The sequence below is a fragment of the Chiloscyllium plagiosum genome, unplaced genomic scaffold (genome assembly GCF_037043375.1).
Source record: "Chiloscyllium plagiosum isolate Xiang-an unplaced genomic scaffold, Cpla_swu_hap1 HiC_scaffold_12, whole genome shotgun sequence".
NCBI classification, from domain to species: Eukaryota; Metazoa; Chordata; class Chondrichthyes; order Orectolobiformes; family Hemiscylliidae; genus Chiloscyllium; species Chiloscyllium plagiosum.
In genome coordinates, this window is record NW_028270150.1 from 29,261,295 (window position 1) to 29,405,473 (window position 144,179).

Below are 144,179 nucleotides of genomic sequence, written 5' to 3' on the forward strand. Positions count from 1 at the left end.
CCGGAAGACGGGATGGAGGCAGATAGATTCATGATTACCAAGGGGATAAAAGATTATTGGAGGAATGCAGGAATATAGAGTTGGGGTTAACATTAGATCAGCAATAATCTTATTGGATGGCAGAGCAGTCTACTCTTATTCCTTGTTGATATATTCGTATATTCAAGTCGTGAATCTGCTCCAGCCTGTATTTCTAAAATCCTTCTGCCTCCATCCTGACTCGGGCAGAGGCACGACAACCTCGGCCTGGTTCTATCAGTATATCCACTTCCTGCAGCCACTTGTTCTCAGTTATTTTCCACTAAATGAAGGCTCACTGCAGAGATGACTTTACAGTTAAATTCATGGGAGCGTCTGTTGAAGTGGGCCAAAATATCAGCCTTAGCGCTAATTCTTTTCACTTGTACACAGTGCAGGAACATGTTATTTGAAACTTCATCACTCATTTTGTAGTGAAGCTTTACATCCTTGATATGACGTTGCATCTGTCCTTGAGTCACCAAGTGCCTGGTAGAAGTTTTGAACAATCTGATGATGGAAGTTAAAATTCAATAGTCCATATTTATCACTATGGTAACAGGTCCTCACCATAAAGAATGAATGCAAATAATATTTCTCCATTACATTTACAGTGAGCATTCTGTTCCAAGGTCCAGCTGAAATAATACCATGAGAACTGGGATGACAACATGCATAGCCTTGGTTTGAAACCTGCTTTGGAATAAGTAGCCACACTTGTCCCATAGACTGTGTCATCTTTCTAAGATTTAATTGTTCCTGCCCATTTATGTAAACTGTGTACTGGGCTTAAACGTTTTATTACTTTGATCCCTACATGGTTGTGGGGGTGATATTTTGTGATTTGGCTCCTGTTGGCTGCTGGACTTGCATTCTGTAACCCACATTCATTAAAATTTACATCAATCTGATTTAACTGGTTGAGGTTGGAGTCTTTGCTCTGTTCCCTGGATTCTCCAATGAGCAACTCAGTATTTAACTCACTTGTGATCTTCACTAGTGATGTCTGCTGTGAACATGTTTCCCTTTTCCCTTATTTTTTGGGAATAGGTTTTCTCCTAATCTGTTCCTCTTTCCCTAGAACACTATTCTATTGGGTGATGGTGAGCTTCTGCCTTACCTGTGGCTATTCCTCCATGGGAAGCTTCACTTCCACTTTTTTCCTGCCCGGTTTGTGAATTCTTTTATTCCTCCTTTATACTTTCTGGTCTGTCAGTATTTGGCATCTTCCTTGACTCTTCCTCACCTTTTATGGTTATTTTTTCAACTCCTTTGGGTTTAATATGAACCATTCTTGATTGTGTTGGCTTATATTTTGACCCATTTAAGTTAAATGACCTGCCATGAGCCCTCCAAATCTGTTGACTTTTATTGGTAGCTGTGGAGCTCGCAAACCCCTTTTGATTTCCAATCTTTCCAGTGCCCACTGCTTGATTTCTCCAGTCATTCTTATATCTGGGAGATATCATGTCATCTACAAGTCCCAGAACATCTTACTCTGTCAGTAAACCTTCGATCCAACTCGCCATGCCGATCAGATATCCCAACCTAATTTAGTCCCATTGGCCAGCACCCGGTCCATATCCCTTCAAACCCTTTCTATTCATATACCCATCCAGATGCCTCTTAAATGTTGCAATTGTACCAGCCTCCACCACATCCTCTGGCAGCTCATTCCATACACACACCACCGTCTTTCCCCTCTCACCCTAAAACTATGCCGTCTAGTTCTGGACTCCCCCACCCCAGGGAAAAGACTTTGTCTATTTACCCTATCCATGCCCCTCAAATTTTGTAAACCTCTATAAGATTTCAGCCTCCGACACTTCAGGGAAAACAGCCCCAGCCTATTCAGCCTCTCCCTCTAACTCAAATCCTCCAACCCTGGCAACATCCTTGTAAATCTTTTCTGAACCCTTTCATGTTTCACAACATCCTTCTGATAGGAAGGAGACCAGAATTGCAGGCAATATTCAAAAAAATGTCCAAACAACGTTCTGTACAGTCGCAACATGACTTCCCAACTCCTGTACTCAATACTCTGACCAGTAAAGGAAAGCATACCAAACGCCTTTTTCACTATCCTGTCAACTGTGACTCTACTTTCAAGGAGCTATGAACCTGCATTCCAAGGTCTCTTTGTTCAGCAACACTCCCTAGGACTATACCCTTAAGTGTGCAGGTCCTGCTCTGATTTGCTTTTCCAAAATGCAGCACCTCGTATTTATCTAAATTAAACTTCATCTGCCACTCCTCAGCCCATTAGCCCATCTGATCAAGATCCTGTTGTAATCGGAGGTAAACTTCTTTCCTGTTCACTACACCTCCAAATTGGGTGCCATCTACAAACTTACGAACTATACCTCCTATGTTCATATTCAAATCATTTATATAAATAACGAAAAGTAGTGGATCCAGCACCGATCCTTGTGGCACTCCACTGGTCACAGGCCTCCAATCTGAAAAGCAACCCTCCACCACCATCCTCTGTTTTCTACCTTTGAGCCAGTTCTGTATTTGAATGGCTAGTTCTCCCTGTATTCCATGAGATCTAACCTTGCTAACCAATCTCCCATGACGAATCTTGTCAAACATCTGACTGTAGTCCACATAGATCAATTCCACCGCTCTGCCCTTATCCTCTTTGTTACCTCTTGAAAAAACTCAATCAACCTCTACTCTCTTTCCCACACTTTCATCAACACATTGGAATTTAATTTGCTTCCAGATGGAAGATCTTTCATTTGCCCCATTAGCAACATCTGCAAGTACCTGATTTTTCTCTCTCTCTCTGGATGTTGAAGACAATGGTGGTCACTATGCCCTTTGACACAGACAGCTATCCTGGTCAACAATCATGCTTGAGTGCATACTCCCTATCTTCAATGCTACATACACTTGTTTTGAAGTCTGAGACTCTACATAATACCAGAACCAAACAACTTTCCTTTACACGTCCTCGATTTTTGATGTATCGCCCATCCAGATTCTTATTTTTATTAGTTGAGCGCAGTTCTGTTTTCCCTGCCTGCCTTTCTTTTTCTCTCCAGTTTGTCACAAGTGTATCAACCTTGCTCTTATCTGTCTGCTCTGTGACAGACCCAGATACAAACCTCCCTGAGTTTATGGTCAGTGTCGCTGTCAAACAAAGTTGCTGCCTGTCTGGAGTCTGCAACCCACTGTTCTTCAACATGAGTCCAAATTGAGAAGATTGTGGAGTTTATCGATTCCCCCAGGAGAATTACCTCACATCTATTTTTGTAGGTGCCTCAATTTTCAGTGCCCAGACCCACTGAACAAATGTGAGCTGGTCAGGCCATCCCAACCCCAGAAATGTCCAATCATATCATTTCCTGATTGTACAGAATCTTTGCCTGTACACATCTGGCACTGAATGGTATGCACTTATCAAATTTCCTTTCACTGCCTCATATCCAGTGTCACTCTCCTCAGGTGAGACAAAGTAAACTTTGTGAACTTTTCCTGTCAGCATGCTCTGCATCCAATGCTGGGCTGGTCACTTTAACCACTGTACTAATCTTTCAAAAGAGATTTTAAAAACAGGCATCCACCTCATACTGACCAATCAAAGGAATTAAATGGGAATATTTCAGCCCTTTAATGTGGGTTAGGTGTGATACCTTTACCAGGACCACCTGTATTTTCCCTTCTTGTCTTGAGCTATTTCAACTTAAAATCCATTTCTCGTATGTTTCCCCCTTCCTCGAAGTCCTTGCCTTCTCTTTTATCTTATCCCATTGCTCTTTCTTCCTCTTGCCCTCAAATTCATTTTCTAACCTTAACTGCTCTAATTTTGATTTGTTTGCTTCCTTAATATTCTCAGTTTCACTTCTAGAATCTTTTGCCACCCATTACCCTGTTGCAATTCCCCTCTCAAATAGGTACAACTATTGGGATAGCATTAGGAGAATGGCCTCTCAGAGGAAAGTAGCTGCAACAGCCAGATTAGTAACTGGCTCTATTGTACAGCAGGGAAGGTCGAACTGTAGGTGAATGGTACTGATTAGGGGATTCTAGAGTCAAGGACACACATAGGTGTTTCTGAGTCTGTGAGTGAGATTCCAGAATGCGGTGTTGCCTCCATGGTGCCAGATTCAAAAATGTCTCTGAGAGGGCAGAAGATATTCTGAAAGGGAAGGGTGAACAGCCAGAGATTGTGTGCCATATTGGTACCAACATTGGCAGAAAGGAAATAAAAGATTCTTTAAAAGGAATCCAGGGAGTTGGTCAAAATTTGAAAAGCAATATCTCTGGGGTTGTAATCACAGGATTACTGTTAGATTTTTACATTTTATATTTTATTGTCATGTGTACTCAAATACAGAGGTACAGGAGTACAGTGAAAAATGTATGTATGTCACCATATATGACGCCATCTTAGGTAACAAGGTACCTAGGTACAAAGTAGTAAGAGAAACGAGTTAAAAAGTTAAGCATTATTTCAAAGAATACTAGAAAAATAAAGAAAAAAAGGTAATAGTTAATATTAAGTTCTTTCATAGTTTAAACTAGGAGATACTTTGGGTCCTCTGCTTATCTCACTTTCTGGAGACCTCAGCTGTCTGTTCTCAACACCACTGCCACAGATTATGAGATTCACTACAGTGTGGAGACTGGCCCTGCAGCCCAACAAGTCTACACTAACCCACCAAAGAATAACGCACCCAGATCCATTTCCCTCTGACTAATGTACCTAACACTATGGGCAATTTAGCATGGCCAATTCACCTGACCTACACATCTTTGTACTATGGGAGGAAACTCACGCAGACACAGATAATGTGCAACCTGCACACAGTCACCTAAGGGTCCCTGGCACTGTGAAACTGCAGTGCTAACTACTGAGCCACCGTGCTGCCCTTATCACTGCTGCTGAAACTACCACCTCTCCAATCTCACCCGGTGCCTCGGGTACTTACCCGGGCAAGATCCACTCACACTGAGACACCGCCCTGAACTTCCAAGAGACTGACTGACATATCATCATGAGGCCAGGCGGAGAGCCACCGAGAGAAGATGCCAGGACCTGCCATGAGGGAGGTGAACACCAAGTAAGGGAAAACACCAAAAAGGGAGACAAAAGGGGAAAAAAAAAAGAGAAGGAAACGAGAAATAAACAGAAGGAGCAGAGGAGCTCTGGTTGCAGCGTCCGACTCTGCTGCCATCTTGTACTCCTTTGTGCCGCGTGCTGGCGAGGCCAGGAATTCAAAGATAATATAGTTCCAGGTGTAACTAAAGAGCTGGTGTGGCAAGGAGGAATTCAGATATGCGGATCATTGGGATTTCCTCCAGGGCTGGTAGAACCTGTACAAGGAGGACAAGTTGCACCTAAACTGGAATGACACCGATGTCCTTGCAGGGAGGTTTCCCAGTGCCACTCGGGAGGGTGGGAACCACAGTAGGTCAGCATGTGGAGTGATCGAGGAGAAGATAGAGGTTAAGTCAATTAAGTCTAAGAAGAACAAGCAGGACCAGGTTAATGAACACAGCGGGATTGGCAGTCTGCTGTGTATTTATTTTAATGAGAAGAGTGAACCAGTAAAGGTAGATGATCTTAGAGCTGGATTAGTACATGGAATTATGATGTTGTAGCCAATACAGAAAGTTGATTGAGAGAAGGGCAGGACTGGCAGCTTAACATTCCAGGGTTTAGATATTTCAGGTAAGATAGAGGGGGACAGGGACATCTTGGATGGTTCATCCAAAGAGGCCATATGATAGAACTTTGGAATAAAAAAGGCACAGTCACAGTGATGAGGTTATACTATAGGCCTCCCAATAGCCAGTGGGAGATAGAGGGACAGATATATGGGCAGATGGAAAGAAACAAAAAACAGGGTTGCTGCAGTTTGTGTTTTTAACTTCCTCAATATTGACTGGGACTCCCTTAGTGCCTCAGGGATTAAGGGGCAGAATTTGTTAGGTACATCCAGGAGGTCTTATTCAAGCAAGATGTGGATAGTCCAGCTGGGGAAGGGGTCATATGAGACCCTGTATTGGGGAATGAGCCTGGACAAAGTTTCAGTGGGGGAGCTTTTTGGGAACAGTAACCATAATTCCATAAGTTTTAAGATTGTTAAGCACAGGATATGTTGATTCTCGGGTGAAAGTGCTAAACTGGGCAAAGGCTAAATACACCATTGTCAGGGAGAAAATGAAGAAATTGATTTGGGGGTGGGTGTTTGAGGGTAAATCTACATCTGATATGTGTGAGCCTTTTAAAGGCAAATTGATCAGAGTTCACGATCAACATGTTCCTGTGAGGATGAAAGATAAGGGTGGCAAGATTCAGGAACCCTGGGTGACAAGAGATATTGAAAGTTTAGTCCCAAAAAGAAAGGAAACATATGCATGGCTTAGGAAATTGGAAGCAGACAAGGCCCTTGATTTATGTAAAGGAAGCAGGAAAGAAACTAAATTAAGAATTAGGAGGACTAAAAGGGCCAACTATGATTAAGGAGAATCCCAAGGCATTTGATACATATTATTAGGAGAATAAAACTAGTTAATGAAAGGATAAGTCCACTTGTGGACAAAAGGGGGAATTTATGCATGGAGCCAGAGGAAGTAGGTGAGGTCTTTATTGAGTACTTCATGTTAGTATTCACCAAGAAGGACAGAGATTATGTTAATATTCTAAGGCATGTCAATGTTAAGGAGGAGGAGATGGGTGTCTTGAAAAACATTAAAGTAGATAAATCCCCAGGGTCTAATGGGATTTATCCCAGAATGCTGAGTCAGACAAGGGAGGTGACTGCTGGGGCTTTGACAGAGATCTTTGCATGCTCTTTAGCCACAGGTGAGGTCCCAAAAGATTGGAGAATAGCCATTGTTGTCCTTTGTTTAAACAAGGGATAATCAAGGAAATTATAGATCAGTGAGCCTTACATCAATGATAGAGTAATAATTGGAGAAGATTCTAAGGGACAAGATTTACTCACATTTGGAAAAGAATGGAATTTTTAGGAATTGTCAACATGGCATTGTAAGAGGGACATCTTTTGCACAAATTTGACTGATTTTCTTGAGGAAGTGACAAAGATAATTGCTGAGGGTCGGGCAATAAATGTAGTCTACATGAACTTTACTAAAGCATTTGATGGAGTCCTTTAAGGTAAATTGGTCCAGAAGATTAAGTCACATGGGATCTATAATGAGTTGGATACAAAATTGCCTTGGTGACAGGGTGGGTGTGGAGTCGTGTTTTGCTGACTGAAAGTCTGTGACCAGTGATGCTCTACAAGCTTCAGTGGTGTGACCTCTGTTGCTTGCAGTATAAAAAAATGATTTGGTTAAAAATGTAGGTAGTCTCATTAGTGAGTTAGCAGATGACACAAAAATTGGTGGAGTGTGGATCATAAGGAAGGTTGTCAAAGGATGCAGTAAGATAAAGATCATAGAACATAGAACATTACAGTGCAACACAGGCCCTTCGGTCCTTGATGTTGCGCTGTCCTGTGAAACCAAAATAAAGCTCATCTAACCTACACTATTCCATTCTCATCCATGTGCCTATCCACTGACTATTTCAATGCCCATTAAGTTGGCAAGTCTACAACTATTGCAGGCAGTGCGTTCCATACCCCGACTACTCTCAGAGTAGGAAACTACCTCGGACATCTGTCTTATATCTAACACCTCTCAATTTGAAGCTATGCCCCCTCGTGCTAACCATCACCATCTGAGGAAAAAGGCTCTCACTGTCCATCCGATCTAACCCTCTGATTATCTTACATGTCTCAATTAAGTCACCTCTCAATCTTTTCCTTTCTAATGAAAACAGCCTCAAGTCCCTCTGCCTTTTCTCATAAGACCTTCCCTCCATACCAGACAACATCCTCGTAAATCTCCTCTGAACCCTTTCCAAAACTTCCACATCCTTCCTATAATGCGGTGACCAGAATTGCACGCAATATTCCAAGTGCAACCACACCAGAGTTTTGTACAGCTGCAGCATGACCTCACTGTTCCGAACCTCTATCCCTCTACTAATAAAAGCTAACACACTGTATGCCTTCTTAACCTGGGTGGCAACTTTGAGGGATCTAGGTACATGGACACCGAGATCTCTCTGCTCGTCTTAACTACCAAGAATCTTACCGTGAGCCTAGTACTCTGCAATTCTGTTACTCCTTCCAAAGTGAATCACCTCACATTTTTCCACATTAAACTCCATTTGCCACCTCTCAGCCCAGCTCTGCAGCTTATCTATGTCCCTTTCTAACCTATAATATCCTTCGGCACAATCCACAACTGTACCAACCTTAGTGTTATCCACAAATTTACTAACCCATCCTTCTACACCCTCATCCAGGTTGCTTATGAAAATCCAGTTATCTGCCCTATCCATGCCTTTCATAATGTTATATACTTCTATCAGATCACCCTTCAGCCTCTGACGTTCTAGTGAAAACAGTCCAAATTTGTCCATCCTCTCCTTATAGATATTATCTTCTAATCCAGGCAACATCCTGGTAAACCTCTTTTGCATCCTTTCCAAAACCTTACATCATGACCCAAGACAAATCCTTGCAGTACACCACTAGTAACTGAGCACCAGGATTGACATTTCCCATCAACTATCACCCTCTGTCTTCTTTCAGCTGGCTAATTTCTGATCTAAACTACAAAATCACCCTCAATCTCATGCCTCTGTATTTTGTGCAATAGCCTACCATGGGGAACCTTATCAAATGCCTTACTGAAATCCATTTACACAATATCAATGGCTTTACCCTCATACACCTGTTTGGTCACCTTTTCAAAGAACTCAATAAGATTTTTGAGGCACGCCCAACCTTCACAAAACCATGTTGACTATCACTAGTCAACTTATTCCTATCGAGATGATTATAAATCCTATCACTTATAACCTTATAGATCAGTTGGAAAGTTGGGCAAAGAAATGAAAGATGGAGTTTAATCTGAACAAGTGTAAGGCTTTGCAGCTTGGCAGGTCGAATGCAAGTGTAAGGTGATGCATCTCGGGAAGAAAGCATACAGCAAATGGCAGGATCCTTAGAAGCATCGATATACAGAGGAATTGTGGCGTGCAAGTCCATATTCCCTTAAAGCAGCAGTGCAGATTGATAAGATGGCAGAGAAGGCGTATGGTATCTTGCCTTTATTGATTGGGGCATTGAATATAAAAGTTGACAAGTCATGTTACAGTTGTATAAAACTTCAGTCAGACCGCATTTGGAGTATTATGTGCAGTTCAGATTGTTACACTGTTGGAATGATGTAAGGTTTTGGAAAGGATGCAAAAGAGATTTGCCAGGATGTTGCCTGGATTAGAAGGTAATATCTATAAGGAGAGGATGGACAAATTTGGACTGTTTTCACTAGAACGTCAAAGGCTGAAGGGTGATCTGATAAAAGTATATAACATTATGAAAGGCATGGATAGGGCAGATAATTGGAGTCTCTAACCCATGGTGAAAATGTCAAATAAGACCATAAGACCATAAGACATAGGAGTGGAAGTAAGGCCATTCGGCCCATCGAGTCCACTCCGCCATTCAATCATGGCTGATGCGCATTTCAGCTCCACTTACCAGCGTTCTCCCCGTAGCCCTCAATTCCTCTAGACAACAAGAATCTATCAATCTCGGCCTTGAAGACATTTACCGTCCCGGCTTCCACTGCACTCCGTGGCAATGAATTCCACAGGCCCACCACTCTCTGGCTGAAGAAATGTCTCCGCATTTCCGTTCTGAAATGACCCCCTCTAATTCTAAGGCTGTGTCCACGGGTCCTAGTCTCCTCGTCTAACGGAAACAATTTCCTAGCATCCACCTTTTCCAAGGTATTATGTATTATTTTGTACGTCTCTATTAAGTCTCCCCTTAATCTTCTAAACTCCAATGAATACAATCCCAGTATCCTCAGCCGTTCCTCATATGTTAGACCTGTCATTCCAGGGATCATCCGTGTGAATCTCCGCTGGACACGTTCCAGTGCCAGTATGTCCTTCCTGAGGTGTGGGGACCAAAACTGGACACAGTACTCCAAATGGGGCCTAACCAGAGCTTTATAAAGTCTTAGTAGTACATCTCTGCTTTTATATTCCAACCCTCTTGAGATAAGAGACAACATTGCATTCGCTTTCTTAATCACGGACTCAACCTGCATGTTTACCTTTAGAGAATCCTCGACTAGCACTCCCAGATCCCTTTGTGCTTTGGCTTTATTAATTTTCTCACCATTTAGAAAGTAGTCTATGCTTTTATTCTTTTTGCCAAAGTGCAAGACCTCGCACTTGCTCACGTTAAATTCCATCAGCCATTTCCTGGACCACTCTCCCAACCTGTCTAGATCCTTCTGTAGCCTCCCCACTTCCTCAGTACTACCTGCCTGTCCACCTAACTTCGTATCATCGGCAAACTTCACTAGAATGCCCCCGGTTCCCTCATCCAAATCATTAATATATAATGCGAACAGCTGTGGCCCCAGCACCGAACCCTGCGGGACACCGCTCGTCACCGGCTGCCATTCTGAAAAAGAACCTTTTATCCCAACTCCCTGCCTTCTGTTAGACAGCCAATCCTCAATCCATCCCAGCAGCTCACCTCGAACACCATGGGCCCTCACCTTGCTCAGCAGCCTCCCGTGTGGCACCTTATCAAAGGCCTTTTGAAAGTCTAGATAGACCACATCCATTGGGTTTCCCTGGTCTAACCTACTTGTTACCTCTTCAAAAAATTCCAACAGGTTTGTCAGGCATGACCTCCCTTTACTAAATCCATGTTGACTTGTTCTAATCAGACTCTGCTCTTCCAAGAATTTAGAAACCTCATCCTTAATGATGGATTCTAGAATTTTACCAACAACCGAGGTTAAGCTGATTGGCCTATAATTTTCCATCTTTTGCCTTGATCCTTTCTTGAACAAGGGGGTTACAACAGCCATCTTCCAATCATCCGGGACCTTTCCTGACTCCAGTGACTCTTGAAAGATCTCAACCAATGCCTCTGCTATTTCCTCAGCCACCTCTCTCGGAACTCTAGGGTGTATCCCATCGGGGCCAGGAGATTTATCGATTTTAAGACTTTTTAACTTTTCTAGCACTATCTCTTTCGTAATGGCAACCATACTCAACTCAGCCCCGTGACACCCTTTAATATTTGGGATATTACTCATGTCTTCCACTGTGAAAACTGACGCAAAGTACTTGTTAAGTTCTCCTGCTATTTCCTTATCTCCCATCACTAGGCTTCCTGCATCAGTTTGAAGTGGCCCAATGTCTACTTTTGCCTGTCGTTTGTTTCTTATGTACTGAAAGAAACTTTTACTATTATTTCTAATATTACTGGCTAGCCTACCTTCATATTTGATCCTCTCATTTCTTATTACACTCTTTGTTATCCTCTGTTTGCTTTTGTATCCTTCCCAATCTTCTGATTTCCCACTGTTCTTAGCCACTTTATATGATCTCTCTTTTTCTTTAATACATTTCCTTACTTCCTTTGTCAGCCATGGCTGTCTAATCCCTCCCCGGTTAATCTTTCTTTTCTTGGGAATGAACCTCTGTACAGTGTCCTCAATTATACCTACAAACTCCTGCCATTTTTGCTCTACTGTCTTCCCGGTTAACCTCTGCTTCCAGTCTATTTTAGTCAGTTCCTCTCTCATGCCCTCATAATTACCTTTATTCAACTGTAACACCATTACATCCGATTTTGCCTTCTCCCTTTCAAACTCCAGACTGAACTCTACCATATTATGGTCGCTACTTCCTAAGGGTTCCCTTACTTTAAGATCTTTTATAGAGTCTGGTTCATTGCAAAGCACTAGGTCCAGAATAGCCTGCTCTCTTGTGGGCTCCATGACAAGCTGTTCCCAAAAGCCATCCTGTAAGCATTCCATGAATTCCCTTTCTTTAGATCCACTAGCAACATTATTTACCCAGTCCACCTGCATATTGAAGTCTCCCATGATCAATGTAACCTTGCCTTTCTGACATGCCTTCTCTATTTCCCGGTACATGTTGCGTCCCTGGTCCTGACCACTGTTAGGAGGTCTATGTTTTTTTTGCCTTTGTGGTTCCTCAATTCCACCCACACAGACTCCACATCATCCGACGCTATGTCATTCAATACCATAGATTTAATTTTGTTCTTAACTAACAAGGCAACCCCACCCCCTCTGCCCACCTCTCTGTCTTTTCGATAAGTTGAAAAACCATGGAGGTTTAACTGCCAGTTCTGACCCCCCTGCAACCAAATCTCTGTGATGCCTACTACATCATAATCATTCACTATTATCTGTGCCATTAGTTCATCGGCTTTGTTATGAATGCTACGAGCATTCAGGTAAAGTGCCTTAATGCTAACTTCCTTATCATTAGAGATGTTGGAAGTCATATGTCCTAAGTTATCCTTGCTTTTTACTGTATTCTCAGTCTGCCTCAATTTTAAATCCGCCTGGAAACATGCTATCCTGCTGCTTATCTTGCCATTTACCTCCATACTCCCTGTCGCTTTCACTTTCCCTTCCCCCCAACTCAGAAGTTTAAAGTCCTGCTGACCACCCTATTTATCCTCTTCGCTAGAACATTGGTACCTGATCGGTTCAGGTGGAGACCGTCCCAACGGTACAGATCCCCCCTGTTGCAAAACTGATGCCAATGCCCCATGAAGTGGAATCCCTCTTTCCCACACCAATCCCTTAGCCACGTGTTTACTTGCCTAATTTTCTTGTCCCTATGCCAATTGGCACGTGGCTCGGGCAGTAATCCGGAGATTATGACCCTTGAGGACCTGTGCTTCAATTTCCTGCCTAGTGCTTCGTAATGCCCAAACAGGTCCTCCACCCCAGTCTTGCCTATGTTGTTGGTACCAACGTGGACCACAACAACTGGATCCTCCCCCTCCCGCTCCAATATCCTTTCAAGCCAGTCGGAGATGTCTCGCACCCTGGCACCGGGCAGGCAACACACCATGCAAGACTCCCGATCCGGCTTGCAAAGGATACTATCTGTCCCCCTAATTATAGAATCCCCTATAACCACTACTTGTCTATTAGCTCCCCCCTCTTGAATGGCCTTCTGCACCATGGTGCCTTCGTCAGTTGGCTCATCCTGTCCAGAGCCCTTTTCCTCATCCGAACAGGGAGCAAGAATCTTGTACCTGTTGGACAAGGTCAAGGGCTGAGGCTCCTCCACTCCTGAACTCCGGTTTCCCCTACCTGCCTCACTTACAGTCACACTCTTTTGTGCCTGATCACTAGCTGAATGTGAATTACTTAATCTTAAGGGGTGAGTATTTATACTCACTTTTCCTTCCCGGCTGCCCCTCTGCTTGCCGTCACTTCCTCTGCTGCTCCCGCTCATTCTGTGGAGAGAGAGTAAAAAAAAAACAAAAAAAAAAAATAGTGAAGGACATAGATTTAAGGTGAGAGGAGGAAGTGTTTTTTTAAAGGGGATGAGTGAGACCAGTTTTTTTTTTTTTACACAGAGCCTGATAGGTGCTGGGAATGCACTGCAAGGAGAGGTGCTAGAAGTTAGTGCTATTCAGTTCTATTTCTGTTTTTCTGGATTTTGCAAGATATTGCAAATCTAATTGCATATCCCTTTAATTCTCTCAAGCGCAATGTCTTTAGTTTTTATCAAGTCATTTCATCCTGCTGTATGAAAGCAATAATTTCAATGTGGTTATTTTAGTGTTTTTAACATTGGACACTCAGGAAATCCTTGCTGACAGGAACAGTTTTTGGAGGGACAATTTATTTTCCCAATCTAGTGTGTAGTCATTTGTTAGTGAGAACATCACAGCTAAACCTCCAAATGTATTGCAACGGTAGGGAAAGATGAATTTATCTCCTCTTTTTAATTCCAGTCAGTCATAATATTTTTTAAAAATTTCTATCATACAGCTATAATTAGATGTCAATTAGAACTGGAGTTAACTCAATCAAAATGAAAGAGTCAGTTGTAGAGTCGTAGAATTATTCAGCACAGAAACAGACCCTTTTTGTCCAACTCATCCACACCAACCAGACATCCTAATCTGACCATTTGCCAGCACGTGGCCCATATCCTTCTATACCCTTCCTGTTCACATACCCATCCAGATGCCTTTTAGAATGTTATAACTGTACCCACCTCCACCATTTCCTCTGGCAGTTCATTCCATATATGCACCACCCTCTGTGTGAAAATGTTACCTCTTGGCTCCTTTTTAATTCTTTCTCCTCTCATTTTAAATCTATGCCCTCTAGTTTTGGACTCGCCCACATGAGGACAAAGACCTTGTAGATTCAGAGATGAGAGTGTGATGTTGGAAAAGCACAGCAGGTCGGGCAGCATCTGAGGAACAGGCGAATCGAAGGGCTCAAGCCAGAAACATCAATTCTTCTGCTCCTCAGATGCTGCCTGACCTGCTGTGTTATTCCAGCACCCCACTCTCAACTCTGATCCCCAGGATCTGCAGTCCTCACTTTCTCTACCTTATCTATTCACTCTATGCATTCTCTTCATGACTTTATAAACCTCCATAAGGTCACCCCTCAGCCTCCAATTCTCCAGGGATAAAAGCCTCAGCATATTCAGCCTCTCCCTATAGCTCAAACACTCCCATTCTGGCAATATCCTTGCAAATTTTTCTACACCCTCTCAAATTTAACAATGTCTTTCCTATAGAAGGGTGACCAAAATTACATGCAGTATTCTAAAAATGGCCTCACCAATGTCCTGTACAGCCGCAACATGATGCCCCAACTCTTATACTCAATGTTCCGACCAATGAAGGCAAGCATGCCAAATACCTTCTTCACCACCTATCAACCTGTGACTCCACTTTCAAGGAAATATGCTCCTTCTTCCTGTTTCTTCAGAACACTCCGCAGGTCCCTAACATTAACTGGACAAGTCCTGTCCTGGTTTACCTTACCAAAATGAAACACCTTGCATTTATCTGAATTAAACTCCATCTGCCACTCCTTAGCCCATTGGCCCATCTGATCGAGATCCCGTTGCACCTCTGTACCACCAATTTTGGTGTCCACTGTACCACCAATTTTGGTGTCATCTGCAAACTTACTAACCATACTTTCTGTATTCACAGCCAAAACATTTATATTGAAATAATTCCACAGAGGCTGGTATCCTGTCACCAAGTTACCCTTTATTTATACGTGGAAAGTCCTTGACACTGATCCTCAGCTGCAGCTCTCAGTGTCAGAATACCTGACAATCCTGTCTTCATCTGTCAGCCAGGACTCCCTGATTAGAACGGATTAACAGCCCCAATCAGGGAACTCATATTCTATGATGTCTACCTGGCTGATCTTGTTACAACCACTACATATATAAATGGTGAAAAGCAGTGGATCCAGCACCGATCCTGGTGGCACACTGCTGGTCACAGGCCTCCAGTCTGAAAAGCAACCTTTTACCACCACCCTCTGTCTCCTATCCAGTTGCTTAGCTCTCCCTGGATCCCATATGATCTAACTTTACTAACCAGTCTACCATTCAGCACCTTGTCGAATGCTTTGCTGAAGTCCATATTGACAACGTCTACTGCTTTGCTTTCAACAATCTTCTTTGTCACCTCTTAAAAAAACCAAATCAAGATTTCCCATGCACAAAGCCATGTTGACTATCCCTAATCAGTCCTTGCCTTTCCAAATGCATGTAAATCCTGTCCCTCAGGATTCCCTCCAACAACTTGCCCACTGATAAGTTTCCTTCCACACACAGACACAATAAGTTAATAAGTTTTAAAAGAGTGTGCATGCCAGGTAAGACTGGAAGGATAATTGTTACACAGCTTAAAAATCCTTACAGTTATCATCATCCCATCCCACCCAACAGTAGTAACCTGACGGAAACTATTTGTTCAGTGAAGGATTTTAAAATGTTGGGAAGAAGGTGATTCCATTTTGATGCACTTTTATTCTTACATACCTTCCATTATAATCTGCTGTCCCTCTGTAGCCAGAAGGTCTTTTATTGACCTTCCATCGTCAATAATGTGCCTGCTGTCTTTAATTGGATGGAAATCTGTCTCTATGCCAAGTAAGTATAATCAAAATAATTATATTAGGAGAAAGTGAGGACTGCAGATGCTGGAGATCAGAGCTGAAATATGTGTTGCTGGAAAAGCGCAACAGGTCAGGCAGCATCCAAGGAGCAGGAGAATCGACGTTTCAGGCATAAGCCCTTCTTCAGGAATGAGGAAGGTGTGCCCAGCAGGCTAAGATAAAAGGTAGGGAGGAGGGACTTGGGGGAGGGGCGTTGGGAATGCGATAGGTGGAAGGAGGTTAAGGTGAGGGTTATAGGCCGGAGAGGTCGGGAAAAAGATTGCAGGTCAAGAAGGCGGTGCTGAGTCCGAGGGTTGGGACTGAGATAAGGTGGGGGGAGGGGAAATGAGGAAGCTGGAGAAATCTGCATTCATCCCTTGTGGTGAGAGGTTCCTAGATGGAAGATGAGGCACTCTTCCTCCAGGTGTCGTGTTGCCATGATCTGGCAATGGAGGAGGCCAAGGACCTGCATGTCTTTAGCGGAGTGGGAGGGAGGGTTAAAGTGTTCAGGCCACATCGGGTGCAGCGGATGCAGTAAATGATGTGTGTGGAGGTGCAGGTGAATTTGTGATGGATATGGAAGGATCCCTTGGGGCCTTGGAGGGAGGTGAGGGGGGGAGGTGTGGGCACAAGTTTTGCATTTCTTGCAGTTGCAGGGGAAGGTGCTGGGTGTTGAGGTTGGGTTGGTGGGGGGTGTGGACCTAACGAGGGTGTCGCGGAGGGAGTGATCTTTCCGGAATGCTGATAGGGGAGGGGAGGGAAATATATCCTTGGTGGTGGGGTCTGTTTGGAGGTGGCGGAAATGACGGAGGATGATACGATGTATCTGGAGGTTGGTGGGGTGGTAGGTGAGGACCAGTGGGGTTCTGTCCTGGTGGCGATTGGAGGGGCAGGGTTCAAGGGCGGAGGAGTGGGAAGTGGAGGAGATGCGGTGGAGAGCATCGTCAACCGCATGTGAGGGGAAATTGCGGTCTTTGAAGAAGGAGGCCATCTGGGTTGTATGGTATTGGAACTGGTCCTCCTGGGAGCAGATGCGGCGGAGGCGAAGGAATTGGGAATATGGGATGGCATTTCTACAGGGGGCAGGGTGGGAGGAGGTGTAATCTAAGTAGCTGTGGGAGTCGATCGGTTTATAGTAAATGAACGTGTTGAGTCGGTCGCCCGAGGTAGAAATGGAGAGGTCTAGGAAGGGGAGGGAGGAGTCTGAGACGGTCCAAGTAAATTTGAGGTCGGGGTGGAAGATGTTGGTAAAGTGGATTAACTGTTCAACCTCCTCGTGGGAGCACGAGGTAGCGCCGAAACAGTCATCGATGTAGCGGAGGAAAAGGTGGGTGTGGTGCCAGTGTAGCTGCGGAAGGTGGACTGTTCCACCTATCCGAAGAGGCAGGCATAGTTGGGGGCCATGCGTGTGCCCATGGCTACTCCTTTGGCTTGGAGGAAGTGGGAGGATTGGAAAGAGAAGTTGTTCAGAGTGAGGACTAGTTCAGCAGTCAAAGGAGGGTGTCAGTGGAAGGGTACTGGTTGGTTCTGCGGGAAAGGAAGAAGCGGAGGGCTTTGAGGCCTTCGTGATGGGGGATAAAGGTGTATAGGGACTGGATGTCCATGGTGAAGATAAGGCATTGGGGACCAGGGAAGCGAAAATCATGGAGGAGGTGGAGGGCGTGGGTGATGTCCCGAACGTAGGTGGGGAGTTCTTGGACTAAGGGGGACAGGACCGTGTCGAGGTATGCAGAGATAAGTTCGGCTGAGAGCAGGCTGAGACAATGGGTCAGCTGGGGCAGTCAGGTTTGTGGATTTTGGGCAGGGAGGTAGAAACGTGCAGTGTGGAGTTGTGGGACTATGAGGTTGGAGGCAGTGGATGGGCGATCCCCTGAGGTGATGAGGTTATGGATGGTCTGGCAGATGAAAAATTACAAAAGGGATGACCCACTATCATTGTCAATGGAAGAAGTTAAGAAAAGCACCAAATTAACTGTGCAAAGATGAGTGATGCATCAGACAATTGGTCCACATATTAAGACTGACACAATTATTCAAACCACACAAAAGTACTCAAAGTTTAATCAGAAGGAAAAAATGTGTATTTCTGATAGCAAGGATCTGATCTAACATCAGATAGCAAGGATTTCAACTAACATCTAAAAAGTAAAAGGGTTACATAGAAACCTAGAAAATAAATGCAGGAGTAGACCATTCGGCCCTTCGAGCCTACCCCACAATTCAATCTAAGTATCCCATTCCTACTCTCTTTCCATACCTCTTGATCCCTTTAGCTGTAAGGGACATATCCAGCTCCCTCTTGAATATTAAACTGGCCCCAACAGCTTCCTGTGGGAGAAAATTCCACAGGTTTACTGTGAAGGAACCTTGCTTCATCTCATCGTGAATTTCTTACCCCTTATTATAGAGTCATAGAGATGTACAGCATGGAACCAGACCCTTCGGTTCAACCTGTCCATGTCGACCAGATATTCCAACCCAATCTAGACCCACCTGCCAGCCCCAGGCCCATATCCCTCCAAACCCTTCCTATTCATCTAAATGCCTCTTAATTGTTACAATTGTACCAGCCTCCACCACTTCCTCTGGCAGCTCATTCCATACACGTACCACCCTCTACGTGAAAATGTTGCCCCTTAGGTCTCTTTTATATCTTTCCCCTCTCACCCTAAACCTATGCCGTCTAGTTCTGGACTCCCCGACACCAGGGAAAAGACTTTCTCTATTTATCCTATGCATGCCCCTCATAATTTTGCAAACTTCTATAAGGTCACCCCTCAGCCTCTGACACTTCAGGGAAAACAGCCCCAGCCTGTTCGGCCTCTCCCTGTAGCTCAAATCCTCCAACCCTGGCAACATCCTTGTAAATCTTTTCTGAACCCTTTCAAGTTTCACAACATCTTTCCGATAGGAAGGAGACCAGAATTGCACGCAATATTCCAACAGTGGCCTAACCAATGTCCTGTACAGCCACAATATGACCTCTCAACTCCTGCACTCAATACTCTGACCAATAAAGGAAAGCATATCAAACGCCTCCTTCACTATCCTATCTACCTGCGACTCCACTTTCAAGGAGCTATGAACCTGCCCTCCAAGGTCTCTTTGTTCAGCAACACTCCCTAGGACCTTACCATTAAGTGTATAAGTCCTGCTAAGACTTGCTTTCCCAAAATGCAGCACCTTGCATTTATCTGAATTAAACTCCATCTGCCACTTCTCAGCCCATTGGTCCAGATCCTGTTGTAATCTGAAGTAACCCTCTTCGCTGTCCATACACCTCCAATTTTGGTGTCATCTGCAAACTTAATGACTGTACCTCTTATACTCACATCCAAATCATTTATGTAAATGACAAAAAGTAGAGGACCCAGCATCGATCCTTGTGGCACTCCATTGGTCACAGGCCTCCAGTCTGAAAAACAACCCTCCACCACCACCCCCTGTCTTCTACCTTTGAGCCAGTTCTGTATCCAAGTGGCTAGTTCTCCCTGTATTCCATGAGATCTAACCTTGCTCACCAGTGTCCCATGGGAAACCTTATCAAACGCCTTATTGAAGTCCATATAGATCACATCTACTGCTCTGCCCTCATCAATCCTCTTTGTTACTTCTTCAAAAAAACTCAATCAAGTTTGTGAGACATGATTTCCACGGACAAAGCCATTTTGACTATCCCTAATCAGTCCTTGACTTTCCAAATACATGTACATCCTGTTCCTCAGGTTTCCCTCCAACAACTTTCCCATCACTGAGGTTAGGCTCACCAGTCTATAGTTCCCTTGCCTGTCTTTACCGTTCTTCTTAAACAGTGGCACTACATTTGCCAAACTTCAGTCTTCTGGCGTCTCACCTGTGACTATTGATGATACAAATATCTCAGCAAGAGGCCCAGCAATCACTTCTCTAGCTTCCCACAGAGTTCTAGGGTACACCTGATCAGGTCCTGATCATTCTTCGACTGAATGTGAGTGATTGTCTTCTACATATGGAATGTGGGGACATAGTGAATAGTTTGCTTCTGTCTTCACTGTAGAGGATTTTAAAAAAATATAGTAATAGCTGTAAGTCAGGAGGTGGAAAGAAGAGGGGAACTTGTGAAATTACAGTCAGCAGGGAAATGGTACTGCCCTCTAACCTGGCAGTAAATCATTAGGAATTTGTGCTGACGTGTATGAGCAGAGCCAGTTTGTCCAACTCATACGTATGCCATCTAGATTTAACGTCTGTTTGTGTGCTGATTACTTTGTATGATTCTTATCTGCTGTACAGCTACACAAAATACGTCTGGATAGATCCACTCTCTCTGTTGATATGTTACTAAAAGGTATTCTGTCTTTTTGTGGTCATCACACATGGGATTTTATTGTCACATTGACAATACATACGAGAAAAACATTAAATGAACGATATTTAAATGAGTGTTGTGTTAGTCAAGCAGCTCCTTCCCATCAAATGGACAAGTGCACAGCTCTAGATTTTAAATAGATAGCAGTTTGAAGTTGTATATTGTAATAACTCAGTGCTGTGGTACACCTGCTGTACTGGAATACATTGTGAAATGTGCACTAGCATGTTGGTATAATGCTATAAGCTGTAACTCCAATGCTCATTGGTGTCGTGCAGTTGTGTGGTGCGTGCAATGAACGTACTGTTTTGTGTTGAATAACAGTGCAATACTATAGTCTGTGCTGATGTGTGATGTGTAGCACAGCAATGTAAACATACATATAATAGCATGTACATGAGAATGTGAGTCAGTCATTCAGCCCCTGACAGAGTCCTGTCATGTTATTCCATCATAGTTGATCTGTACCTCAACGTCACTTGCCTTTGGTCCTGAACACTTATCATCCTGACCGAACAAAAATCTAACAGGCTCCGACTTGAAAGTTTAACTTGATGAAACATTCATCATCAAGGAAAGACAAAAAAAAAGAAAAGAAAAGGAGATAGCATTGCTGGCTAAAGACAATATTATTGCAATAGTGAGGAAAGATTGGCTCCAGTGAAGTGGAAACTGTACGAGTTTAACTTAGAAACACCATGAGGCAGAAAATGACAATTGCCATAATGAGATGGTAATGTTGGGGAAGGCATTTAACATTAAGTTAGAGCAGTAAGAAATAAAGATACAACTTTGGTTATGGGTGACATTAATGTGCATACAGATTGGACAAGTAACATTCGCACCACACAAATTTAGGCAGGCAATGACCATCTCCAATAAGAGGCAATCTAACCTCCGCCACTTGACATTCAATGATGATCCCATCACCGAGTCCCCTAGTATCAACATCCTTGGGGTTACCAATGACCAGAAACTCAACTGGACTTGCCACATAAACAAAGTGGCTATAAGAGCAGCTCAGAGGCAAGTAACTCACCTCCTGACTGCATCGTCTAGAAGACACAGGTCAGGAGTGTGATGGAATAATTCCTACTTGCCTGGATGAGGGTAGCTCCAACAATACTCAAGAAACCATCCAGGACAAAGCAGCCCGCTTCATTGGCACCACATCCACAAGCATCCACTCCCTCCACCACCAATGCTCAGTAGCAGCAACATGTACTATTCACAAGATGCACTGTAGAAATTCATTAGAAATTCTTAGACAGCACCTTCCAAATCCACAAATCCAAAAGACAAGGATAGCAGATACATGGGACCACCACCACCCACAAGTTCCCCTTCAAGATATTCACCATCCTGAGTTGGAAATATATTGCTATTCCTTTACTGTCACTAGGTCAAAATCCTGGAAATTCCTCTCGAACAGCATTATGGATTTACTAACAGCACATAGAGAGTAACGGTTTAAGAAAGCAGCTCACCACCTTCTCAGTGGGAAATAAATGCTATCCAGGCCGCTATGCTCATGTCCCATGAATGAATGAATTTAAAAAATACTGTAGAAAAAGAATTTCTGGAGTGTGTAAAAGATGGTTTTCTGGATCAAAACTTAAGGAACCAATTGGGGGAAGAGTTCATCCTCAGCTGGATATTGTGTAATGAGAAAGGAATAAATGGGCAGTCTAGCTGTGCCAGGCCAGTGGGGAAGAGCGGCCATAATATGATAGAATTCTTCATTCAGGTGGAGAGTGACAGTTAATTCTGACAGTAGGGTCCTGAATCAAAATAGAGGAATTTACAATGGTATCAAGCACTAGCTGGCTATGATCAGCTGGAGAGCATTACTTAAAGGGATAACAGTGGATTAGTCTTTGGCAAATATTCAAAGTGCTCATGGAGGACCTGCAATAATTATTTATTCCTGCCCAGCACAAAAACAATATGGGAAAGGTGGCCTGACGATGGCTATCAAAGGAAATTAGGGATAGTATTAGATTCAAGGAAGAGGCATAATATTGGCCAAAAACAGTCGCAGACCCAAGGGCTGGAACCAGTTTAGATTTCAGCAAAGGACAAAGGGATTGATTAAGAAGTGGGAAAATAGAATATGACAGCCACCTTGCATGGAACATACAAACTGATTGTAAAAGCTTCTGTAGGTATGTGAGCAGAAACAGATTAGTGAAGTCAAATTTAGGTCTCCTACAATCAGAAATAAGGGGAGTTTTAGCAAGGAACAAAAATGGCAGGCCAATTAAATACATATTTCTAATTTGTCTTCATAAAGGAGGACACAAATAATGTTGGGGATCACAAGGTCTAGTAAGACAGAGGAACAAAAGAAAATCAATATTAGCAGGAAAATGGTATTAGGGGAATTGTTGAGATTAAATGCCAACAAATCCCCAGGGACCAACAATCCACTTCCAAAGAACAGTTAAGGAAGTGGCCCTAGCAATAGTGGATGCAGAGGTAGTCGTCTTTTAACATTTTATAAATTCTGGAACAGTTCCTATGGCTTCAAGGATAGCTAATGTAACTCCACTCTTCAAAAACAGAGGAAGAGAGAAAATAGGAAAAAGAGACTGGTTACCCTGGCATTGGTAGGGAAAATGTTAGACTCCATGTGAAAGATTTAATAGCTAAGCACTTGAGCAACAGGGATAATCAGGGAATTACTGGCTGGTGAACCTTACATAATAATAGGGATATCATAAGAGAAGATTCTTAGGGACAGGATATTCTCACATTTGGAAGAATATGGACTTATTAACGAAAGGCAGCATGGCTTTGTTTGGGGAAGGTTGTGTCTCACAAAACTTAATTGAGCTTTTGGTGCGCAAAGATGATTGGTAAGGGCAGGGCGGTACATGTTGTCTATATGGACTTTAGCAAGATCTTTGACAAGGTCCCTTATGACAAGCTGATACAAAAAGTGAAGTCACAAATGACCTTTGGTGAGCTGATAAGATGATTACAGAACTAGCTTAGCATGGAAGACAGAAAGTAGCAATGGAAGGTTGTTTTTCTGACTGGAGATGTGTGACCAGTCATGTTCCACAGAGATCAGTGCTGGGACCCCTGCTTGTAATATATTTCAATGATCTGGAGGAGAGTGGAAGTGGTCTGATTTGCAATGAGGAGAAATTTCTTCATTCAGGGATTGGTGAACCTGTGGAATTTTCAGAAAGAGGTTGAGGCCAAAACATAGAATGTTCTCAAGAAGCAGTCAGACACAGTTCTTATGTCTGAAGGGATCAAAAGATATGGATGAAAGTGGGAACAGAGTACATTGGATAATCAGCCATGACAACACCGAAAGGTGAAGCTGGCTTGAAGGGCCGAATGGCATACTCCTGTACCTATTTTCTTTGTTTTTATGTTTCTTGGCTTGAGGAGGCATGAAAAAGTAACACCACTTCTAAATTGAATTGATTGTAGTTTTAAAATTGTAACCAGAAACAAACACTGAAATTGCTGGGAAAAAAAAAATCAGCAGGTCTTGCAGCACCTGTAAAGAGACATCAGAGATAATGTTGCATGTCTAGTGACCCTTCCTCAGTTCTGACGATGCTGAATCCTTACAGATGAATCCTCTTTGAAGAGTCAAGCAATGTGTTGCTCGAATCAGAATTCCAGCCTCTGACTTATAGCTACAGCATTTATCTGGCTGGTCTAGTTCAATTTATGGTCAATGACAGTATACAGGACCTTTTTTTTGTGGTGGATTCAGTGATTATAATACCATTTAATGTCAAGAGAAGGTGTTGAGATTCTCTCTCATTGGAGATGGTCATTCACACTTGTTACAACTCGATGACTAAATCAACAAGATCATGTGCAATGTATTCTGTCTTCACAAGCAAATGTGCAAAACGTTTGTGTCTATATTTTCACATTCCCTTCACAAAGATGTATTACCCACAGTACCTTAAATTCTGCAGACAGCTCACACATTCCTGCTGTCTGGCAAAAGATAATTTGGTGTACACAATTTGTATGCTTTTTTTCTATTGCATTAATGTAAGGTATTGCATTTTTGAATACTCTTGTCAGGTCATTAAACTTCTCCCTTCATCCTCTCCAGATGTATGCCATGTTGGTTATAATGTAGAGACTGTGTGCAACTCCTCCCATTCACAGAGCATCAGGAAAATAAGTTACAGAAGTTCTCACATTCCTTTAAGAAACTAATTTCCACACTGGTTCTCCACATCGTCCACCTTTTACATGATTTTTCCAAGGCTTTTCATAGAAGTTCCTGCAGGCGAGTGGAAGAATTCATTCAGCAATTCATCGCCATAACATTTTGTTAGCAGTTGGCAACATGTTGCATAAGTCTTCCAATTTCTCTGATGAGTGCCTGCCCCCATAAAACTGCTGCTAAATATCCAAGATCTGAGATTTTTTATGGCATCATAAGAATTAGTTAGGTGACAGAATTAAGCTAGATAGATTGAAAATTAGCCTGAGTGTATTTGTGATTATTTGCAAAATTGTTCATTTCTTTTTTTGTTTATACTACATATCTTGGTCCTGAATTTCTACAGTGTGTTTCCTATTTTCTGCTGTAACTTGATGGAATATTGACAGAACCTCTAAAGGGACACATAAAAGATTACTTGGATGGCGAGTCTCGTGGTTCTGCCAGTTTTTTGACCATAAACCTCCAGGCAAACCCCAGGCAGTTATTTTACAAAGCTACAGTAGATAATTAAGAAAGTGTCTTTGGGAGTTATTTCTATTGTAATGTGATTACATGAAATCACTCCTCTTAAATATATTGGAGGAAGTTTTTTTTTTAAATATTTAACCTAATATAATCGACAAGAGAGCAGATAGAAGACAGCCAATTAGGAAGCGGAAAAACACCACGACAACGCATACTTAACCAATAAGGACAATGAAAACATAAATTTTCCTGACATATCCTAAAGTTCATGACATTGACTCCAGACCTATAACTATTAATCAGAGTTTTTTTTAACAAAATCATTTATCTGTTTTTCATCTTGGGTATTAAGAATTTGCAGTACTTACAGTAACATTATACCTCTCCTTTTAACACAAAGACCACATCAAGCACATACTCTCACCAAAATGCACTTTGGTGTGGTTCAAATTACAAAGTGATAGACATGGTCCACATTATTTATTTCAACTAGATATTAACCCTTACCTGCTCAAAGCAATGATCAGATCTAATTGGTTCTGCATGCTCATTCAACCTAGATTAAGACACCTTTTATATGCTTCAGCAATCCCAGCAGTTTTCATACTTAACTCACATGAATAGGAATCAGTTTTAGGTTTTGCAAATGTTTGAATTTCTCAGTTCTCAAGGCTAAAGCTCTAACAAAATGAATATACATGACCTGCTGCTGTAATCAGACTTTTCAATAAACCTTCAGAGAAAGGAAAGAAGGACGGTTTGTTGCTAAATATTGTTGCAGAAGAGAAGGTAGAAACTTTCCATTTCTCAAGTTGGTTGTGGCAATGTCATTTAATGTTAATAATAATACTACCTTGAGAACAGAAATAAAGTTGGTCACTTACATTCTGAAAGGTTTGTTATATTTTGATCAACAGCTACTAAGTGGATTACAGAACAGAAATATGAACTACACCACCCCAACAAAAGAAAACATGTTGTAAATAATGTTATTTGTTTGATTAGTGGGTCTACATCCCATGGGCTGTTGTTTAGGCACCTTTTAATTATATCAGAGGACTGCCCGAGCCTCAGAGGAATGCAGCTCATTGTTAACCTCCTCTATCTTACACAATTGCCCTGACATCATGTTCTTCAAAGGTTAATTACATGTCATTTTGTTATTATCCTCAATTTTTTAAAAAAATATTGTACCTTGTACTGTGAAGTCTTTTTCTGTGCTGGATTAAATGCTTCACCCCCACAAGAACATTTTTTTTTGTTCCTAAGGTATATTTACCATGGGTGGTCAGCTGATCCTATTGTTCTAGAATATTGCCTTTGTAAATACAAATCATTTCATGAATTGAGTAACAGCAAAAATGTATGTTCTGCCACCTCAAACTGGGATCAAACTGATCCAGCTATCGAATGCTATAAAGACAATGTCTTCTTATTTTTATGATTTTTTAGAACTGGAAACGGAGATGAGAAAGCGCTGTCTTCAAAAGAAGTATTTGAAAGGTTGGCAGCAGTTTTAAGAAGCAAGCAACCTGACAGCTATGGCAAACATCATGTGCTTGAAGAAGTAGTAATTGAAGTTTTAAATTGGAAACGACTTGGAGTGCAGGGCTGTACATTTTTGCTGGCAACAAGTTGATTAATCAATGGACTGGTGACCAGGTAGCAATGACAGGGTCCTTTTTTAAAAATCACAACACCAGGTCATAGTCCAACAGGTTTATTTGGAAGCACTAGCTTTCAGAGCGCTGCTCCTTCATCAGGTGGTCAGCGCTCTGAAAGCTAGTGCTTCCAAATAAACCTGTTGGACTACAACATGATGTTGTGTGATTTTTAACATTGGACTGGGGTGCACAACACCAGCACCTCGAAATCAAAAGTCCTTTTTGCCTGGCAACAACTGTGAGATTGGTTCTCAGATAACTGAGCAGCTTGGGAGCTGGGAACATGTTATAGACACAGATGGAAGTATTAAGTTCTTCCCTTGCTCATTAGTGGTCTCTGTTCTCTGCAGTCAAAACTCATCATAAACTTGAAGAAAGCCAATTTATTTTTCCAGCAACAGTTCTTTTAACTGATAGGTCAGGATCCTCTTATAAGGGAACCGGCCACATGTGTCACTTGGCAAACATTTGAAGCATTTGGAGAAAGTGAATTGAAGCAATGCGTTGGCCAGCAGAAAAGTCATATGGATCACACAACAGCAGTACCTTCAAATAAAGGTTACTGAACTGTCTGTCCAGTTTTTCACCTCTGTCTACAACCTATGTACTCTGCTTGTCTTTGTCTGTGTGTGTAAGTGGGACGTTATAGGGGGTTGGAGTTTTAATTAGTGCTACAACGGTTTACCTGTAACTATAAGACCATAAGACCTAGGAGTGGACGTAAGGCCATTCGGCCCATCGAGTCCACTCCGCCATTCAATCATGGCTGATGAGCATTTCAACTCCACTTACCTGCATTCTCCCCGTAGCCCTTAATTCCTTGTGACATCAAGAATTTATCAATTTCTGCCTTGAAGACATTTAGCCTCCACTGCACTCTGCGGCAATGAGTTCCACAGGCCCACCACTCTCTGGCTGAAGAAATGTCTCCGCATTTCTGTTCTGAATTTACCCCCTCTAATTCTAAGGCTGTGTCCACGGGTCCTAGTCTCCTCGCCTAACGGAAACAATTTCCTAGCGTCCACCCTCTCCAAGCCATGTATTATCTTGTAAGTTTCTATTAGATCTCCCCTCAATCTTCTAAACTCCAATGAATACAATCCCAGGATCCTCAGCCGTTCCTCATATGTTAGACCTACCATTCCAGGGATCATCCGTGTGAATCTCCGCTGGACACGCTCCAGTGCCAGTATGTCCTTCCTGAGGTGTGGGGACCAAAACTGGACACAGTACTTCAAATGGGGCCTAACCAGAGCTTTATAAAGTCTTAGTAGCAAACAGTGCTTTTATATTCCAACCCTCTTGAGATAATTGACAACATTGCATTCGCTTTCTTAATCACAGACTCAACCTGCATGTTTACCTTTAGAGAATCCTCAACTAGCACTCCCAGATCCCTCTGTACTTTGGCTTTACAAATTTTCTCACCGTTTAGAAAGTAGTCCATGTTTCTATTCTTTTTTCCAAAGTGCAAGACCTCGCATTTGCTCACATTCAATTCCATCAGCCATTTCCTGGACCACTCCTCCAAACTGTCTAGATCCTTCTGCAGCCTCCCCACTTCCTCAGTACTATCTGCCTGTCCACTTAACTTTGTACCATCAGCAAACTTCGCTAGAATGCCCCCAGTCCCTTCATCCAGATCATTAATATATAATGTGAACAGCTGCCGCCCCAACACTGAACCCTGCGGGACACCGCTTGTCACCGGCTGCCATTCCAAAAAAGAACCTTTTATCCCTATGATGTGGAAGTGCCGGTGATGGACTGGGGGTGGACAAAATCAGATGTCACACGACACCAGGTTACCATCCAACAGGTTTATTTGAAATCACGAGCTTTCGGAGCACTGTTCTTTTGTCAGGATGACACCACTGGATGAAGGAGCAGCGTTCCAAAAGCTTGTGTTTTCAAGTAAGTCTGTTGGACTATAACCTGGTGCTGTGTGACTTCTAATCTTACTTGTAATTAAAGTAGGAGAAAGTGAGGACTGCAGATGCTGGAGATCAGGGCTGAAAAATGTGTTGCTGGAAAAGCGCAGCAGGTCAGGCAGCATCCAAGGAGCAAGAGAATCGACGTTTCGGGCATAAGCCCTTCTTCAGGAATGAGGAAAGTGTGCCAAGCAGGCTAATATAAAAAGGTAGGGAGGAGGGACTTGGGGGAGGGGGGTTGGGAATGCAATAGGTGGAAGGGGGTTAAGTGAGGGTGATAGGCCGGAGAGGGGGAGTGGGGGCGGAGAGGTCGGGAAGAAGATTGCAGGTCAAGAAGGCGGTGATGCGTCCGAGGATTGGGACTGAGATAAAAGGTGGGGGGAGGGGAAATGAGGAGGCTGGAGAAATCTGCATTCATCCCTTGTGGTTGGAGGGTTCCTAGGTGGAAGATGAGGCGTTCTTCCTCCAGGCGTTGTGTTGCCATGGTCTGGTGATGGAGGAGGCCAAGGACCTGCATGTCCTTGGCGGAGCCTCATTCCTGAAGAAGGGCTTACGCCCGAAACGTCGATTTTCCTGCTCCTTGGATGCTGCCTGACCTGCTGCGCTTTTCCAGCAACACATTTTTCAGCTTGTAATTAAAGTACTTCTAATAAATAGTGATTCTTATTCAGTACAAAAGACAGGACCGTGCTTTCTATCAATCTGGGTCTGAATGTCAGATAAATTGGGAAACGTTCATGGTTCTTAAATCTTCAACTTTTGTGATATTTCTACGCATAGTGAGACTTAATTTCCAGTGTGCTATCAGTGAATGATAAAAAGTTACGACTTTGATTGGTCTTGATTGCACTGCTCCTAACCTAAACTTGTTTCCCACATTGTTATCCCTGAAAAGGATAGTAATTAGAAAAATAATTAGACTGTAGCTACAGGTAAATAGTTATAAACTGTTGTTATCATATAATACTGCAAATTAAAACGCTAATCTTATAAACTCCCCTTATCCACAAACAATAGTAATTAGATGTGCATAGTGGGTTTTAAGTGGGAACACACCTATCTTCATGTTTATAGTAGAAGGCTGAAAGAAAAGTTTTGTTGGGGTTTTGTGGGGGACAATGTTTACAATACATCCATACTTTAAGTGGCCATGCTTAACATTATTTTGTATGAACAGTGTTTATTCTTTGGGGCCTGTTTCTCCCTTCCATCATCATTTCATTTTAATATCATTTGCATGTGTTGTCGATGTCATGCTGGGGTCTGTAGCTCAGTGTGTTACTCTTGACATTATAATTACAACCCAAGTTTCTCAGTAGAATTTGTGTCTGAGCTACTGGAGAATTTGGCAAATTTGGTAGAATTCCTAATTCCTACTCCAAAAAACAACTATTTTGTTTTGTTTAAAGTTCCTGCTTGAAGATTTACTAATTGTCAAACTGGTAACAGAACTCCTTTGGCTGAATGGTCATCTAAGCTCAGAAAACCCCGACCTGTGCATTTCATTGACTTGCAAAATTTACACCCAATCCTTTTGTGACTTTGAAGCATTTTCATCCTTTAATCTAAGGCAAGGCAATGCCTAATGGTATTAGTGAGACCACTAATGCAGAAACTCAGCTAATGTTCTGGCCACCCTGATTCAAATCCCACCCCGGCAGATGGAATTTGAATTCAATAAGGAAACATCTGAAATTAAAGCATCTTCTGATGACTGTGAAACCAATGTCAATTGTTTGAAAACCCCATCCCTCCCTGAGGAAAGGAAATCTGCCATCCTCCCCTGGTTTAGCCTACATGTGATTCCAGACCCACAGCAATGTAATTGACTTCTCAACTGCCTTTTGAAGGGCCCAGCAAGCCATTCAAGTTGTATCAACCACTATGATGTCTCAACAAAGAAATGAAAACTGACAGACCACGTGGCATTGACATAGCAGCCCTGTCAACCTTGTTAATTCCCTCCTAACCTCTGCCTTTTAGATTAATCAAGCAACAACCTGACATTGCCTGTAAGGTATGATTCCATGAATACAACAATGTTTCAGACACCATTACCACCTCCACTGGATATATTCTGACCCTCAGGCAGTGGATGTGGTGGCACAGTAGGATACAGTCGGGATGGAGTTGACCTTGGAGTCCTCAAAATTGACTCCAAGGTCATGGCCTCAGGTTAAACATGGACAAGGAAACCTCCTGCTGATTACAATGTACCATCATCCCTCCGCTGATAAATCAGTGCTCGTCAATCTTGAACCACACTTGGAGAAAGCATTAATGGTGAAAAGGGTGCAAAATGCAGTCTGCACAGGAATCCAAAACCAAGAGTGGCTCAGCAGCAACACTAGTGATCGAGCTGGTCAGGTCCTAAAGGATATATCTGCAAAACTGAGTCTGCAGCAGTGGTGAGGAAACCAACAAGAGGGAAAAAACAAACCTTCTCAACATCATCCTTACCAATCTGCCAGCTGCATATGCATCTGTTCTTGACAGTATCGCTAAGAGTAACCACCGCACAATCCATGTGGAGGTGAAGTCCCGCCTTCACATTGGAGATTATTCACATTGTGTTGTATGGCACTATCGCCATGGTAAATGGGACAGACTTCGAACCAATCTACCAACTCAATCCTGAGCATCTATGAGGTATTGTGGGCAGTCAACAGCTGCAGAATTTTACTCCGGCACAATCTGCCACCTCATGGCCCAGCATATCCCCGACTCAACCATTACCATCAAGGCAGGGAATCAACTGTAGTTCAATGGAGAGTGCAGGAGAGCATGCTAGGAGCAGCACAAGATATATCTAAAACTGAGGTGTCAATATGGTGAAGCTCCCAAACTGATTACTTGCTTGCCAAACAACATAAACAGCAAGTGATATAGCTAAGTGATCCCACAACCAATGGATCAAATCGAAGCTCTGCAGTCCTGTGGCATTCAGTCATGAATTGTTTTGGACCAGAACAGAGGTTTATAAAATCATGAGGGGCATGGATATGGTAAATAGACAAGATCTTTTCCCCAGGTTAGGGGAGTCCAGAAGTAGAGAGTGAGAGGGGAAAGATTTAAAAGGGTGCATGTACGGAATGAGCTGCCAGAGGAAGTGGTGGAGGCTGGTGCAATTGCAACATTTAAAAGGCATCTGGTTAGCTACATGAATAGGAAGGGTTTAGAGAAATATGGGCCAAATGCTGGCAAATGGGATGAGATTAGGTTAGGATATCAAGTTGGCATGAACGAGTTGGACTGAAGGGTCTGTTTCCATGCTGTACATCTCCATGATTCTATGACTCGTAACTCACTGGAGGAGGGGGGTTCCAAAAATATCCCCATCCCCAATGATGGAAGGGCCCAGCATATCAGTGCAAAAGATAAAGCTGAAGCATTTGCAGCAATCTTCAGGCAGAATTGTCGAGTGATTGATCCATCTCGAGCTCTTCCAGTAGTCCCCAGCATCACAGTTACCAATCTTCAGTCTGTTATCTGAATAACATGCAGATGTTTGCATACTCCATTCACTCAGTTTGATATCAAAAAAACAGTTGGAGGCACTGGATACTGCAAAGGCTAAGGACCCTAATAACATTCCGGCAATAGTACTGGGGGCTTGTGCTCCAGTACTTGCCGCTCTCCTGGCCAAGCTATTCCAGTACAGTTACAACATTGACAAACAATGATGAGACAGAATACATGAAAGTGATTCAGTGCTTAGTGGCATGGTGTAAAGACAACAATCTCTCTATCAACATCAGCAAAATGAAAGAGCTGTTCATTGACTTCAGGGAGCAGAGTGGATAGTACACCTCTGTCTGCATCAATGGTGTAGAGGTGGAGATGGTTGAGACCGTCAAGTCCCTAGGAGTGATGATCACCAACAATCTGTCCTAGTCAACCTATGCCAACACAATGGTCAAGAAAGCACAATAACATCTCTACTTCCTCAGGAGCCTAAGGAAATTCAACATGTCCAAAAAGACTCTTACCAATTTTTATACATGCACCATAGAAAGCATTCTGTCTGGATGCAACTGCAGTTCCCAAAACTTCAAGAAACTACAGAAAGTTGTGAACACAGACCAAGCCTTCAATCCATTGACTCCATTTATACTTCTCACTGTCTTGGGAAAGCAATCAACATAATTAAAGACCCCCTCCCATCCTGGTTATGCTGTTTTCCAAACTCTTCCAATGGGCAAAATATATAAAAGTTTATACGAATAGATTCAAGAACTACTTCTTCCCTGCTGTTATCAGACTTCTGAATAGACCTGCCAATTTTAAATTTAATGTCGATATTGCTCTCTATGCACCCTCTCTGCGGCATAAAATTGTGTTCTTCAGTCTGTTCTGTTACCTTATGTACTTTATATGGTATGATCTGCCCGTCCTGCACAATAAACAAAGTTTTTCACTGTACCTAGGTATATGTGACAATAATAAATCAAGTTGAATCAAATTAAGTGCATTTTACAGTTCTTAGAAACCATAAAATAGCACTAATTATTTTGAATAACTTAACTTCAAACAATCTAAGAAAACCCTGAATTCAAACTCAATATCATTGTTACTGAATCAAAAATATATCCAAGAGGGAAAGATTATAATCCTTTCAGTACCTAGAAGATGAGTAAACAAACAAGAATTCAAACCAGAGGTATAATAAAAGTTTCACCAGTTCATGTGTCAATACTACTGCCTGCCGATCATCTCAAGCTTTTGAAACCCAGTCAAGCATTTATAATGGAACAGATATCTGAAAGAAAATGTTCTAAGTCCACTGACAGAATAGAATCCAATTCTCTTTCAAAGCGCAGTGTCTGTCAAATGATGAGAAGCAGATACAGGGCATTTTTGTACCTTAAGCAGGGTTTTTCTTTAAGTGTCAGATCTGCCAGTCCAATTAAGTCCAAAGCACAAAAAAATTACAGCACGTAACATCTTCATACTTTCTCACTAAATTAGAGTTTCCTCACGAAGAAACTATTTTAATACAAGTGACTAATTCCATTTTTCTGATCAATTTGTAAGGTGTACTTAACTTTACAGGACAGCCCTTATGATGACTCATTAAAATAAAAACATCTTTATTACAACACACCTCTGATAATAATGTTTGAAGCTAGCAAAATAATTCACGCTTCTCAGAATGTTCCCGACACCTTAATAGCTTTCAATTATCTTCACAATCCCAGCGTGTTTTTAAATGGGTTTGCCAAATTCCACACAAACAGAGGAAGAGATGTGGGGAATTCCAACTTTTGTCTCTATTTAAAATGAAGAACCTGACCTCAGCAGATGTGAGCACACTAGACATTCCCAGCCTACAAACATTCCAGTGGAAAATGGCTTGGAATCAGGAACATGGAAGAAAATTGTATTTCATGCTGTCAAAACTCACTGGGGTAGTACATGAATATAACCTCTGGTATTCCTGGAATCATTACACATGTGAAAATTTAATTAAAGCAACTAATTGCTCATTTTACCTCACTGTTTAATTCAGGTTGAAAGAGTATGCACACCAAACTTTTCATTAATAAGAAATCACTATTCATTGGAATCAAAACATTTTCAATCAATGGCAAAAAAAATTGAAAAAATTGAATTGCTAATCTGTAACTCTGCAACTCAAACTTCACCTCTTTCTTAAAAATCCCATCTACATACAAACAGACACACAAAGAGATAAGACAAGCCACAAATACTGTGGGTGTGGAACTAAAAACATCATATATGCATTTCTGTCACCTATCCAGATCATAAGTGTCTATAGGCTTTCTTTCAAATCCTTTGGTAATAATGTGAGATTGTGGATGCACTGTCACTGATTACACTGATTGAAAAATTGTCCTTTCAGTGTCTCTGAAGATGGTTTTCCCCATTTCCTTTCAATGAAGGAGTTTCAGGGAAAATGGTGGATGAGAACAACTACCAGGTGATTTTCTGTTACCTCTCCTAGAAAGGGGAGAGAGAGAGAGAGAGAGAGAGAGAGAGAGAGAGAGAGAGAGAGAGAGGGGTTTAGGTACTTCCACTTTGAAGTCTAAAGCTTCTGTTTATTGACCACATACCCAGGCACCAATCAAACAGGCATTATTTATGCCAAGCCCTCCTGAGCCCACAACAATTGGTACTAATTGAAAAAAAAAATTGAGTCTGTCACTGGACAAACTTTTCCTGAACACACAAAGGTGATGCCATTCCATGTGGAATTCTCTGTCTTTACTCGAATAAGGCAAAATTGTACATACCAACTCAATGTGTTTCAGTAACTTCTTTTTAAAACTGCAACGATCTTATTCCACAGTTTCCTTGGTTTAAACAAATACCTTTTCCCCCTTTTTTATTCCACAAATAAAGTGCAGTTTACTCTCCAAAACAAAATAGCATGGTCACTCACAATCTGAAACATGTCTGCACATCCACTTGTATTCTATCCATGAGCTATCTCAGTTATTCTGAAAAAGAGTCATACTAGACTTGAAATGAAACACTCTCTCTCTACACAGGTGCTGTCAGACCTGCTGAGTTTCTCTCTAAAATTCTCTACATTTTGAGTATTTAGTCCACTGACACACAGTGCAAATGCTTTCATGGCACAATTGATAAACAATGCCTGGAGATCTAAAAATGTAACAACTATCACTAGGTACAACCAAATCAGACAATTAGAGTATGTTAACTCTTGTCACATGTTAAGGTACTGAGAAGTCAGAAGAGCCCGAGGAAGTGGTGCAGACTGGTACAATTAAAAGGCATCTGGATGGGTATATCAGTAGGAAGGGTTCTGAGGGATATGGGCTAAATGCTGGCAAATGAGATTAGATTCATTTAGGATATCTGGTTGGCATCGACGAGTTGGACCAACAAGTCTGTTTCTATGCTGAATAACTCTACAATTCTATGAACTGTTTTCATGAGATGAATTGAAGACAACTTGCTGTTGCAAGTTTCTAAACTTTGGCAACTGGTCTTCCAAACTTCTGCCAGTGCAATGCGTTTATATACTTTTGTAAAACTAACAGTTGTATGAAATGTCACCTTTAAAAAAAGGACTGTGTTTCACTGTTAAAGTAGCAACATTTTCTGTATCTTCCTATGCAAATTTCCATCACTTCACCTTTTCTTAAAAAAAAAACTCTTCGTTAACATCAACCCTGCAACAAATTTTTACAAAGTTTTCTTCTCAATTTCCTCTATAAAATCCCATCTGAATTAAAAGCATTTGGACTTTATGCAACTATTAAAACATTGCCTGGCAAAAGCTCAGTTACATAATGGCAAAAGCAAAATAATTTTTGAATCTCTTTATTTCCATATTCTGTAAGATACAACAATATACACTGAGTTTCTTAACCTTACCACAGACTCCAGCAGTTGGTTTGCAGATCACATATCGCTACAAGCTTGCTCCTTACAAAGAAAATCCAGACATAATCGGTTTTCCCATCACTAGCCAAGGTCAAGGGTCAGCCTTCATGGCCTTATTCTCCCCAGGAGAATGATGTTCAGATCAAAGCCTTTAGTGCTTATTGCTTTTAGAATTCCATTGTTTCCTTGTCCTTTTTCCATAAGCCTTTTTTCTTTGACATTGACAACATATTACTAAAAGCCCTAGTTTTCTTTGGAAAGACAGGATCTATCTTAATATTTTACCTGTAATTGTCTGTGGCCAATTTCTTCTAAAGGAATTAAAAATGCAAATCTAATATCATAATTGTGTAATACGATAAGCCTGGCAGTTCAATCAATACCGTCTAGTGTGGTCAATAATAAGGCTATGATGTATTTTTGACAGAACTAACCAATCTCACTTTATCACTGGCATGTGGTCCTTCTCGGACTATACGATATGACATTTCATACACTGACTGCCATCAATCTTCCGCAGTGTTTGTTCGTCAAGATTCATATTGCCGTCTTCCAGCCTGGCGGCATTGGGATTACTCCTTCAGCATGGCGTCAGGGACACAGGCCTACAGCTACTCAGGGTCTTCGAGATCCTAGCTGACCTTTAGGTCCCTCAATTATATGTTCTCATCCCTTAATTCTCTAGACACAGTCACCTCACTATAATGATAATGGTAGGTTGATTCCCTTCAGAAATATCTACTATGGATGATGAAACCAACAGGGTGTATGTGTCCACCATTTGGCTCCACAAATACACTGTTCACACGTTCTTTTGAGTATTTTTAATGTAAAGATTACGTTGCCTGTTTAGACTGTATAATCACCTTGTTCAGATCAAAATGTAATGCCTAGAAAGCTACATATACTCTTAATTTTACATTCCTTCAAGTATTATATTACTACAGGTATAAATGCAATGAAAACAAATGAATTGGTACCTTGGATTAATTCTGGGTTAAAATCACCAACAATAATTCTAGACTGAAATCAATACATGATTTTTACAGTCCCAACCTCAGTAAAGTCAGATAAAAGGGGGTATCTTTTCTGAAAGAAAAAAAGGTGAAAAGAAGTTATGCCCAATGAAGGCAATCACAAAATTAAAAGATCAGAAACAGGGGAGGTAATTTAACAATATTTTATTGTTCCAAAGACTCCTGAGATGCTTATAGAAACCAAAACCTACATCTATTTAAATCACTGTCTTTGATGAAATTGAGTAAATTAAGGAGAGGGTACTTTGCCTACAAAGTGAAATAATGTAATATTTAGGTCATATGGGAAAAAAAGATTTTGCAGGTTAAATGTCTGCTTTTATCTGCATCTTTGTATTTATTTTGAAGTATACAGAGGTGTGGAAGAATTTTTGGCGAAGCTTTTGCCTGTCCTGTAACAAGCTTAGCTAAGATGGTAAAACTCATGAAATTAACACAGCTGGCTGCTTACTTGGTGTAAATAATTTGATAAGATTTGTAAAATACAGCAGAATCTATTTTACTATCAATATGTGGAACAGTTATGACCTCGCAATACTCTCTTTAGCACCAGGTCAGGTTTGTCCCACTCTGCCTCTGATACAGCATATTGCATCTACGACAAATGTTATCATGACCTCATATTACACAGTGGGTTAACAAAGTCAGTTTAGACAGTTTTCTACTGACATCACATCTGCAACTGCTTGACAGCAGAATTTAGATTTTTTTTAGAATTAGGTTTGTCACATGTACTTAAGTACAAGGTACAGGAGTACAGTGAAATGGGTACAATATCAGCACACAAGGTGCTTTCTTAGGTACAAAGCACCTAGCTACAGATCTTAGGCACTAAAATAGATTAGGTACAAAAATAGGGAGGTAAAGAGAAAAGCTAAAAGTTCTACGTTTACAGAGCTTCATTGTATAAAGTAGCCTTGTCAAGATTAATATTGCCATCTTCACATATCGCATGTGTCCATGATAATTTTCATTGAGAGAAAGATTTGATTCAAGTGCAGGTGCTAGATGTGAAAGCACAGTATTGTCATCTGAGGCCAATGTTGACTTTTAGACTCAAAAAAGGGAAAAGGTTTTTCCAACTAAAATTATTTTGCTTTTGCCCCGAGCTTGCCATTTATCAGTAAAGTAGTCTGCTTTCAATATCCTCCAAAAATGCAGACAGTGACTAGCATTGCCTACTTTTATTGACTGGCCATCACTAGAAGGATAATTTGGATTGGCAAATACTTTTCAATTGCTCATGTCTCAACTGATGTAGGATATATAACCAGTCTTGTGAGAGAACATGTGAGCATTGAGATGTTATACATCCAACGTCCATTGTGTATGTAGGGGCTGACAATGTGTTAAAGACACTTCATTGGAGCCATTGTGTGGGAGTCAAGTGTGGCTGCATGTCCACAGTCTAAGGGACATATGTTTATGGGGCTGTGTGAGACAAAGGGCACAGAGAATCATATTCATGAGAATCTAATCAGGATGAAAATTATGACAAAGATCATTTACACCACTCCAACATATGTCCTCATTAACTCTTTCGGAGGATCAGAAAACTTTGAAATTTGTACCTCCTTCCTGAGGTGAAATTGCTTAATCCATTTACAAGAAAAATGTCATCATGTAATGAAAGTCCTTTGTATGCTATTTTGACACATTTGTTAACATGATTTATAGAGGCTCAAAAACATGCTTTAAAAATCCCGAGGAGAAACAAACCACACAAAGTTACAAATGAAAGAGAAAGCAGCTTCTCCTCCTAAATCTTTTATCTTTGACAGGATTGATCCTTGTGGCACTCCATTAGTTATATCCTAACCTGAAAAAAGGGCCAATAATTCCAACTAATTTTTAATCCATGATCATACATTACTCCAATACTGTGGAGAACTATTTTGTGCAGTAACGTTTTATAGGTCACCTTATTGAATATCATCTTGAAACCCAAATATATTACATCAACCGGTTTCCCTTTGTTATATCCTCAGTGAATTCTAGCAAAATTCCCAAACATGATTCCCATCTCACAAAATCATGCTGACTCTGTTTGCATTGAGCTCTATTGAATGTCCTGCTATTTCTTCCTTCTCTGGCATTTTCACAACAACAGTTATGGGTTAAACTGATCTACTTTTCCTGTTATCTGTTGTGCGCCCTTCTGTTGGAAGCCTCCTGGAATCCAATGAGTTTTGGAATATTTCTGGAGTATTGCCTGCAATTTTGGTCTCCCTACTGTGGGGAGGGTGTTGTGAAGCTTGAAAGGGTTCAGAAAAGTTTTACGAGGATGTTGCCAGGATTGGAGGTTTTGAGCTATAGGGAGAGGCTGAATAGATTGGAGTGTGAGAGGCTGAGGGGGTGACCTTATAGAGGATTATAAAACCATGAGGTGGATGGATAGGATAAATAGGCAAGATTTTTTTCCCTGGGGTGGGGGAGTACATAACAAGAGGGCATAGGTTTAGGGTGAGAGGGGAAATATTTATAAGGGACCTAAGGGGCAACTTTTTCACGCAGTATGAGCTGCCAAAGGATGTGGTGGAGGCTGGTATGATTAAACATTTAAAAGGCATCTGAATGGGTATATGAGTAGGAATGATTGAGGGATATGGGCCAAGTGCTGGCAAATAAGACGAGATTTATTTCAGATATTTCTTCAGCATGGATGGGTTGGACCAAAGGGTTTATTTCTGTGTTGTAGATCTCTATGACTGTATGACTGTATAACCAATGCCTGCACTATCTCTGCAGCAATTTCCTTTTAAACCCTTAGATTTAGGCCTTCAGGTGCTGGTACCCTGTCTGTTTTTAGCCACATTAGTTTAGCACCTTGCTTATATATTTTCTTTGAAATGTTTATAGGGTCCCCCAACCTGAATATTGATGCAAAATATTGGTTTAAATTAACTGCCGCTTCTCTGTTCCCTGTTAATAATGCCCCAGTTGTATCCTCCAAGGGACCCACACTTACAAGAGCTACTCTTTTTTTTTCTACCCGTAGGAGTTCGTGCTATTGTTTTTGTATTTCTTGCCAAATTAGGTTCATAGTCAATTCTCTCCCTCTTTCTTAGCTTTTTAGTTATTCACTGCAGCTTCCCAAAAGAATCTCACCCTTTCGACTTGCCAATTGTTTTCATCACACGATATGTGTTTTGATTGAAATCTCTCTTTAATCATCTCTGGTAAGCACAGGTGTTTCATCCTTCACATCAAGTCCTTCTTTTTGACATGGAATATATTTATGTTGAATATTATGAAATAACTAGTTAATTGTCTGCCACTGTTCATTCGCTGACTTTACCTTTAGTCTATTTTCCCACCCACTTCAGAGCACTTTTTCTTCATGATTAGATTAGATTAGATTCCCTACAGTGTGGTAACAGGCCCTTCAGCCCAACAAGTCCGACCCTCCGAAGAGCAACCCGCTCAGACCCATTTCCGTCTGACTGATGCATGTAACATGGCCAATTCACCTCATCTGCACATCTTTGGACTGTGGAAGGAAACCGGAGCAAACCCACGCAGAAAAGGGGAGAAATGTGCAAACTCTACATAGACAGGTCACCCAAGGCTAGAAGCAAACCCATGTTCTTTTTTGGTTTTGAACTTAAATACACCAGTGTTTAACATGGCATCTTAACATGTTGCAGTATTACAGTTGATCTGCAGAAATGCAACAGTGGGATTCAAACCCATGCCTCCTTAGAGACTGGAGCTGAAAATGTGTTGCTGGAAAAGCACAGCAGGTCAGGCAGCATCCAAGGAGCAGGAGAATCAACATTTCGGGCATGAGCCCTTCTTCAGGAATGAGGAGAGTGTGCCAAGATAAAAGGTAGGGAGGAGGGACTTGGGGGAGGGGCATTGGAATTGCGATAGGTGGAAGGAGGTCAAGGTGAGGGTGATAGGCCGGAGTGGGGGTGGGGGTGGAGAGGTCAGGAAGAAGATTACAGGTTAGGAAGGTGGTGCTGAGTTTGAGGGTTGGGACTGAGACAAGGTGGGGGGAGGGGAAATGAGAAAACTGGAGAAATCGGAGTTCATCCCTTGTGGTTGGAAGGTTCCTAGGCGGAAGATGAGGTGCTCTTCCTCCAGCCGTCATGTTGCTATGGTCTGGCGATGGAGGAGTCCAAGGACCTGCATGTCGTTGGTGGAGTGGGAATTGAAGTGTTGAGCCACGGGGTGGTTGGTCCGGGTGTCCCAGAGGTGTTCTCTGAAACGTTCCGCAAGTAGGCGGCCTGTCTCCCCAATATAGAGGAGGCCACATCGGGTGCAGCGGATGCAGTAAATGATGTGTGTGGAGGTGCAGGTGAATTTGTGGCAGACAGATATGGAAGGATCCCTTGGGGCCTTGGAGGGAAGTGGGGGGGGGGCGCAAGTTTTGCATTTCTTGCGGTTGCAGGGGAAGGTGCCGGGAGTGGAGGTTGATTTGGTGGGGAGTGCGGACCTGACAAGGGAGTCACGGAGGGAGTGGTTTTTCGGAACGCTGATAGGGGAGGAGAGGGAAATATATCCGTGGTGGTAGGGTCCATCCCCTCCCCTATCAGCATTCCAAACCACTTCCAAACAGACCCCACCACCAGGGATATATTTCCCTCCCCTCCCCTATCAACGTTCTGAACCACCTCCAAACAGACCTTCAGGGACCTATAGATGACTTCTATCCATTGCTATTCCTTATTTTCAACAAAATTAATTCCATATCACTACATACCACTGCATTGATACCCTCCCTTATTAACAATGCTACTTCACCTCCTCTTTCTTTTTACCTATTCTTTCCGAATGTCATATACCTTTGGTTGATTGTTGTCACATGTACTTAAAACAGTAAAAAGTGCTGTTTGAATGCTACAGGCAGATTGTACCATCTAAAGTACATCCAGGTAGCAAAACAGAGTGCAATATACGATGTCACATCTGCAGAGGGGAGAGAGACAGAGAGACAGAGAGACAGAGAGACAGAGAGACAGAGAGACAGAGAGACAGAGAGACAGAGAGACAGAGAGACAGAGAGACAGAGAGACAGAGAGACAGAGAGACAGAGAGACAGAGAGACAGTTCCTGACACCTAGGTCTCAGAGTTTGGAGTTTTGAGAATTTAGAGAGGAGTTTGTATTTTTGGATATTGAGTTCCGAGTTTTGATCATCATGCTACTATCAAATCATGTTCATTTATTTTCACTTGAGCTGTTGACTCATCTGTTTGTTACAAATGCTGTTAGTATTTAGATGTAGAGCTTTAAGCATTGTATTTTCTACCATTATTATGTCTTCTGGTTCCATGTTCTGTTACACTCTTCTGTATGTATTTTCTACCTTTCCTGTTGCACTTTGATAATTACTTGCTTCTTCATTACCCTGCACCCCTACTCTTGTTTCTTTATGATTTTCTGAACATCCCCCACTAATCAGTTTAATGCCCTACCTGCAGCCCAAGCTGTACAATTCATCAGAACACTGGTCCCAGTATGGTTCAGAGGAAATCCATCCTGACAGAACAGCTCTCTCATTCCCCAGTACTGATGCCAATGCCCCCTGAATCAGCATCCATTTCTCTCACAACAAATATTAAGAGTGCAACTACAGTCCTGAATATATTGTCAGTGAAAACACAACAATTTCCATGTAGAGCACCAGGGTCCCAGGTTTGATTCTAACCTCAGGTGACTGTTTGTGTGAAGTTTGCACATTCTCCCCATGTCTGCATGGGTTTCGTCTGGGTGCTCCAGTTTCCTCCCACAGTCCAAAGATGGGCAGGCCAGGTGAACTGGCCATGCTAAATTGCCCACAGTGTTAGGTACATTAGTCAGAGGGAAATGGGTCGGGTGGGTTACTCTTCGGAGGGTCGGTGTGGACTGGTTGGGCCAAAGGCCTGTTTCCACACTGTAGGGGATCTAAACTAATCTAATCAACTGTCTTCATCCAGACATTTCTAGTTGAAAACATTTTGTATGTCTTTAAATAAAGGGTTAAGATAGGGAAAGAAATGCAAGGAGGAAAATTAGGCTTGTACATATTTGACCATTACAAAGTGCATGCCATATGGCTGCCCTGTTGACTAGTATGTAAATAGACGATCATATCATAAAGATTAAAATTTACAAGTTTCAACAATCTGGTCTGCCCCAAGTTAACTCCTTGCAGCCATAGTATTGATAGGGACACTTCGATGTGTGTTTATAAACAGAAGGGAGAATAAGACACTGCCTGGTTTTACTGTTTTTTCATTTTTCTCAACTAGTCTATTACTGTCATCATCCCGGTTCAGATTTGATCAATGCTCACAGGAGAAGGATATAAAAGGCTCACTGCCCCGCTCATTAAATTGTTTCCGGGAGTAGTTTGATATAACAAATATTAGCAAGCAAAACATCTAAAGTGTGTTAGTACCTGGTAAGAAGAAATAAGCTTGAAAACTACAAAACAATGCAGGATTCATCTGGTTTGCCCATCTTATTAATTTCGTTGCAATTGAAATTGCAGTGAAATGAGAGAGAACCCGCAGAATGGGAGAGAGTGACCAAGAGATATGGACAAGAGATAGCTAAAGAAGATCAAAGTGCAGTGTCTTCTCATAGCATCATATCATTGCATGCTAATAGGAGAGGAGGAGCGGAGGGCTCAGGAGGTAAGATGCTAGGGCTGGCCCCTACCAACGTGGAGGTGGGGAGAATAGCCATAGGCAATGCCATAGGCAATTGGACATACATACACGCGACCAGTGAGCACACTGACAGGATCAAATGTCAATTTGGTACTTAAGTGTTATTCGACGTTATTCTCAACCACTCAGGCCCTGTGACACAGGAGGCCTCTCAGACTGCAGCTGCTGGCCAATTAAAGGATGGCAGCGTCAGGGATCTGGAGAGCATAACTTGAAGCCCAGGATGTGTAGTCATGAAAAGTTGCACTTGTATCTTTTTTGGGGGTTGATTTCTGGGGTGATGATCATGGGGAGAGAAACATCAGGGAGTCACAAATAAAGGCAGAGGTGTTGACTTTCAGCAGCCAACATATTATTCCCTATCCTTGTCCTGATTGCCCACAGATTGCACAACAACCTCCAAACTCTCAAACAAAGCCAACCCACAAGTCACCTTTGTTTCATGTCAAGAAAACATTTTTCTCATTGGTCAGGAAGGCAAGTAATTGGGATGGTGATGGATTCAGGCTTTTGAGAGTTCCACATTCTAACCACTCTCTAGGTAATTAGGTTTCTTCTGAATTCCCTACGGATGATTTTTAGTATCTATTGTCTGTGTAAGATTCCTCCGGATGCTCCGGTTTCCTCCCACAATCCAAAGATGTGCAGGTTAGGTGAATTGGCCAAGCTAAATTGCCCATAGTGTTAGGTGCATTAGTCAGGGGTACACGTAGGGGAATGGGTCTGGGTGGGTTACTCTTCAGAGGGTCAGTGTGGACTTGCTGGGCCAAAGAGCCTGTTTCCATACTGTAGGGAATTGAATCCAACCAAATTCATGGCCTGCGTGTTAGAGTGGCCCACAAATAGAATTTGTGGTTTTCGGCACATATTTTTCAACTTGAACAAAGGAGTCAATTTTAACCTTACTCCTTGACAAATTCATTTTTTCTCTATAATGTTAGCCAATTAGTTTTCACACATCCAAGTGTCAAGAATTAGTAAAACTGAGAGGTTTTGAAAAAAATGCTAAATCATCTAATTTAATGCACTTCCTTCACTTTAGGTGACCCCATTTCTAACAAAACATTTACGTCTTTTGTGGCGCACAATGATAATGTATACTTTGAATGTTTGCTTCAGCATATAGCATCTAAGTGCATTTAAAGTGTGTAGCTTTTCCAAAAATATAATAAATTTTCAAACTCCCCACTGACATCCCAGATATCTTAACATTCTGATTAAACATTTAAAATTCAAAACTAACTTAATTTATAAAAAGAATTAATATTTGAATTCTTTAAGCCTGGATTACCAGAGCAAGAAATAGTCTGAAGCAGCCTGTCTCATATTAGTTTCTGTCTTTGATAAGATACTGAGTATTCTATTAAGGGAAACTTAGAACACTGTTTGTTCTGTGTCTCCACGGTGGTCTATTGCTAGTCTCTAAATATCTCATTAGAAGACGTTTCCTTCATGTAGTGCTTGCAGTCCAGCTTCACCTACACTGGCACAATTGATTTTCAAACACATGATTGCTGATGAAATATTAAGCTGTATTGATTTTGAAATTTAGGATCAATTGGAACTTAGATGCAGTGCATATTTTTGAGACATGCAGATCCATTTGTCAAATCTTCCAATTGCAAAATAATTGAGACTGCGTCATTCTTATATTTTTAGATGGAAGGAAGGACATTGGAATCTATAACTGACTACTTCCTCCAGTGACTGCAATTGCCTTTCAAGCTACGTGTTTGGTTTCTTTGTGAACTTAATGAAGAGTTACCTTCTAACTATTTAAGATTCAACTAACTTCAAGTGTTCCAAACCGAATTATGAAGTCAGGTAGCAATTAACTCAAGGGACAGTGAATGGAAAAAAATTTAATCCACTGGAGACAATGTGAATTATGGTCTACTTTGAAAAAAAGTCATGCCAGACTCAAAACAGTAACTCTGTTCTTTTGTCCACAGGCGTCGCCAGACCTGCTGAGTTTCTCCAATGTTTTCTGTTTAATTTTGTGAATGGTGATATGGGAATTCCCTGATACCTCAGGTTGTAAGTGTTACCCAGCTAAGATTTGCACCTGTGTAATATTTTTATGGTAACGTCTGACCTTTAAGGCCATCTTGAAACATCTAAAATACAAACGGACACTGAAGTCTTTTTTTCTGAAATAAAATTTCCCTCACCACTCTCACTTTGGATGCATTTGTTTATTCATATTTTCCATAGACTTCATTGAAGGCAAAAAATATTGAAACGTGTGCCATGACCACCCAGCCTCCCTGTGTCTCTGTCTGATTATAGACTCCACTAAAAGCAACAATCCTATTTCCAGCTTCCAACAGCAGTCAAGCTTAGTTTGTTTAAACTGGATTTAACATAGGTACATTTTATAGATCATTATAAATTTATATTTAGGACATGGTTAACAGGAAGAAACATACATCACCACAGAACATTCATCCCAGAGTAACAATGTTTGCTGCTGATTCACTCTCTGTATCCCGAGCATTAAACTTCCAGTAACATTCTCTCCAGTCTCAATATAGTTTCAATTTGTTCAAATTAACAGCTTTCAGTCAAATGTTTGTACCCATCAATTAGTAAACCAGTGGAAAATCTTTATATCAAGAGAAACTCTTAACAGTGCATGGAAGAACATAATACAAAAGGCAACTTTAAGCATATATTTTCAACTCTGATGAAGAGTCATCTAGGCTCGAAATGCTAGCTTGCGCTCTTTCTCCAGGGATGCTGACTGACCCACTGTGATCTCCTGCATTTGTGGTTTTCGGCACATATTTTTCAACTTGAACAAAGGAGTCAATTTTAACCTTACTCCTTGACAAATTCATTTCATGGGTGAGCAAGTTACTCACCTGCTGGGAACCTTGATCCTTTAATGCAAATTCCCATTTCAACCTGTCAGCAAAAATTGCAGGTCAGCGGAGACGTTATCAATTCATGCAAATTGGGTCTGATAGCAACGAAAGAACATAAATTCAATTTTCAATTGGACTTGAACATGCATGTCACTGCATCAACCTGAAGCTGGCCTGTTTTTGGCTGAGATAGAGATGAGGCCTTGCAAAGTTAATGTAAAATTTTTCTTTAAATGATCAGAAGCAAAAGGAGTGCTAAAATACAGATGGCCTGTACCATTAGCCAGAATGCCAGTGAGCTATTTATAAATGACTTGTGTTCCTTGTGGTAGCAAAGCATTCTTCAAGGAAAATGCATATTCCAAGCCATTATTCTTCGATTCTTATTGAAAACTTCTCAGATTGGACTGTGCTTAGGAATGTGATTAGATTCATTTGGATGACCCTCTCACTAGTGGCAGCTGTCAAATCAAGGCAGTCAACAACTTGGAGAGTTATTCACGCTCTTGGAACATTACTCAAAAATGAGTCACTATCCTTAGATAAGAAAGTCCAAAGGGAAATGTTCTTTGAGGCGGAGGGTGAGGGGAGACTTGAAAGAAACCTATAAAATTGAGATGCATAGATAGGGTTGATGGTCAGAATCTTTTTCCCAGAATTGAAATCCTTGAGGGTATGAACATAGAACATAGAACAGGCCCTTCGGCCCACGATGTTGTGCCGAACTTCTAACCTAGATTAAGTACCCATCCATGTACCTATCCAAATGCCACTTAAAGGTCGCCAATGATTCCGACTCTACCACTCCCACGGGCAGCGCATTCCATGCCCCCACCACTCTCTGGGTAAAGAACCCACCCCTGACATCTCCCCTATACCTTCCACCCTTCACCTTAAATTTATGTCCCCTTGTAACACTCTGTTGTACCCGGGGAAAAAGTTTCTGACTGTCTACTCTATCTATTCCTCTGATCATCTTATAAACCTCTATCAAGTCACCCCTCATCCTTCGCTGTTCCAACGAGAAAAGGACGAGAACTCTCAACCTATCCTTGTACGACTTCCTCTCCATTCCAGGCAACATCCTGGTAAATCTTCTCTGCACCCTCTCCAAAGCTTCCACATCTTTCCTAAAGTGAGGCGACCAGAACTGCACACAGTACTCCAACTGTGGCCTAACCAAAGTCCTGTACAGCTGCAACATCACTTCACGACTCTTGAATTCAATCCCTCTGCTAATGAACGATAATACTCCATAGGCCTTCTTACAAACTCTATCCACCTGAGTGGCAACCTTCAAAGATCTATGTACATAGACCCCAAGATCCCTCTGTTCCTCCACCTGACTTAGAACCCTACCATTAACCCTGTATTCCGCATTCTTATTTGTTCTTCCAAAATGGACAACCTCACACTTGGCAGGGTTGAACTCCATCTGCCACTCCTCAGCCCAGCTCTGCATCATATCTAAGTCCCTCTGCAGCCGACAACAGCACTCCTCACTGTCCACAACTCCACCTATCTTCGTATCATCTGCAAATTTACTGACCCACCCTTCGACTCCCTCATCTAAGTCATTTAAGGTGAGAGGGGTAAAGTGCAAAGGGGAGACCAAGGGCAGGTTTTTTGCACAGAGAGTGCCTAGAGTGTGGAATGCATTGCCAGGGGTGGCGATGGAGGTAGATATGACAGGGCTGTTTTAAGGCACATGTAGATAGGTACATGAATATGCAACAAATGGGAGGATATAGACCAAGAGCAGGCAGAAAGGATTGGTTTAATTTGGCCTCATGTTCGACACACATTGTGGGCTGAAGGGCTCGTTCCTGTGCTACCCTGTTCTATGTTCTACACATGAGGCAAAACAGATAAAGAAAAAGCATCCAACTCTAGGAACAGGAGCAGATCACTCAGCTCTTTCACTTCATTGAATGTAATTAGCTCATGATTAATTTATATCTTCAATTATTTGACCAGAAGAAAAAATTGTTGATGTTGAAATTTTCAATTGACTCACCTTTTCTTGGCAAAATGGAGAGTTCCAGACTCCAAGTGATTTATTATAGAGGCTGGAATGTAGGCCATAAACACATCAGCTCTGAGGCTCAGATATTTGTGGCCAGGTTAGCTGCACAGAATTGGAGAAGTTCCTGATCCTGGAAGAACTGAGGCAGTGGCTGCCTAAAGCTGGAAGGCCTGTATCAGGGATTTAACACTGTGTCCAATGCTCAAAGATTTAAATAAAATCAAACACTCCTCTAGCCCTCACCCTGCAATACCCAACTCCCCCAGACCCAAAACAAGCCCCTTGCTTCATCCATGCCTACATTTGTCACCTTGTATCCCTACACTCCCCCACCCCATAGACTCTCAAGTCCCTATATCCATCACATCAAGGTATGTCCGTTCAAACATCCTTTTTGCTCCCTTGTCCCCTCCATACTAAATAAAGTCCCTCCACCCACACCCAATGGCCCCTTAGACCCTCCATACCAACCTATTTCCCTCTTGCCACTCCCCGTGCCAACCAATGCTCCTGATCTACTCCCATGGCCCTTTATAGCCCCAGTGAAAAGTTAATGCCAAATCATGGCTGCTATCCACAACTTTTTTCCCTAACATTAACCATGCCTTTTCATCTAATATCCACAATTAGATGACCTCAGAATCCATACAGAGATGGGATAGAACTTTAATTTATCAAATAATTAAGTGCTATTGCTGACCTCATATTTTCTTTAATTCTTTCATGAAAATATATTTACTATAGTGGCATTTATTCAGTCAAATAAAGCTTTATAACAATAAATACTTCATTCAAGTACACAATCTTTTAGGACAATGAGCATTGAAATTTATAACCACTTGTGGCTATATAATGGCAGGCACCCTACTATGATAACAGATGGTTATAAAATCAGCCATGCAGTGCCAATCTAGTAATGGAAACATTCAGGATAATGCCAACTGACAGAGCCAATTAGCAACAGCAAATAAACACTGCAGACACTTTTTCTCTCCAAGATTCAAAGGGCAGGATTTCCCTTCAACATGCACTTTCAACAGGTTCTCCTGACAGGCTTGTTGACACTTTTGACAGGCCCCTCTGGCAGATGACAGTTTTGGCAGTTCATTTTGACAGATTCATTGGCAGTTCTAATGACCTTGCAGCATTTGCTTTATGCATATTTTACACACACAATGCCTGCTTTTAGAAATTCCAAAGGGAACTTAACTTACTCAAGTGTATCTCAGGAGTAAGTCCAAAGGGGTGGCTTACAACTCAAAAGGGTGTACCCAGCTATCCAACCAAATCCACAAAGTTCCAACTGCTTTGGTAAATTACACACTTCTGGTTTCACACTCTAATGCTACCAAAATCTCACGTCAGAGAAAGTAGTTGATGACTGTTGTCTACTTGGTAAACCCAAAAGACAACAGAGGTGGTGCATGTCATTGAGATGAACTCTCACACACTTTTCAAAATTTACTCCCTCCTCCATCTGTAAAACCACCTCCCGAAGTCTGGTAGGTTCCACCTGCAATCAGCAGTTTTTATGTATGACACTTGTAACACAGAAGAAAGTGAGGACTGCAGATGTTGGAGATCAGAGTCAAAAGTCATAGAGTCAGAGATGTACAGCATGGAAACAGACCCTTCGGTCCAACCTGCCCACGCCAACCAAATATCCCAACCCAATCCAGTCCCACCTGCCAGCACCCGGCCCATATCCCTCCAAACCCTTCTTATTCATATACCCATCCAAATACCTCTTAAATGTTGCAATTGTACCAGCCTCCACCACATCCTCTGGCAGCTCATTCCATACACGTACCTTGCTCTGCATGAAAAAATTGCCCCTTAGGTCTCTTTTATATCTTTCCCCTCTCGCCCTAACCCTTTGCCCTCTAGTTCTGGACACCCCAACCCCAGGGAAAAGATTTTGTCTATTTATCCTATCCATGCCCCTCATAATTTTGTAAACCTCTATAAGGTCACCCCTCAGTCTCTGACGCTCCAGGGAAAACCGCCCCAGCCTGTTCAGCCTCTCCCTATCACTCAAATCCTCCAACACTGGCAACATCCTTGTAAATCTTTTCTGAACCCTTTCAAGTTTCACAACATCTTTCCGATAGGAAGGAGACCAAAATTGCACGCAATATTCCAATAGTGGCCTAACCAATGTCCTGTACAGCCACAACATCACCTCCCAACTCCTATACTCAATACTCTGACCAATAAAGGAAAACATACCAAATGCCTTCTTCACTACCCTATCTACCTGCGACTCCACTTTCAAGGAGCTATGAACCTGCACTTCAAGGTCTCTTTGTTCAGCAACACTCCCTAGGACCTTACCATTAAGTGTATAAGTCCTGCTAAGAATTGCTTTCCCAACAAAAGCACAGCAGGTCAGGCAGCATCCGAGGAGGAGAATCGACGTTTCGGGCATAAGCCCTTCATCAGGAATGACGCTTGTGGGCTGGGGGTCTGAGAGGTAAATGGGTGGGGGGTGTTTGGGGTGGGGGGGGAAGAAGGTAGCTGAGAATGCGATAGGTGTACGAAGTTGAGGGAGAAGGTGATAGGTCGGAGAGGAGGGTGGAGCAGAGAGATGGAAAAGGTGATGGACAGGTCAGGAGGGTGGTGCCGAGTTGGAGGCTTGGGACTGGGATAATGTGGAGGGAGGGGAAATGAAGAAACTGTTGAAATCCGCATTGATCCCGTGTGGTTGCAGGGTCCCAAGGTGTTCGGGCATCGGGTGGTAACGGTTTGGCGATGGAGGAGGCCCAAGACTTGCATGTCCTTGACTGAGTGGAGGGGTGACTGGAATGTTCAGGCATGGGGTGGTGGGGTTGGTGAGTGCAGGGGTCCCAGAGATGTCTCTGAAACGATCCACAAGTAGGTGGCCTGTCTCCCCGATGTAGAGGAGACCACATCGGGTGCAACAGATACAGTAGATGACATTGGTGGAGATACAGGTAAATTTCTGTTGGATGTGGAAGGCCTTGGACAGAGGTGAGGGGAATGGTGTGGGTGCAGGTTTGCAACTCCTGCGGTGGGTAGGGGGGAGGTGCCAGGAGTGGGGTGTGGGCTGGTGGGGGGCGTGGACCTGACAAGGGAGTCGCAGAGGGAATGGTCTCCAAAACGCTGATAGCAGTGGGGAGGGAAATATATCTCTGGTGGTGGAGTCTTTCCCGCTCAACCCATTATCTCAGCCTGCTCCTGTCCCACTTAACTCATCTCAGCATACCTTGACACTGTCCTGTTCTCCTTAGTCCAGGAACTCCTACCTACATACGGGACATCACCTACGCCCTTCACCTCCTGCAAGATTTTCTGATGAAGGGCTTTTGCCTGAAATGTCGATTCTCCTGCTCCCCAGATGCTGCCTGACCTGCTGTGCTTTTCCAGTGTCACACTCTCGACTTATAAGCACTCTCCCTGTGACTCTTACCTGATTACATTTACAAATAATACCGGTGACTGAAAAGCAATGACAATAGACTCAGAGAGAAATATCAAAGGAGATCTGCTGATTTATCCAATAAAAACAAGACATATCACAAGTTTAATCACTTCAGGCAGCAAGGATGGGACTTTAAATGTCAGAAGAAGGACCTGCTTAGAAGGATAGGTCAAATGATTCTCCCACGGATATTGCATGTCTGCAATTCTCTGTTACAGCCGGTACCTAAACGGTCATATCTTTTAGTATTTATTAATGTTTGAATGATGGAAAATTAAACATTTTCTTTCTAATTTACAACCACACAAAAATGCTTCAGCTCACAAATTGAACTAACACTCCTTTTACAGTTTTGACACATCATTGCCCGAATTTCAACTGGTTAAATGAAATAATTAATGAGGAAACTTGTGATTCCGACCCAACCCCTTTGGGAGCTGTCTCTCTATAACTTGGCAACCATCACCGAGATCCCCATCTCTATCCTCTGGACCAAATTCAATCTCAGGTCTCCTGCAATGAAGTGGAATGACTGTTAGAAAAGTTAGCTACTTAATACCTCAGCTGACAGGGCCTGAGATCATCAGTTACAGTGTAATATTCCAGCAAAGTATTTTTCAGTTCCAATTCTCATCTCTATGTGGTTTAATTTAGCCAGTGTTCGAAAAATATTAACAGATGTGATGTGGCGTTGCTTGCAGTGAATGTATAGAAATGCTGTTTTTTAACAATAAGGATATTATCAAAAATATGTGATGGGGAAGTAACAGAAACTAAATGCCACTCATAGGAATATAATATGTCTCAGATGTCTCATGACATTGTTGAGCAAGTTGAAAGACACATTGCTACATAAAAGTGGTGTTCTCAAAATGAATTGACAGTGGAACTACATTAGAAACAGGAGATGAAGTGTGCATTATATGCATAAGACTTGTAGTAAGATGCAGATAGAAATGGAACACATTTCCATAAAAAGACATCAAGAGACTATAATGTAAAAGGAGGCACTGAAAGCACTTTGATGCTGCAGACACTAGAGCCCCAGACAAACTCATTGTACGTGAGGATTATCACAGACTGCCCCAATTTGGCACACATAGAAAAAGGCAATGCACCTCAAGTACCTGAATAGCTCTTCACATATTGAATGCATGTGTGGAGTTTGCACATTCTCCCTGTGTCTGTGTGTGTTTCTTCTGGGTGGTCCAGTTTCCTCCCACTGTCCAAAGATGTGCAAGTTAGATGGATTGGCCATGAGAATTGCAGGGTTAGGGAGACAAGGTAGGGAGGGTGCATATGGGTGGGAGGGTCTTCAGAGGGTCTGTGTGGACTCAAATGGGCCAAATGCCTCCTTCCACACTGTCGGAATTCTATGAATAATATGCTTCAAAAACAAAAAAAAGGCACATTTTAAAATGCAAATATTTTACTCCTGAGGGACTCTCTACCAGGCACTGACTTCCATTCTTGATAAAGAGGGCATTTTACCCCCAAGTGTTTACCTGACAAAGGAATAGGACAGTCACCAGCATTCAAGCCACTGTTGATACACAATAACAGAGTACCCAACAACCTTGGCACTCTCAGTCCACCATAAACTTAGTGTTTAAGAGTTCCACACATCCATCCGTTATCATGGGATGCAGCTGACACTAAAGAACAACAATGAGTTGCACCGGCTTTATATACCCCCCAAGGTCAGCATCAAATATTCCAAAGGCTGAATGTTTAAGCCTTGACATGCGCAGGAAGGGAGATGGGTGGCCACATTAATTCACATCCAGGATGCCTGTTTCCTGGCTCCATTCCACCCCAAGGATTATTTTCCAAAGGTAGAACCAGAGGAAGAATCTGTGAGACAAGACCACATGCCCAATGGCAGCAAGTAGCATTGGTCTCAGTAAAAAGTCAAATGTTAGAGGCTGAGCAGATTTTACAATTAGCTTGCAGATCCCCAGTAACATCAGAAACAGGTTAGCTGCTCTCCCTACCTGCCTGGTTTCAAATGCAGCCTTAGGCCTTCTTGGCACAGGTGACACCTCCACAATTATGACCTGGTTGCTGAAGTCAATTTGCTCATGTTAATTATTCAACACCAGCTTCCAGTTTCAAGAGCTAACCCTCTGGCCATTGGTTGGCTAATTTGAGAAACATTACAAATGGACGAATGGGCTTTTCTGAGTCCCATTTGACGATGATGGAAGAATTCTGAAGACAACAGGAAATATCCCACCTCAAAAGGTCAGGTGCCTCATGGTTTAGGCTTGCAGAGATGTGCTGTTTAGCTCCCAATGGAACAATGTCATCAATTCAGTTCTCCATACCTGCAATCCTTGAGATGTCTCAGGGAAATTCTGAATTTGGCGCATAACAACCAGTAGTTTTGTCTGTGGCTATACATTCATCAGGAATCACGTTCATTCTGTTCAGACGTTTCTCACGTAAAATCCTTACAATTCATGTCAGAAGAAAGACAGCATCCCAGCTGAGTTGGATGCAATTCCAAGTTCAAGAATTAAAACACAGCATATTACCCCAATTCATCACACGTTCCGAACTCAGAACTTTTCCAACTGCAAATACAATAATGTAATTTATATAAAACTGTTCTGTAAAAAAAAAACTGAATAACGTTCTAGTAATTAACGTACTTACTTATTTTCATTATTATGAAAAGTTGTATATTATTTTTATACACCAAAGTGGCCTGTTTTTGTACAAATGAGACTATCTACCTGGTCAATTATGTTACAACATGATCCCAGATGAGGTTTCCCAAGTTATGGAATATCCAAAATTGTCAAATTCCCATGTGTGGAGGGATGAACTGTCTCTCCTTCATTTCTCTTTACTGGGGTCATAACAAAGTTAATGTACAAAGAATCTCCCTTCATTATGGGTGCTTTTCTCCATGACCAAAGTGAATTTATGTTTTAAGAGGAATCAATTTAACCAAGCTTTCTTGAGTTAAGACAGACGTGCATTCATTAATTACTAAATGTGAGAAGACATAACAATGCACGACACATACACAGATTAGAAAAATGAGATTTAAAAAGTAGAGGTTAAAAGATGTACAGAAAGATGCTTTGGGTCATTCATGAAGTGTAGATAGTGGAACATTGATAGCTGGACAGTCGATTTGGAGATGGAAAAGTGCAGCAGGTCAGGCAGCATCCAAGGAACAGGAGAATCGACGATTCGGGCATGAGCCCTTCTTCAGGAATGCACGAAACGTCGATTCTCCTGTTCCTTGGATGCTGCCTGACCTGCTGCGCTTTTCCAGCAACACATTTTCAGCTCTGATCTCCAGCATCTGCAGTCCTCACTTTCTCCAGTCGATTTGGAGATTCCTAGTTTTGCAGGTTTATTAAAATACTTTTGTCCTGTTTTCTTTTAATGGTCCGTAGCCAGCAGAACTCAAAACAAGACAGTTCTAATTTTGTCCTTTTACTAAAAGGCTAGCAAGCATAGAGGACTCAAAGCGAGGAACCATTTTGCCTCCAACACAGGGATGACTACTGAGTGGTTCTTTACACTTGGCTTCCCAGTACACTTGTATGTGCACTAGTAGGAAAGTACACACAAGGATCCTAGCTCACAAGCTTGGATGAGCACATCAGCTCACTAGCACATCTGCTTCCACTGACACATACGGGTTAAACTGGCTCTTTCTACTGTATTTTTGTAAAAAGACATATCTCTCACATATTCTGCTGTTCCTTCTCCAATTATGTTTATGGCCTAAGATAAGTCCCAGTAATTAAAGTTCAGTTTGTAATATACTTCTCGCTTTTTACATCCATCTCTTTGAAATTTCCTTGACGTCCATGTTACAGTCCAGCTGAATTTAAACCCAGAGTCATATGTTGTAATGTAATTTGTAATTAAAATTGTAATATGTCTGTAAGCACTTTGAGTTCCTCCATCACCATAACATTTAAAATCTTATTCTACTTTTAATGAAATGTAGTGGCGTATTAGTATTGTCACTGACCTAGTACTCCAGAGACCTATGTTAATAACTGTGGGGACATGGGTTCAAATCCCACCAAAGCAGGTGGTGAAACTTTAAAATCTGGTAATTGAACCTAGCGTAATGGTGACCATGTAACCATTGTCAATTGTTGTTAAAGCATATCTGGTTTACTGATGCCTTTTTTTGGAAAGAAATCTGGCCTACGTGTGACTCCAGACCCACAGCAATGATTTTCTGGGGTCATTACAAGTCAGTCTGTTCAAACAGAGATTAGCGATGGGAAATACATGCTGGGCCAAGCCAGTGGTACACACATACCAGTTATGAATAAAAAGATTATGGCTATCCCAGTCAAAAATGTTGTCAAGCGTCTCCAGGTAACCTTGCCTCCTTTTAGTTCATTGCAGGATGTGGGCAGCACTGGTTTACTGACCATCCCTAATCGCTGAGGATGGTGGTGAGCTGCAGTTTTGAACCTTTGGAGTCCATTTGGTGTAGACATACCCACAATGTCATTAAGGAAGAAGTTCCAGCATTTTGCTCTGCTGACAAAGGAATGGTGATATATTTCCAAGTCACCATGGTGAAGGGCGTGGACGAGAATTTGGAGGTGTCGGTGTTCCCATGTATTTGAAGCCTTTGTCCTTCTAGATGGTAGTGGTCACAAGTTTCAAAGGTACCAGAAAGGTTAGGAAAGAAATCCATCTCCTCAAAGAATAGATCTGTAGAAGTTTTAAAATGCCCTTAGCCTAATCCAGGGCAACCAAACTGTGGGCCAATCCAGCAAAAACATTGGGGTGGAGGACTCTGGTGCAGAGGAGGCTGCTGTGGAGCTCTGACCAAGTGCATATGACCAAGTACAAATGACCTTGGTAAAGGTTGTTTTATTTGATTGAGTACAACCCAACTGCCCAATCTTGCCATGCTAAAACGCATCATAAAATGCCAATGGGAATCTCATGAACTTAACTTTTTTGCCTCTGCCACTCTCACATCTCCTTCGCCCGCTCCCCCCATCCTACTCTTCCAGGGTTGGACTACATTCCTCGACTACTTTTACAGGTTTGTAGTTCCTCCTCGCCAACTCCCCACCTCCCCAGTACACTCCATCACCCCTAACACCATCACACCACTTCACTTTCATTGATCTGGGTAGACCCTATTGTCTAGTGTCCCTCCCCCAATGAATCTAACAGGTCCAATGTCCTTCCCCCACTGAATCTAACAGGTCCAGTGTCCCTTCCCCACTGAATCTAACAGGTCTGGTGCAAGGACAACATTCAAGCAACAAAAATGGGGTCACAAGGATAAAAAGTTTGGGAAACATTTGTCAAATCTCCAGGAAAAGTAGCTCATTTCTAATGAGTGCGTAATGAGCTTGCCTGCTGAATTAAATTTGGAAGAAAGTTATAGCAGATAAATTAGGGGCTCTTGTGGCACAATGGTAATTTCCTGATGCTGTGGGCCAGGATTCAAATCCTAGTTAGGTGAAAGTGAGGACTAGAGGTCAGAGTCAAGATTAGAGTGGTGCTGGAAAAGCACAGCAGGTCAGGCGGCATCTGAGGAGCAGGAAAATTGACGTTCCTGATGAAGGGCTTTTGCCCAAAACGTTGATTTTCCTGCTCCTCGGATGCTGCCTGACCTGCTGTGCCTTTCCAGCACCACTCTGATCTTGACTCAAATCCTAGCTACTCCAGAGTTGGGATGTAGCAAATCTGAACAGATTGATTATAAATATCTGGGGGGTGAAGTAGAATTTTGTGGGTCGAGTCTGAGCCTAAAAAATACATTCAATAGAATTTACATCTCAGTTTATAATGTTTTGTACAGCAGGATTTATTTTCTTGGGGTAAACAAACCTTCCAGTCCATTCATCTATCACTTTTAATTTGAGGGATATGTAGTAATTGAACGTTAAATCTTCTTGGTGCATTTTATGTAAAAAAATGAGATTCTGCATTGGTAGAGATTCCACATCAGCATTTAATTCTTCATCAATGCTGACCTCCTCTAAAAGGGTCAGGAGCCTCTCTTTATCCCTCAGCAACAGCACGTTGTGTTGCAAAGCATTTACACTCCTGTGGTTTTATTGACATGGTGTTTACATGCAGTGCCTCATACAATGAGATGACATGATGTCTTTTGGTCTGATTGGTGGATGGAACAATAACCACCCTCTGCTCAAAATCAATCTGCCTTTACCCCACTTATCACCTCAGAAAATCAAACATTATCCTGGTTTTGGCTACCACCACTTGACTTTAAGAAAACAACATACAGAGTCAGTAAATTAATCCACACCAGATTGTTTGTAATCGAAAATATATTTCCCTCCTTTTATTGCCCCACCATCAAGCGCTTCCTTTTCCAGGAATAATTTTCCACTTCACAGGTTGGTAACTTATGCAGTCTATAATTTCCTACTTCTCTGTACACTTACTGAAGTCTCACCTGCCAATTTCAACATATTATTTCACCACATTATTCTCTGCCAAACCTTGATCTATTATGACAAATATTTCCAAACTCTGACACCCCTGCAGTATTTTTATTGTGAATAAATGCCTCAGAATTAATTTTCTTCATTGCCATTCTCTCCATTTTACCCCACTTCATGAAGAACCACTCAATCATAACTGAGGATTCATTAGGATTAAGCTTTAAAGTTTAGAGTAACCGAGTATCTGCGCTTTCTTCTATGGTGCTGATCACACACAACATCATCAACAACTTGGCTTTATGTTTAAAAGGAATCCCTTCAAATATGTTTGCCCCTCTTTTCCATGCACTGCCCTTCATCCAACTCAAGCATCATAAATCACCAAAAGTATTAGATGATATAAATAAAATAATTTTATTTCAAAATTGTTCAATCTAAAGGTCATTTGTCTCAATAATAATTGATTACCCAAGTCTGCTTATTCCTTCTTATACCAGTGAAAGTCAGAATGTTCTCTTACAATAGCTGAGTCAGTGCACAAACAAATCCTGCTTACACTACATAATTGCACTTCTTTCAGTGTCTTAGTTTTTAATAACCATATAGATGTTCATATACAGTCCTGATGCATTAGATATTGTGATATTGTTAGGGAACATGGAGCTTCCTTTTCACTTAAATGTTCACCCCAAATATTTGTTTCCTCAATTCACTAGCCATCTACCCTGAAAGCACTAATACATGATGAGATGTGGTCACAGTTTCAGTGGCCAATATTCTTCTGAGAGCCAGACAGTGAATGTAGTTAATTGCATAGCACATTGCAACTGAGCTCAATCCTTGGTGTATACTTTTGAGCAAGGATCAGTGTGTTGTGATGTCATCTCTTGTTTTTGCCACCTTAGCCTCGGACCAAATTGTGTATTTACAATGGCTCCAGAATCTGCCGTCTTTAAAATTAACATTTTCAGCACTGACTGGGCACTGAACCTAAGACCTTTATATGATTTAGTGCTGTATCACTAACTAAGATAGAGAGATCATAACAATTTATCAAGGTAAAGGTGTCAACACAGGACACTTAGGAGGATTTTACAAACACAGAACAGTGTGGTGGAGTCACATGTAGCGTGATATGAACCCAAGATCACAGTTGAGGCTGTCTTCATGGGTATGGAACTTGGCTATCAGTTTCTGCTCAGCGATTCTGCATTGTTGTGTAACTCAAAGATCGCCATGGAGGACACTTACTCAAAGATTGAAGGCTGAATGTACCTTGTTCTGTATCTGTAGTATCATCCTTACTGTCCTGTTTTGACATCATCACCTTGATAAATTATCATAATCTCTTGACCCAAATTAGTTTGTACAGTTTTGGATCACTTATTATTTTGAGTGGACGCTTGGCATACAACTCTTGTACCTATCATATTATTCCAGTCACTTGGTTTGACCCCAGCACCACCTTATTTTTAACATTTTGTAATTTTCTCTCTGCCTCATTTAATCAGAGTATAGGTCATTCCTTCGCTTGTTATTCAGCTGTTAACAATTTATTCATGCATCTGACACTTCTGATCACCTGCAAAGACTTATTATTCAATACACTATTCACACTATTTGTATCATCTTTTGGTCCCTCTGCCCTTGATCTCTCTGCCTAAAAATTCTGTGTCTGTGTGCTTCTCTCTCACTTCACCCAACAAAGGGGCGATGATCTAAAAGCTTGTGATTTGAAATACACCTGTTGCACTCTAACCTGGTGTCATGTGACTTCTGACTTTGTCCCGCCAGTCCAACACTGCATCTCCACATCATTGCCCCACACAGTAACTTGAGCACCAGGGTAGTGTCCCAAACTCTGAGCCAGCCAAATCTCCCTGTGCCTCCAGTAGTATGATTGAGCAGGTTGATTAAGTAATCTCGAAGCCAGGAGTTTTGACCAGATTGCCAGTGTCACCTGTTTAATGGAACCACCAACTCCACAGTCCTGACAAGGACAAAACAAAACAGCAAATCACTCTGATTTCTTCTGACTATGATTCACAGATTTTCTGTTCTGAGAGGAATTCCAGATGTTGCTTGCTTCTAGCCTGAGATATTGGCCTCCACCACAGCAGAGGGGGGAGAATACAAATGAGGAAAAAAAAAAGGCCTGTTGCGCTTGAATTGGTTGTTAATTATCCCTTTTACAGGAAATTTCCCCCGAGGTGCTTTTTTTGACTCACAGAAGTCACATGTTTTATGTTTAAAGATTTTGAAGTACAGACAGAAGTTATTTTCTGGAGGTGGGGTTCATTGGTATAAATTAGGCCAATTACATCAACAAGATAAGACGTTAAGATTTTGGGCAAAACATTGTTATCTAATGACACATTACATAATGATCCTCACTGGCCTGACACACAAACTGATCCTAGGAGCAATCACTACAGTTGCTGGAATCTCTACTGAAAACAGGAAGTACTAGAGATCACAACGGGTCAGGCAGCATCCATGGAGATGAAGAAGAGTCACCTGGACATGAAACGTTTGCTTGCTTCCACAGATGCTGCCTGAATGGTTGTGATCTCCAGCATTTTTGTTTTCAACACAAACTAGTCCAATGTCTGCATTAAACTGAGCCACATCCGGAACTTGTCAAGATTTCACCAGTTTAACTTTCAACACTAAAGGTTAGTCAGTCGATACAGCCCTTTCCCTGGAAAGTAGAATTGCTTTGACTGCTATGTGCCATGTTATTCAATAAAACAAGGATCTTTATGGTCACACTGTGCACAACTGTGGGAGCAAGCCATTCCTCTATGGAACTGGAAGAACTTAGTGAAGTGAGATTTTAAACTTTGTGCATGGTGTCATGTTTGCATTAGCAAAGAAATACAATGCTCTTTTTCACATTGTTATCACAAACATTCTTTTCCCAATAAAATAAAACATGTCCTATTAGAAAAAATGCAACTGCACAGCTTCGGACTGTTTTTGTGGTCACACTGGACAGCTGAAGGTTTTTAGGAACAGTTAACGCCACGCAGCTCCTTTAAGGGCTGTAGAAGCCTCTGAAGAACTGAGTAAATTGTTTTAACAGATGGCTACTCTGAAAGCAACAGATAGTTGCCAGAAGTAGAGTTCCGGTCCCTCGAGTGTGTTAAAATGAACAATGTAGACTGGCCTGGTCTGAATTGAAATTGAGTCCAAACGGCACGTCAGGACTTACACTTCCTCTAGTAAATGACTATGTAAGAGAACCCTTGCCTCCTGCAGCCAGAAACATGTAATCAGCCCCCCTCCATTTCCTTTTGCTGCTTATCTGAACTGGAGTGAAGCTTGAGGACTGCCTTAGCAATGAGGTCGGCTCAGATCCCAGTGTGTATCATTCCATCGTTCTGTACCAGGGGAATCCCGGGCTGGAAGGCTTTTCCTGCCTGCAGCAAGAAGAAATGCTATTTGTTTCAAAACATAGAATGTTCAACTGCCCTAACTTGGAAATAAATTGCTGCCTCTTCAGCTGCACACAGTATGCAAATGGCACAGAAAATGTCGCTGCTTTCCAAGTGGAGAACATAACGCCTCAAACATGGGCTTTAAACCAGCATGCTCAAGTTTCAATTATCAACAACCTTTCTCCTACCTACACCAGTACTCTCCCCTCACACTCATTCCCCCATTCACACAGGCACTTTGTGCTACACTTGACGGCTTACTGGATAACAGCCATTGCTAGAATTAAACAACCTTCAAACTTGAACATTACATCATGCTGCAGCAAAAAAAGTACCAAAAGTCAGCTGTAACTTAATTCCTTGTGTGCAAGGGTAATTGATAGCTCCCATCATTCATCTATTTCTGAAATTAACTTACCTTCATTTATGACTATCGACTTCATTTAAAAATGATGGACTCTCTCTGCTGTCAGTTTCACTCCTCACAAGAGGAATCATTTCTTTCCAATACAAGCTAGTTTCAGATGTGTATCAATGCCAATGCATTTGAATGCCACAGAATAAGTTACAACTCCTGATCTGGCATCAGAGCTAGGTGAGCTAATATTAGCAGCACATGCTTTAACATCAAGACAGTGAGGACTAATGTTGGTAATTTGTGTCCGTGAGGGTTGATATTAGCAGTGTGAAATCTAATATTTGGACTAAGTACCAATTGTAACATAACTGTGCACTTGAACACAAGTAACATCTCAAGATGGTGATTATTTACAGGAATAATTACAAAACTGGTTTTTGGCTTCATAAATCATAGAGTTATAGAGATGTTTAGCACAGAAATAGACCCGTCAGTCCAACTTGTCCATGCCAACCAGATATTCTAAAGAAATCTGGTACCATTTGGCCCATATCCCTTTAAACCCAACCTTAATTTCTCTAGTCATCCAGCATTCCCAACACCTACCAGCCTTCACCCTAAAAGGAACATACTGTCTCTGGATTCTTGTTATCCTATTTTTGAAGACTTCCCACTTTCCACTTCACCTGCAAACGTCTGCCCCCAGTAAACATTTGAAAGTTCTTTCCTAATATTGTCAAAATTGACCTTCCTCCAATTTAGAACTTTAACTTTTAGATCCGATCAATCCTTTTCCATCACTGTTTTAAAACTAATAGAATTATGGTCACTGTCCCGAAAGTGTTCCCCCAGTGACACCTTAGTCACTATTCTGTTTATTGCCCAAGAGTAGGTCAAGTTTTACACCTTCAGAACATTTTCTAGTACACACCTAACAAATTCCTCTCCCTTAACACTACTTCTGTTCATGATATTCATTGAAATGTTTCAGAAACAGCTCAAGTATTCTAAATTTTAATATCCATCATAATAGAATCATAGAGTCATAGAGATGTACAGCTTGGAAACAGACCCTTCGGTCCAACTCGTCCATGCCGACCAGATATCCCAACCCAATCTAGTCCCACCTGCCAGCACCCGGCCCATATCCCTCCAAACCCTTCCTATTCATATACCCATCCAAATGCCACTTAAATGTTGCAATTGTACCAGCCTCCACCACATCCTCTGGTCTATTTATCCTATCCATGCCCCTCATAATTTTGTAAACCTCTATAAGGTCACCCCTCAGCCTCTGACGCTCCAAGGAAAACACCCCCAGCCTGTTCAGCCTCTCCCTGTAGCTCAGATCCTCCAACCCTGGCAACATCCTTGTAAATCTTTTCTGAACCCTTTCAAGTTTCACAACATCCTCCCAATAGGAAGGAGACCAAAATTGCACACTCTTGAAAGAGCTTCTTCTGATTGTAAAAATCAAACCAAAAAAAAAAAGAGTTAAAACATGTACACCTTATTCTGACTTCTTCAACTGTGAAAGAAGCTCTTAAATGAAACATTTAAAAATGACATGGAAGCAAATTCTATTGGTCCATCCAGCCCATACCACACAGTATCTACGTATATCTACGTATCTACGTATCTCCCCACACCCGAGAACCAAGTTACCTCCTGGAGAAGTGTAAAAATGAAATAAAGTCAGGCAAACTACAGGGCAAGAAAGTGGCAACTTCTCTTCGACCCCTCAGGTAATCAAAACCCAGTCCAAATCATCACGGTCATCCAACTTTATGTTGCAGCATATGAAGTGATCTCTCCCCCCGGCAGGGACAGGTCCAGTTTCTCTTGAAAGAATACTGCAGGCTGGTATACACCAGAAAACAGGCAACCTCTTCAACAGATTCTGCGAAAAAGTATAATTTTCAATGTCCAAGTCTTTACAAATAAAGTGAGGAGGATGAGACGATAATATTACAGACAAATGGCATGGTGGAGTATTAAGTTAATTTTTCACCAATGTATTTTGTTTAATGGAGGTGTGTGCTTTATTAAACAGACCACAACACTGACCTCCATCACCTTGTTAACTGTGAAATCCACATGGAAACAAAGTTTTATAAGGGATATATAAAAACTGGCAATTTAAATTAGCAAATGCTTCCTCTATCATAATCTTCCTTTAAGTACTATTGCATTACTTCAAGGTATTTAGTCATTTATTTCCAGTAAAAGACCCATTTTAAATTGAGCAGCTTTGTCAAGTGTTATTGCATTTTCCTTTCTCACGTCCGGATACATTTTCTAGTTTCTAAGCTAATGAGCTGCATGTTGGTCCCAGTGTGGAATTGACAGTATTTCAAAGTGTTTAATATTTTACCTGCTTTACTGAATGTCTCTAATTAGTCCAATTACAGCTAGACTGATTACTCATCCCTGCCAATTACTCTTGAAAATGGCTGACTTATGTTCTGCACTTTAAAAATAATTAGGAAACACTTTAAAATTTTACCGGCTTCTAAAGCACAAGTTTAAACTCCGCCAAATCTTCACCAAAGTATTGTCTGTTCATCTCAGCATCTTTTTAAGATACTATATGTGGAAATGAATTGAATTATATTGAGCTTACATGCACTGAGCTTTGTACTGCCTCGAACAAATGAGCCCAGTCATTCAATGAATTATTACAATCAAATTTCTAATTATTATACAAACTATCACAGTAGGGCTGAGGTGAGGGCTGTCTAATTCTTTTGCTTCATGAGAAGTGTAATGCTAGAAATATAACAAGATTAACCAGATTCAGGATGAACCCTTTGAATTGATAATTCTCTTAGCCACCAGCAGGAAATATTTGGGTTATTGTGGAGAAACCTCCTCAAGTACTTAATATATTAAAACATGGAATCAGAAACAGAAAACAGCCCTTTTGGTTAAATAAGTCCATTCTTCTAAATATTAACTGCACCAATCCAGATTCTGAACTCATCATGGAACATGATTCTGCTTCTAGCTATTTTAGTCAATCTTTCTGGACACTTACAATGTGGTTCTCAGGCAGGTGAGCCTTAAACCCTGACCAGGCGAAAGCGAGGACAGCAGATGCTGGAGATTAGAGTCGAGAGTGCGGTGCTGGAAAAGCACAGCAGGTCAGACAGCATCTGAGGAGCAGGAGAGTCGATGTTTCAGGCAAAAGCCCTACATCAGGAATGGCCTCAAAGGCCTTAAATCCAGACCTTCTAGCCTAGAGTCGGGACATCACTGTTGCACTACAAGACTCTAGATGAAATCTGAAAGAACTGTGGATGCTGCAAATCAGAAACAAAAAAGGAATTGCTGGAAAAGCTCAAGAGGGTCTGGCAGTGTCTGTGCAGAGAAATCTAAATTAACATTTTGGCTCCAGGTTCTGAAGAAGGGTCATGGGACCCAAAACAAAAAGTGATTCTAATCATGGGTTAACAATTTGGGCAGCATTACTTGTTGTAATAAAAACAAACCGGTTGGGCTGCAGAAACATTTGCTTCCACTTCTTTCCCGAGTAAAACCATTCATTAGTGATGAAAGCTGTTTTGTTTGCCAAATTAGAGTAAATGTCAACTCAAACCATTTCGACTTGTCATACTGCATTAGAAATCTGAAGCCAGGAACTGCAGATTGTGAGGCAGAACTCCATTATGGGTTGTGTGTTATAGTCACACTGTCCCTGGTGGGTAGTATTTGTCAATTGTTAACTTTGTTAAATGGGTGATTTGGGAAACAAGGAGGGCAAGTTGTAGTCTGGTTTTGTGCCTTCCACTCAGACCACCAGCTGGAAGCGCTGCCTATGTGTATTTATGTGCATGTGCAAACATTTGATCCTCAGTCAGCCTTCTCAAAGTTCAGAGAGAGCAGGTAACAGTGCCTGTTTTCTCAGAACATCATAATTAATAAAGCCATGTATAATAACTTTTTTGCTAACACTCATCACACAGATACAAAAGGTTAACCACACATACCACAGGTTCAAGAACAGCGTCTTCCCTGCTGTTATTACACTGCTGAATGGACCTCTCAAATTTCAAATCTAATGTTGATCTTGCTTTTGTACACATTCTGTGCAGCCTTAACTTTGCATGCTTCGCTCTGTTCAATGACCGTACAATCTGTCTGTCCTTGTATGTGATGGTCTGCCTGCACTGCATGTAAAACAAAACTTTTCACTGTGCTTCAGTACATGTGACAATAATAAATCAAATCAAATCTCTGACATATACATATGTTAATCTTTTAAAAGACTTGGCTAAGTTAAACAATATATGTTTTAATCACATATCTAAAGTCCAGTTGATAAGCATAACTTCTACCATTTATTACTTTCCAATTTAATCAGGAAATCTTCATATAATTCACACAATTAATGTATGTGCCTCTCATCCTGGAGTACTGTTTCTGACATTAGACTGAATCTCACAAACCTTCGTAGAGTATTAGAAATGACTTAACATGTAAGACTTTGCAACAGCAAGTGAATCAGAGTTCTGTTCACTCTCAGTACTGGCTTTGTCTTTTATTCCAATCCTTTTGCAGCTTTAATACTTCAGTGTCTAGTAATATCGGCAATGATCATTGTGTATGTTTGCAACTGAATCAAGATTGCACTGTAACAAAATCAGTCTGTGAGAGTGAAAAATGCAATAAATTCTGAATAGCATTAGTAATGTGCTTTATATGGTGTATTCAAAAGCATGAAAGTATTTTACTTAATTATCTATATTTTTAAAAACATTTTTGCATCCAACACTTCTTACTTTCCTGTTCAGCATTCAAAGGGTTACAGATCAAATCCATATCACCCTTCATGTTGCTGTCTTGTTCATCTGCTGGTGCTAGTCAATCGGTTCCATATCAGCAATACTGGTCCAGACAGAGCAACTGACACATTTAAAAAGCAATAAATTAAGAGTTTAAACTCTATTGACACAGTTCACCTGCAGCTAAACAGCACCTCACTTGTGCTGAATAGATCCCTTTGATGATGGATTAGAATCCAATAAACTGCGAAGGCTCCTGAAAGCAAAGTGAGAATTGCAGCACAGACAAGTACTGGATTTGCAGAGAAAGCCATCTGGAAGAATAGCTTGAAATTTGTTTTATTCACTGCCACCAACTCTTGTTAAATACATTCCATATTAATGCAATCTGTCATCAAACTGGCTGTCTGTTATTATGTTGAACTCAATGCTGTTATACACATATCTACAGGGAGAGATGTTGTCTCTACACAATGAATGTAATTGTGTGTTCATAAAGAAGATATGTAAAAAAAAGTTGCACTTAGCAAAAGGAATCTTCCACATTGAACACTTTTATCAGCCAGTTTGATTGATATATCAATTTAAATGTTAATAAAAACAAATAGCACAAGCTGTTTCACAGGACACAGAGTCAGACACAAATTTGACAAGGAACCCAAAAAGCCATGAGGATAGGCGATCAAATGCTTGGTCAAAAAGGTTAATTTTAGCCAGCACTTAAAGGATGAGAGAGGTATATAGAGGCAAATGGGTTTGCGGAGTGTAGTTCCAGAGTTAATTAACACACAAGATGTTAAGACACCCAGATCAGGAGCACAGTCACTCAGTGGCTTAAGAATTGTTATGGACCACATCAAACCCCCTCAGCATTTATTATGAAAGTAGCCTAGACTCCAATTTTTATTACTTTTAAAGGAAAATGTAAGACATTTTGCTCTGGATGCAATTCAATTGGTCAAACTATCAGGCTTGAAGCAAAATACACTTTATTCTTACACTATCATTAAAATACAAACAAAAGAAAGAAAAATGGAATAACTTATCTCTAATGGAAAACTTAACAAAGTAATAGATTATTTAACTACTAAACAGCAAGTGTTCCAATATAGTAACATTCCAGAAACACATCCTTGGCAAAGACAAATTCAGCAAAATAGATTGTCTCACATGCAATTCTCCAGTCCAGGAAGAAAGAACATCAAGAGAAAACTCAGAGAGAGAGAGTGAAAGAAAGAATGCAAGCATTTTGCTTTAACAGGGAGAGAGATACAGCAGTTTCCATACCCCAAGACCTACTGAAAGTTAAACTAAAATCCCAGTTCTGTCAGAGCTTGATCCCATCAATTTTGGCTGCTTCCATTATTCTGACTTCAAAAAAACACAAGGCCTCACAAGTTGTTTACTTTATTGGCTTGGAACAGACCATTTCATAAAACATGGGACAAAATTCACCTCTTAAAACCATAGCTTCATCACTCCCTGCCTTTCAGGTGGACTAAGTCAGCATTTTCAGGAAGGGAGAGAATTCTACAGTTTCAAACTATAGACAAGTTAATGTTATGAGAAGACACCACTATAGAAAGTCAAATCATTGCATTCCAACAAATCTAAGAAAGCCCTTTTAAATAATCAGTCTTGAATGTTTTCCGTGAAATAGGTTATTCACTCAACAGCTACTATAAGTTAAGTTTCAATATTTCTTTTGATATCAACTTTTAGCCCAAGATATTTGTGATATTTCAGTTTTCTAATACAATTTCAAGGCGGAGGCAGATCTCATGTGTTAAAGAAGAAAATAAAAAGGGAACTGGTTATTGAGAAGGGACCGAATTTATTTTGAATTTTTTTTTGTTTAGTATGATTGTACCCATCCAACGTAGCTTTGACTTAAATCCAGCAGAAAGATGGCAAATCTAACAGTGTAGCACACCTTCAGTAGTGCACTGAATCAAAGTGCAACTTATGTGCTCAGGTTACTGGAATTGGGTTTGAAGTTATTGTCTTCAACTTAGAAAGGAGAGTGTTAACCATTAAGAGAACGATGACATCTGAATGACAGTCCACCCTTGGCCTTTTTGGTTTCAACTGACCCCTTCCTGATTCTCTAGATGCTAATTCATTTGAAATAATTGACTAAATAATAGAGAACTATTAAGAAACAAACACAGACATTGCTAGAGAAACTCAGTGGGTTTGGCAGCATCTGTGTAGTAAGAGAATCAATGTTTTGAGTTCAGTAAGACTCTTCCACAGAACTGAACCAGATTTGAAATGTTAACTATATTCCTTTCTCCGCAGAAGCTGCCACCTCTGTTGAGTTTCTCCAACGTTTTCTGTGTTTGCTTCAGATTTCCTGCATCTGCAGTATTTTGCCTTTATTAGAGAATTATCAAGCTCTTGAGAAATACAAGTTAAGCAATCAGGCTGTCAATTTGCTCGCTGAGCTGGTGGGTTAGTTCTCAGACATTTTGTCACTATGCTAGGTAACATCATCAGTGAGCCTCCGGTGAAGGCGTTGATGTTCTGTCCTGCTTGCTATTTATGGGTCTTGGTCTGTTGTGGAGGGTGATATCATTTCCAGTTTGGTTTCTGAAAAGTTGATAAATGGGGTCCAAATCTATATGTTTGTTAATGGAGTTCTGGTTTGAATGCCAGGCCTCTAGGAATTCCCATGCATGTCTTTGTTTTGCCTGTCCCAGGATGAATCCATTGTCCCAGTCGAACTGGTGTCCCTCTTCATCTGTGTGTATGGATACTAGTGATAGTTGGTCATGTCTTTTGGTGGCTAGTTGATGCTAATGTATCCTGGTGGCTAGTTTCCTGCCCGTCTGTTCAAAGTAATGTTTATTGCAGTCCTTGCAGGGTATTTCATTTATGACATTCATTCTGCTGGTAGGTGGTACAGGTCCTTTAAATTCATCGGAAGATGTTTTGTGTGGTAGGTTTTGTGGGCTAGGGGCTGGTGTATAATGCCTAGGGGCCGGAGTAACTGGTCATCATCTCTGAAATGTCTTTGATGTATGGCAGGGTGGCTAGAGTCTCTGGGCATATTGTGTCTTCCTGCTTAAGTCTGTTGTGCAGGAATTGGCAGATTGTGCTTATCAGGTACCCATGGTTCCTGAATATATTGTAGAGGTGTTTTTTCCTCAGCTTCTCATAGTTTCTGGTTGTGGCAGTGTGTTGTGGCCCGTTTATATAATGTCCTGATGCAACTCGGTTTGTGGGTGTTGGTTGATCCTGTAGTTGAGTATCTGGTTAGTATGTCTGGTTTCCAGTAAACACTGGTCTGTAGTTCTCCTTTGGCTTTTTGTTCGATCATGACATCCAAGAAGGGGAGTCTGTTGTTGTTCTCTTCCTCTTTGGTCAACTTTATTCCAGTAAGGATGTTGTTTATATGCTTGGGGGTTTCTTCTAGTTTGTTGCATTTCGTGATGACAAAGGTGAATCCACATAATGGGAATTCCTCAAGGCCTGGCATTCAAACCGGAACTCCATTAACAAACATATAGATTTGGACCCCATTTACCAACCTCTCAGAAACCAAACCGGAAATGATATCACCCACCACAACAGATCAAGACAGATAAATAGCAAGCAGAACAGAACACCAATGCTTCACCAGAGGCTCACTGATGATGTTAGCTAGCATGATGACAAAATGTCTGAGAATAAGCCCACCAGCTCAGTGAACAAACCAACAACCTGAGCTACAAATCTTCTCCAAAATCTCAAGTTAAACAATGTTCCAAACAGCAAGAAGCCTGGAGCATTCTATAAAATTATCTTGAATAAATAACAATCAGAAAGGAAAATTCTGTTAAATGTTATATGATGAAGATTCATGATATGTTATTATTATTTGGAAAGTTGGCTTCTGAAATTAACAGAATCAAATATTGCTTTAAGTTTGATTTGTATATCTATGTCGTGTGAGTTAAGGAGGGATGGGCTTAGTTTCATTTTTGAGTTCTGTGAGTGGTAGCAGGGTTGATGTGTTCACATCTACGTAAAGGAAACTTTAAACGAAGACCCATGAGGTGTGCACTTCAGTGCTTTAGAAATCCAAGGGTGGAACAGTAAAAATAATTGGTCTAGCAACAAACATGTGGAGACAGAGACTGAAGCTAGTTATTTTTAAAGAAGAGAACAATCCAGAAGGTTTCCTTAAGGCAGTGTGTATGTTTCTGTCCAAGAGAACAGATTTATGGAAGCAAAGGTGCTGTTGCTTAGCAGTCTCCCAAATAGTCTGGGGAAAAGGAAAGAAGTCCTAAGTCCCTTAATGTCAGAAAGAGAAAAGTTCAGAAACAGAAGGCTGTGGAAGAAGTTTAAAGAAACCATGTTAAAAGATAAGTGAGCTGTGTTAGCAGTTTTTAAGGATCCAATTAAAAGGCATTAACTAAAGAAGCTGGCATTCAGTGAATGCAGGTATTTTCAGAAAAAAACAAACACAGCTATACCAAGCAACATATAACAAAGAGACTTCACAACCAACAGATCAAATCTAAGTTCTGCAGTCCTGCCACATCCAGTCGTGAATGGCACTGGATCAGCAAACAAGTTACTGAAGGAAGACTTCAGCATTAACAACACTCAAGAAGCTTAACACTATTCCAAGACAAACCAGCTTGCTTGATTGGCATTACCACAAAGATTCAGTCTCTCCATCACCAATGCTCCATGTCAGCAGTTTGCACCATCTGCAATATGGACGGCAGAAATTCACCAATACTCCTTAGACAGCACTGTCCAAACCCACAATGTCTAGCATCTAGCAGGACAAGGGTAATAAATACATGGGGATATCACATGAACATTCCCCTCCACGCTATTTAGCACTCTGATTTGAAAATATATCACCTTTCCTTCGGTGTTGCAAAGTCAAAATCCTAGAATTCCCTCCCTGATGGCATTGTGGGAGGCAACTCATGACCACTTTATCAAGGGATGGGCAATAAATGCTGGCCAGTGAGCAGTGCCCACATTCCAAGCACTAAATAAAAGTAATTACATGAATTATTTTCTTGAAGGTTCCAGTGAAAATTATTCAATAAATGAACCAGATAATTAAAAAAAGAAAGACTATTCACACAGGAGGATCTAGCAGAACAGTGAGGATAGACTCAATGGCTCATATGGTGAAAAACATCAGTCACATTTATGGACTGAACAACCCATTACTGCATTGTTATTCTGAGTTCTCTGATTTCTGTAAGTATGCCCAGACAAGTACATTAAGTCCCAGCTGAGGTAAATTCAGCGCTTTGTAAATAAAAGCAGCAGCTTTCCATTATAGCACCAACCCGGAGTAGTTATTGCAAGGATCCTGCCTTCTTTAATGCCTGAATGTTGAAAACTCAACCCCTAGCAAATGTTCAATTCTGCTGAATATTTTCTCATTAAAGCACCCCAGTAGCTAACTTCCCTCCCATTAAGATTTCAGCTGAATAATGACAGACAACAAAGATATCAATAAACAGGATCATTAATAATGATCAGCTCAAACTGAGGAACTAGAGATTAATAGTCATTCTCTCATGAGTGTTCAATGCTTAATTTAATGTTCATCTTCATCTCCACAAGTTGCCCTTACACCACTGATCTGCTAAGTTAGCCTGTGTGGTGGTTTTTGTGGTTGCTGCTAATACTGCGGACTGAAAAGTCATATTGCATAGTCAGCAGATTGACACTGCGAAAGAAACATTAGTGAAGAGCAGAAACAGCTTAGGGCATGACCACAGTCCAGTTCTTCACCAACAGTTAGAATAAAATGTGTTCAAAGTCCAGCTGGTTAACACTGGAGACAACAACCTGCATTTATATAGCACCTTGAAGAGAGAGAATTGTCCCTCGACATTCCAGGACCATTATTAAATAATATTTGACACTGAGACACAAAAGAACAAAAAGAAAAAGTACATTACACCAAATGACTGATAGCTTGTTCTTAACAAAATTAAAAAAAAGACAAAATTATTTAGTAAAAAGTACATCATGTTTGAGAAATTTGCAAGAGTTCTTTGAGGATATATCAAACAAAGTTGATAAAAGGGAACCAGTAACTGTAGTCTTTGGATTACCGGAAGGCCAAAAAGATTATTGCACAAGACAGGATCTCACTCTATGGGGTAATGTAATAGTGTAGTTTGAGGACAGATTTGTACACAGAAATTGGAGTCCAGATTAATGATTCTTTTTCAGCTTGGCAAGACATAGCTGGAGGACTATCACAACCCAAATCCGAGATTTTCCTGCTTCTCGGATGCTGCCTGACCTGTTGTGCTTTTCCAGCACCACTCTAATCCTGTCACAACGAACAGTCGCAAGGCCTCAATAATCTATTTTCCATATTAAAGGACTTGGAGAATGGGGCAGAGTGTGATGCATTCAACTATGTTGATGGTACCAAAATGGGTGGGAGGGCTTGTGATAAAGACATAAGGAATCTGCAAAAGGATATAGATATGTTGAACGATTGGGCAAAAATGTGGCAGATGAGGTGTAATGTAGGTAAGTTTGAGAATGTGCACTTTGGATGAACAAAGTCAGACTATTATTTAAATGGAGAGAGACTCCAAGAAAGTGCAGCACAGAGTGATCTGTGGTTTGCAAGGAACAATAAAATGCTAGCTTGCATGTGCAGTGACTAATTAAGAAGGCAAATAGATTTTGTTTTTTATACCGGGGGTTGGAATTTAAAAATAGGAAATTCTCATTACAAATGAGATGGAGTGAGTGGAACAGGTCGCGAGGGTGCCCAGAGCAAAAGACCAAGGAGTTGCTAATGCTAGTGAAGAAGGAATACAAATGTAAAGTAAGGATAAATAGGTGTGAGAAGGAGAAAAGGGGTCAGCTCTGATGAGAGCAAAGTTAACAAGGCAAGGCTGGGGATGAGGGGCAGTGGATATAAGGTGAATTGAGGACAGAGGTCATGCTCTGCAGTTGTGGAATGTAATCTTGTGTCCTAGAGGCCTTAGTGGAAAATACGGTACTGTTTCTTCCACTGTGCTTCAATGAAACATTGTAGCAGGCCTTGGAAGGAAATGTTAGCATCAGGAGCACAGTGATTTATTAAAATGGAAGGCAACTGGAAGGTCAGGGTCTTTCCTGTGGACAAAGGGCAGGTATTCTGCAAAGTAGTCACCCACTTTGAGTTTGGTTTCACCAATGTAGAGGAGACCACATTGGAAGTTGCAAATACAGTAAATTAGATTGAAAGAAGCACAGATAAAATACTCCTTCACCTAAAAGGTATGTTTGCGCCTCAAATGGTTGGGGGGGAGTGGGTGAATTGATTAGTGCTACACCTTCTGAGATTGCATGGGAATGTGCCACAGAGGACGTTCAAGTGTTAAGAGTGATGGAGGAGTTGACCAGGGTATTGCAGAGGGAATGGGCTGTTCAGAATGCTGATAGTGGCGGGGAGAAGAAGATGAGTTTAATAGCGGCATGCTGCTAGATGGAAAATGGCAGAAGATGATGTTGTGAATACCGAGACTAATGGGATGGAAGGTGGGGGACAAGAGACCAGACCAGGTAAGGAAGATATATTTCCTTCCTTAAAGGGCTTTAGTGAACCACATGAATTTTTATGACAATCAGCATGGCTATACAAAGGATAAAAGGCTAAAAGGCTAGGGTTTAATCCCACATTTTATTGAATTCAAATTACTATGGTGGAATTTGAACCTATATTCCCAGAGTTTCTGGGATGCTCGTTCAGCAATATTAGTTTTGCACGTCTGCTTCTCCTTTTCTATTAAAAGTAATGACTGAAGGGGAAAAATGTATTTTACAAGTGAACTCTCCTCTGAACTAACACAACTCATGTAAAATAATTATTTTTCCTAAATACTCAATGATTTTAAACGTTAGAGGACAACTGATCAATTTCTAAACTAAACTCTCACCCTGTTCCTTCCTTCCATTTGTTGACACCAAGAACAGCTATGTAAGAATCCTGCTTATTGACTACAGTTCACTATTATCCCCCTGAGACTGATTACTAAATGTAACGATCTTGGACTAAGTCCCACTCTCTGCAACTGGATCCTCAGCTTCATGACCCACAGGCCACAATCAGTGAAGATTAGGGACAATATTTCATCCTCACTAACACTGAACACTGAGCCTGCCAGAGGTGCGTACTCAGCCCCCGACTGTACCCACTGTATACCCATGACTGTGTCACCAAATACCAGACCAATGCCATTTACAAGTTCTTTGATGACACCACCAGAGTCAGTCAAATCTCAGATGGAGACAAAACAGACCACAGATGGGAGGTGGAAGACCTGCAAAAATGGTGCACAGAGAACAACCTAGCTCTCAATGCCAGCAAAACCAAGGAACTCATTATTGACTTTCGGCTGGATGTTACTCATGGCCCCCTACACATTAACAGCACAGAGGTGGAACGGGTGGAGACTGTCAAGCTCTTGGGAGTGGTCATCCACAACAAGCTTTCTTGGACTCTTCATGTGGACGCACTGGTTATAAAGGCCCAACAACGTCTCTTCTTCCTCAGGCAGCTGAGGAAATTTGGCATGACAGTGAATACCCTTTAGAGGTGTGTCATCGAGAGCATTCTGTCTGGATGTATCACTACCTGGTATGGCAACTGTACCATTCAAGATTGGAGACGGTTACAGACGTTTTTGAACTCAGCCTGGACAATTACAAAGGCCAACCTCCCTTCTAAGGAATCCATCTACCAGGCTCGCTGTCAAGGAAAGGCCGCCAGCATTCTTAAAGATCCATCCCATGTTTTTCTACAACCTCTACCATCACGGTGAAGGTACAGAAGCCTGAACATACGCAGTAGTCGGTTTCAAAACAGTTTTACCCTACTGTTGTTAGAATACTGAATGGACTCACAAACTCTTAATGTTTGCCTGTACCTGTGTCTTTGTTTTTGCCACTGTTGACCTATTATTTACTATCTATGCTACTTCATGATGTGATCTGCCTGTATTGCTCGTAAGACAAAGTTTTTTGCTGTGCCTCAGTACACTTGACAATAAATTCAATTTAATTCAATTTGCTTGCCCTGTTGATGATTTATTTTCAAATAGGAACAGGAATAGCCCATTCAGTCCATCAAGCATGCTCAGCTGTCCAATTCAATCGTTGCTGACCATCTAATTGACATCCACTTTCCCGTGCTATCCCCACATCCCTTGACATCGGTAGGATCCAGACATCTATCAGTTCCCATCTTGAACATGGCCAATGATTGAGCTCACAATCTGGGGCAGAGCACTCCATTAATTTGCCATCTTTGTAGGGAAGAAATCCCTCCTCAGCTCAGTCTTAACTGACCTGTATCTTATTCTGAGACTGTGTCCCCTGCTGAACTACAGAATTGACTTAACAATGTATGTTATCAGGATTAGTGGTGCTGGAAGAGCACAGCAGTTCAGGCAGCATCCGAGGAGCAGTAAAATCGAAGTTTCGGGCAAAAGCCCTTCATCAGGAATAAAGGCAGAGAGCCTGAAGGGTGGAGAGATAAGCTAGAGGAGGGTGAAGGTGGGGAGAAAGTAGCATAGAGTACAATAGGTGACTGGGGGAGGAGATGAAGGTGATAGGTCAGGGAAGAGGGTGGAGTGGAAAGGTGGAAAAGAAGATAGGCAGGTAGGACAAGTCATGGGGACAGTGCTGAGCTGGAAGTTTGGATCTAGGGTGAGGTGGGGGAGGGGGAAATGAGGAAACACAGTGATGCCCTGGGGTTGAAGTGTTCCGAGGCAGAAGATGAGGCGTTCTTCCTTCAGGCGTCTGGTGGTGAGGGAGCGACGGTGAAGGAGGCCCAGGACCTCCATGTCCTCGGCAGAGTGGGAGGGGGAGTTGAAATGTTGAGCCACGGGGCGGTGTGGTTGATTGGTGCAGGTGTCCCAGAGATGTTCCCTAAAACGCTCTGCTAGAAGGCGTCCAGTCTCCCCAATGTAGAGGAGACCACATCGGGAGCAATGGATACAATAAATGATATTGGTGGATGTGCAGGTAAAACTTTGATGGATGTGGAAGGCTCCTTTAGGGCCTTGGATTGAGGTGAGGGAGGAGGTGTGGGTGCAGGTTTTACAATTCCTGCGGTGTCAGGGGAAGGTGCCAGGATGGGAGGGTGGGTTGTAGGGGGGCGTGGACCTGACCAGGTAGTCACGGAGGGAATGGTCTTTGCGGAAGGCGGAAAGGGGTGGGGAGGGAAATATATCCCTGGTGGTGCGGTCTGTTTGGAGATGGCGAAAATGTCGGCGAATGATTTGATTTATGTCAAGGTTGGTAGGGTGGAAAGTGAGCACCAGGGGCGTTCTGTCCTTGTTACGGTTGGAGGGGTGGGGTCTGAGGGCGGAGGTGCGGTATGTGGATGAGATGCGTTGGAGGGCATCTTTAACCACATGGGAAGGGAAATTGCGGTTTCTAAAGAAGGAGGCCATCTGGTGTGTTCTGTGGTGGAACTGGTCCTCCTCGGAGCAGATACAGCAGAGGCGGAGGAATTGGGAATACGAGATGGCATTTTTGCAAGAGGTAGGGTGGGAAGATGTGTAATCCAAGTAGCTGTGGGAGTCGGGTTTGTAGAAAATGTCAGTGTCAAGTCGGTCGTCATTAATGGAGATGGAGAGGTCCAGGAAGGGGAGGGAGGTGTCAGAGATGTTCCAGGTAAATTTAAGGTCAGGGTGGAATGTGTTGGTGAAGTTGATGAATTGCTCAACCTCCTCGCGGGAGCGTGAGGTGGCGCCAATGCAGTCATCAATGTAGCGGAGGAAGAGGTGGGGAGTGGTGCCAGTGTAATTACGGAAGATCGACTGTTCTACGTAGCCAACAAAGAGACAGGCATAGCTGGGGCCCATACGTGTGCCCATGGCTACCCCTTTGGTCTGGAGGAAGTGGGAGGATTCGAAGGAGAAATTGTTAAGGGTGAGGACCAGTTCAGCCAAACGAATGAGAGTGTCGGTGGAAGGGTACTTTTGGGGACATTGGGAGAGGAAAAAATGGAGGGCTTGTAGGCCCTGGTCATGGCGGATGGAGGTGTCGAGTGTTTCTGGGTGTTGGATTGGATATCCATGGTGAAGATGAGGCATTGGGGGCCGGGGAAACTGAAGTCTTGGAGGAGGTGGAGGGCATGGGTGGTGTCTCGAATGTATGTGGGGAGTTCCTGGACTAGGGGGGAATAGGACAGTGTCGAGGTAGGTAGGAATGAGTTCAGTGGAGCAGGAATGTATGTTATCAGTCAAAGACCTTGTCACTGTGAATAGAATGGCAAATGATACAAACCTGATGTATAATTTGCCATCCTATTCGCAGTGACAAGGTCTTTGACTAATAATATACATTGTTAAGCCAAGGGTTAACATGTGTTTCTTGAAATGAGGTTTAATACCATTACCGAAAGAACTGTGGATGCTGTGTTCTGAGGGAGGGTCACTGGACCCAAAACATTAACTCTGATTTCTCTCCAGAGATGCTGAGCTTTTCCAGCAATTTCTGTTTTGTTTAATACTCTTACACTGTTCAGAACTCTGTAAGTGAACTATCAGATTTTCTGTTGATATTTTTATAACTATATTTTTAACCAAGTCCTTATCCACCAAAGGAAATTTCAGCAGACACATTTGATGGAATTTAACTAGCCAGTCAATTCAACAACTGTGGGGGCCAGGCCCACTGAATCATGTGATTGTCAGTCTCCAGATGTTGGCAAAGTTTCCCCAAATAGGTCAAAAGCTGAGAAGGGGTTGACACGGGATTCTCAGCCTCTGACAGTGGGATGTCAATTACACTCATTCACAAGCCAATTGACACCCATTATCTCTGTAACATAAGCTTTATATCTTTCCCCTAACAAAATATCAGGAATCAAATGAATATGGATTCGTGACAAGGCTGCACATCCCTTCTGAACTCAAAAACAGCAATAAAATGGATACTCCTACATAACAGTATACTGAATTCTTAAGACCATGAAAGTTATATGGAACTCATGACTTTGACTACAATGAGCTGGAGTTAAAAACTGAAATGTCCCCCCTTTTAAGAAAATGTAACTAATTTGGCGCAGTGAAACCAGAAGGCACCAATAAAGCACTGCTGCTCAAGCATCAATATACATTTGTTAGCTGGTACAAAAATTAAACTCTCCTTTATTTCTCACGTTTCCCATTTCTGATGAAGAATTATGGACATGAAATGTTAACTGTTTCTCTTTCTCCAGAATATGTTTATATTGTCCACATTTGAACACATTATGGTTTATTTTCCTCCCCTTGTAAATCAGAGAATTCTTACATTGAATCATCATCAATTTGGTGATTCTGTACATTGAGTATGTCAATCCTAGAACAGTTTAAAGGGATATTGTCAGTGTTTTGGAGAGTCCTGAGATGAATTTAGCTCCCAACAACAGCCCAGAAATGATATGCTCTGAAAATTCTGCTATAATGCCCCCTGTATCAATAGCTTGGAGAAATTATCTGCTGCAGTTAAGACTTTATATGTGATGATGACACATTGAACAAAGTGATCCTTTAATTTAGAGCTGTTTTTATTTAAACAATCTAAAGAAAATCAATTGTGAATGATGATGCAGACTAGTGTTGCTTTTTTGCCTCTTACTCTGTATCAGGATGTGATGAAAATGGGTACTGTACAAGAAATTACATTCTTAACCGTTACTCCTTTATGGATGAGGACAAGTCGAGGCATCAAGTCCAGAAACAAACCAGTACTGACTTCAGAAATCAGGTCATGTCAATTTCATTAAAGTGAGTCAATGTCATTACTGCCATAATTAGTAAAATCACTAGCTCTCAATCACTACTAATCAACCAGAGAAAAACTGACACACTTGATCTTTAGACGCTGTCCATGCAAAAATGTTTCTCATCAGGCTGAAAGACAACAGGATGACAGTATCTCAGGCAATTCCAAGGCAATCATGGGCTACAACAATAGGGCAGCACAATGTCTCAGTGGTTAGCACTGCTGCCTCATAGCACCAGGGACCTAGGTTTGATTCCATCCTCAGGTGTCTGCCTGTGTGGAGTTTGCACAATCTCCCCGTGCTTATGTGGGTTCCTCCAGGCGCTCCAGTTTCCATCCACAGTCCAAAGATGTGCAGGTTAGATGGATTGGTCATGCTAAATTGCCCATAAAGTCCAGGAATGTCAGACTATGGATGGATTAGCCATTGGAAATGCAGGGATAGGATAGGGGGGTGAGTCTGGGTGGGATGCTGTTCAAAAGGTTGGTGTGGAATTGATGGGCTGAATGGCCTGCTTCCACACTTTAGGGATCTCACCTGCTCTGAAGGTATGGCATATATACCTAAATGTGTTAGAATTAGAAGAATTAGAATCCCTACAGTGTGGAAACGGGCCCTTTGGCCCAACAAGTCCACACCTACGCTTCAAAGAGTAACCAGACCCATTCCCCTACCCTATACTTAGCCCAGACTAACGTACCTAGCCTACACATTCCTGAACACTATGGGCACTTTAGCATGGCCAATTCACCTGACATCTTTGGATTGTGGCAGAAAACCGGAGCACCCGGAGGAAACCCAAGCAGATACAGGGAGAATGTGCAAACTCCACACAGACGGTCGCTTGAGGCTGGAATCGAACCCGAGTTCCTGGTGTTGTGAGGTTCCAGTGTTAACTGTTGACTAAAATTATTAATGGTTCTTGGTAGTGTCCCTACCTCTGGCCTAGAAGACCATGGTTTAACTCCTACCTGCTGCTAAGGTGTGTCATGACATGTCTGATCAGGTTCATTAAAAAATCTCTCAGGTAATTCCAGGACAAATCTTGAAATGTTCTGTACTTTGACATGTTTCTCTATTAACATCTCTCAATCATAGTTAAGTACAATAATGGTTTCCCACAGGAGGAACAAGAATGGAAAGGTGAATTATTCTGGGCCAATTTCAGGCAATTCCACGCAGCCAGCTGCAACACAGTTTTAGCAGCAACAAGGAACTGAGTTTCATTTTAGAGATGGGGGACTTCCCTCCAGTAGAAGAAGCAGCAGGAATTTTGTGATTTTTCTGTTGGGAAGACCCACTTAACTACCCATCAGAGTGTAATTGGCCGGCATTGAGACTTTCGGGGATTTAGGACCCTGAGGATGGAGAACTGGAGCCAATCAGAAGCCAGCAGTTCTCCATTGCTGACAATGCCAATAACAGGGCACCAAGGAAAGGGCTAAGATTCTCAATCCTGATGAAAGGTTTTTGCCCGAAACGTCGATTTTCCTGCTCCTCGGATGCTGCCTGACCTGCTGTGCTTTTCCAGCATCTCTCTAATCTTGACTCTAATCTCCAGCATCTGAAGCACCCACTTTTGCCTGAAGGGCTAAGATTGTCAAGGGACCCCCGACTGTGTATTGTTTTCAAAGGGCCGTCCTCTTCACAACATCGATTCCCTTTTCAGGTTCTGAGTGCCTTTGAATATATTACCCCTTCACTAGGATGACACCCCCACCTTCTATTGCAGTGCAATAGTGCCCTTATGTTGTCATTCATTACCCACTGTAAAACCTCAGTTACCTTCCAGATGAGAAGAACATCAATAAGCCTTTGGGACCTCCCAGAATGGATAGAAATAGGGTGTTGGTGAGGTCTTCAACCAGCAAACAGCTACCTGGTCGAATACCCTTCCTACTTTCAAATTTGCCTCCAGGAGAACACTAAATTCTGGCCAAGGAGATAGGTGGGATGCCTTCACTCTAATCTACAGACTACTCTGAATTATATCAATGTTACAATACCAAAACAGGCCATTCGGCCCATTGGTCCATGTTGGCATTCAGGTCAGAAAATAATTCTGATTACAAGTTTATTGCCATATCTCTATTCACTTGCCAACTAGAGTGCTACATGATGTGAGAAGAGTACTGAAACACTGTACAATAATAGTGGAAATGTTAATAGTAAATGGAAGGAAGTCACAGTTTCACAGCACGGTGGCTCAGTGGCTAGCACTCCTGCCTCATAGCACCAGGGACCCAGGGTTGATTCTACCTCAGATGACTGTGTGGAGTTTGCAAACTCCCTGGGTCTCTGTGGGTTTCTTCCAAGTGCTTCAGTTTCTTCCCACAGTCCAAAGATGTGCAGGTTAGCTGGATTGGCCATGCTAAGTTGTCCATAGTGTCCAGGGATGTTCAGGCTAGGAGGGAAATGAGGGATAGGGTCGGGGGTGGGTGAGGTTGGGATGCCTTTTGGATGGTTTGTGTGGGTCAGGATGGACTGCTTCCGTATTGTATGGATTGTATGATTTTCCAAAAATCAAATCATCATTTGGTAGTATGGAACGTGACCATTGCTGATAGAAGACATTTTTTTGAAAGTTTATGTTTTGCACTCATCAGGACAATATACAAGAAATATCAGTGCAATGGAAAAATAACAATTATACTATATGACAGGAGAGTGCTAATTGGTTTGTAAGTGGACTGTGATGGGTACAGGCATTGCCATTAAGCTTGCACTATTTAGGAATATTTCTCCAATTTCACAACATTGAAAGTCGGACTTTCTCCCCTCAACAATAGAACACTCTAAATTTTAACTAAGTCATTTTCCTTTTGCTGGAATCATCTAAATAATAAAGTAGTTATATTTACTTTTTTGACAATCCTGCTGGAATAGCTTGACTACCAATTCACCCTCTAGCTGTTACAGCAGGTTCACTATTGCATCAGTCTTTCTTCCTATCTCTAAAATGTTATAGCTTTAAGATGGTACCAAGCCCTTTTGTTTAAGCTGATTATCGTGCACCATAACAAGGTTACTTTTAGTGACGTCTTCCAAATTCACAAAGTCCTATAGGTGTCTGACCTTCTCTATTAGCATACTCCCTTCTCATAATGATAAATTCAAAGTCAAAGAAACCCAGAATTGAAAGTACATGGAGAGGCTTTTTAACATCCTGATTTGCAATGGGAAACATCTTCTGTTGCAGTAACAGCATCTGCACGACACACAGAAGCAGAAGGATGGAGCTTATCTAAAATCAATAATTACATAATAACCATCCTTTTACCATTTCATTTCAGAAAATTCCTGCAATTATTCTAAAGTACTACTTCCTGCCAGTGCTATGCTGGTTGCATTGCATTATATCATCCCATTATAAACATTGTCTCATGTTTATCTTAAGCAGTTGAAAATGTAATCATTTACACATGGTGTAATATGGAGTATATGTCCACAAAGCACGATCTTAGTTGGATAAACTAATGTAATGCTGTGAAATACTTTCAAAAGCATCAGTTCTTACTTAAGGTTACAGGAGACCTTGACTGGACAATTTATAGATGTCATGTAAATCAATAAAAAAAATTAAGTTACCCTGAGTATGAATTTCTTTAACAAATTAAATTTTAATTCAACCATTTATTTACTAATGGACCCGATTCAAATTTACTCTGGTTTGACGTTAATTAATATATGACAAGAAAATAGGATGGGTCTTTATGGAAGATCCACTGTTATGCAATACAATTTCATCTAATTTTATTCCTTAGTAAATTTGAGTTCATTAGAGTTCTACAGCACTGTCAATTCTTAATAAGATCAAATTGTTATGACCAAATAAAAAATTCAATCTTAAGTAATGTGAAATTGAATCGAAAGGGTGACATTTTCTCTTCACAATAAGGAAGAGCAGGAGAATGGGTCTAGTTGTGGAACAATTTAGTAGCATGATTAGGATAGATCTGTCAAATAATAAGTATAGGCATCATGGGCCAAGTGATCTCTTTGTTATTCTTTGTGCTGTGCTATTCTCTGATAGAAACCTCCTCATTCACTTTCTTGAGAGAATAGGAATGAGAAATAAAATTCATGCACTTTTTTCCCACAGGCCAGGTATATTCTGATCAATGTTGAACTGTGCCGTTATCTCAGAATGTTCGGCACATATGCTGCCTGCGTTTCAATGCTAACCGAGCAAAACAGTTGGACTTTTAAATCCCTATTCAATGTTGTCTACAGTGAACATTGCATCCTTTCCTTTGGAGCCCTTATGTTTTCCTGTGCTATGCTAAATTATTTAGTCAACAGACAATCTCTATCAAACATATAGGAATAGTGCCAGGATGGAGGGGGATCAGTTCTCTTTGATCTTCTTACTGTTGTGACCACCAATCATAGTTCCGAAGTACAGTGGCCATTTTAAACATGTAGTTCCATCTTTTCTTCTAAACAGGACTGATACAGCCAAAAATGGCTGTGGATGTAAAATAGTGGCTGTCTGGAAAGAGAAAGAGAGAGCCTAGAATGTCACACCTATGAGTGTAAAGGGAATTCCAAACAACAATACTTGGGTGACATGGTGGCTCAGTGGTTTGCACTGCTGCTTCACAGTGCCACACCCTGGTTCGATTCCACCCTCAGGCAACTGTCTTTGTGGAGTTTGCACATTCTCTCTGTGACTGCATGGGTTTCCTCTGGGTGCTCTGGTTTCCTCTTGTAGTCCAAAGATATGCAGGTTAGGTGGATTGACCATGTTAAATAGCTCATAGTATCCAGGGATATGCAGGCTAGATGGATTAACCATGGGAATGAGGGTTATTGGGATAGGGTGGAATGCTGTTTGCATGGTCAGTGTAGAATTGATGGTTTGCTTCCTCACAGTAGAGATTCTATGAGAAGGGAGAAGAGGCAAGACAAAATAGACTGGACTGTGATCTTTTATGTCTACAAAGTTAACAAGGGCTGATAACCTTCTGTTCAACAGCGAGTCATTCCCTGTGGATTAAGTCCCAAGCTGCCAAAACATTTTGTGATTTTCTCTTTGTAGAATCCACAAGGATAGAAGTTTTAAAAAATAGTTTCAACTCTAGTGTGCTAGTGGGACTGAATGTTTTCATGTGTACCAAAGCCTGCCTTTGAGCATTAACTTGCGGTGAAGATCTCAGTCAAAAAACTATACCACAGCCACCCCTGTGTTGCAGATAAAGGTATTCTCTCTCTCTCTCTCTCTCTCTCTCTCTCTCTCTCTCTCACTCTGAGAGCTGAAAGCCAGACAGAAACAATCAAGAGAACAAAAATATCCCATTGAATGCTGGAATTCAATTGAAAGGAATAACAACTACAGAATCGTAAACAAACTACAAAAGTTAAAGTCATGAAGCTGAAGGTTGAACTCATACTGTCAATGCTAGCGGTATTCTCTTCTGCAATGGACACAACATTCAACTATCTGCTTTACAGGAACAGTTCAGAGCATAATCTGTATGACGTTTTCTTTACTTTTATCTATTGGGATTCATCTCTTACTTCTAATTTGTGTATATGCATGTTGTTTTACTTTTTTTCCTCATGTTAAGTAATTAACAATCTTTCTCTTGTTCGTTAATTCAAAAAAGTCTGGCTAAATAAATTCCTTTTTAAATCATAAATCATAGATCCTTTTCAAATTAATCTTGATGGAGCAAACCAAATGAGATGAGTAAGTAAAGAATGGAACCAGTTCATCCCTCCTTTATAGGATGTTACAATTTGAGGGATCCAGTCGAGAACCACAATCAATTGGAGAACCTGGTCTCATTGTAATACTGCCTTCCATCCTGGCTGAATGCAGGTCTCCCCCAGCCCAAAATCCTGTATTCAACAATTGTTCCTTACTTCTATATGCTGCTGTTCAGTCTCACTGTTTTAAATGCTGTAATGGAACAGAATTAAATCATGTCACTAAATGGTGTTTTCACAAAGAAGCTAAATCCAGGCCCATTTTTCCCAGAAATACTGACTGAAGAAGAGCCAGAGAATTCTTCGGGTGTCCTGGCCAACATTTATTTCTCAATCAAAATAACCAAAAACAAAGCATCCGGTCATTTATTCACTTGCTGTTTATAGGACTCTGCTCTGTGCAGGATGTCTGACCCAGTTCCCTATATTACCAAAGGAACAACACTTTTGAATGGACATAATTATTTTTTAGAGGGGATGAAGTCAGGGCAGGGTGTGGATCCTGAGAGCATGAATACAGGTTACAATTTAACTCCACAACCAACCAATGGAAGACACCAGTGGGGTGAATTAAAGATAAATAAAAGACAGGAATCTTTTTCCCAACTTACCTTTCCCGCTTCCATTTTTATTAGAGGCAGGTTTTACAATTAGAATTAGAATTAGCTTTTATTGTGAAATGGTTACAAGCTGCCACTTATGACAAATGTACCAAGGTGCAGAATCTTGGTACAAAGCAGAAAAATAAAGAAAGCAAGTTAAGAAGTTAAACATTAAGTGTCCTTCTTACTAAAGCATAGAAGAACAAAGAACAGTTAATACTGCAACATCACAGCAAGCAAGTGGCCAAGGGTTCAACCTCACCCCCAACATCACCACACCACCTCCCAAGGACTGTCTGTTCCCTCTCTCGCGGCTATTCACCACCAACCCCCCCCCCCTCCCTCCCCAGGGGCTGCCTGTTCCCTCTCTCACTGCCATCTCTCTCCCCTCCCACAGGGGCTGCCTGTTCCCTCTCTCAGTGCCATCTCTCTCCCCTCCCACAGGAGCTGCCAGTTTCCTCTCTCACCGCCATCTCTCTCCCCTCCCACAGGGGCTGCCTGTTCCCTCTCTCACCACTATTCCCCCTCCCACAGGGGCTGCCTGTTCCCTCTCTCACCACTATTCCCCCTCCCACAGGGGCTGCCTGTTCCTTCTCTCACCGCTATCCCCCCTCCCCAGGGGCTGCCTGTTCCTTCTCTCACCACTATCCCCCCTCCCCCAGGGGCTGCTTGTTCCCTATCTCACCACTATCCTCCTCCCCCAGAGGCTGCCTGTTCCCTCTCTCACGGCTATCCCCCCTCCCAAGGGGCTGCCTGTTCCCTCTCTCACCGTTCTCCCCCTCCCCCCATCCAGGGGCTGCCTGTTACCTCTCTAACCACTATTCCCTCTCCCCAGGGGCTGCCTGTTCCCTATCTCACAGCTATCCCCCCTCCCCAGGGGCTACCTGTTCCTCTCTCATGGCCATCTCCTGTCCCCAGGGGCTGCCTGTTCCCACTTTCACCATCCTCCCCCTTCCCCCAAGCAGGGGCTGCCTGTTCCTCTCTCACGGCCATCTCCTGTCCCCAGGGGCAGCCTGTTCCCTCTTTCACCATCCTCCCCCTTCCCCCAAGCAGGGGCTGCCTGTTACCTCTCTCACCGCCATCTCTCCCCACCCCTAGGGGCTGCCTGTTCCCTTACTCACCGTCCTCCCCCTTCCCCCATCCAGGGACTGCCTGCTTCCTCTCTCACTGCCACGTCTCCCCACCCCCAGGGGCTGCCTGTTCCCTCTCTCATCACCCTCCCCAGGGGCTGCCTGCTCCCTCTCTCACCTCCATTCCCACTCACCCCCCCCCCCCCCCCCCCCCGCCCCAAAGGGGCTTCCTGCTTCCTCTCTCATGAAGGTGAGGGGAGAAGATAACCTGCTGTCAGGTGATGGGGGAGTCACTAAGAGCATCTCGGGGGACCATTTTGATCCATTTAATTTTTAGCAGCTACCGGGATTTCCATCCCTTGGGACTCCAAGTAAATGAAAGGATGTTAGACATGTTTTATAATATATTTTGCACTGACGGATATGTTAATTAAAACAGACTCATTAGTATCACATTGGCTGCTTAGGTACCAACCTCCAACCACCCAACATCTCTAGAATAAAGAACATGCTTATATTTCAGTCACTGGTGAAGGAGGACACTTGGGTTGGGTTGCATCTCGCCTTTTCCCAAATTATTGCTATTCGTATAATTAATGCCTTCCTGTTTTTGTTACCGGAGTGGGTAATTTCATATTTATCCGCATAATATTTCATCTGCCTTACATTTTCTCACTCATTCAACTTGTCCAAATCTCATTGAAATATCACCCTCCCAGCCATCCTTAAAATGAGGGAAGCTAATTTCTGTCCGCCTCTCCTGGTCATAATAATATGATAATTAGTTGTCTCTGATATATGTGCTGCACAGGCTTTCTGCCATTAGGATGGTTTGGAATAGTGACTACCAATGATCATTTGATATATACCAACAAGTTCTAAATTGATAAACAAGAATAACAAATGTGCAAGTATCAATTTGCCAGAAAGTAAAAAGTGCTATTAAAAAGTGCTATTAACACAAATAAATAGTATACAAAAATACATGATGGAGACAACTTTATTGAAGGCATTCAAGAGGGAGTGGATTACCATTTAAATAGGAATAATGTACAGGGTTCTGGGGACAGGGCAGGAAAATAGCACCAAGTCATGATGCTCATTCAGAGAGCTCATGCAAAAATAATTGGCCAAATAGCCTCCATCTTTACTGTAACTGTTCTGGAATTCTGCATGCACCCCAGAATGTGAAGCAAAAACAAGTTTTACTTTGCAAAGATAAGCTTTTGGTACATGCAGAGGAGTTTTTGACCAGATTTAAATAGATAATCCAGCTATCTGGAAAAGCACAGCAGATCTGTGAAGAGAAATCCGAATTAACAGTTCTGAGGAAAGGTCATCAGACCTGAAACATTAACTTTGATTTCTCTTCATAGTTGCTGCCAGACCTGCTGAGCTTTTCCAGCAAATTCTATTTTTGTTTTGATTTACAGAATCTTTCAGTTTTTGATCCAACTATCTGATTTATTTTGGTCAGCTCTACCTTTTAATCATTATTCAATTCAATCTTTCATCAACTTGCCTGAAACAAGTAAAGGCTGCATTATTGTATCATCTGGAAAATGTGCAGCGACAAGACATTCACAATATAATTTTATTAATGGTGGCTTGGTTCTTTCCCCACACCAAACATTCTCCTCTCCAGATGGTAGTGATTTATGGGAAGTCTCTTTGTGTGGACAATGAACAACCTTTGCTATTTTGCTGAAGGGTCTTGCATTAGCTTTGGATGAATGTTGGTAGACTATGTGACAGGAGGGACATCACAACTGAGCCCATACCCAAAACCTCACCTGAAAGAATCTCTGCAAAGTGATCATGGGGACCCTGACATTTATTTCCCCTTTGCCACTCTGTGAGGTCAGCAATCACAACCTGAAAACAGTTCAATGAGAATTAAGTGGAAGTGGGGACTGCAGATGCTGGAGATTAGAGTGGTGCTGGAAAAGCACAGCAGGTCAGGCAGCATTCGTGGAGCAGGAAATTCGATGTTCAGGCAAAAGCCGATTCTTGATGAAGGGATTTTGCCTAAAACATTGATTTCCCTGCTCCTCGGACGCTGCCTGACCTGCTGAGATTTTCCAGCACCACTCTAATCTTGACTTTCAATGAAAATTAAATCCAAGAATTATTAGTCTTAGTTCCACATTACACATAGCTGTTGCCACATGAGTAATTAATGAGAACTCCTAAGAATAACTTCCAATACTATTCATGCCCAGTCTTTTCCCTGCTGTAAAATGGGTCACTCTTCAATTGTAACTAGATGACATGTACCTCCACAGCAGAAAGGGCTGCAGATTACTGTAGTGACTTAAATTATAATAAGTTTTGAGGATGCCATGACCAGCACGGGCCCTGGAGGAATATCGGAAGAGTAGGACAAGTCTTAAACGAGGAATCAAGTGGGCAAAAAGGGGTCATGAAGCAGCTTTAGCGAGTAGAATTAGAGAGAATCCCAAAGTATTTTATTCTTATCTAAGAAGCAAGCGGGTAACTAGAGAAACGATTGGCCCACTAAAGGATAACGAAGGAAGGCTGCGTGTCGAACCTGAGAGAATGGGTAACATTCTGAATGACTACTTTGCATCAGTGTTCACTTAGGAGAGGAACATGATGAATGTTGAGATTAGAGATAGAATTTTTATTAGTCTGGATCACATTGACATAAGTAGGGAAGATGTGTTGGGCATGCTAGAGGTTATTAAGGTGGACAAATCCCCAGGACCGGATGGGATCTATTCCAGGTTGCTGAGGGAGGTGAGAGAGGAAATAGCTGGGGCCCTGACAGATATCTTTGTGGCATCCTTAAATACAGGTGAGGTGCCGGAGGACTGGAGGGTTGCTCATGTTGATGGGCAGAGAGATCTGGGAGTGCAGGTCCATTGTGCCCTGAAGGTTGCTGCACAGGTGGATGGAGTGGTCAAGAGGCATATAGTATGCTTGGCTTCATTGGACGGGGTATTGAGTATAAGAGCTGCCAAGTCATGTTAAAATTGTACAAGACATTGATTCAGCCACATTTAGAATACTATGTACAGTTCTGGTTGCCACATTACCAAAAGGATGTGGACGCTTTGGAGAGGGTGCAGAGAAGATTTACAAAGATGTTGCCTGGTATGAAGGTGTTAGCTATGAAGAAAGGTTGAGTAGTTTAGGTTTATTTTCACTAGAAAAAAGGAGATTGAGGGGGGACCTGATTGGGGTTTACAAAATCATGAAGCGTACAGACAAGGTGGATAGAGACAAGCTTTTTCCCAGGGTGAAGGATTCAATAATGAGAGGTAATGCTTTCAAGGTGAGAGGTGGAAAGTTTAAGGGGGATACACGCGGCAAGTACTTCACACAGAGGGTGGTGGGCGTTTGGAACGTGTTGCCAGCAGGAGTGGTAGAGGCAGGCATGGTAGATTAATTTAAGATGCGTCTGGACAGATGCATGAGTAGGTGGGGGGTAGAGGGATACAGATGCTTAGGAATTGAGCGACAGGTTTAGATAGTAGATTTGGATTAGGCTTGGAGGGTCGAAGGGCTTGTTCCTGGGCTGTAAATTTTCTTTGTCCTTTGTGTTATCTCAAAACTATTAATCTAGATATTCACATAATGCTCTAGGGACCCGAGTTTAAATCCAGCCATGATAGATGGTGAAATTTTAATTCAATTTTTTTTAAAAAACTGGTATTAAGAATCTCTGGATGACGATGAAACCACATCAATTGACAGATTAAACCCATCTGGCTCACTAATGTTCCTCAAGGAGAGATACCTGCCATCCTCAACTAGTCCAGCCTACAGGTCTTTCTAGACCCACAACAATGTGGTTGACCCTCAATTGCCTCTGAAATGGCCTCTCAGTTTAATGGCAGCCAGAAACAGGCAATAAATGCTGGATAGGCGGCAACACCCCCCCACATCTTACAAGTGAATGAAAGCACCATGTGCCACCATAGAACGGGTCTGAGCAAAAATAACCAGGAACAAAATTAGATTGAGCCTTAAAGGCCAAAATGTAAAGTGTTCTGCATTCACCATTGTTTTGTTATTATTGCTCAAATGATTACTTTGTAAATTGCAATGTCCACTTAACCATCATTAGACATTTAGCAAGGACATTACATGGAATCTCCTGCTCATCAAGGAATAACAATCAAATAAAATCATCAAAGTTAAATTCACAACACATATTAAAAAAGGTAAAAAATACAAAAGAGGGCAGCATGGTGGCTTCAGCAGTTAGCACTCCTGCCTCCATGCACTAGGGACCAGAGTTCGATTTCACCCTCGGGTGATTTTTCTGCGTGGAGTTAACACATTCTTTCTCTGTTTGTTTGGGTTTCCTCCCATAATCCAAAGATGTGCAGGATAGGTGGATTGGCCATGTTAAATTACCTACAGTGTCCAGGGATGCCCAGGCTAGGTGGATTAGCTATAGGAAATGTAGGGTTATAGGGTAAGGGAGAGCACAGCATCCAAGGATCCAGCATCCAGGCAGCATCCAAGGAGCAGCGAAATCGACGTTTTGGGCAAAAGCCCTTCATCAGGAATAAAGGCAGTGAGCCTGAAGCATGGAGAGATAAGCTAGAGGAGGGTGGGGGTGGGGAGAAAGTAGCATAGAGTACAATAGGTGACTGGGGGAAGGGATGAAGGTGATAGGTCAGGGAGGAAAGGGTGGAGTGGATAGGTGGAAAAGGAGATAGAAGTTGAAACTTTATTGCTGGAACAGCACAGCAGGTCAGGCAGCATCCAGGGAACAGGAGATTCGACGTTTCGGGCACAGGCCCTTCTTCAGGAATGAGGCTCATTCCTGAAGAAGGGCCTGTGCCCGAAACGTCGAATCTCCTGTTCCCTGGATGCTGCCTGACCTGCTGTGCTGTTCCAGCAATAAAGTTTCAACTTTGATCTCCAGCATCTGCAGACCTCACTTTCTCCTGGAAAAGGAGATAGGCAGGTAGGACAAGTCCGGACAAATCATGGGAACAGTGCTGAGCTGGAAGTTTGGATCTAGGGTGAGGTGGGGGAAGGGGAAATGAGGAAACCGTTGAAGTCCACATTGATGCCCTGGGGTTGAAGTGTTCTGAGGCGGAAGATGAGGCGTTCTTCCTCCAGGCGTCTGGTGTTGAGGGAGTGGCAGTGAAGGAGGCCCAGGACCTCCATGTCCTCGGCAGAGTGGGAGGGGGAGTTGAAATGTTGAGCCACGGGGTGGTGTCATTGATTGGTGCGGGTGTCCCGGAGATGTTCCCTGAAGCGCTCTGCTAGGAGGCGCCCAGTCTCCCCAATGTAGAGGAGACTGCATCGGGAGCATCAGATACAATAAATGATATTAGTGAATGTGCAGGTAAAACGTTGATGGATGTGGAAGGCTCCTTTAGGGCCTTGGATAGAGGTGAGGGAGGAGGTGTGGGTGCAGGTTTTACAGTTCCTGCGGTGGCAGGGGAAGGTGCCAGCACGCGAGGGTGGGTTGTAGGGGGGCGTGGACCTGACCAGGTAGTCACGGAGGGAATGGTCTTTGCAGAAGGCGGAAAGGGGTGGGGAGGGAAATATATCCCTGGTGGTGGGGTCTTTTTGGAGGTGGCGGAAATGTCGGCGGATGATTTGGTTTATACGGAGGTTTGTAGGGTGGAAGGTGAGCACCAGGGGCGTTCTGTCCTTGTTATGGTTGGAGGAGTGGGGTCTGAGGGCGGAGGTGCAGGATGTGGACGAGATGCGTTGGAGGGCATCTTTAACCACGTGGGAAGGGAAATTGCGGTCTCTAAAGAAGGAGGCCATTTGGTGTGTTCTGTGATGGAACTGGTCCTCCTGGGAGCAGATACGGCGGAGGCGGAGGAATTGGGAATACGGGATGGCATTTTTGCAAGAGGTAGGGTGGGAAGAGGTGTAATCCAGGTAGCTGTGGGAGTCGGTGGGTTTATAAAAAATGTCAGTGTCTAGTCGGTCGTCATTAATGGAGATGGAGAGGTCCAAGAAGGGGAGGGAGGTGTCAGAGATGGTCCAGGTAAATTTAAGATCAGGGTGGAATGTGTTGGTGAAGTTGATGAATTGCTCAACCTCCTCGCGGGAGCAAGAGGTGGCGCCAATGCAGTCATCAATGTAGCGGAGGAAGAGGTGGGGAGTGGTGCCGGTGTAATTACAGATGATCGACTGTTCTACGTAGCCAACAAAGAAACAGGCATAACTGGGGCCCATACGGGTGCCCATGGCTACTCCTTTGGTCTGGTGGAAGTGGGAGGATTCGAAGGAGAAATTGTTAAAGGTGAGGACAAGTTCAGCCAAATGAATGAGAGTGTCGGTGGAAGGGTACTGTTGGGGACGTCTGGAGAGGAAAAAACGGAGGGCTTGGCCCTGGTCATGGCGGATGGAGGTGTAGAGGGATTGGATATCCATGGTGAAGATGAGGCGTTGGGGGCCGGGGAAACGGAAGTCTGGGAGGAAGTGGAGGGCGTGGGTGGCGTCTCGAATGTATGTGGGGAGTTCCTGGACTAGGGGGGATAGGACAGTGTTGAGGTAGGTAGAGATGAGTTCAGTGGGGCAGGAGTATGCTGAGACAATGGGTCAGCCAGGGTGGTCAGGCTTGTGGATCTTGGGAAGGAGGTAGAACCGGGCAGTGCGGGGTTCCCGGACTATGAGGTTGGAAGCTGTGTGTGGGAGATCTCCTGAGGTGATGAGGATTTGTATGGTCTGGGAGATGATGGTTTGGTGATGGGGGGTGGAGTCATGGTCGAGGAGAGGTGTCCTCGAGTTGACGTTTGGCTTCAGCAGTGTAGAGGTCAGTGTGTCAGACTACCACTGTGCCCCCTTTATCCGCTGGCTTGATGGTGAGGTTGGGATTGGAGCAGAGGGATTGGAGGGCTGCGCGTTGTGAGGGTGAGAGGTTGGAGTGGGGGAGGAGGTAGACAGGTTGAGGTGGTTAATGTCCCGGCAGCAGTTGGAAATGAAGAGGTGGAGGGCAGGTAATAGGCCAGCGCGGGGTAACCAGGTGGATGCAGTGTGTTGGAAGTGGACGAAGGGGTCCCCGGAAGGTGGGCGGGAATCCTGATTGTGAAAGTAAGCGCGGAGGCGGAGGCGACAGAAGAATTGTTCGATGTCACGGCGTGTATTAAATTCATTGATGCATGGACGGAGGGGGATGAAGATGAGTCCGTCCTCAGTGAAGGGAAGGTCTGGAGGGATGGTGAAAACTCAGCAGGGCTGGGAGCTGGGATCTGGTGTGGGTGTGGGGCTGGGAGTGGGGGCGGAACCTGTAACTGGAGTGGGTATGATGGTGGGGAGAATGGGGGTGGAGTCATGAGCAGGGGTAGTGTTCCCCTCGGGGTTCTGGGGGGTGGGGATAGTGACAGTGGGGTCTGTGGGGGGCGTGTCAGCAGAATGCAGGTGAGTGGCGCTGGTGGGGGCAGAAGTGGTGGCAGACACGGCAGTAGGGGTGGCGGAACTCACTGAGCGTGTGGCATCAGCGGAGATGTGAGGGGCGGAAGTGATGTCACGTGTGATGCATGAGGAATTGTGAGGGGTGGAAGTGGTTGTGGGAGTGGCCATGATGGGGGCGGAAGTGACATCATCAATCAGCATGGGGGTGGCAGCTGCATCAGCCGTATGGCTAATGGCATCTGAGTAGTTTCCGAGGCCGGGGGAATCTTCTGGAATGTTTGAGGAGCGCTGGTTATGGAGGTGGTAGATAAAAGTTTGTTGTACTTACAATTTTTGATGTTTGAGATGGAATTGAAATACTGTTTGTTGAGAGTATGAATTCTCCTGAGGATGTAATACCGAGTGGGTCCTTTGCAATTCTGAGAGAATGTGGCCCTCAGCTGAGGCAGGGCTGACTGTAGAGAGGTTAGGTGCCGGCGCATTGCTGCGAGCGTGGAGCGGAGGATCTTGAAGGAGAACCGTTGCTGGTGTTTTTGAATCTGTAGTCTGTACTGTTTTTCCTGTTCGGGTCCGAGCTCTGCTGGTTTAAAGGTGGTCTGGAGTCCGTGTGGGATGAGTTGGTTACGGAGGCAGGCACTGAGGAAGCAAATGTAGCTGTGGTAGCGAGTTTGTTTCACGATATGGTTGAAGAGCTTCAGGGCAGAGGAAATGACCTTGGAGTTGCAGTGGGAGAGGGACTCCCTGAGATTCTTGTAGAGAGAGGAGGAAAACTTCTTCAAGGCAGGCATCCTTGCAAGAGGATTCCCAGTAGGGTTAAAATCAACGAGGTAAAATCACCCGCCGACATTTCCACCACTCCAAACAGACCCCACCACCAGGGATATATTTCCCTCTCCACCCCTCTCCGCCTTCCGCAAAGACCATTCCCTCCGTGATTACCTGGTCAGGTCCATGCTCCCCTACAACCCATCCTCCCATCCTGGCTCCTTCCCCTGCCACCTGCACCCACACCTCCTCCCTCACCTCTAGCCAAGGCCCTAAAGGAGCCTTCCACATCCATCAAAGTTTTACCTACACATCTACTAATATCATTTATTGTATCCGTTGCTCCCGATGCAGTCTCCTCTACATTGGGGAGACTGGGCGCCTCCTAGCAGAGCGCTTCAGGGAACATCTCCGGGACACCCGCACCAATCAACCACACCGCCCCGTGGCCCAACATTTCAACTCCCCCTCCCACTCTGCCGAGGACATGGAGGTCCTGGGCCTCCTTCACCGCCGCTCCCTCACCACCAGACGCCTGAAGGAAGAACGCCTCATCTTCTGCCTCGGAACACTTCAACCCCAGGGCATCAATGTGGACTTCAACAGTTTCCTCATTTCCCCTTCCCCCACCTCACCCTAGTTCCAAACTTCCAGCTCAGTACTGACCCCATGATTTGTCCGGACTTGTCCTAGCTGCCTATCTCCTTTTCCACCTATCCACTCCACCCTCTCCTCCCTGACCTATCACCTTCATCCCCTCCCCCACTCACCTATTGTACTCTATGCTACTTTCTCCCCACCCCCACCCTCCTCTAGCTTATCTCTCCACGCTTCAGGCTCTCTGCCTGTATTCCTGATGAAGGGCTTTTGCCCGTGTCGATTTTATTGCTCCTCGGATGCTGCCTGAACTGCTGTGCTCTTCCAGCACCACTAATCCAGAATCTGGTTTCCAGCATCTGCAGTCACTGTTTTTACCTTATAGGGTAAGGGGATGAGTCTGGGTGGGATGCTCTTTAGAGGGTCAGTGTGGACTTGATGTGTTGAACTCAGTCAAGATTAGAGTGGTACTGGAAAAGCAAAGCAGGTCAGGCAGCATCCGAGGAGCAGGAAAATCGACATTTCGGGCAAAAAGCCCTTCATCAAACGTCGATTTTCCTGCTTCTTGGATGCTGCCTGACCTGCTGTGCTTTTCTAGCACCACTCTAATCTTGTCGCTAATCTCCAGCGTCTGCAGTACCCATTTTCGCCTCGATGGGTTGAACTGTCTGCTTCCACATTGTTGGGATTCTATGACTGAAGTTTATAATTTAATCTCCAGTTCAAATGACTTTATGACCTAATCTCAATCTTGGATCTTGTATCATGAATCCTTCACGAGCTCACTGTCAAGTATTGCCCATTAACTGCCATAAAATCAAAGGAAAAAATAGTATCTCATTCTCCCTTTGGCTCTGTGTATGTCACAGGACTACCTTTGTGAAGTTATGTGGCAAATAAGGTTTGCATTCCATTGTCCCTAATTTGGTAAAATCATTGGGCAATAAAACCTTTTCTATTAATTAGCTTGAAAGATAGTTATGTTGGTTTAAAAATGTGATACATTGCATCATGGTATAATGGTGATGGAGAGAAATGATCCCATTGTTTAGTTGGAAGCTCAAGTTTTTTTTTCTTCTGACACAGTATAGAGTTGTCAAAAAACCTTTCATTGGGGACAGTTTCCTGGTTTTGAAAGAAGATATTGGTCAATTTCCATGATTAGTCTTTCGGTTTATAGAACTGCTAACTGAAATCAGCAATACCACTTGGGATATCTAACTGTCTGGGTATTCACTAGCTACATCACTGTGCTGGACATAGTCAGGGTTTGTCCTATTCTGATGACTAGATTTAATGGATGACCAGCAAAATTCATACTCTGTTGTAAATACAATCAATGGATTGTGTCATTGCTTCCACTGACTCATGCATTTACAATGGAGAAATGTAAGTTTTACAAAATGAAGCAGTTCATCAAAACTATAGCTTATTCTGAATCATTAGTTACAACAGGAATATATCAGGTTCTCCAAAGAGTATACTTTAACAGTTGTTTTCAAATGATACATCTTGCAAAGCACTGCAATAGTTAAGCAGAGGTTTGACAAAGACAAAATAAGACCTAAGAGTGCAGGTGCATAATTCCTCAAAAGTGGAGTCGCAGGTAAAAGGGTGGTGAAGAAAGTGTTTGGTATACTTGCCTTCATTGGTCAGTGCATTGAGTACAAGAGTTGGGACATCATGTTGTGGCTGGACAGGACATTGGTTAGACCACTTATAGAATTCTGGTCTCCCTGCTTTAGGAAAGACATTGTTAAACTTGAAAGGATTGAGAAAAGACTTGCAAGGATCTAGCCAGGGTTGGAGGGTGTGAGCTATAGAGAGAGGCTAAATAGTCTTTTTTTTTCCTGGAGCATTGGAGGTTGAGGGATGACCTCATAGAGGTTTATAAAATCATGAGGGCCATGGATAGGATGGATAGTCAAGGTCTTTTGCTCAGAATAGGGGAGTCAAAAACTAGAAGGCATAGGTTTAAGGTGAGAGGGGAAGGATTTAAAAGGGTCCTGAGGAGCAACTTTTTCACACAAAGGTTGTTGCGTGTATGGAATGAGCTGCCAAGGAAGTGGTGGAAGCTGATACAATTACAGCATTTAAAAGCCATCTGGGTGGGTACATGAATAGGAGGGCTTTAGACAGATATGGGCCAGCAAAAGAGGCTAGATTAGTTTAGGATAGCTGGTCAGTGCAGATGAGTTGTATCGAAGGGTCTGTTTCTGCGCTGTAAAACTCTATAACTCTGATTCCTACTGAATAATCTCAGCCTTGTTGACAAGTAGTATTATCCAGTGTGCTGAGCTGTGCCAGATGCTCAGGGTTTTGATATATATTTGTATGTGAATCAAACCACGAGGCGCTATATCTTTTGCAATGTGCACAGACCTGAGACTACATGGAAACTTGAATATAAATCAAATGTATTCCGACTCCAAAAGTGGATAACAAAATACTATGGCTAACGTAGAGGCAACTGACATTAGAGTATGAATTAATCACGGGTGATTGGGCAAAATGGGCCATAGTCAATTGTTTTAAACTCTACTGGTAAGATTATGTGGTAGGAAGCCATTTTCCTCCCTCACAGCAAGTTAAACAATAAAACAAATTGGACTCCATTGTAGCTCCAAGCATCCCAACCAACAAATATGGTTGAGATGATAGAGCAGACTGAAGGGAAAGAAGCATGGTTTTGGGAGATTGTGGTGACTTTAACAGAAAGTGAATAACAGCATGCAGGGAATGAAGGCTCAACATATGGCTTTTTAAAACCAGCAGCACAATACAGAGTAGCTGCAGTATATACACAAGACCCATGTGGCATAAGTAGCTGCCAATAATCATAATTAGTTTGAGATTAAATACACAGGAGTTTGGACACATTGACATGAAAGGAATAAAAGTATTCTGCTGTTTTTAGCCTTAACCTCCCGCACAAAAAAAAACTGAAGCTAATTGGCCGCGATGGCTTATTCTTGGCTCAAGTACCAGTTGATTTCTTTGGCGGCCTTTGAATACCTGAGAAGTGCTGTAGTGCAGGAAGGAAATTTTTGTTGAGATTAAGCTGTTATTGTTTCCTGTATAGCCAACTGCATGGAGAATGAAAAAAAAGAGTCACTGCACTGGGGAGGAAAATAATGAGCATTGCCTGTTGTGAATCATCCCTGAAAGAGCCTGGTTTTTCCCCAGCTTCCTCCGGGAAGTGGCTGATTAAGCCAATAGCTTTATCCAAGACTGTTGTATTGATGTCAAGAAAAGTGATTAATGGCAAACTTGCTTCAGATGGAAGCTGGGTGCACATGAAAGTACTTTTTCTGCAAGCTCAAGAGGAATTGAAAGGAAAAATAAGACGCTTTGTCAGTTAGCCAAAGAAATGTTTGTATCAAGATAAATGTTCATGTGGGTTTGAAGGAAACATTAAATGGCAACCAATTCAGCATTGAAACTACCAGATCAAACCAAAGTATCTAGCTGTTAACCATTAAGCATGTGGTTTTCTTTCAAGACATGTAGAGTTTGATTTAACTCTGATTTAGTGTAATATTTTGCACTTAGTTCATAAAAGGAGTATTTTGAGAAAAGGAATTGAATTTATGCTAGGGAAAAATGTCCTGCAAAAGCTGGAGATCTAAGAATCAAAATAGACATGTTATAAGTTGGAGAAAGATATGTCCCTCAAAATGTTAATCTAACCCATTACCTTAGTAATGCTTATGAACCTGACGTATATTCCCAATCAGGGGTTGGTTAGCTAAGCTGGCTGGATGGTTGGTCTGCAATACAGTGTGATTCCAACAGTGTGGGTTCAATTCACATACCAGCTGAAATCACCAGGAAGATTCCAAGTTCTGAACCTCACCCCCTTGCCTGAGGTATGGCAACCCTCAGGTTAAACCCACCACCAACTGTGTCCCTGTAATGAGAGAGCACCCCTCTGGGACTATATCAAATTTACCTTTATATTATCATCTACCTTGGGTACCTATTGTGTTTTATCAAATTACTCAGAAATATCTCATAGCACTGCATAAAGAAAGATATGGGAGCATTAATCCCATCTTCTTCTTTTTACAAGCATAGTTTGACAAGTTAAATACTTCCAGCATTTTGTTTTATGCAATGAATTGCTGCAATGTGAAGTGACTGATTTTGTGTAAGCAAAGAAGGCAAAAAGTGTTCACTGACATGGACTGCCACACAACAATGAAATGAAACTGTTCCATACAGTTGTTAGGAGAAGTGATGGCCAAAAACTAAAGGAAAGAACTCTACCATCTTAGATGTCCATCTGAACTACACAGGGAGTTTAAAGTCTTATATATGGCTGTCATGACTGACAATTAAACATTTCTTCAGTCTTGCAAGACAATACCAGTCTTGATCAAATTTAAGCTCAAGTTCTCAAACAATGTTCAAATTTTCTGAGACTGCTACCAACTAAACTATTATTGCAAAGTGTAGTTGACAACATTAAATCATTTCATACTTCAATCCAATCTTTAACAGCATTTTGATGTCAACATTCAAAAATAATAACAGAAGATTACTTCTGCAGATGTTAAATGAAGGCAGTGATGTGTGTGCATTGGAAGCTGTTCTGGACTCAGATTGATGTCAAATGATAAGTCTATTCTCTCAGGAGTCATATTGAGTTTGGTTCCTTTGCAAAGTTAACGTGCAAGATAATTATTTTACAATATCAAAGAATATGAACCTTGCAGACTAAATTTAAATCCTACACAGGCACTCAACACAAAACTAATAAAAATGTAAGGTAGAAACTTGACAGCTTTTTGCTAAGGTAATGGAGATAATTTTTAAAATGCTGGAAAATTATTACTCTTAGGATAATAATTATTCAATCTCTGTTTTTAATTTAAAGCCTTGTTCAACAGAAATTAATTGCAACGTTTTTCAAGATGTCACTAGAATACGTTCTTGATTTCTCATAAGTGATCGCTTAGTTACAACAGTTTGTGACTGATCATAGAATTGGATGTGGACACATTTGGTTTAAGTAGTCGACAGGTTGAGCAGTTGTGATGAAGGTCCATGACATATTATTTTTAATATTTGGAATCTTGCGTTGTGAAGTGGACAGAACCATATATAGCTTTAATTTTGATTTGAAAATCGACATGATGTGTGCTAAAACTGGAAGGCACTAACTTCAATTTCATTTGTGTAGTCTATGAATGGTAATGGAGTGTCTGAAGTTTGGTTTGTGTGTACCAAGTGAGGTTTTAAAACCCTTGAGGTTATTAGCTCAATTAACTGGCAGCAAAAATAAATGAGAGAAAAAGGGCAGGTGCAGAACAACAAGGTTTTCTATGATGCAAAAAAAGCCGTTCTTTTAGAAAGTCAGAATAATCCAGAAGGTCAATGAATGGGCCAGATTGTCTTTCCAGTGGGATATACAGGTTTACTTCATAGTGAGAAGGCCTTTACTAACAGCCATATAGTTTAGCAATCTCCAGAACAGTGTGGCAGGGGAAATAATTACTGAGAAGGTCCAGAAAAACAAGAATGTGCAAAAGCAGTTTAACAAATCCATGTTAAGAAATAAGTGAGCAATATCAGCAGTGTTTAAGGATCTCATAAAGATACAATAATGAAAGAAGGTCGCATCAATTCAGTGCAGAAGTTTGCTAGACAGAAAACAAGTTCAGCCATACCCTCTGAACAAAAAACCTTTAATGAGAAAAACAGTTGAAATTTTATTTTTGATATTGGTGATCAGACACGTACAAATTATAAAAATAAAACTCAGAGTCCTGGAGATGTACAGCATGGCAACAGACCCTTCGGTTCAACCTGTCCATGCCGACCAGATATCCCAAACCAATCTAGTCCCATCTGCCAGCACACGGACCATATCCCTCCAAACCCTTCCTATTCATATACCCATCCAAATGCCTCTTAAATGTTGCAATTGTACCAGCCTCCTCCACATCCTCTGGCAGCTCATTCCATACAAGTACCACCCTCTGCGTGAAAAAGTTGCCCCTTAGGTCCCTTTTATATCTTGCCCCTCTCACCCTAAACCTATACCCTCTAGTTCTGGACTCCCCAACCCCAGGGAAAAGACTTTGCCTATTTATCCTAGCCATGCCTCTCATAATTTTGTAAACCTCTTTGAGGTCACCCTTCAGGTAAAACAGCCCCAGCCTGTTCAGCCTCTCCCTATAGCTCAAATCCTCCAACCCTGGCAACATCCTTGTAAATCTTTTCTGAACCCTTTCATGTTTCACAACATCTTTCCGATAGGAAGGAGACCAGAATTGCATGCAATATTCCAATAATGGCCTAACCAATGTCCTGTTCAGCCGCAACATGACCTCCCAACTCCTGTACTCAATACTCTGACCAATAAAAGAAAGCATACCAAATGCCTTCTTCACTATCCTATCTACCTGCGACTCCACTTTCAAGAAGCTATGAACCTGCATTCCAAGGTCTCTTTGTTCAACAACACTCTCTAGGACCTTACCATGAAGTGTATAAGTCCTGCTAAGATTTGCTTTCCAAAAAATGCAGCACCTCGCATTTATCTGAATTAAACTCCATCTACCACTTCTCAGCCCATTGGCCCATCTGACCAATGATTTATCAAGCAAGTTTCACTCTGAGATCTGACTTGTCCAGAATAAATATCAGCTGGATCAAAATGCAGTCCCAAATTTTGTACTGAATATTGAAAATAAACTATGACAATAATGTCTTCCTTATGCTTAAGGTAGTTCATAACATTAGCAATATTACAGTTTATAATATTTGAAAATGTATTAGTTTTTTTTAGAAATGCTATGTTTAAAGTGCATGTCCAAAATGTTATGGTAAAATTCAATATAAGTTACAATTAGAATATTTTATGATTTATTAACTTCACTCTGTTATTGGTCAGAGCATTGAGTATAGGAGTTGGGAGGTTATGTTGTGACTGTCCAGGACTTTGGTTAGGCTACTTTTGCAATATTGCATGCAATTCTGGACTCCGTCCTGTCAGAAGGATTTGTGAAACTTTGTGAAAAGATTTACAAGGATGTTGCCAGGGTTGGAGGATTTGAGCTATAGGGAGAGGCTGAACAGGCTGGGGCTGTTTTCCCTGGAGCATTGAAGACTGAGGGGTGACCTTATAGAGGTTTATAAAATCATGAGGGGCATGGATAGGATAAATAGACAAAGTCTTTTCCCTCGGGTGGGGGAGTCCAGAACTAGAGGGCACAGGTTTAGGGTGAGAGGGGAAAGATATAAAAGGGACCTAAGGGGAAACATGTTCACGTAGAGGGTTATGCGTGTGTGGAATGAGCTGCCAGTGGAAGTGGTGGAGGCTGGTACAATTGCAACATTTAAAAGGCATCTGGATGGGTATATGAATATGAAGGTTTAGAGGAAGATGAGCCAAGTGGCATAAGGGACTAAATTAGGTTAGGATATCTGGTTGGCATAGACGAGTTGGACCAAAGAGTCTGTTTCCCTTCTGTACATCTCTATGACTCTACAACTCTAAATGCCCCACAATTCTCCAACATATGAATGTTCACATGAGAGGTTATAAGGTATTAATAAGTTTGATGTGATGCTGCTGAAAATACAGAAAATAATTCACTCCTGACAAAGCTAAACATCAAAAAGCTCTATACTTGCTCCACATCAATACAAATCACATTGATGATTACAAATTCAGCATCATACTGCTAGTAATTTTGACAGCACCAGTGCCATTTTAGTAACAAAATGGCAGCCACACTGCAACTGATCTGTTGCCAGTGTTAGAAGTTTGAGATGTAGGGAGGGGCTAAATAGGCTGGGACTGTATTTCCTGGAGCTCCTTGAAAGTAGAGTTGCATGTAGATAGGGTAGTTAAGAAGGCGTTTGGTACATATTCCTTTATTGGTCAGAGTATTGAGTACAGGAGTTGGGAGGTCATGTTGCGGCTGTACAGGACATTGGTTAGGCCACTGTTGGAATATTGCGTGCAATTCTTGTCTCCTTCCTATGGGAAAGATGTTGTGAAACTTGAAAGGGTTCAGAAAAGATTTACAAGCATGTTGCCAGGGTTGGAGGATTTGAGTGATAGGGAGAGGCTGAACAGGCTGGGGCTGTTTTCCCTGGAGCGTTGGAGGCCAAGGGGTGACCTTATAGAGGTTTACAAAATTATGAGGAGCATGGATAGGGTAAATAGGCAAAGTCTTTTCCCTGGGGTTGGGGAGTCCAGAACTAGAGGGCATAGATTTAGGGTGAGAGGGGAAAAATATAAAAGGGACCTTACGGGCAACATTTTCATGCAGAGGGTGGTGCGTGTATGGAATGAGCTGCCAGAGGAAGTGATGAAGGCTGGTACAACTGCAATATTTAAATGGAATCTGGATGGGAGATGGAATGGGCAGGATGACAGTAGACACGCAGACACACAAGATGGTCGCTGAAGCATAAATTGGCCACTTGACACATAAGATGGCTGCTGGACCACAATATGGAGAGAGACAGCAGAGCAAACACAGACATTGCCTGGGGCCACCAGAATGCCAGCACAACGTATTCATAACCTAGTTGATTAGTTTAAGGCGAGTGGAGGACAGAATACACATGAGTAGTGTTTACTAGGCAAAAGTGAGGACTGCAGATGCTGGAGATCAGAGTCCAGATTAGAGTGGTGCTGGAAAAGCACAGCAGGTCAGGCAGCATCTGAGAACAGGAAAATCAATGTTTCAGGCAAAAGCCTTTCATCAGGAAATGCGTATACTGCCTGCCAAAGTGTCTGGGTGCAGCCAACACCTCTGATAGAAATGCTACCAGTTTGATACGGTCTCAATAACCAGGGCTGCAACAATCGTCCTTCTCAGGAAGAGCGATTAGTGCCCATTACTACAGTAATGGACTTCCACGCAGACATTGAAACTAACAATGCATTAAAACTAACAACAACCACGCTGAAATTAACAAAGGCTGAGCTGAAACTGACAATGACTGTATTGAAACTATTAACGATTCTGCAATGATTGTCGTAAACAAATCATGTTATAGAGACAATAACATCATCATTGACCTATTATATAACAAAATGTATAAAAGTTTCTTGACATGTGCTCCAGGTTGAGAGAAGAATCGCAGCTGACCACTGTGCTGTTGGTGTCTCCAAGCTCCAGTATTTCCTTGTATAATAAACTCTGTCGTTGAACCCCAACTCTAACTTCGAGGCTGGTGATTCTCCCACAACAATCGGTGCTGCAAACAGGGTTCTTATTAATTGTGCCCTGGTCGAAGGCCACAATTGGGGAGCCAGGGTCAGATCTAATTTGTACCTGCAAATGGGAAGAATCAGACCGGGCCAAAGACACAGTTTAAAAGATATCCCGATTGTAATATCTAACTTGCCACAGTACTGAGTTAAAATATTTTAAGTGCACGTTTGTGGAGAATAAATGTTTAACTGTACTAACTGTTGTAAGAACCTATATTAGAGTGGTGCTGGAAAAGCACAGCAGGTCAGGCAGCATCCTAGGAGCAGGAAAATCGACGTTTCGGGCAAAAGCCTTTCATCAGGAATGTTGTAAGAACCTGCTGCATGTGCTGAAACAGCCAGAAGACAAGGCCATGCCTATCTCAAAAACCCTGCCCTAAACTGATTGTTAAGAGGAGTAGACCCCCACCCACCCCCCCCACGCGAAGGCTGAGATTTGAAATGGGAATTGAGGCGTCAAGGCCACTAGGAGTTGTGAAGCGCCAGTGACTAAGTCAGTAACATTGGACTCTGTAGGGGCCAACAACACAGAGTACAGTTGGAGTTTAAGTTAAAAGTTGGGTGCTATGGTGAAGAAGAGGAGCTGATCACTCTGACCAAGAGCCAAACCTCAGTGGAGCACACGTTACCAAGGTGGGGAGCGTGGACACTGTAGGTAACCGTGATACCCTGTCAGTCCGTAGTAGAATGACAGAGCTTGAATAGTGGCGGTGGCCGGGAGGGTAAAGAATCCCACTGATAGAGAGAACACTGGGCCAGAGGTAGTTTTCTGGGCTTATTAGGAGGCTTTGGGTCAGAAGACGTGGCCAGGAGGGTAGAGAAGTCTCACCAGTAGAGAGCACACCTTGCTAGAAGGCTGCAACAGCCGTACGGATGGTGCTGGGACAGTATTGTTGGCCGGGGGGATAGAGAAATCCCCACTGATTATGAACACTTTACTGTTGGTGGTATCCAGGGATACACAATCTGCTAAATGGCAGATCAAAGGTTTAAGCGGGAAATACAAGGCAGACAGACAAGGGTTGGCAGAGCAAATGAAGAAAAGTGGTTGGATCCATCCCAGACATTAGCACAACAGTGGATAGATAAACAGAAACAGAATAAAACTAAAAAGACAGGTGTAATGTTAGTATACCAGTTAGCAGGCCTAATTGAACAAGTGAGTGCCTCCACAAGTAGGTCGAGAAAGGACCAGGAACAAGTTAAAGAGCTGGAGAGCAGGATAAAGGATCTAGAATTCACATTAGAAAGAATACAAGAGGAAAGAGAAATTGACACTCTCCCCTCCTACAAAACAGCCTAGCATGGACCAACTGCTTTCTCTGTTGGATGAACCATGCAAGAGTATAACTTAGCGCCCGTTACCAGAGGAGGGACAGAATCACAATCCAAAGCAAATTATAAACCATTCACCCCAGGGGAGAGGCAGCAGATTATGGCCTCCCTGGGCAACTTAGAGCCTCGGAGCACAAACACCTGGTTCTGGGAAGAGCTGGATAGTGTAGGGCACCAACTACACCTGAGGGACATACACCAGCCGGTCCGGGTAGCTTGCCCAGCAGACAGGTGGAGCTGAAAATGTGTTGCTGGAAAAGCGCAGCAGGTCAGGCAGCATCCAGGGAACAGGAGAATCAACGTTTCAGGCATAAGCCCTTCTTCAGGAATGAGGAAAGTTTGTCCAGCAGGCTAAGATAAAAGGTAGGGAGGAGGGACTTGGGGGAGTGGTGTCGGATATGCGATAGGTGGAAAGAGGTCAAGGTGAGGGTGATAGGTCAGACTGGAGTGGGGGCGGAGAGGTCAGGAAGAAGATTGCAGGTTAGGAAGGCGGTGCACCGATGCCACAGCGGCCCAAGACTTTAGGGGAGGATGGTGGACACATGCCGTCGCCCTTACAGCTGAGATAGATGCCCAGCAGGCCCCCTTCGCCGACTTTAAAGAAGAAATCCAGACGGTGCTAGGGAATGCTTCCACGAACTGGAGCAAGATCATGACCACTAAGCAACTTAAAGGGGAAGGAGCCTCTGAATATGGGGAATGATTATTTAGGGTCTGTCGGGAATAATCAGGGCAAGCGAACCCAGATCGAGGGGACCGGGCATTCATCCAAGCTTTTAAAGATAGGCTCTCTAGCGCCCACCAAGCCATCCTGAAAATGGGAGTAATAATATTCTGGGATTATGATGACCTAGTCAAGTGGGCTAGTGGGGCGCAGGATGAAGAAGCTCCCGCAACAAAGGCAACACCTGACAAAGCAGCTGACCGGAATGGAGGCGAGGACAAAATAAAATGATCCTGCCACAACCGTAGAGAGTGTAGGGGCCCATGAGCAGGGGATAGACCAAGAAACAATGTAAAATACTGCAGCCACTGCAACGGAATGGGACACACAGAAGCAGTGTACTGAGAAAAGTATGGTGCATCCCCAAACACCACCCAGAACACCGCGGAAGCGCAGGGGTCCCGAGGTCAGCAGAGCTGACAACCAGCTGCCCTGATTCATGAGGGCAAGGGAGAGGGGAGAATTTACGTGCCCGCAGTAATAGGAGGGAGGAAATTTTAAATGCTCGTAGATACAGGAGCGGCTGTATCTATCACAAATAAAACGATTCACTTCACTGGAGTAGGAGGGGAATAAAACATATATATATATAAAATTTATCCCCATGAAATTCTATGTATACCAAAATAAAGAGGGCACCATAATCTGCATTGATCTCATGAGAGAATATAATGCTCTAATCGATTGTTCAAAAGGGAAATTGATTTGGCCCAGCTAGGACAGTCGGAAGACAGATTGGGAAACTTACAAGTCACCTTGAAACTATTAAAGTGGCTCCAGCCACCAGTAGGGACTGGAACCTTGAAAAGGGGAGATTCAGAGCCATCTGCGCCTCCTTCCCCGGAGCATGGGCAGAAACAAAGTTAGATACAGGTCTAGTTAACTTAGACCTGATAAGGGTTCCCAGACCAGAGCAGAAGCCCCATCGGCAATACCCAATAAAATCTGAAGCAGAAAAAGCAGTTGTGGAGATAGTGAAAGGACTAGTGAGACAGAGAATCCTGAAAGAAACCACAAGTACAACTAATACCCTAACATGGCTAGTAATAAAGCCTGATGGGAGCTACAGGCTCACCATTTATTATACAGGATTAAATAAGGTCACCCCCAAATTGCCCACCATTGTAGCAGACCCCTCCACCATTTTAAATGGCTTGGCCTCCGAACACAAAAGGTTTACTGTTTTAAACATAGCCAGTGGATTCTGGTCTATCCCGTTACATCCTGAGTCCCAGAACAAATATGCTTTTACAGTAAGGAACAGGCAGTACATGTGGACTCTAAATTAGAGTGGTGCTGGAAAAGCACAGCAGGTCAGGCAGCATCCGAGGAGCAGAAAATCAACGTTTCAGGCAAAAGCCCTTTGAACCCTTTTTACCTAGTACACGTGGACTCGCCTGCCACAAGGGTTCCACAACAGCCTCACTATTTTTCACAGGGTGATGGGCGATATTCTGAAGACAATAGATTTACCCGAGGATAGCACTGCCCTCCAATATGTAGATGATATCCTAATTGCCTCAGAGTCTGAGTCAGGATGCCAGGAAGCTATATGTCTAGCATGGCAGGAATTGGCAACGGCAGAGTTAAAAGTCAGCCCCACAAAGGCATAGATTGGCAAAACACAAGTCTTATACCTGGGACACCTTATATCCCAGGGACTCAAAGAAATGCCCAACATCTGCAAGAAGGTAATCCAACAGATGCCACAACCCATACTGTCAGGGGAGTCAGAAAAGTCATGGGGCCATTCAACTACAGCCGGAGCTTTATATACGAGTTTGCAAAATTGGCTGAACCAGAGATGAACTAAGGGAGGAAAGCCCGCCTTGGAACCTGTAACCTGGAGACCAAAACAGGAGGAAGCATACAGTCAGCTTAAAACTCAGCTAGGGCTGCCAGATCCCAGCAAGGAATTTCACAGCCACTGTAATAATGAGGGAGGATTTTACTCCGCAGAGGTCACACAAGACCACGGTAATAGGAGAAGGCCCGTAGGGTACTACTCAACTACAGAAGGGCCAGTAGTCACCAGGTTGACCAGCTGCATAGCAGCCTAGATTGCACTGTTTGGGCCATTAGGGTTAGTGAGCCCATAGTAATGACAGGCAATGTCATCCTCCACACTAAACGCACCCTCGTAGAGATGCTAAACACGGAAACTGAGGGCCATCTCCAATATGAGAAGGGCAAAGTGGGAGGCAGTTCTTTTACCCCCAAGTCGGTCCGTGGTAATAGTTAGGAATACGGGAGAAAACCCAGCTGGGGGAATTCTAAACACAGGGGAAGCGCACAACTGTGGGGATATAGATGGGGGTGAGGATGGGAGGGGGGGGAGTGGGGGGGGGCGAGTAAAAGATACCCTCCTAGACACAGCCGAAAAGACCCTCTTTGTGGACGAGTCATGAAAATATGTAGCAGGGTCACCCGAACAGGATGGGTGTCGTGTCCCAGACGATTGATGGAAGTCAGTCCGCACAGGTAGCAGAACTGGTAGCACTCACTAAAGCACTGGAACTAGCAAAAGGAAAAACCGTGAATACATATACCAACAGTCAATCTGCCTTCATTGTTGTCCATGACTACATGGTGGCATGGGGTAGAAGAGGGTTCACCACCGCAGGGGGAATCTCTATCAGACACCAATTAAGAATTCAGGCACTATTGCATGCCAGTGAACAGCCAAAAGAGGCTGCAGTAATAAAAATAAAGGCCCATCAAAAGGAGCCAGCAAAAGAGAGCCCAAATTGGCTAAAATTCAAAGGAAACCAGGCAGCAGACTGAGCAGCTCAGAAAGCCCTACAGCAAGAAGCCATTAACGAAACTGTAATAGCCACTATTGAATTAGCAAAAGACACTATTCAAATTCAGCTGCTATAGAAAGACACCCCGCAGGAACACATAGAGCAATGGAAACTGCAGAAGGCATTCAAAGGGGAGGATGGTGTCTGGAGGTGAGCAGACAAGGTGGTAGCACCAGCATGCATACAGAACACATTGCCTGAACTGCACCACGGGCTCTCCTGTACAGGTAGGGAGGCCATGATAACAAGTCTACGGAGACAATGGTGGTGGAAGGGAATGGGAAGAGACATGACCAAGTACTGCTACAGGTGCATGGTTTGTGCACAACATAGCCCAGGGAGATCCATAAAAGTTGGGATGGGACCTGGCCTAGACTTAGGGGACCCGTGGGAATATGTACTGTCTGGTCATTATAGATCAATTCGCCTGGTGGGTAGAGGCATTCCCAACCAAAAGCTGCACTGTGACCACTATAATCAGAATATTAGTGGAGGGGGTAATCCCAAGGTGGGCGGTACCCCTCCAGATCGACTCTGACCAAGGGACGTATTTAACAGGTAAGTTCTTGAAGACTGTCTGCCAATTACTCGGCATTAGACAAAAATTTCACATTCCCTATTGCCCCCAGAGCTCAGGGATGGTAGAGAGAATGAACAGAATGCTTAAAATATTTTAGCTAATGCTATGCGAGCCTCAGGCAGAACATGGGTTGAAGTGGTGCCAGCCATAGTAGTGAGATTAAGAGCCATCACAAATCAGGTGACTGGGCTAACACCAGATGAATTAATGACAAGGCGAGCGATGCAATTGCCAGAGATAATAATCACAGTTGGCACCAATGTGGGTCCACTAAAAGACAAAATTCGGCAATATGCGATGGAATTGAGCGCCCAATGGAAAGGGATGCGGAAATCTATAGCTGATAAACAAGACAAAAAGAACAAGGCAGGAGAACTCGAAATCTTCCCTGAGGTCCCAGCAGCAGGAAGCCACATCCTGGTGTGAGTATTGCCCGACAAACCAGGCTTTGCCCCAAAATGGAATGGGCCATACGACGTGGTAATAAGTGGGGACACCTGGACCTGTATAGATATTAAAGGGAAAGGCACATGGAAGCACTAGACTCAACTAAAACCGTTTAAAGACTCCTGTGACCAAACTAATGTCATTGACCATTCCCCAGGTGCATACAGGAACGGTGGATAAGACGGTCAACCCGGGGAGAATACTGACAACACAACAGAACAAACCACACAGAAGCACGGCTGCACCTCCTGACACAAACAAAGACTTTGATAACTTTAGTTCACTGCAAAATGTATATACCTGTATGTATTTCACTATGAATAAGTGTCATGACTGTTGGGAGCATGTCAGGATTTGAAGATAACCTCTTCTATAAAACCCACCTAAGTTTACATGGGAACCGAACTATCTGCTACCCACTGGCGCGATCAGTGGAATCCCTATTTGCTGGCGCCCCGGTGTGGACTCCTCACGACCTGTATACAGTGGACACCTCGTTAACGCTGTGTAAGGGGCAGATAGGAAAATACAAGCAGGGACTCCAGGGTAGATGTTTGCAGCTGGACAGGACCACTAGCCCATGGGCCTGGGCCCCCCAACCTAGGGAAGGGAATACCCATTTAAAACCTGGTAATTACTCACTCTGTTTCACAGGGCTGGGATAGGGATGTGTTTATGCCCTGGTTCCCAAAATGACTCATGCGTTCAGACACAGTGCACTTATCAGCCCTGTCCAGTCACCAGGGGACAGTTTACCTGCACCGGCAGCGAGCAGGCATGTGACCGCGGGCAGACAATTCATATGTGGTCAGTGCAATGGCACCAATGTCAGCTCTGCCACATGGACATACCTATTCGATACTCACCAGCTCGGGGGAGGGGGCACCCGGGGAATCAGGGGCGATATGGGTGGACAGACAGACGGAAGGACAGGACAATGTCTGTTACCGAGCGGCGGAGGGATTTGTTTTTCTAATTAAGGGGAATTATGCAACAGACACCCCAGACCTCCCAAACCTGTTCACAGTGGGGACGATTGCACCCCTTACTGTCCCATGCCCCAGTGGGGGACTTGTTCCATCAGCCAGGAGTTCTGTGCTGACTGGCAGGTCCCCACCACTTTGGGGTCATCACTGGGATATGGATTCTTGGGATCTCTATCCTTGCGGGGGGGCGCATCAGGGGTCATCATTGCTAAAAAACCAAAATTACCTTATAGGTGGCCTGACTATCTTAGGCAATAATACCTCAACAGCTCTGAAAGCAATTAATACAGAGCTGACTGAACTCAGACTCTACACAAAGCAGACACATTATGTGGTGGATTATCAATTAGCACAGCAAGGGAGAGTTTGTACAACTCTTGGTGACAAATGGGACTAGATTAATTCAGAATATCTGGTGGGCATGGACGAGTTGGATTGAAGGGTCTGTTTGCGTGCTGTACATCTCTATGACTTTATGACTGTCTATGATCACTTCAACTTTAAGTTGGTTAGAATGGAATCTGGCATTATAAGCATGTGCCACAATGGTGCAGAATAGACACATCAGCATTTAACACTGGTCTGAAGTCAGCACAGTCATTTTGTACTTTATTGCTCTGTAAAAAATGCAGATTAAGCTTGCAGTAGCAGAAAGGATCTCACCCAAACACATGTAGTGGCACAGTGGCTGGCATTGTTGCCTCACAGCACCAGGGATCTGGGTTCAGTTCCAGCTTCTGTTTGTGTGGAACTTGCACATTCTCCCTGTGTCTGTGTGGGTTTCCACCAGGTACCCATAATCCAAAGAGGTGGACTGACAATGCTATATTACCCATAGTGTCTGAGGAAATGCAGGTTAGGTAGATTGGCCATGGGAAATCCAGAGTTACAGTGATGGGATGGGTCTAAGTGGAATGCCCGTTCATGGGTCGGTGTGGACACAATGGGCCAAATGGCCAAATGTAGGGGTTCTATGGACATGAATTAAAGTGATCACCAGCAATTTCCAGCCTAGTTGGTGATTATTTTCTACTGACTCTTTTGGAGTTTATGAAAGTAATGGGTGTTCTGAGGCCTTGCTTACAGTTAATCAAGTCTGTATGGAGTGGTGCTGCACATGGAACAGTGTTGCCTATGGCTTCAAGGGTAATGCACGCACCACTCATTCCCTTGCACAGGTGCCATGATAACAGCCCCACTCAATATAAGAGGTAGATAGTGCAAATAAAAAAAAAGCTTCTTCGAGTTCTTTGAGGATGTGACTAGAAAAGTTGATGAGGGTCGAGCTGTGGATGTGATGTATGTGGACTTCAGCAAGGCATTTGATAAGGTTCCCCATGGTAGGCTCATTCAGAAGGTCAGGAGGAATGGGATTCAGGGGAACTTAGCTGTCTGGATACAGAATTGACTGACAGCGAGTGGTAGTAGAAGGAAATTATTCTGCCTGGAAGTCAGTGGTGAGTGGTGTTCCACAGGGCTCTGTCCTTGGGCCTCTATTGTTTGTAATTTTTATTAATGACTTGGATGAGGGGATTGAAGGATGGGTCAGCAAGATTGCAGATGACACAAAGGTTGGAGGTGTCGTTGACAGTATAGAGGGCTGTTGTAGGCTGCAGTGGGATATTGACAGGATGCAGAGATGGGCTGAGAGGTGGCAGATGGAGTTCAACCTGGATAAATGCGAGGTGATGCATTTTGGAAGGTCGAATTTGAAATCTGAGTACAGGATTAAGGATAGGATTCTTGGCAGTGTGGAGGAACAGAGGGACCTTGGGTTCCAGGTACATAGATCCCTTAAAATGGCCACCCAAGTGGACAGGGTTGTTAAGAAAGCATAAGGAGTTTTGGCTTTCATTAACAGGGGTATTGAGTTTAAGAGTCGTGAGATCTTGTTGCAGCTCTATAAAACTTTGGTTAGACCGCACTTGGAATACTGCGTCCAGTTCTGGTCGCCCTATTATAAGAAAGATGTGGATGCTTTGGAGAGGGTTCAGAGGAGGTTTACCAGGATGCTGCCTGGACTGGAGGGCTTATCTTATGAGGAGAGGTTGACTGAGCTCGGACTTTTTTCATTGGAGAAAAGGAGGAGAAGAGGGGACCTAATTGAGGTGTACAAGATAATGAGAGGCATAGATAGAGTCGATAGCCAGAGACTATTTCCCAGGACAGAAATGACTAACACGAGGGATCATAGTTTTAAGCTGGTTGGAGGAAAGTATCGAGGGGATATCAGAGGTGGGTTCTTTACACAGAGAGTTGTGAGAGCATGAAATGCGTTGCCAGCAGTTGTGGAGGCAGGGTCACTGGGGACATTTAAGAGACTCCTGGACATGCATATGGTCACAGAAATTTGAGGGTGCATACATGAGGATCAGTGGTCGGCACAACATCGTGGGCTGAAGGCCTGTTCTGTGCTGTACTGTTTTATGTTCTATGTTCTAAGCTGCTCGCAGAGAAAGGAGCAGGAGGAGACAGAGATAGAGAGAGAGAGAGAGAGAGAGAGAGAGAGAGAGAGGACTTTCCTCAGGAAGTCTTGGCCAAATCTTTTCAGAAGCACTTTTATTACATTTACCTAAAAGCCAAGATATATCAAGATGTTGGACAAAGCAATTTGTCAAATTTTAACAAATCTGTAGTCAGCACAAAAGAATTCCCCATGGCATTGGGTGTCATCTTCTTCACTCATAACTGTAGGGCTTTTGCATCTCAATGCTGAGGGGTATTGCTAAGGATACCATTATTAGAATTTCCTTTGACATGTTCATGAGTTGTTAATATCATTTGCAGACTGAACATTTATTGCCCATTCCTACTTGCCCTCGCGGTAACAAGCTGCCTTTCGAAATTCAGTAGAACATGTGGTGTAGGGACACCCACAGTGTTGACAGGAAGGAAGTTCAGGGAGTATGACCCAGTAACTGTGACAGAATAGTAAAATAGTTCCAAGTCAGAATGATACGTGACTTAAAGAGGAAACTGCAGGTGGTGGTCCCATAGATCTGCACCTTTGTTCTTCTAAAGGGCAGAGGTTACCCCAGTTTGAAGGATGCTGCTGAAGGACGCTTGGCGAGTTGCTGACGTATCAATCCTGGATATCGGCCAGGTCTTGTTGCCTACAGGCATTGACTACTTCAGTGTCTGATGCTGAATGTTAAACAAAAAAAATAAATGTGGTAGAAATACAAGTAAGACAATTATGTTTCAGATGCTCGGTTTTGAGATCTGACCACCTGCTATTCATCTGATCTTGAACCAAATATTCACAATTCTACATGTCCAAGAATCAACCAGAAAACTCCTGGGCATGATGTTGACCTGGCTTCTGTGTTGACAAACTCTAAATATTTCTGTATCCAAAAGGTCAGCCAGTCACTGCTGGGTGTAATCTTGAACAATGTGTGACTGGGAAAGGGCTGAGCGTTTCTCAGATTACTGCCATTTGTCCCGTAGACTGATGTATTTGAGCTCAGAGACTTGGGAGGAGAGTTTAACTAGATCTGATGGTAGAATAACTTTGCGCAGATGCAGGTTTTTTTTTTCATTTTTGGGTGTATCAAGATGAAGGGTGTTAGTGCAAAAGCATTAGCATACCCAGGTTGGGTTAACATGGTTCAAATGTGGGCAGGAAAATCGATGTTTCGGGCAAAAGCCCTTCATCAGGATTCCTGATGAAGGGCTTTTGCCAGAAACATCGATTTTCCTGCTCCTCGGATGCTGCCTGACCTGCTGTGCTTTTCCAGCACCACTCTAATCTAGACTCTGATCTCTAGCATCTGCAGTCCTCACTTTTGCCCATGGTTAGATTAGATTACATTTTAGATTTAGATTACATTACAGTGTGGAAACAGGCCCTTCGGCCCAACAAGTCCACACCGACCTGCCGAAGCGCAACCCACCCATACCCCTACATTTACCCCTTACCTAACACTACGGGCAATTTAGCATGGCCAATTCACCTGACCTGCACATCTTTGGACTGTGGGAGGAAACCGGAGCACCCGGAGGAAACCCACGCAGACACGGGGAGAACGTGCAAACTCCACACAGTCAGTCGCCTGAGGCGGGAATTGAACCCGGGTCTCAGGCGCTGTGAGGCAGCAGTGCTAACCACTGTGCCACCGTGCCGCCCCCAAATGTGGAACTACAATTGTTGCTTGCATCATTTTTTTCAAAATTCTTTCAGTGATGTAATGTTCCTGGCAAGGCTAATATTTGTTGCCCATTCCTAGTTGCCCTTGAGAAGGTAATGGTGAGTCCAGTTCTTCAATTGCTACTGTCTATTTGGTGCAGATAAACCATCAGTACTGTTAGAAAGGGAGTTCCAGGATTGTGCTTCAGTAACAGTGAAGAGACAGCAATATAGATAGCAAGTCAGGATGTTGTGAGGTTTCACATGATTCTGCTGCTCCTGTTCTTTAGGTGGTAAATGTCACTACTGAAAATGTGTTGCTGGAAAAGCGCAGCAGGTCAGGCAGCATCCAAGGAGCAGGAGAATCGATGTTTCGGGCATGAGCCCTTCTTCCAAAAAAAAAATTTCTACCTCCTGCCCAAAAAAAATTAAAAGTTTCAATAAAAGTTTCTACCTCCTGACCAAAAATAAATAAAAGTTTGTACCTCCTGCCCAAAATCCACAAACCTGACCCCAGCTCAGGTAAATGTTACTAGTTTGGAAGTTGTTGCTGGAAAAATCTTATTGAGGTGCTGCAGTACATCTTGTATATTGGACATATTGCTGCTATTGTGTGTCAGAAAAGGAGGGAGTGAATATTGAGGGTGATGGAGAGGTGTTGATCAAAATAATTAGGATCATAGAAACCCTAGTGTGGAAGCAGGCCATTCAGCCTATCTAGTTGTCACCGACCGTCCAAAGAATATCCCACCCAGACCCAAACCCCTACCCTATAACCCTGCATTTTCCCGTGGCTAAACCACCTAGCATGTATATCCCTGGACACTATGGCAATTTAACATGGCCAATCCACCTAATCTCCACGTATCCAATTAATGGGCGGCATGGTGGCTCAGTAGTTAACACTGCTGTCTCACAGCACCAGGGTCCCAGGTTCAATTCCAGCCTCGGGTGACTGTCTGTGTGGAGTTTGCACTTTCTCTCTGTGTCTGCATGGGTTTCCTCCGAGTGCTCCAGTTTCCTCCCACAGTCCAAAGATATGCAGGTTAGGTGAATTGGCCATGCTAAATTGCCCACAGTGTTTGGTGCATTAGTCGAAGGGAAATGGGTCAGCATGTTTGTGGGTCTTCGGAGGGTTGGTGTGGACTGGTTGGGCCAAAGGGCCTGTTTTCACTCTGTAGGGAATCTAAAAAACAACAGAGTACCTAGAGGAAACCACACAGAGAATATGCTGTCGCCCAGAGCTGGGATTGAACCCAGGTCCTTGGCATTGTGAGGCAACAGTGCTAACCACTAGGCCACCATGCCACCCATTGGCTTGTCCTAAAGGCTGTTTAGCTTCTTGAATGGTTTTGGAGGTGCACTTATTGAAGCAAGTTGAAAGTATGCCGTCACACTCATGAATAGTGCCTCGCAGACTGTGACCACTCTTTAAAGGAGACAGGAAGTGAGACATTCACCTCAGAAATTTCAATTTTTGACCTAATTTAGAATTTGTCGCAATGTGTTTATACACAAATAAACTAATTGGGAGCAGTAATAGGTCAGTCTGCCCCTCAAACCAGCTGTGACATTCAACAAGATCCTGGCTGGTCTGATATCTTTAATATCCCTTGCGTATCAAGAATTAATTTACCTAAGCCTTAAAAATAGGTAAGGCTTTTACGACATTTTTGAGGAAGAGATTACCCTAGACTCTCAACTCATTGCAAGAAAAAAAATGTGTTCTCACTTCTATCTTAAATGGGCAACTTGCTGCTTTGAAACAGTGATCCCTATTTCTAGATTCTGTCACATCTTTCCACATGCAGTCACCCAAGATCCTTCAGGATCTTATACAATTCAATCAATTGTCTCTTAGTCTTCTGAAGCAGGTCTAAGTCTAGCCTGTGCAATCTTTCCTCATAAGACAATCCATCCATTCCAAATATTTGTCCAGTAAATCTTCTTTGAACGACATTAACATCCTTCCTTAAATAAAATTACCCTGGACTACACAAAGTTCTCCAATGCGCTGTGTAACTGAAGCAAAACCTTTGTTTAATTTGTTCTTCAGATGTAGACATTTCAAGAATTGATCCACCGAAGACTTAAAGAGTGTTCTGCTTCCACTTTGTTTTGAAGGTAGAAGACGAATGTAGGTTTCTCTGGCTAGGCCGGCATTCACTCCCATTAACTGAGTGATTTGCTAGACCATTTCAGACTCATTTTAAGAGTCAGTGACATTTCAGTGGGTCTGGAGTCACAAGTGGGCCAGATGAGGTCAGGGTGGCAGATTTCCTTCCCCAGAGGCCGTCAGTGGGGTATTTATGACAATCAATATAATTGAATATTGCCATTGGACTGGTTGACCTTTAATTTCAGATATTTATAGCATTAAATTTCAACAACTGCCTTTGTGGGATTCAAACCACAGAACATAAACATTGCTCGAAAGACTCAGCAGGTCTAGCAGCAGCTGTGGCGATTAAACAGAATAAATGTTTTGGGTCCAGTGTCCCTTCTTCAGAACTGATTGTAGATAGGATAAGCTTCCTACATATGTTGAAGATGGGTTAGGTGGAGGGGGGCTTAGAGGGAAAACAACAGTTGGTCAAAGGAATGGGTAAAGGTCAGCCTGGGAGAATAAGTAGCCAGCAATGGGAAGCATTAGCGGTTGAAAATGGGTTAGTTGTGGTAGTACCTCTTGTGATGACAAGGCCTGGTGTGTGGGGGTGGGTAAGGACATGGGAGAAGGTGCTCAGGCCCTAAAACACAGAACACTCTGGGCTTCTAGATTACTAGTTCTGGGACACAACTGCTATGTCACCACCGCTCTACGATTATATTCCATTTCCCTCACAATACCTGATAACATTCTACTGGCCTTCTAATTATTTTCTGTTCCTATATGATAACTTTCTGTACTCGCTCGAATGCCAGAAAGGAATAACCAGTCTTGTGATGCAATGGTAGTGTCCCTCCTTCTGGCCAGGAAGTCTAGGTTCAAGTCTTACTTTGGGTCGTGATAGTTGCAGTGGCTTTTCAAAACACGTCCAAACAATTTGATTTAACAAAACCCTTTGGTGATTTATGCCAAAGACACCCAGATTCCCCTGCATGTCTGAGCACTGCAATCTCTCACTATTTAGATAATACGTTTCTATCCCATTCTTCCTGCTAAACTGGACAATTTCACACTTTCAAGAGTGTGGTTCTGAAAAAGCACAGCAAGTCAGACAGCATCCAAGGAACAGAAGAATCAACGTTTCAGGCATAAGTTCTTCATCAGGAATCTCCAGCATCTGCAGTCCTCACTTTCTCCCAATTTTACATTTTCCCACATCATACTCCTATTGCCAGGTCTTTGCTCATTCACTTAACCTTCAATATCCCTTTGTAGCCTTTTTATGTTCTCTTCACAACTCGTTATCCTCCCTTTTTTGTGTCATCAACAAATTCAGCTGCTATATCTTTGGTCCCGTCATTCAAGTCATTTTCTATTAATGTAACAGATTGAGGCCCCAGCACTGATCTTTGTGGCACACCACTTGTTGCAACCTATTGCCAACCAGAAAATGATATGTTTATGAATGTTATCTCATTCCTGTTAGCCAACAAAATTTATCCTTACTCTGAGGTTTTATTTTCTGTAACAGCATTATGTAACACCTTTTGAAATGCTTTCTGGAAATCTAAGTACAGTACATCCCTGAGTCTCCCTTTATCTACAGCACATTTGATTTTCCCAAAGAAGAGCAATAGATTGGTTAAATATGTTGGCTACAAGGATTTTAGCAAAGCATTTAATAAAGTCTCACATGGCAGACTGGTCAGAAAAGTAAAAGCCCTTTGGGTACAGGGGAATAATCCCATTTGGATGCAAAATTGGATCAATGAAAGGAAACAAACTGCATTTGTCAATGGATGGTTTTGCAAATGAAACAAGGCTTTCATTCCATGTTCAGCGTTGTGTCCCTTGCTGCTTGTGGAATATATTAATAATTTCATTTATATGTGGGAACCATGATTGGGAAAATTGCAAATCGTACAAAAACTTGCCCTATAGTGTAGAGGACAGCTGTTGACTATGGAGTGCTATCAATGGTTTCGTTAAGTGGGCAGAAAAATAGCAAATGGAATTTAATTCTGAGAAGTATGAGGCAATGTATTTGCAGAAGGCAAACAAAACAAGAAAATACAAATTAAATGCGACAATATTGAGAGGGGTAGAGGAAGTGAGAGTTCTTGGAGTGCATGTCTACAGGTCCCTGAATGTGGCAAGACAAGTAGAAAAAGTGGTTAAAAAAGCTGTGCTGAATGCTTTCCTTTGTCAGAGGAAGTATCAAATACAACAGCAGGGATGTACTGCTGGAACTGTATAAAATACTCAAAAGGGAACAGTTGGAATTTTGTGTACAATTCTGGTCAACACGTTGCAGGCTGGATATAATTGTTCTGGAGGCAGTACAGAGGACACTTACAAGAATGATCCAGTTAATTTTGATCAATACTAACCCACAGGGTATTGAAAGTGAGGGATTGGCAATGATAATGCATCATTGAATGTCAAGGGGGCGAAGATTAGATTCTCCCTTATTTAAAATAGCCATTACCTGGCACGTAAGTCATTTGCAACTTTTCAGCACAAACAAACTTCTGCGTTCACTCAACATTATTCCACTAGCCAATGTCTTTTCCTAAGACCCTTAAACAAATTGTTAACACAGCTCACTTACTTCTTAACATGGATTACTCAAATCTGCCTCCACAGCCATCTATTTTTGGAGATTTTCTCTCACTGACATCAAACCACGAAGGACTTCTTGTTTGTTCTGGCTGTTTTCGTGATTGGTAAAAAATGGTCGATTGATGTGACATTTTCTCTCTGAATGACCTGCTTCTTTCCGAATGAAGCTGGACCACTCTCAGAGAACCATCCAAAAAACATTTTTCTCTGTCCGTCTTCCTGTATGATGAGACATTTTGTTGCTAGGCAACAACCCAACATTTTCAGTACACTACTCTACTTTCTAAAGCAAAGAGCTATTCAGCTTAATTTTTTAAATTAAATATAATAATTTAAATGCATGTCAACATGTTTCCAAACAATATTACACCACTCATATGAATCAAAAATGTAACTAAAACTATGTTCTTCTAACCTTAACCCATGCAATATGGACATAAAAATTAGACCTAAAACAGCCGACTTAAAACCTAAACTTCTAAATAGCAATAATCGCATAACATAAAATCATAGTGATGTACAGCACGGAAACAGACCCTTCAGTCCAACTCGTCCATGCTGACCTGATAGCCTAACATAATCTAGTCCCATTTGCCAGCAGTTGGCCCATATCCCTCCAAACCCTTCCTATTCATATACCCATCCAGATGTCTTTTAAATGCCGTAATTATACCAGCCTCCACCACTTCCTCTGGCAGCTCATTCCATACATGTACCACCCTCTGTGTGAAAAAGTTGCCCTTTAGGTCCCTTTTATTGTATATCTTTCCCCTCTCACCCTAAACCTATGTCATCTAGCTCTGGACTCCCTACCCCAAGGAAAACACCTTGCTTATTTATCCTCACCATATCCCTCATGATTTTATAAGCTTCTATAAGGTCACCCCTCAGCCTCTGACACTCCAGGGAAAACAACCCCAGCTTATTCAGTCTCTCCCTCAAGCTCATCATATAATATGTGTTCTTTCTGCTGTCGGAGGAGGGATCGGTGAATATGACCATATGTAACTTCTCACAAGCATAATTCAGCCTCATTGTAAGTCTGACTGGTAATCTAAAAGTAGTTGTTAGTGTAATTCTTAACACACTCAGGATTGTTTGACAAGTGATATTCAATTGAGGAAACATATCTTATGCTAGATATTATCTTCTATATTTTGCAAACACCTGTCCTTTCAGTATGGTCAGTACTCTGCCTGTTGATAAGGAAAAAGACAGAAAAAAACTGCAGATGCTGGAATCCAAAATAGACAGGCGGGAGGTTGGAAGAACACAGCAAGTCAGGCAGCATCAGGGAGTGGAGAGGTCGATATTTTGGGTGTAACCCTTCTTCAGGTCCTGATGCTGCCTGGCTTGCTGTGTTCTTCCAGTCTCCTGCGTGTCTATTGATAAAGTAAAGTCACCATTGTACCAGAGAACCAGAGAACCAAAGGGCTGCTCACTTATTAGAGAGGCAAAGCAATTGGTGATGGGTTTAACCTGAGTGTAACTATGAGAGATAAGGTTGAGAAGGGACCTTCACAGTGATCTCAGCCAATACAGAAATTGAACCCGTGCTGTTCATATCATTCCATATTACAAACCAGCTGTCCAGCCAACCGAGCTAACTGACCCCTTCTTGTCTATTGATAACAGCCAAAGAGACAGGTTGTTTGACAAGATTTACGAGTCATTTGGGATGTGCAACACAGTATCAGTATGATCCAGGTTCATTTACACTTGTTAGAAGGTACATATGTTCATTTATTCCCTGCATCAAAAAGGAACACATCCAGACATTATGTCTTTTTAAAAATTTAAATAAACATATGAGGGAGAATAGTTCCCTTGTGCATTGTCTACGGCAATGCCTCAAACAATCAGAGTCAACTTACCAACCAAATCAGCATCTTTTACTCATAAAACACAAATTATTGTTCATTTGAAATTTGGTATTCTTCCTTCTCTCGTGATGAATTCAAGATGGAAAACTTCAAGAGTACAGTACAGTTTTCAGCAATTCATGTGATTTTCTTTTTGGCCTCAACTGTGGTGAGACAACAGAGCAAAGAAGAATTTATTTGCTGAAGGCATTACAGATTTCAAATGGTACCATAGCAGTTATGAATTTGAATGCAGGTAGATTTGAAAAAAATGAACATAGTATCAATAAAAGTGATTATATAGGCTGTTGAATGATCAATAAAGAAGACACTTGCTCACTAATTTCCTTTAGGGAAGGAAATTTGCCAAGCTTAATGGGTTCTGACCTAAGTGAGACTCCAGTGTCACATCAATAGTTTGACTCCAATTACCCTCTGAAGGGCACTCTATTTGCAGACTGCAGCTTATTAGCTTCAATTCAGTTGGCATCATTCTCACCTCTGAATCAAAAAATGATGCGTTCAAGTCCAATTCTAGAAAGTGGAACATTAACATCTAAGAGAAAGTGAGGACTGCAGTTGCTGGAGATCAGAGTCGAAGATTGTGGTGCAGAAAAAGCATAGCCGGCCAGGCAGCATCCGAGGAGCATGAGATTTTATGCATTAGGCATAAGCCCTTCATCAGGAATGAGGCTTGTGGGCTTTGGGGGCTGAGAGATAAATGGGACGGGGTGGAGTGAGGGGAAGATAGCTGGGAATGCAATAGGTAAATAGTGATAGGTCGGAGAGAAGGGTGGAGGTATTAGGTGTGAAGGAAGATTGTCAGGTAGGACAGTTCAAGAGGGCAGTATTGAATTGGAAGGTTGGATCTGGGATAAGGTGGGAGAGGGGAAATTACGGACTTTGAAGAAGATTGACACAGTACTGAAGAGGAGCCACACTGTCAAAAGTGTCATCTTTCCGATGAAAAGTTAAATCAAGGCCCTGTCTATTGCTTCAGGCACATGGAAAATAATCTTTGAAGACTAGGGCTGAGAAGTGGCAGATGGAGTTTAATTCAGATAAATGCGAGGTGTTGCATTTTGGGAAAGCAAATCTTAGCAGGACTTATACATTTAATGGTAAGGTCTCAAGGAGTGTTGCTGAACAAAGAGACCTTGGAGTGTAGGTTCATAGCTCCTTGAAAGTGGAGTCGCAGGTAGATAGGATAGTGAAGAAGGCATTTGGTATGCTTTCCATTATTGGTCAGAGTATTGAGTAGAGGAGTTGGGAAGTCATGTTGCAGCTGTACAGGACATTGGTTAGGCCACTGTTGAAATATTGAATGCAATTCTGGTCTCCTTCCTATCGGAAAGATGTTGTGAAACTTGAAAGGGTTCAGAAAAGATTTACAAGGATGTTGCCAGGGTTGGAGGATTTGAGTTATAGGGAGAGGCTGAACAGGCTGGGGCTGTTTTCCCTGGAGCGTCGGAGGCTGAGGGGTGACCTTATAGAGGCTTACAAAATTATGAGGGGCATGGATAGGATAAATAGACAAAGTCTTGCCCCTGGGATCGGGGAGTCCAGAACTAGAGGGCATAGATTTAGGGTGAAAGGAGAAAGATATAAAAGAGACCTAAGAGGCAATGTTTTCATGCAGAGGGTGATACGTGTATGGAATGAGCTGCCAGAGGATATGGTGAAGGCTGGTATAATTGCAACATTTAAGAGGCATTCGAATGGGTATATGAATAGGAAGGGTTTGGAGGGATATGGGCAGATGGGACTAGATTGGGTTAGGATATCTGGTCGGCATGGATGGGTTGGACCGAAGGGTCTGTTTCCATGCTGTACATCTCTATGATTCTATGACTAGATATTGGCCAGAATACCAATCAACTTCACTGACCATTATCACATTGCTGTCTCTGAAACTTTGCCTTGCATGGATTCATTGCACCCTGACAGCAGGAACTCTGCTTCAAAAGTATTGCTTTGGTTGTGCTGTAGGTTGCAACATCCTGAGGTCATGAACAAGTGTTTCCTTTCTTTTCACTTGGCAATTAGCGAAGGACAATAAATGTCAGAAATACCCACCTTATTCAATAACCTCAGAACCATTGCCTAACAAAAACTTATTCATCTCAGCTTTCAAATTTACAACTGCCTCCCAAACCTCAACAGCTTTTTGAGAGAGAGAGAGAGAGCTCAAGATTTCTACTGTGCAGGTGACAAAGTCCTCACTGAAACTGTCATTGAATGACATAGCTCTAATTTTACATTTATGCCTGTGAGAGAAAGTAACTCCTCTCCACCCACTCTATCAATTCTATTCGTTATTTTTGACTCCTCCTGCAAATGAAGGAATCAGAAAGGTATATAGTGAGTTATTTTTCTTCCTGTAGTTGGGCCTTTAATATATCCTGAAAGTTAAATGCTGTTATTGCATTGTGAACAAATATTGTTCTGTGGTCCCTCTTTGCACTTATACATGTTTCAGAGTTTTCTATATTTTTTCACAGCTGGATGTAGACGAGGAGTAGCAATGAAGCAAATCATCCAATTGCTGACCCATTAACAACAGCATTTTGGGATGTGCCTCTTTTATATTATTTCTGTGATTGACACATTTTTAGCTAATGATCCAAATCTGCAATGAGCCACACATGAAATAGAAAGCATATTGGTCTCAATTTCAATTCCTGGAAAGAGATGTGGCAAAGTCTTTTTTTAACGGCTGGGCTTCATTGTCATGTCCTGACCAAATTAGTAAGAAACAGCTGGTTGGCTGTTGAAACTGAGCCAGCAGAATTTCGCCAATGGATATTGTCCTCAAACACAACTTAACTACATCTGCAAGGATATACAGAACATACGATCAGAAGTAGCCTTTCAGCCCTTCCATCCTATTCCATCATCCAATAACATACTGGCTAATCTGTATTTTAACCCATTCGACATGCTTTGATTCTATAAACCTCAACTGTTGCCAAATATCAATTTATCAATGTCAGTTGAAATTTCCAATTGGCCCTTCCTAAGCCTCAACAGCCTCTTGGGCAAAGAGCTCAGATTACCACTATACTTTCTTAAACATCATCCCGGAAGGGCTTGGTCTAATTTTAAGGTTATGTCTAATAAACAAAATGGCTCCTCTCTTCCTACACTACAAAATACTTTCATTATCTTAAATATTTCAATAAAATTATGCTTTTATTTTCTATATTCAAGAGAATACAAGTCGAGTCTATTTATACTTCTTGTCATCACTTAGTTTGCTCATTCTGGGTATCATTCCAGGAAAGCACTCCCTCAAAGATGTTTTGTATTGTCTAGAGCCCAGAAGGGAATAGAATATTCCAAACATTGACCCATGTTATTATAATTTACCTTCCTGCTTATACTCCAGTGCTCTTGAGATAAAGGCTAACATTCCACTCATTTTTTACATTTTTACATTTTTCTCTGCTTTAGATTTTAGCAATTTCTCTACATGGATCTCTAAATTTATCTTTTTATCCAAAGTTGCTCACTCTTGACAACTATCATGACAGGTCAGAACCCTAAAGTACGGTGGATGCTGTTAACTCCAAAATGTGTTTTTGAAGAGAAGTCTACGAAAACAGAAAATCAACTGCAATTCAGCCACCGAGTGGCAAAATCCTGTGCACGTCCCATGGAATGTCACACTTAATGAGTGTTAAAGAAACTCCATATAGAGAAAGAGATATAACGGAAGGAGATAACAAGGGGACTGATAATATTCCCAGCTCAGTAGAGAGATACCTCTTGCAGCATCTTTGTGTTTTGGCCTTCCAGGGATTTACTAAAATGGGGTTAAAAACTGACAGCGACACTAGTCTCCGTATGACAGTTGTCCAGCATTCTAGAGTCTAGAATAATGAGCAGTGAGGGCCACAGCTCTGAAACAACACTAGATTGCGGGTAAAGGAAAAGAGAAAGAATCTTTCTTACTGTGAGTGCTGTCAGGCAACCATTGTCAAACGGCATCACAGCAAGAGTTTCAATTAAAATACAAATCAGAAATGTCAAAATTGACTGTTCAACCACTAACATTAAGGCTACCAATAAACTTTATCACAGAGGCCACAACATTCAATATCTGCATGTCATGAACATTTCACAGACTTCTCTGTATATCTCATTTTTAAGTTTTCTCTGTTTGGACTCACTTCTTATCCATAATATATATGCACATGAGTTATGCTACTATTTCTTCTCATGTTTCATAATTAATAAACTCTTTTTTCTGTTTATTCAAGAAAGCCTGGTTAAAGTGGTTCCTTCTAAAACATGTTCACTTTTATCTAGAAAAAAATGCATCCTTTTAACATTAATGGCCACCACCTGAGGATGCAAAAAGAAAGAGCCTTCTTCCCTGGGCGTTTAATGTTTTGAGCTAGTCCATCTGAAACCAAAGCAAAGTGGGAAACCTCACCCAAGTACTGGACATAACAAATTTGAGGCTTTTGTCCATGATTTGAACTTGTAGATGAAATGAAAGAATTGTCACCTCAAAATTAATATTGAAAAGAAAAAAATTGCAAATGGCTCTGTGAGATTACATTGGCATAGTATAGATAGAACATAAGAACATAGAAAAGTACAGCACAGAACAGGCTCTTCGGCCCATGATGTTGTGCTAAGGATATGTCTGCATTTGATGCAAGAGTATTCCTTGCAGAATTGGGGCAAGTTACTTTGTGTCCCATCTATGCATAAGGATGCAGAAGTGGAAACTTGTTTTTGTTTATCTCTTTTAAGTGGGTGGCACAGCAGTTAAAGTGTTCAGTCCAATCTTTATTCATATCACTGCAGCGTAAACCTTTGGGGAACAGGAGGTTTATCTTCCTTACTTAAGGAAAGTACCACAATTGTGAGACAGTAAAAAACTGCTATACTAAGTGTCTACAAGTCAGCACGGGAGGCATGCCACCAGAAATTCTAAAAACTCAGGAAATGACCTATCCAGGTTTCCATGGAATTTGAAAGGCTTAAACAACTTTAGCTTTATTCATTGACAGGATGATGGCATCACTAGCTAGGCCAGAATTTATTGCCCATCTCCAAATTCTCAGACAGCAGTTAACAGACAACCACATTGTTGTGGATCCAGATGGGCCAGACCAATTAAGGATGGCAAGTTTCCTTCCCTAAAGGACATTAGTAAACCAGATGGGTTTTAATGACAATTGGTAATGGATTCCAATTTTTTTTTTATTGAAGGGAAATGTCACTATATGCCACGGCAGGATTAAATCCTGGGTTCCTAGAACATTACCTGGGTCTCTGGATTAATCAGTGATAATACCACTAGGCCATTGTCTCCACCTACTTTTAACCAGTATGAACAAGCACGTATGATAGAAGTGACCACTGATAATCTACATGAAATAATTCACTTTGAGGAGCTTAAAAACTCCATCTCATTCCCAATAAAAATACGCCCTGAGGAAAAGGGAGTGACTGGGTCAGGGCAAGCCAGCGACTAGAGAACAAAGGATAAACCAGTGCAAGGAATGGGAGTCAGTCAGAGAACATCACAGACCAGGTTATCGCTCTGACTGCAGCTGACAATCGCTGTAAAAGCACTTCTGAGGTTGCGGAGGAAATTAAAGAAATCCGTGAGAGTTATGGGGATTTTGTGTCCAAAGGATGGATTACTACCTTTCCCTAGGATGAGCCAAGCAAACCTGTGATTTTACTGAGTGAGATCGTGATCAGCCAAAAGCCACTCTGGGCAAAGGCATGACCTTTTCAGTAGAGAGTGCAGCATGTGCCAAGGTGCTAGCAGAAGAAATCAAAGATTAATACATGCTCACACCTATTTACCAAGTGTATCAAAGGACCAATGACCATGGGAGTTGTCCCCAGGTTGCCTGTGGCTGGGATAGATCTGGCAATGACCTGCTGGGAACAAAGGTAGTAGCATCTCTAGCAGGGTCTGAGATGCCACCGAGGGCAGGGAGGCTGACTAGCTGCAGAGAAAGTGCCTGGAATATTCCATGACTGTGTGGTTACATTCTGGATTAGTGGTGCTGGAAGAGCACAGCAGTTCAGGCAGCATCCAAGGAGCAGCGAAATCGACGTTTTGGGCAAAAGCCCTTCATCAGGAATAAAGACAGTGAGCCTGAAGCATCGAGAGATAAGCTAGAGGAGGGCGGGGGTGGGGAGAAAGTAGCATGGAGTACAATAGGTGAGTGGGGGAGGGGATGAAGGTGATAGGTCAGGGAGGAGAAGGTGGAGTGGATAGGTGGAAAAGGAGATTGGCAGGTAGGACAAGTCCGGGCAAGTCATGGGGACAGTGCTGAGCTGTAAGTTTAGAACTAGGGTGAGGTGGGGGAAGGGGAAATGAGGAAACTGTTGAAGTCCACATTGATGCCCTGGGGTTGAAGTGTTCCGAGGCGGAAGATGAGGCGTTCTTCCTCCAGGCGTCTGGTGGTGAGGGAGCAGCGGTGAAGGAGGCCCAGGACCTCCATGTCCTCAGCAGAGTGGGAGGGGGAGTTGAAATGTTGGGCCACGGGGTGGTGTGGTTGATTGGTGCGGATGTCCCGGAGATGTTCCCTGAAGCGCTCTGCTAGGAGGCACCCAGTCTCCCCAATGTAGAGGAGACCGCATCGGGAGCAACGGATACAATAAATGATATTAGTGGATGTGCAAGTAAAACTTTGATCGATGTAGAAGGCTCCTTTAGAGGCTTGGATAGAGGTGAGGGAGGATGTGTGGGCGCAGGTTTTACAGTTCCTGCAGTGGCAGGGGAAAGTGCCAGGATGGGAAGGTGGATTGTAGGGGGGCGTGGACCTGACCAGATAGTCACGGAGGGAACGGTCTTTGCAGAAGGCGAAAAGGGGTGGGGAGGGAAATATATCCCTGGTAGTGGGGTCTGTTTGGAGGTGGCGGAAATGTCAGCGGATGATTTGGTTTATGCAAAGGTTGGTAGGGTGGAAGGTGAGCACCAGGGGCGTTCTGTCCTTGTTACGGTTGGAGGGGTGGGGTCTGAGGGCGGAGGTGCGGGATGTAGACGAGATGCGTTGGAGGGCATCTTTAACTACGTGGGAAGGGAAATTGCGGTCTCTAAAGAAGGAGGGCATCTGGTGTGTTCTGTGGTGGAACTGGTCCTCCTGGGAGCAGATCCTGCGGAGGCGGAGGAATTGGGAATACGAGTTGGCATTTTTGCAAGAGGTAGGGTTGGAGGAGGTGTAATCCAGGTGGCTGTGGGAGTCGGTGGGTTTGTAAAGAATGTCAGTGTCAAGTCGGTCGTCATTAATGGAGATGGAGAGGTCCAGGAAGGGGAGGGAGGTGTCAGAGATGGTCCAGGTAAATTTAAGGTCAGGGTGGAATGTGTTAGTGAAGTTGATGAATTGCTCAACCTCCTCACGGGAGCACGAGGTGGCGCCAATGCAGTCATCAATGTAGCGGAGGAAGAGGTGGGGAGCGGTGCCGGTGTAATTACGGAAGATCAACTGCTCTGCGTAGCCAACAAAGAGACAGGCATAGCTGGGGCCCATACGTGTGCCCACGGCTACCCCTTTGGTCTGGAGGAAGTGGGAGGATTTAAAGGAGAAATTGTTAAGGGTGAGGACCAGTTCAGCCAAACGAATGAGAGTGTCAGTGGAAGGGTACTGTTGGGGACGTCTGGAGAGGGAAAAAGGGAGGGCTTGGAGGCCCTGGTCATGGCGGATGGAGGTGTAGAGGGATTGGATATCCATGGTGAAGATGAGGCGTTGGGGGCCGGGAAAATGGAAGTCTTGGAGGAGGTGGAGGGCATGGGTGGTGTCTCGAACGTATGTGGGGAGTTCCTGGACTAGGGGGGATAGGACAGTGTCGAGGTAGGTAGAGATGAGTTCAGTGGGGCAGGAGGATGCTGAGACAATGGGTCGGCTACGGTGGTCAGGCTTGTGGATCTTGGGAAGGAGGTAGAACCATGCAGTGCGGGGTTCCCAGACTATGAGGGTGGGAAATCTCCTGAGGTGATGAGGTTCTGTATGGTCTGGGAGATGATGGTTTGGTGATGGGGGGTGGGGTCATGGTCGAGGGGGCAGTAGGAAGAGGTGTCCTCAAGTTGACGTTTGGCTTCAGCGGTGTAGAGGTCAGTGTGCCAGACTACCACTGCACCCCCTTTATCCGCTGGCTTGATGGTGAGGTTGGGATTGGAGCAGAGGGATTGGTGGGCTGCGCGTTGTGAGGGTGAGAAGTTGGAGTGGGGGAGGGAGGTAGACAGGTTGAGGTGGTTAATGTCCCGGCGGCAGTTGGAAATGAAGAGGTCGAGGGCATGTAATAGGCCAGCGCGGTGTGTCCAGGTGGATGTAGTGTGTTGGAGGTGGGCGAAAGGGTCCTCGGAAGGTGGGCGGGAGTCCTGATTGTGAAAGTAAGATCGGAGGCAGAGGCGATGAAAGAATTGTTCGACGTCACGGCGTGTATTAAATTCATTGATGCGTGGACGGAGGAGGATGAAGGTGAGTCCTTTGCTGAGGACTGATCGTTCGTCCTCAGTGAGGGGGAGGTCTGCGGGGATTGTGAAAACTCGGCAGGGCTGGGAGCTGGGATCTGGTATGGGTGTAGAGCTGGGAGTGGGGGTGGAACCTGTAACTGGAGTGGGTGTGATGGTGAGGGGAATGGGGGTGGAGTCATGAGTAGGGGTAGTGTTCCCCTTGGGGTTCTGGGATGTGGGGATAGTGACAGTGGGGTCTGTGGGGGGCATGTCAGCAGAATGCAGTTGAGTGGTGCTGGTGGGGGCAGAAGTGATGGCAGACACGGCAGTAGGGGTGGCGGAAGTCACTGAGCGTGTGGCATCAGCGAAGATGTGAGGGGCGGAAGTGATGTCACGTGTGATGCATGAGGAATTGTGAGGGGTGGAAGTGGTTGTGGGAGTGGCCATGATGGGGGCGGAAGTGACATAATCAATCAGCGTGGGGGTGGCAGCTGCATCAGCCGCATGGCTAATGGCGGAATAGGTTCTGAGGCCAGGGGAATCTTCTGGAATGTTTGAGGAGCGCTGGTTATGGAGGTGGGTGGATAAAAGTTTGCTGTACTTACAGTTTTTGATGTTTGAGATGGAGTTGAAATACTGTTTGTTGACAGTATGAATTCTCCTGAGGATGTAGTACAGAGTGGGTCCTTTGCAATTCTGAGAGAGTGTGGCCACATGGTCTATGGTCAGACAAGCTCAGCCAGTGGGGGCTGAAATGACACTGCAAATTGAAGTCCCTCTGGCCTGCTAATCAGAAATGTTTTGTAGGAATTGAGAAGACCCCAAGGAAGTTACACATACAACTTCCTTAGTAACTGCCTGACAAGCTGACCCACTACTAAAAGCACAAGCTCAGAATGTTCACACAGAGGTTGAGACAGGGACAGACCTTGAATGTTACTCTATTAAAAATGAGCTGCTGATAAGGAAATGGAAGTCCATCAGTGAGATAGGACTGAGGAGTGGACAGAGATCCAAAATGTATTGATGCTGCTGAGGCATCACAGGGAAATACTGTAGCTCGCTCGCAAATTTCCAACAGCTGGGAATGTTGGTGCACACAAAACCCAAGTCCACACCAGGAAGTGTTTTTACTAATCACAGCTCCACGAGGACATATGAAGGTTTTACCAAAACTGCCACATATGCACCAACCAACACCACCATCCTGTGGCCAACCACTTCCACTCCCCCAAGGACATGCAAGTTCTGGGCCTCCTCCACCATCAAATCAAAGCCACACGCCAACCAGAGCAAGAATACCTCATCTTCCACCTTGGGACTCTACAATCAACATCGACTTCACCAGTTTCCAAATCTCCCATCCCCCCACCTCATCCCAGATCCAACCCTCCAATTCAGCACCATCCTCTTGAACTGGCCAACCTGTCCATCCTCCTTCCAACCTGTCTGCTCCATCTATCCCAACCAACCTATCACAATTATCCCCCACCTGCATTCACCTATCAGCTTCCCCCAGCCCCATCCCAAACCTCCTAATTATCTTTCAGCCCCCTTCCTCTTCACATTCCTGATGTTCTGAAGAAGTCTTTCGACCCAAAATGTTAACTCCGATTTCTCTCTAAAGATGCTACCAGTCCTGCTGAGCTTTTCCAGCAATTTCTATTTTTGTGTCGGATTTACAACATCCACAGATCTTTTGATTTTTAAAAAAAAAACACATTGCTGGGAAATCACGTTATTGCCAGCACTCTGTCAAAGAACTGAAGAAATAATATTCACTATGGCTAGAGAATTGAAAATGTGTGCAAGTATATCTGTTGCTCTCTATTCAGCTTTTCAAAGAAACATTCTTCGATGTAATGAAATGAGAATGGCTTTTCCTTCATTTGTCCTGTGGGAGAAGTGTCAAGATGATAAATCAGATCCCTGAAGTACTATGGACATTGATAACTTTTAATTTCAAAATGCATTTTAAAAAGATGCCATATAGTTGAAAATGACTGCAGTTGTAAATTCAGTGATGGTCTGGCAAAGTCTATTGTAGGACCTATGAAATGCTGCACCTACAGAGTGTCAAGAGGACTTCAAACAGAGAGAAAGAGAGAGAGACGTAACAAGAGATAACAAGGGAGCTGACTATCTTCCCCTCTCAGCAGAAAGTCACATCTTGTAGCATTTTGTATTTTGACCTGCTAGGACTTTGGGGAAAAAGGGTTAAAATGAGTACAACACTCATCTTTGTGTGGAGGCCAGATATCCCAATGTTTGGACTCGTATGTTGTGAGGATCGGAGCTCTGAAAACAGCCAGTTAAATACCACTGCACTGCAAACAAAACAAAAGGAAAAGGCTGAGTGCTTCCAGTCAGCCACTGCTGAAGAGAAACAAGGCAAAAGAGGTCCAGTCAACCTACTAGGCTAGGAACCTCAAAATCAACTTTTTACCTACCAATATCAAGCCAACCAGTAAATCCAAGAAATGGCTGCAACATTCAACAAACTCATAATCAATGCAAAGACTGCTCTGCTTATTTTCTTTTGTAACTTTCATCATTCTCGACTCACCACTTCTCATTTGCATGTATGTTTGAGTTGTGTTATTATTTCTTAGCATGTATCATAACTAATAAACTCTCTCTTGTTAATTCAAGAAAGTTGGGATAAATTAACTCCTTTTACCACATAAGTTCATCTGAATTTGGGAGAAACGTATCCACAAAAGAAGGGATGCTTTTAAAATTAACTTTCTTGCAACCAACTAAGTTGATAGTAATAACCAAAGAGAGCCACTTCACCCCTTCTCATTCTGGAGATTAACAGTTTGATTGATCCCAGCTGGAACCATACAACATTGGGGAACCTCAATGGTAATATCATTCTGAAAATAATTTGGCTTTCATCAGTCCAATATGCGCATCTTCACATTTTCCTATGCTGAACTTCAAATGCTGTCATCTTGCCTCCCACACTCTATCAATATTCTTTTGCAAATCTTGGTACTTATCTACACTATTTGCTCTGCCAGGGCTCAATTAGCTCATTTTTGCTGAATGGCTGATTTGCAATGCAGAGTGATGCTAACAGCGTGGGTTCAATTACTGCACCAGCTAAGGTTACCATGAAGGACTCTCCTCCTCAACCTACCCCTAACCTCAGTTTAAAGCACTACCAGTCGTCTCTCTCTCTCTCTCTCTCTCATGAGAGAGCAGTCCTTTTCCTTTTACTGTACCACCTGACTTAACAATTTAAGTAGAATTGGACATACAGCTCTCTATTCCTTCATCCTGGTCATGTATGAGTACCGTGACAAGCTGTGGTATCACTATAGATTCCTGGGAATCTAGTCAATTTGACTACATAACCACTGTCTATAAACTCTCACTCACTTTCTAACCAATTCTCTATCTAGCTTGATGTCGGGTTTATACCATATGCTTTCATTCTTGACAATAGCCTTTTCTTTGGAATCTTTTTGAATGCCTTCTGGAAGTCAATAATATCGTCCTTATATACCAATATAAAACAAAAACTGCGGATGCTGTAAATCGGAAACAAAACAGAAATCGCTGGATAAACTCAGCAGTTCTCAGAACTCAGAACCAGTTCTGAAAAAGGGTCACTGAACTCGAAACATTAATTCTGCTTTCTCACCACAGATACTGCCAGACGTGTGGAGTTCTTCCAGCAATTTGTTTTTTTCTCTTACTCCTATGTCAGTTACCACTGCAAATATTAAATTGTTGGACTTGATATATCCTTTAAAATCCATGCTGACTCTCTCTGATGACCTCACATTCATTCAAACCAAACTTTGTCATGCACATATAGGGTCCAAACTTGTCAAATGGAAATTTTAAACTCTCTAGTACATGAGTTCTATTCTCCAGATGTATATGTACTGTAGTTTAGGTTGGAATATTATAAAGCAATAAAACATATGACTTGTTCATTACAGTTATAGTAAGTTTAACCAGGCTGAGTTAAATCTACAATTCAGAAAAATAAAGTACTTTTGCTTGCCATGAGGATCTGCAGTCAGATTTGATACTGGCTGGCTATTTTGGTCTGAGTGGGAGCTGGATGTTTCCTGTCTACTGAAGGCGTTCACTCATTCCTTCCACAGCTGTGTATACAGAATGGCGGATAGCCTAATATTTAACCCAGCTCTCAGCCCTCCAGTATAACTGTGAAACTGGAGCCAAGGAACACTTGTGAGCAACAGCACATCATTTCCCGACTCTGATTGCTTCCTACACCCGTAACTGCTCCGTCATATTTTGGCTTTATTGAAGGGTAGAATTGAAAACAAGTTATACTGAGCTCATTACACAGAAGCTAGACTTCCATACTAGGCAGAAGTATTACAGCTTTTAATGAAGGAATTGGATATCTAAGTGAATGAAGTTGGAACAAGGGAAAACAGCTTAAGTTTTTTTAAACTTGATTTTACACTTCCCATCACTGTCATTCGACTTTCTTTACAAATCACTTGCACAACAACTGGCTGATTTTCTAATAACTGGTCTTTCGCTACTATTCTACAATTAAACCTGACATTCTAGATATCCATCAACAACAATAGTTGAATAATCAGCTAGGATTGTTTTAAAGAATTTAATCAGATGTTTTAGTTGATAATTGATTGTATCACATGACACAATGAAAAACAGACATTTCAGTTCTCCGTCCTTCTGAATGGGGAACCCAATCTAATGGCTCACCTATTTGAGAAACTCATTGGACATGTGAGCAGCATACTACAGATCTAATCAGGATCCTGTAGAAGTGTAGAACAGACTGGGAGCCAATGTATGATGCTCTTATGTTCTTAAACTAGAAGTGATAACTAATTTTCTACTTTAGAAGATGATCAAATATAAAACCAGAAAAAGCCGTTCAGGTCATAATTTCCAGAAAGCATACTCATTTTGTCCTGTTATGGAATCTATCCAATGTAATCAGTCTTCTGTGTGCAGGTAACGTCCAGGAAAATAAAGCTGCCACTAGCCCAGAGAATGAAGAAACAAATCCCAGAAGGAAAATTGATCCTTACACCCACACTTAGAACTCTGATCAACTACATTCCACGCTGACTCACCCCTAAACTCTAACAGAACCAGTGAACATGGTGTTCCACAGATGACAATGTGTGCTCAATCTTTTCATAATAAATCCTACTCTTAAGATTGAATTGTCATATCACAAGATATTTTTATTGGTAGCTTATTTTCCATTTGGAGCAATAACATGTACTCATTTATTCACAAACTAGATTAAATAATCTACTTAGATAGATGATGGCCCTATCTCTCCTCATTAAATAGGTCGACATTACATTCATTCTTGTCATTAATTTCTCTAATAAATATGCCCATTTCCATGATTTTGCACCAAATACATATTTCTAGGCCTCCACCTGTGAGGCACTATTTTGTGATTCTCTCTATTTTAGTTTTGTCTGAAATGCCTTCAAGCTGTCAATGTTCTTCAGAAAATAGACTGTCCAAAAATAAACTTAGGGTGAATTTCAGAGGGTAGTGAGTATATGGAACGAGGTGCCAGGAGAAATGGGACAGTTACAACATTTAAAAGACAGTCGGACAGATTCATGAATAGGAAAGCTTTAGAGAGACAGGCCAAATGCAGATAAACAGGACGAGTTCAGTTTAGGAAACATGGCCGCAGGATGGATGAGTTGGCTGCAGGGTCTGTTTCAGTGACTCTATGACTTTATGATAGTATGGCCAATAGCTAATTGCCAATATCCAATTGCAAACCTCTTTTATATCCTGCTTGATCTTCCTTCCTGCCAATGTATATTGTTATCTAACCACTCTTTCAGCAACACTAAGTCAAATTTCTGGTGCTTCTTCCTAATATTCACATAGATGTAATGGTTCAAGAAGCCAGCTCATGATCGCTTCCTTAAGGGCAATTAAGAAATGGCAAAAAACTCTGGCCTTTCCAGCAATGCTCACATCCCTTTAAAGAACAAGTTTCCTCCAGGTGCTCTGGTTTCCTCCTACTGTCCAAAGATGTGCAGGTTAGGTGAATTGGCAAAGCGAAATTGCCCATAGTGTTCAGGGATATGTAGGTTAGGTTCATTAGTCAAGGGAAATGTAAAGCAATTGAGCAGGGGAATGGGTCTGGATGGGTTATTTTTTGAAGGATTGGTGTGGACTTGTTGAGTCAAATAGCCTGTTTCCACACTGTAGGGGTTCTATGAATTCTAATAGTTCTTAAAAAGGTTTTTCAGTGTCCCATCTTCTGTCTCTCACATTCCCAGCCATCCCACATGTTAGTCTGGCTGCCTGCCAGAAGGACCAACTTTCCTCATTCCTGAAGAAGGGCTAATGCCCGAAACGTCGATTCTCCTGTTCCCTAGATGCTGCCTGACCTGCTGCGCTTTTCCAGCAACACATTTCCATGCCAGAAACATTCAACTAAGGTGACATAACACTGACCACTGATCCTCTGGTGGGGTCAAAGGTGCAGCTCAATGGCACTTGTTTCACTGTATTTCTGGAACCACACTGAACCGGAAGAATTTTAGAGATATTTGTTGCTGTGTCATTTTTTCCCCCATTTTAGAAATTCAATACAAAAATAGGCACCTTATGCTTTAGTTATATAGAAAGCACATCTGGAGTATGGGGTATTTTAAAAAGTCTGTTGAAATTCATGCAAAAAAGGTTTATTAGGCTAACATTTGTAATATATGTATTGTCTAATGAAGAAAGGCTAGGTTCGTATCTGCTGGAGTTTAGAAGTTTAAGAAGTAACCTGACTGAAACCTGTAAGATCCTGTGGGGTCATGACAAGGTGGACGTGGAAGACATTGTTTTCTGCTGTGGGAGATTCTAGGTTTAATAATAAGCAGTCCCACATATAAGACAGAGATGAGGAGAAAGTCAGTCTCCTGGAGGATCATGAGTCTTGAAAAGATTTTTCCTTGTAACTTAGTGGAAGGGAACTCTGATATTTTTAAGGTAGAGAAAGGAAATGAAAGGTTATTAGGATAGATCTGATTGTATAGTTGATGTTACAATTAGATCAGTCATGAACCTATTGAATAGTGAAGCAGACCTTAACTATTCTGTCAAGAAAGATTCAGCCAATTGACTGGGCAGCAAGGGATCAGCACTCCTGCCTCATAGCAGCAGGAACCTGGTTTCAATCTCACCTGTGGGCAATTTTTCACATTTTCCCTGTTTCTGCGTTGGTTTCGTCTAGGTGTTCTGGTTTTCTCCCACAGTCCAAAGATGTGGAGGTGAAGGTGATTAGTCATGGGAAATGCAGGGTAACAGGGATAGATCTAGCTGGGATTCAGCTCAGAGGGTTGGTGTGGAGCCGAATGGCCTGCTTCCCCACTGTAGGGATTCTATGATTCCATGGCAGATGAGGGAAAGATGCATCTCTGGGTGTTATGCATGGCTTTAAGGGCCTGTAGGGATATTCTCTTCCCAGCAGACAGGCGGGAGAAGCATGCCTCAGGTTAGGTGAATTGGCCATGCTAAATTGTCCATAGTGTTCAGGGCTGTGTAGGTCAGGTGCATTAGTCAGGGATTAATATACAGTAACAGGCTAGGGGAATGGGTCTGATTGGGTTACTCTTCAAAGGGTTGGTGTGGACTTGTAGGGCCTAATGGCCTGTTTCCACACTGTATGGATTCTATGAAACCAGCCTGGTGTAGTTGGAAGTGACAGAGCAGGTGAGCAACAGAAATGTGATAACCCACTCCTGCATACAGTACCAAAGGTACATGGCACATCATATTCAAGTCAAATGGGGATGTAGAGATTGGAATCCTCCAGTTACCTCCTGACAGATTTAGATGTGACACAGCTGCATTGAGTATACCACGCACTCATGTTGGCATGCTGTCAGCAGGTCATGAAAAATGTTGGTATGTACAATGATGACTGAAGCCTCACATCTCCTCAGTTCTAATTCATCATTTTCATCTCCTACAAATCCTGAAAGAGGTCCTCAGGAGCTGGTGTAGGAGAAAGACAAAATCTTTTCAGAGGAAGCTGTACACACACACATACACACAGACACAGACACACACACACACCTCCAATACTCTGTAGGGCCTCTATGGCTGGTAGTTAGATTGAACCGTAGTGAACCACCCACCAGCAGCAAATGCCAGAGACTGGGACAGCAATGGGTATTCCCAATCAGAGGGCACACTCCAAACCAACTCAGCTGGACATATTCTTAAATATGTGCTTCATGATGAGAAAAGTACAGCCCTAGCTAACATAGTTCCATAAACTGGGACCTGCTCTGAGTTCCCTGAGGCAACAATATTCAGACATGTTGGGAAAGGATAGAGTTGCATCAGTGACTGAGAAAGTTAACAGCCAGGAAGGGCAGATCAAAAGAAATTACCTCCAAAGACTCAGAACTCTCTTTCACACCAATAACAACATACTCTCAGAGAAAAGATCTTGTGAGCAAAAGCCTATATCATAGGTAAGGAGCAGCTAACATGTCTTGATTACCTGTCTAAGGTTTTCCAGCTTCTCAAATTGCACAGCCTCATCATCTGCTGATGTCCATTCCTTTTATTCAACATGTTTGCAAAAGCCCACCAAACCTGTGCGCGGCCATTTAAAGACAGAATCCAGCATTAAAATAACACTCAGCTGTAGCCTATATTAATAGAACAAACAATGGCCTCATAGAGGTTTCTGAGTATTAATCGATCTGCCAACATTTTTTATTCGTTAACCTAACATCCACCCACCCTGGGAAAAGTCCTTAAACATTTTAAGTTTAAGGTTCAAACATTAATTTCCATTCAGGAAGGAAAGAGTATGATGTTAGTTGCAAGCAGGTCCCAATTGCTTATTTTACATTTGTACATATTTTGATGTAAATATTTGTGTATAATATTTGAGAAAGCTTTGGGCAAAAGTTCACTTTAATTTTGTTCATACTCAAAGTGTACAGATAGAATACAACAAATAAAGCTAGTCAGAAATAAAAAAAGATTTTTTTTTCTATCACAGGATTTAGCAACTTAAATTGCCTGTCACAGCAAGAGGCAGCCTGCAAACTGCTTGAAAGTTTGTTGATGTGTTTTAAAGAATTTGGAACATCCTTCTAGGTATCACGTACAGCCATCTTCTGAGAGCAATTGATTGATTGATCCTACGCTAAATAAGGCCAGTGTACAATTCTCCAGTACCTTTGAACACTGGATTCTGAATCCTAATAAACGGCTATTACATTGAAAGGTCAAGCAGGACAAATGGCAGGAAATACAATGAAGGCTACATTTTACCAATTTTCACATGTTTTTCTCCTGTATTCAGTCTGAAATGGATGAGCACAATTGATGTAACTCAGCCGCTCTTCCAGGAATTGGGGAAGAGGTAGAGAAGGAGAAAATAGTCTCTCTATTTAATTTTCTGGCCTTCTCAAAACCAAATCCATTGGAGAACTGATGGGAGGGGACCAGAAAACTTGGACTTGAGTTAGCCAGGAGGTCTAGGGCTAATTGCTTAGTGTGGCAAATTACATTAGAACTGAACATTCTGCAGCATTATAGCCTTCAGCTTTCTGCCAACAGAAGATAACTTGCTACACAAAATGTTTGGTTACAAGCCCTTCCACCAAACCTGTCAATCCACTTGTTTGGCTGTTGGTGATAGATTATGCAACTTCAGAAGATTATGAGATATTCATGACAGGAAAAACATACGTTCATTGCATTTACTTCATTCTTCCAAATTAGCAGCCCTATCATCTTCCTAGCTTCAGCATCCAAGTTTATTTTCACAACAAGTCCACTTCATCATTTAGACCTTAATCATGTTCCATGGTAAGCTGTCCTAGCTGCTGTTCAACTTGTGGACAAGGACATAACACTTGTTGTCTGCCCTAAATTAGTGGCTGCACATTCAGCAAGTTGGAGAATTAGATGCCAAAAAAGATTAGTACAGAAAAGAAGGGTGCAAACAGCCCTATAGTTAGAGATCACACTGTCCTAACATTTTAATGAAAAATTATGGTACAATTGTATAATACACATTCAAGACATCTTCATAAAATCTAGGTTATTTTTTCAATAAGACATAAACTATTTCTAACAATGCCAAATTGTATTTATAAAGCAGATTTAGGATAGGAAAATATCTAATGGCACGCAGATAAAAATTGAGATTGCACCAAAGAATGAAGTATTAGGGAGGAAACTCAAAAGCTGGTCAAATAAATGGTTATTTCCTCATCTAAAGAAAGATATACTGACATTGCAAGCAGTCCAGAAAAGGTTCACGAGGTTGATCCCAGGTACAGAGACACTGTCTTATGAGAAGAGGTTATGTAGATAAAAAGGTGAAGGCTACAATGCCCTAGAATGATCAGTTTTGATGTAAGTGGCCACACAAAGCAATTAGGCCTGAAACCCCTGGAAATCCCAAGTCGAGGTTTCCTGTTCCCTTCCCATCAGTTCTCCAATGGATCTGGTTTTGAGAGGACCAGGAAATTGAGTGGAGAGACTATCTGTACTCATTGGAGTTTGGAAGAATGAGAGGTAACTTTATTGAAACTCCACACAAGATTCTTAGGGGGCTTGACAGGGTAGCTTGGTTCCCCTTCTGGGAGAGTCTAAGGCCAGAGGACATAATTTCAGAATAAAGGGTTTCCAAATTAAGACAGAGATGAGGAGGATTTTTTTTCTCTCAGGGGATTGTGAATCTGTGCAATTCTTTACTGCTGAGAGCTGTTGAGGTTGGGTTGTTAGCTTCATTCAAATCTGAGGTAGACAGATTTTCTTTCAGTGAGGAAATCAAGGATTACAGGGAAAAAAACAGGAAAGTGGAGTTGAGGATTATCAGATCAGTCATGACATCATTGGACAATGCAGCAGTCTTGATGTATCTACTGCTACGTCTTATGGTCTTCAAGGAGGTGAGAAAGACAGTGATGCTCAGAGGCGATGGGCGGCACGGTGGCACAGTGGTTAGCACTGCTGCCTCGCAGCGCCAGAGACCCGGGTTCAATTCCCGCCTCAGGCGACTGACTGTGTGGAGTTTGCACGTTCTCCCCGTGTCTGCGTGGGTTTCCTCCGGGTGCTCCGGTTTCCTCCCACAGTCCAAAGATGTGCAGGTCAGGTGAATTGGCCATGCTAAATTATCCGTAGTGTTAGGTAAGGGGTAAATGTAGGGGTAGGGGTGGGTTACGCTTCGGCGGGTCGGTGTGGACTTGTTGGGCCGAAGGGCCTGTTTCCACACTGTAAAGTAATCTAATCTAATCTTAAGGAGGGAATTCAAGACCTCAGAGTTTAAATGGCTGAAGGCATAGCCACCAAAGATGGACTGAAGCAAATGTGGGATGCCTGAAAGGTTAAATGTGTGCAGCACAGAGTGTTTTTTTTTAGATTAGATTCCCTACAGTGTGGAAACAGCCCTTTGGCCCAACCAGTCCACACCACCCCTCCGAAGAGTAACCCACCCAGACCCATTTCCCTCTGACTAATATACCTAACACTGCAGGCAATTTAGCATGGCCAATTCATCTGACCTGCACATCTTTGGACTGTGGGAGGAAACTGGAGCATCCCGAGGAAACCCACGCAGACACGAGGAGAATGTGCAAACTCCACACAGACAGACTACCGAGGCTGGAATCGAACCTGGGACTCTGGCGCTGTGAGGCAGCAGTGCTAACCACTGTGCCATCGTGCCACCCCTTCATCATGTTCAGATGAAGGAGTCTGGAAAAATAGGAGGGAGTCAGGAGATAAAGGTCAAAGCTTACATTTGAGCAACCTGGGGCCTGAATAAATGCAAATCAATGAGTAGATGTATGACAATTATCCAGGCATTGATACAGATTATAATACAGACCACAGATGGCCTGAGGCTGAAACATTGAGTTCACAATAGGCTAGAATTTCTGAAGGAAACAACACATTCAAATACTTTTACGAGAAACAGGATGTTAGTGATAGGAAATCATTTTCTTTAGACAAAGAGGTCAAGAGCAGGGAGGGGTTGCTGAATGTTACTTTGAAAGAAAGGGTCAAGAGTGTGGTGCTGGAAAAGCACAGCAGGTCTGGCAACATCCGAGGAGCAGGAGAATCGATGTTTTGGGCGTAAGGCCTTTCTCACCTCCCTGAAGACCATAAGATAGAGGAGCAGAGGTAATACATCAAGAATGCTGCACTGTCCAATGAGATCATGACTGATCTGATAATCCTCAACTCCACTTTCCCGCTTTTTCCCCTTTAATCCTTGATTTTCTTACTGAAGGAATATCTGTCCACCTTGGCCTTGAATGCAGCTAACAATCCAGCCTCAACAGCTCTCTGCAGTGAGGAATTCCACAGATTTGAAAGAAAGGGGGCCAGTAGGAACTGAGGAGAAGAAAACATTTGTCATGAAAGCTAGCACAAGGCCATGAGGTTGGTCAGTAGATTGTAGAGAAAGGGATTGAACAGGGTGTATCTCATGGACAGTATGAACCTGGAGACAGTGTCAGGGCACATAGAAGAGAAAATGGAGAAAGATGCAGATTCATGGAGGTGCAGGAGAGCATGTGGGGAAAGTTAGGCAAGGGAAAATGAGGAATGTGGTTAGACCAATAGAATGCATAATTTCAATCTAAGCAACAAAGAATTCTATAAACTCCTCACGTTTGTTGGTGCTGAAGATGATGGGAACATTCTAGAAAGGTTGAAGAAGACACATGATAATAGTGAAAAAGAAGAAAGAAGCTACCTTAATGATCAATTAGTTTATTCCATTCTCCATTCATCAACATGCAATAGCAATGCAATTTCAAAAAGTTGAAGCTTGCAGAATCTACAGTGGTTGAACCATCAGATGATTGTAACAAGATTCAAATACACTTTAACCGAAATGTTATTGAGGTGGAATGTTGACAAGCGACATTATCGTACAATTCATTACAACCCAATCTATATAAACTGAGGAAAC